Genomic DNA, 144,179 nt, shown 5'->3' on the forward strand with positions numbered 1-144,179 from the left:
TCATCCCAATTTTTCTCTACACATGATGGACAATAGCATGCCATTTTTCATGTGTGAATACTCCATGAACCTACATCAGAGCTTCTAAAAGAGTGCAACTCACTAGATCCTATTAGTGTGCTACAATCCTCATATGGTGCAATGTTGGTATTATCTATCAACCAAAAAAATCTATGAATCATAGACTCATCTTCCTTACCTAGATCCATTGTAGCATTATACCATTGGATGATGGATTTTGCATCTGTCAATATTGATCCATCTTTGTACTTTAGTTCTTCATAAGCTAAAGCTCTTTTGATGCATGTGCCTACACCATCATGCTCTCCCTTTCCATGACCAGCCTCTATGAAATTCCACATATATTGAATTCTACACAAGCTATGCATCCTGCTCAACCAAGAGAACATCCTTGAATTCTTGAATTGAGATGTGTAATTGTCTAACCAAATAATGTGTTGATGATATGTTATACCCCTGTTAGCCAAATCTCCATAAAATAGTTGAAACAACCATGTAAAAACTCCATAGAATGTGATTGATCATTGCTGATGTAAAAATGGTACTCCCTCAAAATCTTCCTGTCATCCTCTTTACTTGTAGGTGAATGCATGAATGTGATGTGAACAAATATGGAAATCTGTTGAGAAGTATAATACTTTTTTTGCACCTCATTTTGTGGTTGTAGTGTGTAGTTCTCTGTGACGTCTACAACCAAAACAATAGTATCCAGTGAAAATGTATCCTTGCACAATTTGAATTGAAAATCTAGCCATCGAGCTCTATGTGTATGCCTTGCATACTCGTAAATAATCTTTTCACGAAAAATCTTTATGAACTCATACATTGGAATATTTTCAATGACTAAATCACATCTTTTACCTAGTTTTCCATCTTTTAGAGCATATGTCACTATCTTAAATTTTCTTTAATCTACTAGTTCATTTCCACTTGCATTTGTACTATCCATATGTTCACAAGTTGATAAAAGTTGCAAATAACCACAAAATAAGCATGTAACATCCAACATGATGGCTTGTAAAATTGTTGGCCATCCCATATTTCACATAAAATGTTGGATATGAATTCCCTTGAAGATCGTGGTGGCTCATTCATGTCACAATCTTGTAAAACAAACTTAGAATCTAAAAACACACATATATGCCTAAAAACATCAAAATGATTAGAAAATTCAATATGTATCCTACAACAACAAGTTGTGCGTGTGAAATTTATCTTCATATAAAAAGGTTTACCAATCTCAAAAAAATTTTGACTTATTCAAATTTGAGGATACACACCAATAAATTTTGCCAAAAATTGTGTTTGAGTTGAGTCCAAAAAATGTTTCGCATGTGGGTCACAATTTTGGCTACCAATCCTCCTTACAACATCTCTTTGATTAGGGGAAAGATGTGTTATTTTTCCAAAAAATTTAGATCAATGAATTCAAAGCTTCACTAATTTTTTTATCCTTTTGTGGTAGTGTACTCCTAAATGTCCATAACTCATTTTTTGTTTGATCTTCCAATCTCTCACACCATAGCATGGCTCTCCTTAGAGTACCTCTACCAATTTTCAATGTTTTGCTTGTCTTTCTCATGATTCAAGCTTTCTTCATTTGGGTACTTACTATTGTCAATAAAAGTACTAGTCTTGTGATATTACTATCTTTGGTGCATGGTTTAGAACCCAATTTGTCATAAGCACTCATTAGATTCTTTATAATGCTTTTTTCATTTGAATAATCCATCATTCTTAGCTCAAGAATCTTCATGATAGGCCTAAATTTCAAATTTCTCATCATTTCAACAAATAATTGGCATTGACCTATAATATTTAATTCTTCAAAGAATAATCTCCACATACGATTAACTTTTCTTTGACAAGTACGCTTGCTAATCTTGTCAGGCATTGATTTCAAAATGTTAGTATCAATATCAATCAAATATTTTGGTCTTCTAAAATGAATTCTAGAAGGTGTTATAATCTCTTCCATTCCCTCAACATTTTGAACATCAACATAAGGTTGAGTGTTTTGCATACCTTAAACCGAAGATGATGTGCCTTGGCAATAAGATGCAAAAGATGGAATATCACCTACTTGATATGTTGATATTGTGCCTTCAACATGACATGATGGAGTGTGTATGTCATTGGATCTACAAATTAGTGTCTCTTCAACATGAGAGGATGATATGACTCCAACATTGAAAGATGGTGTAGCTTCACAATTCAATTTTCTTCTTGAGCATAACAATCTCATTCATTCTCTTTGTGTTTCCAATTCTTCCTCTGTGTTTCTTTGTATCGGTGGTTCTTGTTCATCTTCAAAAGTCAATTCTTCATTATTGCTTTGTAATTCTCTTTGTTCACATAGTAGTTTTCATTTTATCTCTTTAAATTGCCAAATCTCTCTCCCTCTCTTCATTTGTTTGAGTTTTTGGTTTCTTTCTTGGCATGATGATAATTTCTACATGTCAAATTATTCAAACATCTGAATTACTTAAAATTTGTAAATTACAAATCATTCAAATACATATAAAAATTATAATTATTTCAATGAATACACAATATATATCAAACAGCTTGCCAAATTTCTAACCATTTCAAAATAACAATTCATTCAAACATACAAATTTCAATGAATTCACTATATATTAAACAACATGTCAAATTGTAATTAAATTTGTCTCTATATATCAACAAACAATATTAAAAAATGACTATAGTAACTTTTTCTATAGAAAGAATATTAAAAAGGCCTTCAAATAGCATATCCAATTATTGAATTTGGTGTTTGCTAGCTTCAAAGAGTCTTCAAATAGTGTTTTCTAACTTCCAATAGCTTGAAACCCATGTTTAATGTTAGAACAACAGAATGCACAATAGACAAAAAGCAGAATATGGATCAAAAGGGACCCAAACTTGCTTTGTGACTATCCCTCCCTATCCCACCATCCCCCATCCCCTACTCTCTCTCTCCTCTCCCATCCCCTACTCTCTCTCTCTCTCTCACTCTCCCTCTCCTACTCCCTCTCCCATTGCCTACTCTCTCTCTCTCTCTCTCTCTCTCTCTCTCTCTCTCTCTCTCCCCTACTCTCCCACTCTCTATCCTCTCCCATCCCCTACTCTCTCTCGCTCTCTCTCCTCTTCCATCCCCTACTCTCTCTCACACTCTCTCTCACTCTCTCTCCTCTTCCATCACTACTCTCTCTCTCTCCTCTTCCATCCCCTACTATCTCTTGCTCTCCCTCTCCCACTGCTTACTCTCTCTCACCCTCTCTCCTCTCCCATCCCCTACTCTCTTTGTCTCACACACTCCCATCCCCCATCTCTCTCTTAGTCTACACTCTCTCACTCCCTCTACCATCCCCTACTCTCTCTCTCCCTACTCTCTCTCATCTCTCCCATCCCCTACTCTCTCTCTCTCTCCCTTCTCCCATCCTATACTCTCTCTCTCTCTTCCTACTCACTCTCCCATCTCCCATCCCCTACTCTCTCTTTCTCATTCTCCCTCTCCCACTGTCTACTCTCTCTCTCTTATCCCCTACTCTCTCTCACCCTCTCTCCTCTCCCATCCCCTACTCTCTCTCTCACTCCCATTCCCCCTCTCTCTCTCTCCCTCTCCCACCACCTACTCTCTCTCTCCCATCCCCTACTCTCTCTCACTCTCCCTCTCCTACTCCCTCTCCAACTGCCTACTCTCTCATATCCCCTACTCTATCTCACTCTCTCTCAAGTCTCCCATCCCCTACTCTCTCTCACTCACACTCTCCTCTCCCATACCCTACTCTCTAGATCTCTCACACACACTCCAATACCCCCTCTCTCTCCCTCTCCTACTCACTCTCCCACCGCCTACTATCTCTCTCTCACTCTCTCCCTCTCTAGTCTCTCTCTCTAATCCCCTACTCCCTCTCTACCACCCCTACTCTCTCTCACACTCTCACACTCTCTCCCATATCCTACTCTCTCTCTTACACACACTCACATACCCCTTTCCCTCTCCCTCTCCCACTCTCTCTCCCATCACCTCCTACTCTCTCTTTCACACACACACATAGCCATCCCTCCTCTCTCTCTCTCTCTCTCTCTCTCTGTCTCTCTCTCTCTCTCTCTCTCTCTCTCTCTCTCTCTCTCTCTCTCTCCTCTCCTATCCCCTAGTTTGTCTCTCACTTGCTCTCCCTCTCCCACCACCTACTCCTTCTCTCACTGTCACTGTCACTCTCTCTCTCTCTCTCACTCCCACTCTCTCCCTCTCTACTCTCTCTACCATCCCCTAGTCTCTCTCACATTTTCACACTCTCTCCCATCCCCTACTCTCTCTCTCTCTTACACATATTTCCATCCCCCCTCTCTCTCCCTCTCCCACTCCCTCTCTTTCCCATCCCCTACTCTCTCAGGCTACTCTCTCACCCTTTCTCTCTTTCACATAATCACACTCCCACCCTCCTCTCTCTCTTTCTCTCTCTCTCTCTCCCACTCTATCTCCCACCACCTACTCTCTCTCTCTCCCCCATCCCCTACTCTCAATCTCTCTCTCTCACTTCCTCTCTCTCCCATCCCATACTCTAAATCTCTCTCCTATCTCGTACTCTCTCTTTGCCACCCCTACCCTCTCTCACACTTCCTCTCTTTCCCATCCTATATTCTCTTTTCCACCCCTACTCTCTCTCACTTCCTCTCTCTCCCATCCCCTCTCTCTCTCTCTCTCTCTCTCTCTCTCTCTCTCTCTCTCTCTCTCTCTCTCTCACTTACTCTCTCACACATACACACACACACACACCCATCCCACTCCACCTCTCTTCTTCCCTCTCTATGCACTATTTAGGTCTTAATAGTGCATGTACACTAAAGAATGCATGTGCTATTTAGATCCAAATTTTAAAAGATTTAAATATCACGTGTGTGCTATAGCATGCACGCACTATAGTGCATACACATTATTCAAACCTTTGCATTCTACTATGTCTAAGGCTTGGTTTTGCCTTGGGTATCCAACCCAAAGGTTTGGAGTCTATAAACTAGTCTAAGACATGTTTTTTTGCAAACATATAAAAAATATTGATTTTTCTTGTGTGCTCTCCTTAGAGATTCCTCATGGTTGAGCATCAATAAGATCAGGTTATATGAAATTGTAGGTCTCTGTGTTAGCTATATAACCATATAATTTATTTTTTATTTGAACTATTTCAAGCCTTTCATCTATAATTTCTTTTGAATGTATGTCCATTTTTTGTTAAACACCAACATGTGCTAATTGGGTTGTAGATTTTAGCTCGTTCATCAAATTTTGCAACAACTTGGTTTTTTAAAAACTAGACTCCATTCTACACACTTTGAAAAAAGAAAGTTTTGATTTTAGATTAGTTTTCAATAATTTCTAAGGGGAGCACATAGATATTTCATGTTTTTGAGATGTGTCTAGTTAAAAAATTCATTTAAAAAAATACACATTATAAAATTACCCAAAAAATTTGGGATGAACTACATAGTGTTAAGTAACTTTTGACTAGAGTGATTAAAGAATTTCAAAAAAAGAGAGAAAAAAAGTAGGGGGACCACACTTTGTACTATGTTATATTTTTTTCAAAAAAATAGTATCACTTTCTATGGCCCCCTTTTTTGAGGACCTAAAACTAAACCATTTTGAAAAAAAATTAGTAGTTTAGAAACTAGATTCAAAGGACTACTACTTTTGTTTTTGTCATATCTTAAATTTTTGAGAATAACTATCTTCAAATTCTTGTTGAAGTTTAGAAATTGGTGATTTTAGAAAAAAGGTGTCCACTTATACCCACCTTTTGGCACTACAACTTGGTGCACTTACCCTTATATACTTTATATGTATATGATTTACATTGTATTTTAGTTTATTTGTTGAATGTATGAGATGGATGTGTGATGAATATTTTATGGGTCAAAGTTTAAAACACTAATTCATCCCCCCCAGAAGTTTACATTTCCTATTGTAATTCCAACTACATTTTCTCTTTCAAAGATGAGGGATTAGTCAGATGGTTAAATTTAAAAAAAATGCTATCAATTTTAATATTTGAATAGACATATACCTTTTAGGAGCCCTCTTGAAAAAGTTGAAAGGTTATTTATTGGTTTATGTTATTTTTTTTCAAAGTCATGTTTTCTTCATAAGAAGGGTAATGATTTTATAAACTTGTTCATCAAGAAGGGAAAATATTTTATAAAAGGGAGGCTTGAGTTAGAGATTGTTTATTGAATTTGAATTCTTCCTTTTCTAGAGATAACAAGTAGTAAGGAATCTAGAAGAATATCTTATAGCTCCATCTTACAAAGTTATAAAGTAGGTGATATTTTGCATTTGAAAAATGTGCATTTTATTTTATTCATATAAAAGAACATGTATGAATTTTCATTGAGAAATTAAATGAAAGTTCTAATTTTCTAATTTATTCTATTAATTATGCTATATATGAATGTTAGATTGAATAATTTTGACGTAAAATAATTTAAAGTAATCTTCATATTATGTATAAGAATATGTCCTTTGAAAATGTTATGCTATATAAGAATGTTAGGTTAAATAGCCCTCGTATAATATTAGCATACTTAATATGTTAGAAGAGTGCCTTTCATCATCATAAAGTAAAATAAAGTAGTAGTTCTGTAATTTGATATTTCTTCAATCAAATATTAATAAAGTTGGAAATATGTAAAGGATATGAGTAATTTTTAAGTCTTACTTCTATATTTTTCTGTTCTAATTTTTTTCTCTCTCCTCTTCCTTCTTTTATTCTTTTGACATAAAGACTCTATTATATCAGTCAATTTGAATTCCTTGCATAGTAGTTTACAATATTTAGATTTTGCTTGAAATACTTTAAAAACCTGAAGCAATAATGATTCAAGAAGCTGAGTCAAAAAGAAGTTTAGATGAGATTATCTTCTAAATAAGTTTAAATATTGAAGATAGCTGATAGAGATGAATACGAGGAATTTTGTACCTTAATTTTTGCTCCATACACATGAGATAAGATATAAGAAATGAAAGGTCATCGCAGAGAGTTATGTGGCTTTACTCATTTCCATCTATTCTACATGGTTACAAAAAAATTGAAAATATTTGAAAACTTCTCACTTGGAGAATAACAGGGTGTAATTCATTGGTTGATTAAGAACTAGCAAATGTTTTAAGAAATATGTGCCAAGTTTTTAGTATAAATTGGTTTCCATAAACACATTTTTTTTTGTGATCATTTAGTGGTTATTAGTTCCTTCCATCTTATGGAATCATTAAGTTTCATTAAAAACTATTAAAAACTTCTTATTATCCAATAAAACTAAATAATTTTTTTTGATCGGTAAGAGGCTGAAGTCAAGGTTAATTAGTAGGTTTGAATGCAAGCCCTCCCAATTAAGAGGCTCATAATTTACCATTGTGTTGTAGGCTCTTGCCTGAATTAAATAATTTTTTAACCTTCAAACTATTTTCTAAAGTTTGAAATTTTAAAGTTTGAATTTTGAATATATGAGTAAAAATCAATTTTAGACAAGAAAAATAGTAATAAAATTATGGATTACTTTATGAGCTGACATAATGATGCAAAGTTATTATTAAATGTTTTTTCCTTTTGACGAAGAGAACATTTAATATAGTAGGCCATGTAGAAAATTCTAGATTTTTCACCTGTAGGTGTAGAAAATTCTAGATTGTCCACCCATAGGTGTAGAAATGAATATTTTTTTAGGGATGTAAGAGATACAGTAATCCAGAAGTTGAAGCACTTGTCACACCAACTAGTCCATTTTTTTAGTTTGCAGTAATATCTTCCATTTTTACATTGAAGGATACTTTCCCAGTATCAATTGACTTTTTAATAGCACCATGAGCTAGTATCTATAAATTAAGGCACTGTGGTTCCTCCCCTAGATGCCAATAGATTTTACCATGCCTTTACTACAACATGGTGGGCATCTAAATGACGAGGTGGCCATACTCTACCTCTATCCCCAAACATGCAATAGATTGTCATTTCTTCCACTGGCCAATATCAATTTGCTCTCCTTTAATTTTTGCAAAGAGAGATATAAATGTCACAGGTGAGTCAAGTTTCCAATGAGTTTCTAGTGCTTCTATTTTTTTTGTGTTTAACATATTCAACTCTAGCTTGATATTTGACTTTCGGTGGAAGCAAACATGGAAGTCTCGTAGATGAGAATCTATTAGAAGTGTGTGTTTGAGCCTTAGATGAGCCACTAGTTGACCAAGTAGCTTAGGGATATAATTCTTCTAGTGAGAAGAAATTTGCCTATTGCCAAACATTTCATATATCTCCTGGTGGTCGATTATGTCCCATCAAAATGTGGATTCTACTTCTCCCTCTTTCTCATCTTAGACCTTCATTTTTTAATCTTTCTTTTCCAGAAGATGATGAAATAGTCTACTAATATGTCATAAACCTATAAGTAATGGAAAGATATTTTTCTCAAGGTTAGGGCCAGCTAGATGTTGGGGGGCTTATATATGTCATCTACAAAGTCTATGTTTTCTTGAGAGAATGAGTGAGCTTTATGATTATCCACAAACTCAAAACTTAAACTTATATAATTTAATGCTTGATTTCACCATCCGTATGACAAAAGAAAATCAGCGTGAATTTATTATAATTCTTGTGAATTTATTATAATTCTATCTGACCTTCTAGACTATCACATGCCTACATAGCATTGATAGTGGACATGCATAATCATGCTTCACGTCATTGATTCTCATCTCTCAAAGCCATTTTGGGCATATGCTACAATCATTGTATTCCATGATAGCACATCTCTCTTAGGCGTATTATCAAACAAATGGTGACCAATATCCACATACCCAAACTTAGAATACATGAATGTGAATGTATTTCCCACAAATAAGTCAGACTCGAAACTTTTTCTGATTATATGATCATGAATTTCCTTGCCCTCTTCTAAACTAGAAATAAAAGCACATGCCTTGAGCACACAAAGGTAAAGGTGAAATTATCAGCATGTACACATTCATTTTGCATTTAATAGTATAGTCTAAGACCTTCCTCATAGATCACAATTTTCAATACAAGTATAACGTTTAATCATGGTCTTCCATAAAAAGACATTTAGTTAGGGCATTTTTTCAAATAGTTGGTGTGATTCAATCCTATTGCCACAAATTGCATACATCACATCAAACTTAGATTCATAAAAGATGTGTTGATGTAGTCCAATGATTAATAAATGAGATCACTATCTTTCCTTGAAATAGTAGCCTATTTTTTTTAAAGATTATATAGTTATTCACATTATATATATATATATATATATACATTTGGGTTGTGAAGAATCCCAATTTTGTGAAGTTTTCAAAAAAGAGAACCAATGACATAAAGAAACAAGCATTCACTCTTTAATTCAAAATAGATCTTATATGGCTAGCATGATTCCAAAATCAATTTTATAACCTTGGGAATTGAGTGGGAAGGTGAACCATATAACACATCTCGAGACTTGGTCCTACTAAAAGATTTCAAAGCATTGTTGTTGCTTTCCTTCATGACCGACCACCTTGTACTCTTCGAAATGGAAAGCAATGCTCATCCTATGGAAAATAACCTACATCAACCTAAACTAGAATGTGCAAGGAACAATAGGAGAAAAAAATATAAAAATTTCTAAAAAAAATTTACTCGATAGTCAAGTGACATAGTGAGTGCCAAGTTGCTTGACACCTTAAGGAGTCAAGTGATAGGAAATGTTGAGTTGCTCGAAACCAATAGGACATGAGTTACTTAGTCTTCAAAGGAGAGACTTTGGCAACAATAGGCTTAGTCAACACTACACCAAGTGAACTTGGTTGACAAAGCAACTGAGTGAGCTTGGTCAACTTGGTTAGCTAAGGACTAAGTGGGGTTGGTAGACCAAGACAACTCAGTAAACAATGGAAGAACTTGGTTAACACAACCAAATATTGATCGAGTTAGGATAGAAAGCTTGGTAGACAAGGGAACAAAGTGAGTTGGTAATTGACTTATAGTTTGGTTTCTTCCATCATTAAAATATAGAGATAAGAACATAGACTTGAAACTCTATTTTGCACAAATACTAAACATAATGTGGGATAGATAGAAAGGAGAAAACAATAAGCCAAATAATAGAGATTGACTAATATGCCTGCTTGCTTGCTTTCTATTCAAGAAACACACTACTACATTTGGACCTGAATTGCGATGGTAGACCATCAAATTGTGATGACCTCCCATCACCCAAATGACAATAACAAGAATTGGCTCTTGTCGGATGGGTGTTAGATTTTTGGCATCTCAAATTGCAATGGCATGCTCATATATCATTATTGGGATGCCAAAAGCCATCACAATTTGGAGGAATCCAAGGCCAAGAGTTTTCTATCACATTGTGATAATTTTGAGCAACCACCATCACAATTACAAGATATAACAATTTTTCTATGTCGTTGCAATAGCGATGCCCATGCTCAAAGGCTAAAAGTTATCCATCAAAATTGGCATCACAATTGCAATAGTTTGTGAAAAAAATGCCAGGGGTGCGACAAATATCTGTCACAATGGTGACAACCATGCACTAGAAATGTTGTTCATCCAATGTCATTCTGTCAAATCGGGCCATCGTAATTGTAATGGCCCATTGAAATAAATTAAAAAAATAAATTTTTTGTTGGAAGAGGAAGTGGAGGAGGACCTTTCAAACAATGATGCTATGGACAATGAACCTATAATGCAAATGCCTAAATTCAAGATGAGCCCCACATGTTTTAGACCCTTTTTCACTACGGATATAGTAAACATTGAGTATATCCTCAAGACTAAAATTGATAACTATTTGAAGGTTAGTGCTATGAATTTTTTGAAAATATGACTTACAGTGAAATTGGACTTATGATTTAAACGTTTCCTTTTAAAATTTGTTTTAATTTTTCTGGTGTAGTGCTGCTCATGAGAATTAGTGTCAATTTCTGGTAGATGGTATTTTTAGAACATATGGCCAAGTGTAGAGACTTCTACACAAATCTAAAAATTTCACTTGGCTTGTTTCATCAACATTAAAAAAATCCTTAAATAGATGCGTTTCATTTTATCTTCAATGCGCATGAAGGTTGAAAGAAAGAATATTGGCCATTTCCTTTAGATCACCTATTGTTGGTCTATTCTTCAAAAGACCAACTCTTACTCCATACAGGAGCTAAACTCATCATTCCCAAAGACCCTTTTCATCACGATTCATCAAGAGAATTAATTGATTTTTGTCAAAAAAACAAAAAACAAATTGGTTTGGTTCAGAATTTTTGGTCCACAATCATGATTGTGCACAAAATGTTTGAACATGAAAGATAAGAATATCACCTGAGCCGTGAGAATGGCCAAGCACATCAGGGACTTTGACAATCATGTTTTCCATTGGAAGACTGCATGCTCATGAAAAAAATCTGAAGATGTCATAGATGAATGATTAAAGTGGAATTTTGGGTTAGAGCGGCGTTACATGAAAGGAAACCCTTCTTTTCTAGGTTCTTGTATTCATGCTTGCATGAAAGGAAAAGCTTTACACCCAAAAAAGGAAATCTAATTCTAAACTCAAAAAAACAACAAATCTTTCCCTTCTTGTAACTACATGCATATAAATCAGAACTAGAAGAAAAATAAGTACATCAAAGTAATGATTGAATAAACTAACTTTTCCTATTGCTTTTAGGCCAAAAATGAATGCTTTTATATTACAATTTTTTTGCTACTTGCTGATCTTGATTTTAGTGCTTGGATGAAGGAATTGTCTTTTAAAACTCCTTCGCTCTCTTGCATTCTAATAACAAAATAATTCTTTGCACAATTAAATTTAAATACTATTAAACATTGTAACACATTTTTAAACCAATCGAAATAGCAACAAATGCAAATGAAAAAAATATACTATTTAAGAAGAAATGCAAATCAGACCTATTAGGAGCTTAAAAAGCTAATAAAATGGGAAGCCTAGCAAGACAGAGAGAAAAATACCTATGCCAAAAAAACCCTAAGATGGCATGATATGCTTGTTTCAGTGGAAGGACGCCTTGTAATCAAATTTAGGGGATTAAATTAAAGAGAAGGTGATGAATGTATATTCATGTAGATGATCAGTTGAAGTGTGGGAAATTAATTGATAGGAGATGAGTCATGAGGAGATCTTGGTTTAAATTAACAAGTAAACAGTAATTATTCTTGATGTTAGATCTGATAAGACATTCAAAACTATTAAATTTTTTATTAAAGAGTGGCTTTAATATGCATGTACTAAAATTCTCTCTCTCTCTCTCTCTCTCTCTCTCTCTCTCTCTCTCTCTCTCTCTCTCTCTCTCTCTCTCTCTCTCTCTCTAATTTTTTATTATTATTATCTATATAATGTTTGAATATGGTAATGATCACATTCATTAAATTTTTACATCTATATGAATCTTGTAATAACTATTAGGTAAAAAAAAAAGTGAATAATTCTTTTGTTTGGAATTAAAAAATTAAATTTTCTATACTTCTATCAATTTCCTTATTTTAATTGTTGTCCCTTACCATCCTCCCCATCTTGAAAACTTGGGGTAAAAGGAAATATTGGATCAAGGTTTGTGTGAGATCAAAGATGCAATTTTATTTTTTTACTATGGCAACAACACAAGGAATTATTTCTTGTACTTGCAAACATAATACTCCACAAAATACAAATCCTTTGTCTAACAAATGATTTCACCCTATACCAAAAGGATGGATTCGAGCTGAGAACAAATAGACAATTGAGTAGAAACAAAGAAAGAATGATGTGAAAAAAATGTAAGCAAATTGGAAAATATAACAGTGAACAATCAATAGAAAATTAAAAATTAGTCCCAGTGAGAATGTAAATGCAAGATGAAGAATGTAGTGATCTATTTATATATAAAGTTAATGGAAGTCGGACCATATTCTAAGTATATTAGTAACACTTCTCCTTATGTCATACAATAAAATATAAAGGTTTTGACCAAAAATGAAAAAATATAAAAATCATACCATCAAGGGTATAGGATTTTGTCCTTAGTGATAGAGATGTCGAGTGAATATTTTCAATAGTAACTTATAGAGCGAGCTGGTCTTAAATCTATAAAATAGACCCAATCTTGATCAATCTAGGTGAAGGGAGTTAGGAGAAAAATCAAATTCCTATTCTTTGATACTATTTCATAGACTAAAAATAGTTTCTAAATATGCAATTTAATTTGGGGGTCATTTAGGATTTGTAGGAGAAAAAACTCAAATACCTCATTAGGAGGGCTTATTTTATCATGTTTCTTTTAGCCCTTATGGTTACATGTTGGGTCTAATTAATATATAAACACATTAATTCTCTATGAAAAATTCTAATTTGATTATATCCTAGTTAGTAAAGTGCTTGTGGAAAGGTAGTCTTTGGGAAGGAATATGATTCAAGATTAGTTTAGTTGGAGAGTTTGTAAGTCTACCAAGAATTTTTGAATTCTCTTGTTAGATATCTTAGGAAGGCCACTAATGAGTAGACTATTGGATGGTCATTGAGACCTTGTTAATAAAAAATGTGTTTGGTTAATAAACCACAATCCCCTCTACACCATTTTGGTATCAAATCCATTATTGTTGTGATTAGTTTGGTATATCTTAGTCACCAAAGAATCATTATTTCTACAAATATCAAAGGCTAGCAAAATGACTAAATATTAGAATAAAGTACTCTTATTTCAGTACTTAGCCAATGAAGAAAGTGGTATCCCAAGGACAAAAAAGGTCTAAATTATCATATGTAAAGGGCACAAGTACAATGTTGGAAATCTCTTCTTCAAGCTTATACATGTATGTTGTACGACAAAGCAGTAGGAAAAAAACTACTGTTTGTTTATTCTTCTCCAATGTGTGCTTAGAAAATTCTATTGGTTGAGCAGGGAATAAAAGAGATTCTTTCATGTTGTAATAGAGCTATGTTGTGTTATATAATTATTTGTGTAATTTGTGTTTAAGATTCTTTTCTATTCTAATAGAGATTCAACCACATTTTTTTTTGAAGACAAGTCATATAAATGCAGTTTGGGAAGGAATCAAAATATTACTGATTACTATACTTTATCTATAACAGATCGAGTAATGATATGATATTCATGCATAGAATGGGTCAAAAAAGGATCAAATGCAATAATGTTGATACATGAAAGGGATCGAGTATATTATCCATTCTTATTCTATGCATATCAATGACCTGAGCTTATAATAATATTGGTTAAAGTCAACTAATCTTATCTGGACCATTTTTATGATTTGATTAGTTAATAGTGAAGCCATTCCATGAACGGACATGGCTCCACATCATGGAGACATGTCCTTTCATGACATGTCTCCTTCATAACATACTTATACCAATTTCTCAAAGCTAAGAGAGATATTAAAATCTATTTATATTCTCTCATTTTGGTGTTTGGTGCTTTCAAACTTGATGAATAATCAGAACTCTAATCTTAAATGAGATCTTTAACATGGTATCAAAGCCTAGTTAAGATAAAGATCAAATATATTCAAAGAGATACCTCTTCAATAATGGCAAGTTTTGCAAAATTCAAAATAATGTCTATTGATGTTTTTCAATACAAACTTGGCTATCCCAAGAGTTTTTTGCTCTTTCTTGAGACAATGACTATACTCCAAAATCAAACAATAGTAGGCAAGATCACATAGTAACCTAGGCATATGATGGATAACCACGAGGCTAGGAAATATATGAATAGACCCTCCTATGAAGTGTGTGTGATTTAATTAATATAAGGAACATTAAATTTTTTTGTTCTTTCTTGACAAAGAAGGTAATCAATGAGTCTATTCTATGATGAAGGAAAAATCAAGCTCAACCTTATTTGTAAAGTCACAGTCATACGGTTGAGTAACTGTTACCAGATAAGATGTCATTCTTATGTGGAAGCATGTTGGTTGTCGAGTGCCAAAGGAATATGACAATGTTTGTCTTCTAACGCACTGAATAATAATAGGTCATTGACATTAGTATTGCCAAGTAAATATTTACAATATTTTGTGAAGTGTGATAGTCCTGTAGCATTCTACTATTATTCTTGGATAAGAACCAATTCAATGAGGAATTCACCGCAATCCCTAAAATTATTTGAGAATTCAAAGTTTCAACATTGGCTAGAGTTTCTAAAAAAATTCTTTAGTGTTACAACATTCCTGTGATCAAGATGTTTAATGAGCATGGATAATAGAAAATGACTAGAAAGGCTTGCAAATTGAAATATTCACGTATAAATTATAATTTAACTAAATTATTTTGCAAGTAAAATTCAAAATTCAAATCAATGGATATCATATATAAACCTAGCTAGAGATGTAGCCAATGAAGTTTGACTTTTGCATATTGTAATTTGTAGCAAGAATTATACATTGTGAAATTATAAATGTTACTTGCTTTTTCCATTAAGCGTTGCATGTCATATAGAACACATAGTGTGAGTCAATTATGAAGGGAATGGTGCTTCCCACTATCAAAAAAATGAAACATAGGTTCAAGTAGACAATGTATTATGGTGGCCTCCTTTGTGATTTGGCCATGTTTTGAAGACAAATCTTTGACCAGACTTTAGGATCCACTGCTTCCTCCCTGTAATATTATTCAACATATCGCCACACTCAAAAGAAATAATGAGAATAGTTCATCAATTAATGTATACTTTAGAATGTTCTCCCAAATTCTTCACTATTCAAATTCTTTAGAATGTCCACTATACTAGACTTTAGAATGTCCACTATTAAAATTATTTTGCATGTCTCCCAATTAGAACAAAAGTTATCAAATGCAATTAAACATGATTGTAGATAAATAGAAGCAATATATTACCTTAGAGAGGAATAATTTGAGGCAATCCCATAGTAAGTCATTCATTCGAATACTTCATACACTACAATTAAATTTTATAAATAAATGAGTTTGATTATGACATCCTATTGCATTGCCTGAAACCAAGAGACTCACACAGTTGGTTGTCATGCAATCATAGTTTAATGTTGAGCTTCACTTGGTTTTAAGAATAGTTTAATATTGTCTACTAATTAGGGCCAACCACATGAAGGTGGAAGCTCATTTGGCCCCACACCTCCAACATCTAAATTCCCTATTAACATCTAAAATTTATTCATTCTATCAATAAAATGTAAAATTCATAAATTATCACATAATAACATTAAATAACACATTAGTTTCATTATAACATTCACATTAATATTGAAACATAAGATTCATTAGAACATTCACATGAACATTCAATAGAACATAAATAAAACATCTATACATAAACATCAATCATTATCAAACAAGTTACATAAGTTACATGAATCATTTCTTTTTTTCTTTTTTCTTTTTTCCTTTTTTTGTCCTTCCCTATATTGTTGCAAAGGCATATCCATGTTGTCATCGATATTTTTTCACCTGTGAATGTGCATTCACTGTCCTTTGTAAAGGAAAGTCCTCTGCAATAACAAATAAAAGGGTTAAATTTAAAAAAATTGAGACTTTAAAGACTTTAAAGAACATTGTAGTGCTCTTTACCTTGTCTAGGACCTCAACACGCTCATTAGAAAGAACCTTTGCATCTCCTACAACTGCACAATACAAGATATTTTTTTTAATCCCAACACATATTATAGTTAAATTTATATTACTACACCAAATTCAATTTAAAATGTTTACTTGTATTAATAATTTATAAATATAAATTTGAATAGAAAATATATACCTTGAGTATTAGGATCCATATTCGAACTGCCACCTCCATGGTACTTAGTTGATGTATCAGGATTGGCAGGTTGCGATCTAATGTAAATAATTAGTACATTTATAAGCAATATATACATATAAATACAAGACAAATACTAAGAAATCTTAATCATTCATTTTAATATGTATAAATATATTCACTTTAAATTTTTAAAAAAATATACAATCATTGTTTCCTTACTTTAAACAAATATAACGACTTATATTTTTGGAACTTAATATCAAATATAGTAATTGCTAAAGTATTCAATTTGAAATAAAAATCAATTGACTTATTTACCTCATTGACCGATCTAGTAGAAGAACCTTGCACACTCATTTCTCAGAGTCATTCAACAATGACTGTATAGCGTTTTGTGTAGCCTAATTTCTTGTCCTCTTTAGAGATTGTTTTTTAAAACTCCATGGCCTACATTTTTTCTTGGTATCATGATTTTTTTTTGTAATCAATTTCATCAAAGACGGAATTGTTTACAATTTATAAATATTTGCATATAATTTTTCATTTACTTATACTTACAAATCGTGCAACAAATTTTGAATATCCACTTGAGCTGAGCTTGAGCTACCCGTGCTTTTGTTTTCTTGCTTTGGTTGCCTTTGATATGTTAGGCAATCTATGTGAAGTTTGAAATATATTAGATCACATAAGTATTAAGAGTAATTATTACATAATTTCAATCTTAATATTATGACATACCTTCTTTCCTCAGGTGGTACTATTTCTCTGTCATCTCTTTCTTTTATCTCAATGACATCCTTTATAAGATTGTCCCAATCAATAATGGGAATACAAGGGGGCTGCTGATAACAATGGTCTTTCTTCATTTGGGTCCTATAGTTTAACCTAATATACTTCAAATCTTGGCCCGCTTTCTCAAGGATCCTAAGTCTTTGAAAGACATTGGGTCCAAAAAGTGATGTCATGGCATCAATGAGTTGGTCCTTTAACTCTTTTTCTTACAAATTCCACCTTTTAAGAAAAGAAAAAAATGGTTAGATTCATAAATGAACTAAAGCTATGTTTTAATTTACTTGAAGAAATTTATCAAATTAAGGAAACATGATCTAGCAATGAAATCAAAATATGATACTTTGTGTGTATGGTCAGCCCAAATATAAGAAAACATTCATCATTAAGTTTTTTCATAAGATATATTATTTCCTACAAAATAATAATGTGATTAGTAGTTATTGCAAGGGACTGCATGAGAGGTTAGTGCATTTGATTATGAGTATAAGATTTTATAGTAAAAGAAAGGATCAATCTTTAAAGTACCTAGAGGTTGGGGTACTTTCAGGGGAAGACCATCTTCATTGCTAACAAGCAATTGATCACAATTCTTTAATGTTCTCATACATCTAACACAAGAGCACCCAAGAGGGTCCTCATCACCTCCTAGATAAAATGAATCTAGTATTACAAAATGACCCCTATGAAATAATAGTTCAAGTAAAATAAACACATGAAAAATGAGAGAGAAAAAGAGGAATCGACTTACCAATAGGTGGTGCCACCACATTTGTTACTAAGCTACATGTTGCTGAATTTACAGTTAGTAGTGCCTCTTTAGTTTTGTTCCTTGTAGCAAGCAACATAGTGAACAATAGATCAATGGTAGGAGCTGAAAAATGAGATTATTAGAGCAAAATAAAACAAGATTGTTATAGCTATTAAAAAAAATACTATTCGAGAAAAACACAACTATAGGATAGAACATGCAATGTACTTGAACCACCTGAAGTATGATCCTCTAGGGGATTGCCCCTTAACATCCTTACCATCCTCTTAAAAGATAACATATGATTTTTATTTAATGATATAAATAAAAGAGTATATTATAAAAACCATTATAAAACTTTTTTTATAATTAAAAACTACATTAAAATACTTATTATATATGTGCTAACTAGGGTCACCAACCTGTCAATCATATCTTATGTTATGGGAGTGTGAGGTTGAGTTAATGCCACTTCTGGTAATTATTTTCCTATATCATTAATCAAAATTTTCAATGCAACCACAGGATCTAGTGTTGAATCAAAATCAATAATAAATTCAGCCAACTCATCGTGGTGCATCTCCTCGTCCTCATGAAATACCTTTTCATTTCCCTTGTCCTAATCAACGCTCATTTGCAAGAGCAATACTATTAGCTCTATATTTAATGTCATTCCAAAATAGTAGTGAAGAATAAAACATAATAAAAATTTTCATTAACATATTTCTTATATCTAATTTGTACAACAACAATGAGTTTTACCTGTCGGGAAGAAGAACCATCACCACTGTGTGTATCTTGTGGTTGTTCATCCATACTATAGCCCTACATTTAAAAAAATAAAACATTGAGACATGTTAAAAAACATGTGTTATTATTCTAAGTTAGCAAAGAAATATACAAATTTAATGGTGTGTTTATCTTCATTGTTTGGAGTTGATTTTAAATGTGTATAGTATGTACCACCTTACACATGATAGTGGCTTTGTTTGTATCTATGTGATTCAAATTGTAATCAATAAGAATCTCTTCACCTCCACATATCAATTTTATTGCACATATAAATATGTGATTTCCCTCGCATGCCTCAAATATGCAATTGGGCCACTTCTTAGTTAATGCAGGTCATGTACTATTTATTAAACTTGGAATATTCTTTGATGCTTTTTTCCTTCTGTCAGTGTCTATATCTACTATTTTAATTTTTTCACTAACTTTTTGTTGTATATAATTTGTCATGAGTCAATATCTACACATACTTTTTATATATCTAACAATCTACATCCAACTACTATAATCATAGCAAGGTTTGACATACTCTATCAATTCAACAACCTTGTTGAAAGAGACCTTTATGCCAGCCACAAAAAATAGGCCCAAACCATGTAATGAGGATCATGTTATGTGATATATCCTCTCTCCAACACAAAAATTAGTGTTTATTAGAGGAAATTCATTGAGGACCCATTGTTTCTATAAATGTTTGTACCTAAAGGGCACATCAGAGTTGCCTTTACTCTCATCATCATAAGAACATGACCCCCCTTGAGAAAGGAAAAATTTCATGCTCTTATTGAATTTCTTTATGATATTTTGACCTTGAGTTGATCTCCTTGATTTAGGCATACTAAATGTCTCACTTTCTTCTTCCATTCCTACATTTTCCTTGCTGAAGGAAGACAAATCTAACAAATACTTATTCACTTTTACCTAGACTCCATGAAATAAAAGAGTTAGGTGGAAATGAAAGAGATATTTTACAAATGGTAAAATACATTAATCTCTATGGGGTGTATTGACTTATATCCATGAGACTATGTGGGATGCTCATGAAAGGGGTTCACGTTTCTACAATAGTAAATCAATTGTCTTATGTTAGCTAGAAAATTCATGATACATATACTCAAAATTACCATCTCCCATCCCCTTCTCTCTCTCTCTCTCTCTCTCTCTCTCTCTCTCTCTCTCTCTCTCTCTCCCTCCCCGCTCTCTCTCTCTCCATCTCCCTCTGCCTCTCTCTATTATACCCTCTCCCATCCCTACTCTCTCTCCCCCCTGTCCCACCCTCTCCTATCCCCTAGTCTCTCTCTCTCCATTTCTCCCCCCATCTATCTCTATCCCACCCTCTCCCATCCCCTAATCTCTCTCTCTCTCTATATATATATATATATTTTTTTTTTCTTTTCATGTATCTATCTTTATCTTCACCTCCATATTTCTCTTTCTAAATCTCTCTCCCACTCCTCTCTTTTACTATATATTTCTCACACACATCTCTCTCTCTCTCTCTATTTCTTTTTCCCTCTGTCTCTTTCCCACCTTCTTCCACCCCCTACTCTCTCTCTCTCTCTCTCTCTCTCTCCATTTCTCCCTCCCACTCTCCCTACCCTACCCTCTCCCATCTCCTACTCTCTCCCCATCCTCTAATATCTCTCACTCTCTACCATCTCAACCTCTCTCCTACCCTCTCCCGTTCCCTCTCACCTTCCCTCTATTGAAATTCAAGCTTACAAAGTGTGTGCGCACTATAGTGTGTATGTGTAATGATCCCATCTTTTGGCCTTCACGTTCTTTTAGTAGTTGACCAAGTGTGTGTGTGTTAGCCTTGTTCTACATGGTCTCGAGGGCTATCGAAGGGTTTAATGGGATCCTGGAGTGTTTTGGCCTAGTCATTTCCAGTTTGGGCCAAAACGAAGTTGATTTACTCAGTTTCAGGCATACTTACTATTTTTAGTAAGTCGACAAGACACAGTGCAGGTCAATTTTGGTGATTGGATTCGATACTCCTCGGTGAGAGCTTTTTGATGAGCTATCACTTGCATTATTCGGAGTCTGATTGCTAATACATTTTAATGCCTGAAGTTTTATAAAAGTAACGTCTAATTTAATTGTAAAATATTAAAGTGTTACTTTAATATTTATTTTATGGTGATGTATACCCAAGGGAGACATAAGGGGTATTTTAATATATGTTTTATATATTACACATCTTTTATCCCACATTGCCCATATGAGTTGAGCGAACCTTTGGGAATAGAATAAAAGGAAGCATTTGTGGCTTCATTAGATAGGTTGAATATGAGAAGAAATTGGTATGTGAGTTGCAGCTCAGTTCTTGGCATTTGAGGACGTCTATCCTCTCTTGTAACATTCTAGACGTCATTCCCTTGGGGTTTGGCCTTTGGAATTCTTTGTTTTTGGCTTCATTATCAGGCAGTTTAGGTGCATTTTCGGCTACAGGCAGATTTGGTATTTTGCTCATATCTTCTTCACTACTTGTCCGACGCTTATGCCACTTTGAGGGAATGGTATTACGAAGGTAGTGGATTGATTGAAGGACAAAGTATTGTAGCAGCAAGTTCGTAAGCATGGGCTGGAGTATTATGACAATATTGCTGAAGTAATTAGTGAGTTGATAAATCTACCATGTATTTGGTTTTATGAATTATGAAAATAACATTTTATTAGCAGCAGTTCATTTCCACTTTGCATATTATTGTAGTTCCTTTCTTGTTTATGTTGTATGATACCAATTCCATGCATGAAACACAACAAACAAATAAACGTTTGATTTCTGAAGTTATAAGGGGTTTTAAGAAGTTGAATGCAAACTGTTTGACATAATTCCTTTCAGCAATTTGGTTTAGTTTTTGGGACATTCAGGGGTGCCCATTACAGTGGTATCAGAGCTATACGTCTTGCCATCCTATGGAGATCATATTGATAGCCGGATAAAGATGTATATTAGTCCAGATCAAAATGTGATGTTTAGACAGTTATTGGGTACATTAGAGAAGAGGCAACGTATGCAACAGGAGCAGAATAGGAAAATGGATATGATGTTGCAGCTTATGGCTAGACAGATGGGTATCAACATTGATGATTTGTATGTTGCTCCAGAGCAGAAGGTAGTCAATTTCTTAGGTGGGATCGAGACACGTATAGAGCCAGCCAGCTATGATGTTGGTGATGTGGGCATTTCGGCAGAGTCAGTAGAGACATACGTGCAAAGTCAGGAGACCACATATGAAGCCTTGTCAGGGGATGATGACGTAACAATAGTGGAATTAGGAGAATGCGAGGATACTATCATATCAGCAGCCACTTCTATGTCAGTTGAAGCATCCAATGAGGAGTTTAATGTTAATGTTGTTCCTATGTCCATATATTTCGATGCGGCAACACCTATTGTTGATACAGTTAGCATGAGTACATATGGTTCACCTACAACTACATCTTTTTCAATGCATGATGGTGATAATATGCTTTCCAGTCCAATATATATTATGTGGATGGATAAAGGGACGAAGACATTTCATAGATCTTCTATGGAGTTGCCTTATGATGACATTCTGACTTCATCAACACAAGTTTTGAATGCTAGGCTACAGGGGTTGGTCCTGATGATGCGGGTTTGCAGTTGGTTTAACTTCCATATGGATATCACATATTGGGATCCAGGTGGAGGTTGGAGTCCATTATGTTACTTAATTGCTTGAGGACAAGCAATTTCAAGGAGGGCGGATTTGTAATGATCCCATCTTTTGGCCTTCACGTTCTTTTAGTAGTTGACCAAGTGTGTGTGCATTAGCCTTGTTCTACATGGTCCCAAGGGCTATCGAAGGGTTTAATGGGATCCTGGAGTGTTTTGGCCTAGTCATTTCCAGTTTGGGCCAAAACGAAGTTGATTTACTCAGTTTCAGGCATACTTACTATTTTTAGTAAGTCGACAAGACATAGTGCAGGTCAATTTTGGTGATTGGATTCGATACTCCTCGGTGAGAGCTTTCCGATGAGCTATCACTTGCATTATTCGGAGACTGATTGCTAATACATTTTAATGCCTGAAGTTTTATAAAAGTAACGTCTAATTTAATTGTAAAATATTAAAGTGTTACTTTAATATTTATTTTATGGTGATGTATACCCAAGGGAGACATAAGGGGTATTTTAATATATGTTTTATATATTACACATCTTTTATCCCACATTGCCCATATGAGTTGAGCGAACCTTTGGGAATAGAATAAAAGGAAGCATTTGTGGCTTCATTAGATAGGTTGAATATGAGAAGAAATTGGTATGTGAGTTGCAGCTCAGTTATTGGCATTTGAGGACGTCTATCCTCTCTTGTAACATTCTAGACGTCATTCCCTTGGGGTTTGGCCTTTGGAATTCTTTGTTTTTGGCTTCATTATCAGGCAGTTTAGTTGCATTTCCGGCTACAGGCAGATTTGGTATTTTGCTCATATCTTCTTCACTACTTGTCCGACGCTTATGCCGCTTTGAGGGAATGGTATTACGAAGGTAGTGGACTGATTGAAGGACAAAGTATTGTAGCAGCAAGTTCGTAAGCATGGGCTGGAGTATTATGACAATATTGCTGAAGTAATTAGTGAGTTGATAAATCTGCCATGTATTTGGTTTTATGAATTCTGAAAATAACATTTTATTAGCAGCAGTTCATTTCCACTTTGCATATTATTGTAGTTCCTTTCTTGTTTATGTTGTATGATACCAATTCCATGCATGAAACACAACAAACAAATAAATGTTTGATTTCCGGAGTTATAAGGGGTTTTAAGAAGTTGAATGAAAACTGTTTGACATAATTCCTTTCAGCAATTTGGTTTAGTTTTTTTGGGACATCCAGGGGTGCCCATTACAGTATGCACTATATAAGCCTGAATTTAAAAATGATTTGAATAGCATGTGCATGCTAATCAAAACTTTGGATTCTACCAAGCCTAAGGCTTGGATTTTTCTTGGGGATATAACCCAAAGGTTTGGAGTCTCTAAACTAGTCTGAGATGTGTTTTGCAGCAAGCTTATAAAAAATGATTGATTTTTCTTGTGTGCTCTCCTTCAAGTTTCCTCGTGGTTGAGCATTGATGAAAAAAGGTTACATGATTATTGTAGATCTTTGTGTTAACTATATAACCATATAATCTATTTTGAATTTTAACTATTTCAAACCTTTCAATTATAATATCTTTTGAATATATGTCCATTTTCTCTCAAAAACTTACATGTACTAATTGGGGTGTAGATTTATAGCTCATTCATCAAATTTCAGAACTTAGTTTTTTAGAAACTAGACTCCATTCTACACACTTTGAAAAAAAAGAAGTTTTGTTTTTAGATTAGTTTCCAATCATTTCTAGGGGGAGCACACAAACATTTCACATTTTTGGGATGTGTCCAGTTACAAAATTTATTAAAAGAAATACACATTATAAAATTACCTAAAAAATCTAGGATAAACTACACAGTGTTAGGTAAGTTTTTACTAGAGTGACTAAATAATTTCCAAAAAAAGTTGAAATTTTATGGGGCCACACTTTGCACTATGTCATGTTTTTTATAAAAAAATAGTATCACTTTCTGTGGCCCCCTTTTTTGAGGACCTAAAACAAAACCATTTTGAAAAGAAATTAGTAGTTTAGAAAATAGATTCAAAGGACTACTACTTTTGTTTTTGTCATATCTTAAAATTTTGAGCATATCTATCTTCAAATTCTTGAAGAAATTCAGAAATTATTGATTTCAAAAAAAAAAGTGGCCACTTATACCCCCTTTTGGCACCACAACTTGGTGCACTTACCCATAGAAACTTCAACATGAATCCTACAACAACACGTAGTGCATGTATGATTTATCTTAATATAGAATGATTTTATCATCTCAAAAAACATTTGGCTGATTTTAATTTGAGAAAATCTTTGAAGAAACATTTCATAAAATTGTGTTTGAGTGATATCCAAAAAATGTTTTTCATGTGGCTCATGGTTTGTTTTTCCAATTCATCTTTTGACAACATCTTTTTGGTTTGGTGAAGCCCTTGTGTTGTCACACCAAAATTTTTCTATTAATGTTCTTAGTGCATCAACAATAACTTTATCCTTACATGGGAATCTACCTTGGAATGACCAAAAAGAAGTCTCGTTAAAATTCTTAATTTTCTCTCACCTCACTAAGGCTTTGAGTAATGTTATTATACTTATCCTCAATGATTTATTTGTTTTTCTTACCATAGGAGTTTTTTCCATTTCCTTTTCCATTATAGTTGATGTGAGGACCTGTTGATTTGTATTAGCATCTTTAGTACATGATTTTGAACCAATGGATTGGTATGCATCAAAGAGATTTATATCAATTCCTTCTTTCACTACTATTTTCAAATTTTCTTAACCCCGACATTCTCATTGTCCCTCTAAATTTTAGAATTTTAACCATTTCAAAAAGTTGTCATCCTCCACTTTGATTTAAAATTTTACAATAGTTATTCCAAATCTTTTGAACAATTCTCCTACAATTTATTTTGGACATTTGATCATGCATTGAATTCAAAATATTTTCATAAATGTAATTAGAAACTTTGGTTTTCTATGAATTATTCTAGGAGATGTTGATGTACGTGCATGCTCTATATTTTCATTACTTACATCATTTGCATTCATCATTTCAACTTGAGATGTCGCATTAGGGGGCATAAGATGATGTAATTGTATTTTCATAATCATTTCAATTGGGGTATGTTGAACATTTTTGTTTGTCAAATTAGGTATATTTGTGACATCAATATCAATAGGTAGATTTTCAACACTTACATCAAAAGCATTTGATGATGTACATTCATGTAACTTCCTCATACGCTCCCTTTGTTTTTGCCTTTGCTGCCTCTAATTTTTCAATCATTCCTCTCTTATTCTTTCCCATGATTGTAGATACAAATTACCCTACAAATAATAACATGAATAAAATAAACAATAAAATAGAAAAATAAAGAAATTTTCATGATTATTTTATGCTCAATCCTAATATGCTAACATAAAATAAGATGTTGACACATGAAAAATATAAAATTTAGCATTTCCAAGCACAAAAAACCTTACACTTGCATACCTATTATAAAAATACATGTGAAGCAAGAGTAGAATCTGGTGGACCACACTAAAACAACATAATAACTATTGACATGCTATTTTATTTATAGTTTTCAATAACTTGATCAGGTTTTGTCTGATCAGGTTATTGAGTTCTAACTATATTATCCATATGGAAAAATAACCTGATTAGGTTTTGTATTACTACTACACAAAGGTAGATTGAAGGAGGGAAGGAGTGATGGATAAAATGAGAGAGAGAGAGAGAGAGAGAGAGAGAGAGAGAGAGAGAGAGAGAGAGAGAGAGAATAGGGGATAGGATAAAGAGAACAAATTAGATAGAGAGAGAGGGAGAGGGAGAGATAGAGGGAGGGAGGGAGGGAGGGGGGGGGGGAGAGAGAGAGAGAGAGAGAGAGAGATTGAGATTAGGGGATATTATAGAAAGAGTGAGAGAAATATGGATAGAATGAGATAGAGTGAGAAGGAGATAGGAGAAAGAGAGGGAGGGTATAGGAGAAAGAGAGAATAAGAGAGAGGATGGGATGGAGAGAAGAATTAGAGATATGATAGAAAGAGTGAGAGAGAGAAGGGGATAGGAGAGAGAGAGAGAGGAGAGAGAGAGAGAGAGAGAGAGAGAGAGAGAGAGAGATTATGGGATATTATAGAAAGAGTGAGAGAGTTGTGGAGAGAATAAGTAAAAGAGAAAGGGATAGGAGAAAGAGAGAGAGAGATATTAGGGGATATGATAGAAATAGTGAGAGAGAGAGATCTAGATTGATGGAGAGAGAGATATTAGGGATATTATAGAGAGAGAGAGAGAAGGGGATAGGAGAAAGAAAGAGGGAGCTAGGAGAGAGAGATTAGGAGATATTATAGAAATAGTGAGTGAGAGATCAGGATAAAGATTAGGGGAGATTAGGGGATATCATAGAAAGAATGTGAGAGAGGTGGAGAGTATGAGTGAGAGAGAAGAGGATAGGAGAAAGAGAGAAATGGGATATGAGAGAGAGAGAGAGAGAGAGAGAGAGAGAGAGAGAGAGAGAGAGAGAGAGAGAGATTATGGGATAGGAGAGACAAAGAGATTATGGGAGATTAGGGGATATGATAGAAAGAGTCAGAGAGACGAGGATAGGAGAAAGAGAGAGAGGGGATATGTGTGTGTGTTTGAGAGAGAGAGAGAGATGAGGGGATATGATAGAATGAATGAGAGAGATATGGAGAGAATGAGAGAGAGATAAGGGGATAGGACAAAGAGAGGGACGGGATAGGAAAAAGAGAGAAGCAAAGAGAGAGGATGTGATGGAGAGATGAATTAGAGGATATGATAGAAAGAGTGAGATAGAGAATGGGATAGGGGGGGGGGGAGAGAGAGAGAGAGATTTTATGGGAGATTAGAGGATATGATAGAAAGAGTGAGAGAGAGATGGAGAGAATGACTCTGTGTGTGTGTGTGTGTGTGTGTGTGTGTGTGTGTGTGTGTGTGTGTGTGTGTGTGTGTGTGTGTGTGTGTGTGTGTGTGTGTGTGAGTGAGTGAGTGAGTGAGAGAGAGAGAGAGAGAGAGAGAGAGAGAGAGAGAGAGAGAGAGATTTAGGGAAAGGAGAGATAGATAGAGAGAGAGAGAGAGAGGGAGAGATTTAGGGAAAGGAGAGATAGAGAGAGAGAGAGAGAGAGAGAGAGAGAGAGAGAGAGAGAGAGAGGGGATATGAGAAAGAGGGAGGGGGGAGACGAGAGAGAGAGATTAGTAGATATGATATAAAAAGTGAGTGAGAGAAAGAAGCAGATAGGAGAAAGAGATACAGGGATAGGATAAAGAGTAAAAATGAGAGAGAGAGAGAGAGAGAGAGAGAGAGAGAGGATGGGATGGAGACAAGGATCGAGGGACATGATAGAAACTTGTTTAGTATAATACATAAACTGATATCTCTCTCTCTCTCTCTCTCTCTCTCTCTCTCTCTCTCTCTCTCTCTCTCTCTCTCTCTCTCTCTCTCTTCCTTCCTCAATCTAACCTGATCGGGTTTTGGCTTGGTGATAGCCTAGGAAAATGACCCAAAGGCTTGGGAGACTATTTTTCGTCCATTTTTTCCTTTAGACAAATTCTCATTTTCTAAGATGAATTATCATCTTTTTCTTCATTTGGTATAGTAATGGTGAAGTGGGTAACTCTAAAATCACCACCATAATCTTACACATCTTCCTAGCTTTCTAACCATATAATTTTTTCTTTTTTTTGACAACATTAACATTGTAAGCTTTAATTAATTTTACTAATGGATTGACATTCCTCACAGACATATGTCTACCATTCTTTTAATAACTTTTGATATACTTTACCAAATTCAAAATAAATTACATATTATTGTTGATAGCCCTTATTTTTACTCTACTAAAAATAAGGGATTTTATTGTGAAAATACCTTGAAATGAGTTGTATTGTTAGGGTTTGTTCTATGTTGTTGTCAATTTTTTGGTGAAAACCCTAACCTAGTAAATTTTTCCCTAGCTCCATTTGAAATTTTTCCCTAATAGGATATTTTGATGTCCTTAGGATTTTGTTAACTAGCATGAATGTTGATGAAACTACATTGGAGGAGTATCTTGAGCATTGGAGAGTATTGATATGTTGCATTCATGACTATGTTTGTCATTGATGTCAACATAGCATTTTTTCTATAAAGACTAATAAAGAAGCAAGAAGAGATCTTGTTGCTAGGGACAATGGATTGATTGTTTGGTGATGCATAGTTATGGACATCTGTTTGGCATTGTGTCTTGATAACATGGTTGAGTGTACAATGTCTCATTCTTAGATGTATGAGATGCATAGTAAGGTAGTGATAGAGGATAGTCAGCTGATGATGTTAGCGAGTGCATAAGCCTTAGTATCACACATGTGAATTTTTCTATAGACTGTGAGCTGACAATGCTATTGTAATTTTAATTAAATAATAATCTTATTAAAATTAATTGGGAAAGCCTCAAGGCTAGCTCAAGGAATTATTATGAAGATATGATATAAAGGAAAGATGTTTTCCTTGATTGTAAAGTGTATCCATTATTGTGAGAAGTGAAAAGTGCAAGAAAGAGTAGAGTACCTGAGGAATGCATGTAAGTGATCCAAGGGATTATTGGATGTGATATTTGTGATCTGGTTACAAGATTAGAAGGAGCAAAGGTCTGGTTGATAGGACATAGAAAGAGGAAGTAACAATATAGTACTGATTATATTATTTTTGTAAGGAATAGCCTTTTTGACGAGAAGAGAAAAAGATGGTAAGAAAATATTTAAATGTTGACTTGTAATGAATTTGGTCATTATGCATCTAAATATCCTAAAAGAGAGAAAAAGTATAACGAAAAATTTAACCCTAGAAGAGATAGAGATGAAAGTTGTTTGTATGCAAATGAAGATGAAGAATTTGATGAGAAAGGTCAAAGCGAAAGCAATGATGAATTAGGATTTGTTGCTATCAAGGAGGATGATCTTGATAGAGAAATTAGAGAAGAAAGAGCTCTAGTTAGCCAAGTGGAAAATAAATTTGATTGGATAATTGATAGTATTTGTTCACATCACATGACTGGTGATATGAATAAGTTTGTTAAATTCAAGAATCATGATGAAGGAATTGTTAGAGTTGGTAACAATGTAGCTTGTCATATAATAGGAATTGGATCCATTACTCTTGATGGAAAAACTAACATTGATAATGTTTTTTTTTTTTGATGTATTGAAGCACAACTTGTTTAGTGTTGGTCAGTTGGTGGACAAGGGTTATTAGTTGCAATTTATTGAGAAGATCTGCACTATCAAAGACAGAAATGGTAAGATGATTGGAACTGGCACTAGATCCAAAGGTAATGTATTTCAGTTGAATCCTATTGAGATGACATGTTTGGTAGGTAAATTTGATAACAGTTGGTTGTGGCTCAAAAAAATTTGTCACATAAACTTTGATAACCTTGTGAAGGTTAGTAGAACTTTTGTAGTTAGAGGCTTTCCTAAGATTTTTAAGCCTACTAATGCTGTGTGTAAGGAATTTATTTTGGCTAAGTAGAAGAAATCATCATTCCCTAGCAAAAAGTTCACTACTATAGAGAAGCTAGATAATGTTCACACATATCTGAGTGGTCTTTCTAGAACAAGAGGATTCTATGGTGAAAGATATTTTATGATTTTTGTTGGTGATTTCACTAGAATTATGTGGGTAGCATTTCTTAAAGAGAAATATGAAGCTTTTGAGAAGTTTAAGATATTTAAGAATAGATTTGAGAATGAATCTGGTCTTAAGATTAAATGTTTGATATATGATAGAGGAGGAGAATTCACCTATAGAGAATTTAACATTATTTTTGAAGAAAATGGAATCAAAAGACAACTATCTACACCTAAAACACTTGAGCAAAATGGGTTTTCTAAAAGAAGAAATAAGGTTGTAGAAGAAGCAACTAGAGTGATGTTATTTGAGAATGATGTTTCTAAGACATTCTAGAGAGAAGAAGTTAATACAATAGTATATAATTTGATTAGAGTATAGATCAGAAAAGGTATGGACAAGACACCTTATGAACTATGGTTTGGACATTCACCATTAGTCAAATATTTCAGGATATTTGGGAGAAAATGTTATATTAAGAGAGACAATGATGTTAGTAAGTTTGATCCAAGAAGTGATGAAGGTATGTTTCTTGGCTATTCACTACAAAACAAGGCTTATAGATGTTTCAACTATAAAACTAAGACAATAGTTGAATGTACAAATGTAAGGATTGATAAAAAGTTTGGAACTAAAGAAAAGATGGTAGATTATAATTCAGATGAAGAAGAGAATAACTCTGAAATTGTTAGACATAATGCTGAGTTTTATTTAAGACTAACAATGACTTGTAGAATGATGTGCTGAATTTTGAGCATAGAAGAGAACAAATTTCTTAACCTAGAGAAGAGATAAGAGCTGAGATGTCAAATCCTACCCCTAGCAAGAATTTGACAAAGAATCACCCTCCTGAGTAGATAATTGGATGTAAAGACAAAGGCGTAATGACAAGGAATAGAGTAAATGAAGAGATATGTTTGATATCTCAAGTTGAACCCAAGTATGCAAATGAAGTAGTCAAAAATAATTATTGGATCCAAGTAATGAAGGTAGAATCATATCAAATAGTAAAGAATGCTACATGTGAGTTAGTTCCTAAACCAAAAGACAAGAATGCACAAAATGGGTTTTTAAGAATAAGATGAATGAACAAGGAGAAGTTGTGAGAAACAAGGCTAGACTTATGTGTAAAGGTTATTTATAGAAAGAAGGAATTGATTATGAGGAAACATATGCACCACTAGCAAGAATGGAAGTAGTAAGGATGTTCTTGGCTTATGTAGTGAACAAGAAATTCAAGGTTTATCAGATGGATGTTAAATCTACCTTTCTGAATGAAGAACTAGAAGAAGAGGTTTATATTGAGAAGCCTGAAGGTTTTTCTTCATCAAAAGATAAAGACGTGGTATCCAAATTGAAGAAATATATTTATGGTTTGTAGTAAGCACCAAGAAACTAGTATGTGAGATTGGACAGTTACTTGGCAAAGCTTGGATTTGCTAAAGGTATGACAGATAGTAACTTGTACTTAAAAGAAGTTGAAGATGGTTTGTTGATCATTGTAATATTTGTTGATGAAATCATTTTTTGGATGGAATGATGAAGCTAGTGATAAATTTTCTGAATGGATGAAAAATAAATTTTAAATGAGAATGATAGAGAAATGAATGTTTTCCTAGGATTGTAGATTGTATAGAATAGTGATGGTATATTCATTTCACAAGCTAAGGATTTGAAAGACTTGTTGAAAAGGTTTGGTTTGGAAAGCTGTAAACCTATTGTTACACCCATGATATATAACTAGTCACAAGTTATCTAGCAAAGATGAGACACCTGTAGTAGATCAGAAGAAGTATAGATCAATTATTGGAGGTTTGCAGATGAAGGGTGCTTCCCTTAATACCATAAACCCATAATAGAATCAAAGAAACACCAAAAAATGTGAGAATGAAATATGGACTTCTTATTATCACTGTAAATGTGGAATTACAAAATTCACAAGTATAATGTGCTAACCCACATGGGCATCTTCATTATAGTAATCTACTAGACTAAGCTACAAACTGCCACCTAGAGTTATCCTAGACAATGTTTGGGCCTTTCTTAAATAGGAAATTTTATGCCACTTGGGAAGGTTCTAGACATTTAGACTTAATACCTAGGGTTGATAGACCCTAAAAAAACATATAGAGCTAGCCAAATACATCTTTGACAATTATTTTAGAAATTTCAGGTGGCCCAACTTTGGAAGATGATAACTCTTGAACTGTTGTTCCAATTGGCTATTATAACCACTTTTCAGAAATGCTAGTTCCTGATCTACAGAGTTGAAATTGCATAAGTGTCCTTTTGTCAAGTTTTTGGACATCATTTTTTCTCTCTAAGGCCTCCAATGGTGAGCCTAAATATTTTTCTCCAAACATTTCCACCAAAAATCTGCAATAACTTCTACAATACTTAGCCTAGAGCAATGAGATTTTTATGGTAGGTTTATAATTCTAAAAAGAACCTTCATGTAGAAAATTAGAACATTTTGAGCTCATATAAAAAACTTACTAAAAATAGTAAGCTCTTAGAAATAGTAACCCCCCTATCTACTAGTCCTTATTAAAATAGAAAATTCTGAAAACAAAATATTTTTGGGTGATGCAAGATTGCTCTTACACCAAGGATGCTCTCGTATTAGACACCTGGGGTAATTTGAGAAGTGACTCCATCACGTCTCAAGTGTTCAAAGGAAAACCAAGATGGTTAACCTCCTCCCTTACTAGCCATATTGAATCCTCTACTGGCCTCCCTTTCCATTTGGCAAGGTATTCCTCATAAGTTTTGTTCCTTGTACTTTTTCCAACATGACTAACCAGTATCTCCTCAATCTCCTTTGTCATCGAACTAGCTACTAGAATACTCCATTGTGCTTCTATAAGTTCATCTCTATCACCTCCTTCATAATACTTTGTCAAATCTAAAACATTAAATACTAGTGAAATATTCAATTCAACATGCAACTCCACTTCATAAGCATTTCCAAAACCATGCCTTTTCACTATCTTGCATGGTCCAAACTTCTTCATTTTCAGCTTATTATATGTACCCAATGGAAAACACTCCTTTCTCAAATGAACCATGACTTCATCTCCAATCTAAAATTCCTTATACCTCCTTTTCATATCTTCCTTAGGCTTGTACTGTATATTCATATGTATGATGTGCTTCCCCACCTCCTCATGGATGTTCTTCAAATATTCAACAAATTCTTCTGCTTCAAGACTACTTATCTCTCCTTTACCCAACTACTGCAATTCATAAGCATTTCGAGGGCTACTCCCATATACAATCTAGAATGGTAATTTACTAATGCTCCTATTGATAGAATTATTATACTAAAATTCTTCTTGTGGTAAAATCACATCCCATCCTTTTGGTTTGTCTCCAACCAAACATCTTAACAAATTTCCCAAACTATGATTTACAACTTCTATTTTTCCATCAGTCTGTGGATGATGTGATGAACTAAACTTCAACTTCATTTTCAATTTTTTCCATAATGTATGCCAAAAATACCCAACAAAGTTCATATCTCAATCTAAAACTATACTCTTTGGCAAACCATATAGTATCACTACTTCTCTGAAAGATAACTCTGCCACATGAACAACATCACTAGTCTTCGTGCAAGAAATAAAATATGTCAACCTTTGCAACAATATAATCATGTCCTCACTATGTCCTTACTAATCTAAGAACAAAATCCATGTTGACATCCTCCCATGGCTTCTCTAGTATAGGTAATGGCTAAAACAACCCCGTATTTTCCTTCACTCCCTTCACCATCTGACATACTCTACAACTCTGTGCAAATGTCTTCACATCTTGCTACAACTGTGGCCAGTAATAATTCTCAACAACCAAAGTTATGGTTTTATCTTTGCTAAAATGTCCATCCAATCCTCCACTATTCTTCTCCTTGATGAGATTCTCTTTCATTGAACTTCTGGGAATGCACAACTAGCTTCCTTTGAACAACATACCATCCTAGATCATGAAATCAAACCACTTTGTCTTATCAAGTGTAATAGGTTCTATACGAGCCTTCCATGTTTCACCAAAATTAGGATCATCTAGATACAAAGTACTAAATTCCTTGAATCAAACCACTTGTATCCACATTTCTGTCAGCTAAAGTTGTCTTCTACTAAGAGCATCTACAACTTTGTTAGACTTCCCACTCCTATGTTTTAAAAAAAATGTATAACTCTACAAAAACTCAACCCACTTCAAATGCCTTTGGTTTAATTTTCCTTGACTATTCAAATATTCAAAGCTTGATGATCTATCTACAAAACAAACTCCTTAGGAAGAAGATAGTGCCTCCAATTTTTCAATGCTTGAACTATAGCATAAAATTTTTAATCATAAACATAATATTTTCTTTTTGCATAATTCAAATTCTCACTAAAATAAGCAATAGGTCTACCTTCTTAGCTCAAGAAAACTCCTATTACAGCACCACTACCATCACAGTCTACTTGAAACACCATGTTAAAATTAGGAAGTGTTAAAGTAGGCTACTTAGTAACATTTTGTTTCAACAGATTAAAACTCTTATCTGCTCCTATAGTCCACTTCAATTATTTCATATCCCCTCTCATTCATTTAGTTAGGGGTCCACAAATACTGCTAGAACCTCTTATGAACTTTTTTGTAAAAACTAGCTAGTCTATGAAAAGATCTTACCTCTGTCACGCTCTTTGGAGTAGGCTATTCAAGGTTAGCTTTCAATTTCTCTGGTTCCATTTTTAGACCTTATGCTAAGACTACAAATCCTAGGTACACCAACTCCTTTATAAAACTACACTTCTTCAAGTTTATTAGCAACATTTCTTCCCTCAATTTATCAAACACTTTGTGAATATGGATAAATGCCCATCCAATGTCATACTAAAGATTAAAATATCATCTAGGTAGACAATGAAAAACTTAACCAAAAACTCCTTCAGTAGCTCATTCATGAGCTACATGAAAGTGCTCGGTCCATTGGTTAGCTGAAAAGGCATGACTAACCACTTGTACAATCCTTCCCTTATCTTGAAAGAATTCATCCACTCATCACCTTCTCTGATATGAATTTGACGGTACCTACTCTTCAGATCTATCTTTGTGAATTACTCAGCTCCACTCAAATAGTCCATAATATCATTGATCCTTGGCAATGGAAATTTGTACTTGATTGTGATCTTGTTGATAGCATAAGAATCTATGCACATTCTCCATTCTCCTTTCTTCTTTAGTGCTAATATGACTCATACAACACATGGACTCAGAATCTCTTGAATCAACCTCTTTTGCAACAACTCATGAACTTGTCTATTCAACTCTTTAATTTTTGTTGGTGTCATTCTATGCATTGCCTTTTTTGGTAGACTGGCTCCTAGGACCAAATCTATTTGGTGACTTCAATCTTCCTCATTAGGGGCATTCCATCAGGTACATTATTTGATACAATATCGTAAAACTCTCCCAACATATGTGCAACTTCTACACACACCTCCTCTACTTCTTCTTTACTATCTTTTGGGATTATAGAAAAAACACATATGCTCATGCTTCATACCTTTGAAAAAAAATTTTCCACTAACAAAACATATTTTGGCAGCACTAGATACCTTTTCCTCTTTCTCATTCAATAGCTTCAACTTATGCTTCACTTCATCCTTGGTTAGAGTGTAGGTATTTTCTAGCCCATCATGTACAACATGCCTATCAAATTGCCACAACCTACCCAACAACATATGACATATGTCCATAGGGATGATATCACATAGTACCTCATCCTAGTAGCTTCCAATCTTGAACTTCACTAAACACTGCTCATTGACCATGACCTAGGGCTCATCTTGCAACCAAGCAATATGGTATGGATGTGGGCGTTTATATCTCTTTAGCTTCAATTTTGTGACCATCATTTCTAACACTAGATCATTAGTTTTTTCACCAACAATTATCACATCACAACACTTATCTTCACATCTACACCTTGTGCAAAATGAGCTCCTTCTTTGATCGAGTTCATTCTCACCACTTAGCATGACTCTTCTATTAACTAGGACTTCTTCTCTTTTAGTATGTTTAGAATGTAACAATCCAGTATCTTCATTAACATGTGCAACTCTATCTTTGGCTTATATTATTCAATCTATCCTTCCTTAATGTTGGGAACATTAAAATGCTCTATGCCCTTCTTCTCCTAAGTGAAAACATTTCTGACAAAAGCCTCCTCTTCCAGATCCTTGTCCTTTATCTCTTCCTCTCTATTCTCTATTGTTCTCATCATGAAAATGATTGGAATTATTTCCCCTCTATTTTTGACTACTACTTGTAGCCTCATCCTTGTTCTTCTGATCATCATTACAACCTCGATAAGATCATCTGCTAAATCTTCCACAGTGACTTCTTCCACTATTCTTGTTATGAAACTTCTTGCTTAGTTTCTCCTCAACTCTTAGGGAAAACTAGTATGCCTCCTAAATAATACTCATTCAAACCAGACTCAACTCATCCTAAATATTTGGCCCTCACCCATTAAGATAACATGGCACTTTCTCCTTATTAGCTTCTACATGGCCGATTCTAATGAGAACTCAGTAGAACTCTTTGGTATACTCTTGAACAGATTTTCTCGCTTGCTTCAACCCTTGCATTTTCTTTAATAGATCAAGCTCATAATATATGAGAATTAATTGTCACTTCATTTAGCTATCATTTGATCTCATCTGGTGATTTTGTCTTTTCTCTTTCTATTTCACTCCCACTAAACCTCCTGCCACCAAATCTTTGCATGTCCCTCCAGTTTTGCATTCACAAACTTGACCCTATTAGGATCCTCAATATCTTCATACTCAAATTACTCCTCCAATTCATTGATCCAATTGATCATCTCATTTGGGTTATGATTTCCCTAAAATATGGGAACCTCAAACTTAGGTCTTTTTCCAATCTTAGAGATGGCTTTAAAAAGCTTATGTTCCTCTAGGTTTAGAACTTCCTTTGGTTTGACATTTTCTTCTTCTTCATCATCCTCTTCTCTTTCATCTCTTACAAAAAAATTTATTCCTCTATGCATTTATTCTTCCAATGCTTGCATTTGTCTTTGGAGGGCTCTAAAACCCTTAGGTGTAACACCTATAACTCTTCTTCCATGCTCTCTTCATAGAGGCATTTTTTTTCATCCTTTCACTGAAACCCTAGTGCAAACTGCCTCACAATTGGCTATCTATCTACATGCTCAGCCCAAACCACATTTCTAGTGTGAACTACCTCATAGTTGGTGATCTGTCCATACATTCAAGAAGTCTAGCTCTAATACCACTTGATGAAGGGTGATCCCCTTAATACTATAAAACTATAACAGAAATAAAGAAACAACAACAAATGTGAGAATAAAATATGAACTTCTTATTGTTGCCGCAAATGTAGAATTATAGAATTTACAAGTACAATATGCTAACCCACATGGACACCTTCATTAAAGTAATCTACAAGACTAAGCTGCAAACTACCACCTAGAGCTATTCTAGAAAATGTTTAGGCCTTTCTTAAATACGTAATTTTATGTTGCTTGGGAAGGTTCTAGACATTCAAACTTAATACCTAGGGCCAATAGACCCTAACAAAACATATAGAGCAGGACAAATATATCTTTGAAAATTATTTTAGAAATTCTAGGTAGCCCAAATTTGGAAGGCCATAACTCTCAAATTGTTTCTCCAATTGGCTATTATAACCACTTTTTAGAAACACTAGCTCCTGATCTACAAGCTTGGAATGGCACAAGCACTCTTCCATCAAGTTTTTAGACCTCATTTGGGTTCTCTAAGGCCTCCAACAATGAGCCTAAAGAATTTTTTCCAAAATTTTCCACCAAAAATCCATAATAAATTCTCTGATACTTAAGTTGGAGTAATGAGATTTTTATGTTAGGCTTATAATTTTGAAATGAACCTTCATATAGAAAACATGAACATTCTAAGCTCGTATGATAAACTTAATAAAAATAGTAAGCTCCTAGAAATAGTAACCCCCTGTCTACTAGTCCTTATTAAAATAGAAAAGACTAAAAAGAAAATATTTTTGGGTGATGCAAGATTGCTCTTACACCTAGTGTAGTATCTGACTCACATTAGACTAGATATAGAAAATGTAGTTGGGATAGTAGCTAGATTTCAAGTTGATCCCAAGAAATATCATTTTGTAGCAGTGAAGAGAATATTTAGATATTTGGAAGGGACATCTGATTATGGAATTTGGTATGACAGATTGAGTGATTTTACAGTTTGTGCATATACTGATACAGACTGGGCAGGCATTATGGATGATAGAAAGAGAATTATGGATTCTTTTTTGGAGGAAGATTGGTTTCTTGGTTAAGCAAGAAGCAAGATTGTATTTTGTAGAGTACTACTAAGGCAGAGTATGTTGCAGCAAAAAATAACTTTAATCAAATTATGTGGATGAAGTAGATGTTGAAGGGTATCAGAATTGAGATTGAAGAACCTATTATCATTTACTATAATAACACAAGTATAGTGAGTATGTCTAAGAATCCTATATTTCATTCTAAGACTAAGCATATATCTATTAAGTATTATGTGCTAAGAGAGAAAGCAATAGAAAAGAATATCAAATTGAAGATATCTTTATGAAGCCTTTGCCTAAAAATTCATTTGAGTACTTAAGAGGTATGGTTGGGGTTATGCTTTTTCCTACTTCTAGGTAGATGTGCCAAGAGTGCATTAGTCGAGTGACATAGAGCACTATTTATTGATTGGATTGAATGTTGATTCTTCCCATATTGTGGAGTATTTGGTATGTGCTAAGTCATTGAGGACTCTCGGTATTTGGTATTGAAAAGTGTCTTTGGACACTCGAGTTGGTTGATGACTTGGAACAACTGATTAACAATTGGTATCTAACATTGAGATTGAGACCTTCACATTGATATCAATGGGGGAGAGAATATGCACGAAAAACATCTCCTAAGGCATGGGGGAGAGTATGCATGAGAAATATCTTTTTAGAGAGATGAGCATAATATTACTTGGTATTCTTGGAACTTAGATGGTTTTTTCATATATGTTGTCATCAATGCCAAAGGGGGAGATTGTTAGCATGAATGTTGATGATACTAAATTGAGGGAGTATCCTAAGCATTGGAGAGTATTCATATGTTACATTCATGACTATGTTTGTCATTGATGTCAACATAGCATTGTTTCTGTAAAGACCTATAGAGCATTAGGAAAAGATCTTGTTGGTAGGGACAATGGATTGATCATCTAGTGATGCATAGTTATGGACATGTTTAGCACTCTATCATGATGACATGGTCAAGTGCATAGAGTCTTGAGTCTCGAAGACATATGAAAGTTGTACCTAATTTATAGAGAGAAGATGAGAGATAGAGTATTGGGAAAGTAGTTCCTGATGTTTTCTAGCTATCTTACATCTTAGATGTAATGAAGAGATGCGTAGTCAGGTAGTGACAAAGGAAAATCAGTTGATGATGTCAGAAAGTGCACATGCCTTAGTATCACATATGTGAAGTTTCATATAGGCTATGAGTCGAGAATGCTATTATAATTGTAATTAATTAATTATCTCATTTAAATTAATTAGGAAAGCTTCAAGGCTAACTAAAGGAATTATTATGAAGATATGGTATAAAGGAAAGATGTTTTCTTTGATTGTAAAGTGTATCCATTGTTGTCAAAAGTGTAAAGTGTGAAAAGGAGAAAAGTATGTGAGGAATGCATTTATTCAATCCTAGGGATTATTGGATGTGAGATTTTTTATCTAGTTACAAGATCAGAAGGAGTAGAGGTATGATTGATAGGACAGAGAAAGAGGAAGGAACAATATAGTACCAATTCTATTATTTTGCAAGGAATAATATAGAGATCATTTGGATAGTGGGTTCACTAGTCTTTCCCTTCAAGTTGTTTGGGTAGTGGGTCTAGCTGTCTTCCATAACTCCTAACAAGGTTGGCACAACTCCTAATAGGGTTGGAATCTCCTAACATGGATTCAAAGTCTCCTAACATGGACTCATATGTATTAAATATATTCATAAACTCCTAACAAGGTCCATCCTCTAACAAAGAATATTTATATTAGTACATCATCTTGTGGGTACCATCCCCACCAAGGTTTTCCCTCTGATCAACGGTTTCCCTAGTCAACATATATGGTGTTATTTTGTATGAGTGTCTCGTTATGGTTCCATTTTATATTACTCATATGGTTAGGATTTTTTAAAGTTGATAATGGTGATATTAGTTGGATAAATGATTCACCCCCCCCACTAGATATATTAGTGGACTATATATTTTAACATCGTCTTTACTTGGTCATGAAGAAATTTCTTAAATGTGTGGTTAATTTTAACCTTTACCCTAGGTTTCGTGTTTAAGAGGGAGATCATATGTCATTTTCATGTTTTCTATTTTTTATTATGATCTTATGATCATGGTTTTATTGTCTAGTCATAAGCCTAAATTCTCCCTCTTCCAATGTAATGAAGTAAAGGCTAGCAGAGGATTGTGAAGGTAAAGTGCTGGGTCTCCCAATCTTATGTTATTCCATGTAATGATAGCATCATAGGTATGATTTTTGAAGTGTTTGATCTTATGATACCCCATATCATGTCATCCTAAGTATCTCATGGTGAATGGTAAGGGTTCAAATCCTATGTCAAGATGAAAGACATATGAGTGTAAAGGCTCAAAAGGGATCTCTCGAGCATATGAAGGAAGGAGGACCATGAGATCGTAAGAACATAATATGCTCAAGTTTTTAAGGATTTTGATCTTATGACAGGTGGTAAATTGTATAAGCCTAAAGGTTTCTAAAGAGACTTTCAAAGCTATGAAGGAAAGGAGATCGTAAGATTGTAAGCAAGAAAATGTTAAGTGATAATAGAGTTTTAGTTTTATAGGAACCGTTAGATCTTGAAGATCTATGGTTGCTACTTTCTTGCTTCTCAAAGCTACATGAAAATTACTTGAAGTGAGAAAGTGATGAGATGAAACGTGGATCAAATGTTTCCAAGCACATGAGCATAATGAATTTGAGACAATCAGAAGATATGGAGAGTACTAGATTGTGAGATTGCAAGAGCAAATAGTCAAGGTCTCTGAAGCCACGATAATAATTAGCGTATGGTCAAAAGTTAGAGGAAACATCTAAAGGAAAGGTTACAAAGTTATGACAAAAGCTAGTTGACTATGATTGAGAGATTGTAAGGAAAATAGAAAGCTTGATGCTACGTGAAGTCATGGTTGTATGGTTGTAGGACTTAAAGCAAGATAAATGTTAGGGTTTTCATAGCTACAATGAAGAAAGGCTACAACTAGGCATATGATCTAGAGGTAAAAGAAGTGTTTAAGAGTTAACTACCAAAGTTACGAAGAGGCTAAGTTAATCGTGATCGAGAGATCATAAAGCAAGAGAAGGCGAGATTTGATGTTATGTACGACTATGACTGTAAGATCGTATAGGCTAAGATACATGTTGGAAATGCTATGAAAGGGTTTATAAGTTGCTAAGCATAAGATCATAACTCAAGAAAAAACATTCCAGCTAATATGTTGATCTTAAGATAAAGTGTAAATCATAAGATTGTAAGAGACTCAAAAGAAGCCCTTGATCATGTGAAAAGGAAGTAATCATTAGATTGTAAAGGAAAAATTCATTACTAGAGATGATACAAAGGGTTTGAATTCCAAGCGATTCATCATATCATAAGAACCTTAAAATAACACAAGAAAGCACTTTTTCCCTTTTCTAAGCTAGAAAATGACAAAGGACTCTCAACCAATGAAATTTCAAGAAAGTACAAGGAATGCAAAGCTAGATAGTTATGTTGATGCTCCATTGAAGTGAGAGAAAACACTGAGTTTAAAGCTTGTGCATGCACGAATTCAATGGATAGTGTTGGTTGATGAAGTAGAAACACCATACAAATATCCTCTAGGCCAGTAATAGGTTACCATTTATAGAAAGAAAAGATTTCCAGCAGTTGCAAATTTTTTAGTGTAAAGGATTTATAGTTTTTAGTGCTAATTGAAAAGTTTCCAGAGTTTTAATTCACACTCAAGATGTCTAATAAAGAAGTGGAGGAGATTCAAGACACATATATGAAAGGCACAAAGACTTCTACTTTTAAAAGAGGGAAAACTACCTTATAGAGAAAACTAAATAGTTTTGCAAATGAATGGATCAAGTTGTTTCGAGAATCCTCAAATGCCATCTCTGCAAACAACCATGACTTTTGAGACCCTTATGCATTCTGTAGGCATGTTATTTGACTTGTTTTTAATGGTTATGAGTTGTTTGAGTTTTTCTATTGCAACTGAATAGATAAAATTCATGTTTACAATCCTTGGAAGAAGAATTTGGTGAAGATCATCTTTCTAGAAGTATTCATAGATGTTGATTTGGTAAAGGCTCTAATTAAATCATATAATTTAGGTAACAAATCATTTCATATACATGATGGCACCATTCTATGTATAGTAGATCATGTTTCTTTCATATAAGCTTTTGGACTAGATGGTGCAATGAGTGAGCTAGTAGACTTGATTGATCTTCAAAGCAAGTTTGAAATGCATACCAAGGCTTATATAGGGAGATCTATGTTGCATCACATCCAAATGGACCTCAAGAAGGTGGGAGATTATCCTAAGAAAGTGGATAAGAAAATTCCCCTGGACAAGTTCAAAAAATATTTTGTGAAGACAATGTATGGTGTCCAAAAATTGGTTGGCAAAGATGGATCTAATATGGTGTATGGGGTAGATTACATTGAGGTAAAAGATGTACAGTACATATATCATGGTGGTGAATATGATTATGTAGATTATATTCTTGAGAAGATGAAAGAAAATATTGGGCTGGCATAGAGTGGAGAGATGGGGAATTTCAAATTCCACCATTATTTGTTGTTGATGCATTTTATTTTATTCAAGAATGTGGGATATATCAACCTAGATTTCATTGATCAAAACTCTAATGCAAATGGAGAGATACCAGTTCAGCTATGGACATAATTATGGGATAGTTCTTATGACTACTCTGACTCTATTTGATTTTTTAATAATTTTATCTCTATAATCATGAAAATGCTAAACCCTACTTTCTTGAGGACTCTAGAGGTACTCAAATTTTTGCTAAGACCAACCCTTCTACCTGAGAATATGAGCTTAGACCATAATTGGGGAGAAATTTTTTCATTTCCAATGTTTTCCCTCACGAGAGCATATGGTTTTCCTCAACAACCCCATACCTTTCTCAAATATATCCCTCCTAGATTGGCCATCATTGAATTCATGTGGCAATTGACGATGGTAAATAAAGACTACCTAGGGCATAAAGTACATAAAGGCACATTGTTGTGTGGATGCTTTAGAATAGGATACTTTTCAATTGGAAAAGAATCCTTGGATCAAGTCCATTCTTTCCTCCATCAATTTAGTTTGTCAACTACTCCGTATAGAATCTATGACCCAGACAATTGGATAAAGAATGCCTTGAAAGAAATCAGAAATTATGTGTTGCTAAGTACTAATGAATTGCCACATGAGGACCTGATTCTCAACGTTGCAGCTAAAGGGGAGGCAACTAATACGTTAGCAAAATTTGATAATGTTTTAAGGCTAGAAAGAGAGATGAAGAAAATGGTCTCAAATTTCAAGGGTTTTTATATAGATGTCCCTTATCCATAGAGAATAAGAAAATTAGTGAGTGATCATGCTGAGATCATGGAAAAAATGGTTGAAGGACCAATTGGAGAAGAGGAAATGATAAATCCTAATAGCTCGAAGCTAGATGTAACTCTAGAAATTGAAGAAGATGACCCTATTGAGGCATCATGGGTTACCAAGGGTAACAAAAGGTAGAAGATATTCCACATACCTGAAAAGGTGAAACAAAGAACATTGCAGATCCTACCTGGAAGAAATCAATATTTTGTTGACTTGAGGTAGAGCTATATACATGACAAGGTCAATACAATAGAGAATTCTCTAACTGACCAAGAATTGGCAGCATCAAGATTGGATGACAGGATCACCCAAGCTCAACAATTTATAGAGGATGATAAATTCATCAAATATAATGAGTTCAAAAGCTTCCTTTAAAAAATAAACAAAGTAAACTATTTTTAAAAATAAAGCTAGGAGAGTCAGATGTGGAGAAGCAAGAATTTGTTGACAAGCTTCATGCCTATGATCTAGAAAGTGAGGTGATGACTCTTGAAGAGGCTAGAGATCTAGTATAGAGAAGTGGTATGCTTCTAGTACCTAGCTAGGATCTAAAATAAGCTTTCATGCTTGACTAGATAAGAAGACAAGAAAATGCTATCTCTTATGAAGCATTTTGAGCTGATGGACTTTAGAGGGGATCGAGTTTTAATGTTGATTCCAAGTCTCTAGCAGTGCGGAGCATGGCTGCTACAACTAATAAGCCTAAGTTAATGGATGTGTAGAGTACTAATCAAGGAAATATGATAGTCTAGACTTTGTAGGGTACCTCATGAACAAAGATCTCCAAGGCCAAAGTGGAGGAAATAGAGACATGACTAGCTAGATCATTCCATGACTATATAGATGCTAGGAAACTATATGCAGAGGAACTTAGGAAGAGCCATGTATATAAATAAAGGATAGATGAATTGGAGGATAAGGCTCAAGGGCTAGAAGAAGAAGTTGCATCTTTGAAAGAGAAACTTGTGGAAGTTGATGAAAGCCAACTTCATAGTTCACCAAGATCACTTGCATGAAAATAACTTGTTGAAGAGAAATCAAAGAAGGAAAGATAGGGCTTGGAGAAACTCAACATACTGAGTGAAAATATATTGCAACAATGAAAAATTAAATTACTATACAATATGATATGATATTAGAATAGGAGAGCCTATTTATAAAGGCCTCTAGGAAGCTTCTAAAACAAGCTAGAAATGACTAGGAGGTAAGTGTGACAACTAACAATACCTCCACAAAAGGTGGATTATTCTCTATGTAGGTGAGAAGATAAGTATGACTAAGTAGGAACAAACTCCTATGTTGTCAACAACTCCTAGATGAAAACTAATAACTAAATGCATTTAACCTAAGTAAACTTAAGTAAAGCATAAATAATAATAATTTACTCTAACACCCCCACTTAAGTACAAGTTAGGGGAATGCAGTTAAGCTTAAAAAAGCTAAGATGAAATGCAAAATGGGTCCCAGTAACAAGGCTAGGAGAGTTACCCATGTACAAATGCAAAGAAATGCAACCTTTGCAAATGGGAAAAGAGGGAAAACCTCATGGAAAAACCCTCCCCCAAAAAGAGGTAAGTACAAACATGCAAATAAAATATGAAAGAAGGAAGGAAGGCCTCAACAAGACCCCCCAAGGACAACTTCCACCAAAAATGGCTCAAGAGACTCTATCAAAACCATAAGTACAACCAACCCCCCCATGAGAGATAGAAAAGACACCATAGACCACCCAGAATAATGGAGCCCCTGGAGAAAGAATCAAACCAATGAATCTCTAATGTGGACTAAACAAAGGAACAAAACAAGGGAACCCCTGAATGAGAGGGAAAATTGGAAGGCCTAGCTAATGTGAAAAGGAGAAAATATGAGGATCCTAAAATGGAATCCCCAAGGCATGTGTGATAACACTGTCATGTATGTCCATTGTAGAATCTACAACAGGTGCACTTAGAGGCTTGATGAATGGAGCTAGAGGATTAGGTAGAGCTAAAGAAGAATCCTGATAAAGAGAAAAGACCTCAACTGGATGTGGTGTAGGATGCAAAATAGTGATCTTAGGAACAATACAAAGGTTCAAGTATCCTGACTGCACCACATGATGCTCTCATGAAAGAGAAGAAGTGTGCTTTGACAATGGAGATGGTGGACCAAAGTGCAAGAAGGTGTAGAGATAGGTGAAAGGATCAACTATCCCTATAGCAATAAGACCTCCTATTGCATGATCTTGAATGAAGACTAAATATGTAGTGAACTCAACTATCTTCCCTGATCCACTACATGTAATCTAAGAAATTGAGAGAAGGTTTGCAGATAGAGATGGAACATACAACACATCATTCAAGGTGCCATCCTAAATGCTAACTGAACCTTTCCCATAGACTATTAGGGTAGTGTTATTCGCCATGAGAATATGAGGAATGGCAGAAGCCTCAATAGTGGAGAAGACACCTTGAGAAGATGCCATATGGTGAGAAGCACCTAAATCTAGCATCTAAGGGACCTGGGAAGGGAATGAAATGGATGCCTATAATGCATGACCTTATCCAAAATTTTATGTAGATGTGGAAGAAAATTGAAAGTCAGAGCCTTATGAGGTAGAAGAGGATGGAGAGGAAATAGTGCTCTTCTAAAGGAGAGCTTGCAAATCGGGAATCTGTTTCTCATTGCCATCAAATCTCTTCTAAAAATAATGTGACTCATCATGAGGTCCCTTCTAACAATAGGAACATGTAGGAGTCTCAGTCTTCTTTTTATCCTTCTTTGTAGAAGAAGAGGATGAATCAATAGTGTTTTGAGAGGAGAAAACATATATCTAATTCAACTTCTACTCTTGTGTATCCTTGGAAACTAATGCTTGTGACTATTGTCTTGTAAGTGAATCCATCTAAGTGATGTTGGATTGCTCTCATGTCAACCAATCAAAAAAATTCTCAAAAGAAGGCATCTGATGTTTGTCACCCAAGGCATCCATAATGGAGTAGAAGGTGGAAGAGAAGATTTCATACTATCCTCGCAACTTTGAGAGTATCAAAAAGATACACTCATCATCTATTTTAGTTTTCCCACTTCCCTACAAAATTGTACATAGAGATTTGAAATTCATCAATTAGTCCTTAATGGTGGGGAAGTTGGTAGGTGTCAAAGAAGTCAACTCTACATCAAGTTGTAGTGCCTAAAACTCATTCACTATGCCAAACAAGTTATGAAACTTGGTCCAAATAGCCTGAGGAGAGGTCAAACCATCCAAGTGAAATATGAGACTATCTGAGATGTTCAGTGCAATCAATCCCATGGCTTCATCCATTTTTTTTTTGTGTTGAAGAACCTTAAAGGGGTACTAGAGAATAAGTTGGTTCTCATAAGCCTTGTGACATGAGAAGCATAGTCATTTGTGCTTTCCAGGTGTGATAGTTGTGCATTGTGAGTTGAGTCATAGGAGGATCCAACATTGAGAGAACAAGAAGGGAGTAGAAGGGTCTTATTCTAAAGTAAATTATAGAAAAGAAAATTCCCACCCCCACAACTAATAAAGATATCCCTCAAATACCAAAGAAACAACTATAGAGAGCACAAAAATTGAGAAAATAACCAAGATTCTAGATGTAGAGATGGAGGAAATTGAAGCCTCTACTTCAACACCAAAAATGGGAGCTCAAATAAACTTGTAATGAAATCAAACTAGCACCATTGTCTTTGTCTCTAAACCAACTTTCTAGTGCTTCTTTCAGATTAGAGATAGACCTCTGTATGCATATGGACAAAAAACAACTATTGCTCCAAAAGACAAGCTCATTAGAAAATTATAGTCACGAGAAAAAAATTGATGATTGTACAACCATCAATTTCCTATCGGTAGGAAAAAAATCTAGCTGCCAAAAAATAAGGTCATTTGTTGTGGAGTGAATCGAAAGTCAAACTTAGGAGCCGAAGCTAGATATATGAGCTGGAGCCAAACACAGGAGTTTAAGCCAGACACAAAAGCCGTATGCAAGAGCCAAAGCTAGATGTAGAAGAGGGAGCTAGAGGCAGAAGCCAAAGTTAATCATAGGAGTAAAATGCAGGATCTAGATGTAGAAGCCAAAGCATATTGTAGGAGCCAAAGCTGATCCAAAGAGCCAAACACAGAAGCCAAAAGTTCCCTAAAAAAATGCACTTCCTCTTGATTGAAGAAAAAGAATCACAAACAAACTAGGGTTTGTGTCTCTAAATTGCAGCTTCAAAAATCCTTCAAACTAGGAAGTAGCAGGGAGGCTCTGATACCATATAGAAGTTGATGAAATCCAACTTCATAGTTCACCAAGATCACCTACATGGAAATAACCTACTGAAGAGAAACCAAAGAAGGAAAGGTAGGGCTTGGAGAAACTCAATGGACTAAGTGAAAATATATTGCAACAATGAAAAATGAAATTGTTGTACAATATGATATGATATTACAATAGGAGAGCCAATTTATAAAGGCCTCTAGGAAGCTTCTAGAACAAGATAGAAAGCACAAGGAGATAAGTGTGACAACTAAGCATATGTCCACAAAAGGTATATTATTCTCCATGTAGGTGAGAAGATAAGTATGATGAATTAGGGACAAACATCCATGTCAACAACTCCTAGATGAAAACTAATAACTAAATGCATTTAACCGAAGTAAACTTAAGTAAAGCATAAATAATAATTATTTACTCTAACAAAACTAACTAATGCAGAGAAACCAACCATGATCATAGTGGAAATTTATGCTCAAACTGTAGAAGTGGAGCAAGAAGAAGCAGGGCCTAGAAGGATGAGCATTGATGCTCAAATCCCATAGTAGGCTGGTGAGATAAGGACAATTTTCCTAAAAAGCATGATAGGCCACAAAGTTGAGACTTTGAAAAATATATCTCAACAGGCTCATGCTCTTTTTATCTCTTTACAAGATGTTGAGCATGTTTTTAATGAAGCACTTAAATGACTATGACCCACTTTCAATCTGTGGGAACCATATGTACAATTCTTAGAGAGGCTAATCATGTTGATGGAAAAGAAGCCAGATCTACCTAATAAGATTATCACAATAAAAGAAGGCTTGGAAACAATGAGAGAACTAATAGGCTTCTTTACTTGAAAGTTAAAAATTATACAAAGTATGATGAAAATCTTATCATAAGGGATTGAGCCTTGCATTCCACCAATTTTAGATGCTAATAGTAAATGGAAGGACTAGTAGGATTCATCAGATTATTTTGATACAATGCTAACTCAAGTAGGCATAGCATCATTTTTTGAAGATGATAGTGACATCCCTTTTAACAACTTAATTGATTCATTATTCAAGGTTGAGATAGACTTGAATAAATTTTCATTGGAATCAAGGGCCATAATAGATGCCGAGTGGAATAAGGCAACAAAAGAGCTAGATGAAGTTAAAGGCACTAAATGACCCTCAAAAAGGGAGATATACATTTGGTAAATAGTTGGGGAAATCAAGGCTATCCCAATACGAAGCATTTGAAGTGTTATGAATGAGGTGGAAAAAGGGATAGAAAGAGCCACTTGCCAATTTTGCAACTGCATCCTATTTTTTGTTCAAAGTACAAAGAATGTTTGTAATATAACAAGTATAGAAATATCTTTGTATTTTCTTTACAATTGAATTTTGTTATGTTTCCTCCCATCTAAAGCTTGTTGCAATCCTTCCTATAAAAGGATTTCCAAGATGTGGAGTAAGGGTCTGAAGTCTGTATAATTTTAGTGTTTATGCTATTTTGTAGTTGGTCAAGTTTTCTTTGTGTCAATCTTATGATGCATTCAATTTTGCAAGTCTGAGAACACAAATGAATCTTGAATGAAAATTTTGTCATGTCTTGAGTTATTCTTGAGTTTACATTAGTGACATATTATTTTCAAGGAATATTAATACAAAGAGAGAGTTCTGGATATCCGTGTCTCTAGATTCTATCTCCATTTTCATATGCTTGTTATTTTGGTATTGAATGAGAAAAGTTCATGCAATTTAATGTACCCTGGATAGGTTGTATGACAAATTATTGTTTCTTTTAATTCAAGGAATTAAGTAAATGCTTCCATAAATTGATAGTGTTTCTAGTCATATGAGAGGGATATCATAAGAATGGGGTTTAGGGTTGACAGTTGATGATTTAATTGCAAGTCAATTAATTAGATCAATTATTTACTGGTGTGACTCTATATCAAAATGGATAAGGCACTGATCATAAGTTGTGATACAAATTGATGCAATTATCTGGTTACACAAAGAACATACAAATCAAAATCAAAATTTACTTTTCTATAATGAAGAATCAAACTATTTGTCATTACTTCCTTTGAATTATAGTTAGACACTGTAATCAAGGAGTCATTGCAAATCCAAGATGAATTGTTGATCATTTTTTGCTATAGGGGATAGATTTTAAAGAAAGGGTGTGAGTGAAGTAACTTTTGAAGAAGAATATCAAAATAACAAATCATTTCCATCCCTAAGGTGCATCCACCTTGTCCCTAAAGAGCCTAAAGTGTAAGGAATATTTTTACTCTATTAATGTTGGTCTAGACCTGAGATGAATTTAGTTAAATATATGAAATAGATAACCCTTAGATTGAGTTTTGTCTTCTACATCCTAGTATTGGGTCTTTTGCAACCAGGTAGTTTTAAAACACCAAAAATTATTCTACGCTTGATTATATACACATTTTTAAAAAAGAGTTTTCATTTTCAATTATGTTGATGCAAGTTATGCTCAGTACATGAATAGGTACCAAAATTTTAGGATGTAGTCTATTTAATAATTTATAACAAAAAAAATACTAATCATAATTTTTTTATAAAAATATAGAACTTCTAGATATGACTCTTAGCTATCATTCTACCAAAGGGATATGAAAAATACTAAATAGAACTATGTCTTTGTATTGCACACAAAAATAGCTATGTTACATTTTCCAAAAAAACTAGGAACTATTTTTCATGTGCGTAGGGTTTGACCCACCTAATCTTATCCATTTTGTAAAAAAATATGGTAGTTTAGAATGTAGATTTAGTGTACTACAATTAAATTTTTTATGCATCTTGTCATTTTTAGTGGATGACCCTCAAATGTCTCGTCCAAGTCCCCTTTTTTTTACACCATCTTGGTGCACTCACCCATGACACCATTTTTGTAGTGGTTGATAGATTCAACAAAATGACTCATTTTATTCCATGTAAAACCACTAATGATGCTAGTTACATTGCAGGTCTATTCTTTAAATAAATAGTTTGGATTCATGGCTTATCTTTGAGCATTGTATCTAATAGGGATGATAAATTTGTAGGTAACTTTTGGAGGACCTTGTGGAAGAAGATTGGTACAAATTGATCTTTTAGTTCAACCTATCACCCTCAAATGGATGGGAAAATTGAGGTGGTTAATAGATCCTTGGGAAACCTTTTGAGATGTTTGCATGGGAACATGGAGGTAGTTGGGATGCCATCATACCTTAGGTAGAGTTTTCATATAATGAATCAGTGAATCATAGCACAAGCATGAGTCCTTTGGAAGTTGTCTATGGGAGAAATCCAATGGGGAGCTTTTGAACTCAAGAATATGGATGGCTTGGAGAAAAGGAGTGGAAATGTAGAAGAGTTTGTTGAAGCAATGATGGAAGTGTGGAAGAAGTTTGGTACAAATTTATCTTTCAATTAAACCTATCACCCTCAAACAGCTGGGAAAATTGAGGTGGCTAATAGATCCTTGGGAAACATTTTGAGATTTTTGGCATGGGAACATGGAGGTAGTTGGGATGTCAATATACCTCAGGTAGAGTTTTCATATAATGACTTGGTGAATTGTAGCACATGCATGAGTCCTTTTGAAGTTGTCTATGGGAGACATCCAAGGGGAGCTTTTGAACTCAAGAATATAGATGGTTTGGAGAAAAGGAGTGCAAATGTAGAAGAGTTTGTTGAAGTGATGATGGAAGTGCATGAGCATGTGAGGAAAATGTTACAACAAAATATCCTTAAGATGAAGGCTAAAGCATATTTGAAAAGAAGAAATATACAGTTCTAAATTGGGAGCTTGGTAATGGTATACTTGAACAAAGATTGACTACCTTGGGGAAATCATACAAAGTTAATCATGAAGAAGATTGGGCCATGATAAATTCTAGAAAAGTATAGACAAAATGCATGTAATGTAGTATTACCTAGATATCTAGCTATTTAACCTAGATATTTAATTATTTCTTAGATTTCACATTGTATGAGGGCTCAAATGAATAAGTTGGTGTAGAAGGAACAACACTTGAATTTGATGAGTGGATTCAACAATTGCCTTCTAAGGAGACACCACATATGGAAAGTATCATCGGTACTAGGGAAGCAATGAGGACAAGACACAAAGTGTGTGTGGATCATTTGGTCAAGTGGAAGGGCCTTCCTGATTCTAAGGTCACTTGGTTGCTAGAAGTTGAAATTTTGAGGCAATTTGGAGACCTGCAACAATTGGTCTTGAAGAGGACTTGAGACAAAATTTATCCCTAGGAGTATGTTGCAGGAGTAGCCACACTAAGAAACAAGAAGACTTCCAGTTTGGTACAAGAATTTTATTTACTGTTTTGTTGGTTTTGCAACTATAGATATATGATAGGAAGTTTTCAATCTTATGATAGAAATATTATTTAATTTATGTATTGCGGGTATTTTATAATTGTCGAGTTTGTATGGGTTTAGAAATAATGTAAGTAAATAATGTTTAACAAATATTAGTAAAGATTATGGGTGCAATATTTTGAAAATAGTTAATAATTGATTGGGTGTTGTTATAATATATTCCCTCTAGTTCTATGCTTAGAAAATATATGGAGAATTTTGAGAAAGTTTGTGGGAACAATCTCATGTTTGGGTGAAGGAATAAATAAAGCAATAAAGTGACTTTTTTGCAATTTATCTTGACTTCTATTCTTCCATGTTTTAATCCTATGACTCTTGGAAGATCATATTTTTTGTCTATGTTTTTTTACTTGGATGTTCATAAAATTTAATATTTATTTGTTGAGCATAATTTTAGAGAATCATGCCTAATACTCATGTATTCATCCTGTGAAGTGGCCAACATATGGTGGAGAGCGAATAGAAAGAATGTATACTATGTTCTCCATGGCTATTTGTAGGAATGAGAAATATCTGAAGGAGTATGCATGTGATAAGGAAACCTCTCTATGTGCTTGTCATGATTGAATGGATTCAAACTATAGGGTATCATTCACATTTGAAGTTTTTGTCATTCATGTCATGATTTTGCTGTAGATTTCTCCAATTTATTCTTCATTCTATCTCATCGTGAGGCTATTGTAGACCTTCTTCTATTTCCTCCTCATCAACTTCAAATTTGGCTTTATGTACAACTCTTTTTTTGAAGTGCTAGATGGAAGACTACAATGAAATGGGATGACCATTACTCTATCCATGACACTGTTGTTCATTGGGTTTCATATATTATTTGTATTGTGTCATTAATCTTTGGAAAATACCAAAGAAAGGTATAAGATCATAACTCTCACCCTCATTAGGCTGGTGTTTCCTTTAGGACTACTTCTAATGACAGCTTCCTATCCCATATTCTTGATTTTTACATGTCAAATGGTATGTAAAATATCTTCATTTAATTATATAATGGCCATTCCCTATAACATAATCATTCTTTTATTCAACAATGTCTATCATACTTACATTGCTATAGTTATCATTTAAGATTACACTCTACCTCTTCCTCAACATAGTAGTAGAAAAAATTCATCTTTTCCTTACATTCAATTAGACAACTCACTCGTATTAGCTAATCAGTACACATACATAACACAACTACTAGTGTTAAATTAATTATTAATTACAATAAATGGTAGGCTGTTAAAAATGATAATTACTCTCTTTCTTATTTATAGTTTGTGTGAAAAGGTCATTCTTAAATAGCACATCATAAAGATAAAGAAAATTTGAAGAAAGTAAGTTAACTTCAACTCTTTAATACTTGAAACAAGGAATCAAACATTAGTATGTGATGTTTAAACTTAATATGACAATATGAATTCCAATCTTGATTTATTTCAAATAACATAATATACTTTACTCTGCCTTTTTATTCTATTTCTTCATAGAAGAAAATAGTTTATTGCTCATATCTTTGGCCCATAGAATTACTTTTCCTATTTTTAAAAAATAAAGGCACTTCATGTCTCTCATCTATACAAAAATGGGGCACTTCTTGTATCTATGAAAAAATGAGATCCCTCTAATGAAAAATTGGAGCACTTTTTGACTCCATGAAAAAATTAAAAAGTAGATTCCTCTATTGAAAAAGTTGAAAAAGTTGGGTCTCCCTCTGATGAAAGAACTTGGGCAATTTTTCCAGCAGAAAGGTCAGTGGTAAAAAAGTTGGAGCTCTTGAAAAAGTTGGAGAGGGTGTAACAACTAGGGATTCCTCTTTTGATAAAATTGTTTTTCGCCATGCCTTTATTTATAAATTAGATTCATTTGCTAAAGAAAGTGGGGTTCTCCTCATCTGATCAATGGGTTTCATTTCATCTTAAGAATCCAACTTTTTTGGATTTAAAATTAAAGGCCCATATTACGTTATAATATTTATCATTCATAAAAGAATCTAGAAATAATATTACTTAAACTAAAAATTAGTGTACAGATTCAAATGTAAGCCCCATATTCATATTATTATAGATATGATATATAATGACATATATGCTATTTGAATAAAGCTGAAATAATACATGTTAGGAGAGAAATTAATATAAGGCAATTGATGTGTCTATTACCTTTTCTTGAGTTACCTGACAACTTTAGTTTGACTTTTGAACTAATTCAAAGAGAACTATTGCCCTGAGACAATTTGAGTTTTGTGAGCTTGTACTCTAATTTTTCTAGATTGAAGCAGAAAAAATATGTTAGATTGTGATGATTACATTAAATCTAAAGGAGATTTAAAGTTTAAGTTTTATATAAGATCACATTTGAAAAATGACCAAAACTTAAAAGTATTTTGATATGATTACGACGTTGAGGTATGCAATTTTCATCTATGCATTGCATGGAGTTGAAAAGACACACATGCTTTTATGCTAATAAATAATAATAATAATTTGAATCCATGTAATCACATGACAAGATGCAATGGATGGACTATTATTATTCAAAATCCAAATGAATATATACTATTTACTTACCACATTTAGCGGCTAAGATTGCCCTATATTCTTCCATGTCTTATATAATAGAAAGAGTAGACTCCATTTGACATCACGAGACTAGTATTCTAAATTTTTGCTGGTTATCTACCTGGGAAGGTAATCCCAATACCACTATTTATAATAAAAATGATTTTTCTTATGATAAAGTTAGTGACAACTAATTAATAGAAAAAGAAACTAATCTATTTTCTATCATTTGCAATTGTCAATGCAATTGCAATTATGAAGAATATCTATTTTGCACACATTTTAATCCACTAAACAAAATATAATCTTCATATTATTATAAAGGGAACTAAATAACTATGGTAGAACTATGTATTTACAAAAATCTATTTATACTAAAAAATTGGTTCATATTTCACAAAAATCCAAACTGCAGAGGTAGTTGAGTCACTCGACAGGGTAAGAGCCTAGTGTCAAGCTATGCTGAGTTGCTCAACAATATAGTGTGTCAAGTTGTAGGTGAGTTGTAGGCAATGGCAAGTTTCTTGGTACCAATATGGACCAAGTTACTCAGTCACAAAAGGGTTTCTCAACAATAATGAGCTTGACAAAGGAGACCAAGTTACTAGGTCAATACAAGTTGAGTTATTCAGTTCAAGTAGAAGCTCAGTAATATAGGGAGGAAGAACATCATTCTAACAAAATGTTAAATGGTTTCTCCTCTTCTATCCCAGATCCTACTAATCATGCACATCAGAATATATATTAAAGGAGACAAGATCTATAACCACAATGGATTGGAGATGGCAAATATGCTTGTTTTCATTCTATTAACTCAATCAACTTATACAAATTTGGAGAATAAATTATTAACCCTAGATGCATTAAAAACTATCTAAGAAATTGAATCAAACTTACAACAATGAATAACTGCATACAATAAACTTGAAGAAATCACTGCTCATACAGGAGAAAACATTACTTTCACAAAATATCTAGAAAAGCATCCACCCTTGTTGTTGCTGCTAGATTTGATTGACCTTCCTACCTCCATTATTCTGTTGAACTCAAAAACTGACAATCTAAATGTATGAGTCTGACTTATATAAATGAAGGAATATTCCCCCCTTTTTGTCTCTTGTTTTCAATTCAAAAATCTCCCTCTCATTCAAAATTCAAACTCACCTACTTGCAACCCGCATTTATGTTTTTGATAGTTACACCTATAGGCCATCAGAGTTGGTAGGTGGATGCAGGGCTCTAGGGACAACCAAAAGATATTAATATTCCAACACTCCTCCTTTGTCTTGAGTCAAGAAAATAGGATCATTGCTGATCCAAATCAACTACGTCAAGACTTCCTCTTAGGAAGACAAAATTTTCTATGCCCAATGGCTTAGTGAAAATGTTTGCCAGCTTTTGCTTGGACTTCCAATGTTTAATTTTGACTTCCCAATTTTCCACTAGCTCTCTTATAAAATGATAGTTGATCTCAATATACTTGTTTCTCCCATGGAAAACTAGATTCTTTGTCAATGCAAATTAGGAGATGTTGTCACAAAAGATTGTGGTTCCATCCTCTTGCTTTTCATTCAAATCTATCAAAATTATTCTTAGCCAAATAGCCTAACATGTTGATGCATTTGTTGTTATGTATTCATCCTTTGCTATAGATTGAGAAACAATTGATTGGTTCTTGGATGGCCATGAAATTGCACCTGAACCCATATGAAACATATAACCAGAAGTGCTCTTCCCATCATCTAGACTTCTAGTCCAATAACTATCAGTGTAACCAATTAGCCTAAATTCATTATCAATAATATACAAAATGCCAAATCCCTTGGTATCTTTCACATACATTAGGATCCTCTTTCTCACTTGCCAATGGGAATCCTTCGAAGCTTCCATGAATCTAGAAATCAAATTTACTACATGCATAATGTTAGGCTATGTTATTTTCAAATATGTGAAACTTCCAACCATGCTTTTATACAATGTTGGATTCACAATTTTGCTACAATCTTCCTTGTTCAACTTTAGACCTATGACTGTTGGTCTTGGGGTTTCTTTATTGTTTTTCATTTTGAATCTCTCCAAAATTTGATTTGCATATTCTTCTTGAGAGCTAAAGATGTCATCGTACATTTGTTTTACTTCTATTCCTAGAAAATATTTCAAGAGACCTAAACTTGTCATCTAAAAGTCACTCTTCATGGCCTCTTTGAACTCACCAATTAGGAAACTATCATTTGCAATGAAAATTAGGTCATCCACATACAAGACAATAATCAAAACTTTACAATTTCCTGCCTTGATGTAGAGAGTGGGCTCACCATCACTTTTTCTAAAGATTTTTCTCATCAAATATGAGTCAATCATATTGTACCATGCACGTGGAGCTTGCTTGAGCCCATAAAGAGCTCTCTTCAACTTATACACCTTGTGTTCCTCACATACAACTTCATAACTAGGTGGCATCTCTACATACACCTCTTCTTTCAATACTCCATTTAAGAAGGAGAACTTCACGTCCATTTGTATACCTTCCATTTGTGATGGGCTACAATTGCTATGACAACACACACAGTTTCCATTCTTGCAACTAGGGCATAAGTCTCATTATAATCTCTTCCATACTGCTATTTGTACCCCTTGACTACTAATTGTGCCTTATGCCTATCTTTTTTTCCTTCAGCATTGCCTTTGGTCTTGTAGACACATTTAACTCCAATTACTTGTTTCCTGAGAGGAAAAATAGAAAACTCTCATGTTTCATTTCTCTCTATAGCATCTATTTCCTCATCCATGGCATTACACCATTTCTTTTCTTTCATGGCTTTTTTATAATAGATTGGATCACTATGAGAAACTAATGCAAAATTAACACTCTCATCATAGTCTTCATCATACATTTCATCTTGGTAATTCTCCCTTAGATTCTTAGTCTTTCTTGGTAGTAGGGAGGCAAGAGTGGGATCAAAATTTTTAGTACTACTACTACTACTATTTTGCATAACAATTTGGAGTAGTCTAGAACTACTGGGAGCTAATTCTCTACATGTTTGAGGTTGCTTGCCTTTTTCTCTTTTTCTGAAGCTATCTATATTTTATGCTCCTTCATCTTGCTGATCACCAACTTCATCTTCTTCAACAATAGTTGACACTTTACTTGAAGTGCTTGAAGATTCATCCACCGAGCCATCCCATGATTGATTTTCAAGAAACTCCACATCTCTTGAAATGATGATCTTCTTGGTGACTGGATCATACAATCTATAGGCCTTTAATTTTTAACTATAACATGTGAAGATGCACTTCACACCTTTGTCATCCAAACTTTTCCTTTGCTTCTTTAGCACATGTGCATAAACACTCTCAAGTGCTCAACTATCCATCTATGTCTTGCCCATGCCTCAAGTGGAATCTTGTCATGGACAACATTTTTTGGACACCTATTTATTTAGTATACTGTTGTTGCTAAATTTTCTCCCCAATATTCGGTTTGGAGTTCCTTTTATTTCATCATGCTCCTTTCCATCTAAACAATGGTCCTATTCTTGCTCTCAACCACTCCATTTTTCTATGAGGTATAAATGGCTGTAAGCTCCTTCTTTATGTCATTTTTCTTGCAAAAATTTAAAAAAGAATTGGAGGTATACTCCCCACCTCTATCTAATCTTAGGACTTTTACATAATGTCCACATTCTTTTTTAGCCTGGGCTTTAAATTCAACAATTTTTTTGAATGCCTTGGATTTTCTTTTCAAAAAATTCACCCATGTCCTATGACTGAAATCATCTATGAATGTCATAAAATAAGTACTCCCCCCAATAGAAGTGGGTTGCATAGGGCCAACTAAATCAGAATGTACAAACTCTAATGGTTCCCTTGCCCTTCTAGAATCACTAGAATTAAAGGGAAGCCTATGTTTCTTACCCAAAATACAAGCCTCACACTTGTCACATGAATCTACAATGTTTGGAAAACCATATACCATTCTTTTCTTGAACAGTAAATTTAAACCAACAAAGCCAAGATGTCCATACCTTAGATGTCATAGCTTGGAGGGGTCTTCAATCATGCTCTTTAAAGATGATTGCTGATGCACTATTGTACATGCATGTTTGGAGGTGCAACAACAATTTCAAAAGAGAAACAAGTATCTATCCTCAAGGGGAACATTCAGTTCCTTGTCATTTCGACTATTGCTAGAACATTCTTACTCCCATCCTTCTTAGGAATGACACACTTGTCATTTTCCATCAGTGTCTTGTAACCATTTTGAATAAGTTGTCCAATACTCATCAAATTGTGCTTCATACCCAAGGAAAAATATACATTTTGTATTTCTCTCTTCTCACCTTGTTTGGTGTGGACCATTATAGATCCTTTTCCCACAATGTGAATGGTTCCATTATTTCCCATTCAAATTTTTGATTTAAAATTCTTATCAATAAATGAAAAAATAATTCATTACCACTCATATAATTGTTGTAGCCACAATCCAAATACCATACCTTAGGGATGCCTTCTCCACCAATGTTACACATGATGAAAGTTGTGGGATTGTTTACTTAACACACATTCACATCAGCCATGTTTGCATTTTGTCTTGACTCATCACCTTGCTTCTTCAAGCATTCACTTCAATAATGCCCAATTTTATGATAGTAATAGCATTCTGAATTACTCTTGTTAGAGTTGTAGTTATTCTTACCTCCTCTAGAGTTATTTTGAGAGTTTCTTGCTCCCTCTTAATTGCTTGTTTGTCCTGAGCTTTCTCCTCCAACAACCCTTTGTATGGAGTTGCCATGACCTTTGCCTCTAGAGCCTCTACCATAGCCATTTCTTCCTCTCCCCAGCCTCTTGAATTTGACTAAGCTTTGAAAGCTTGCTCTTGGGAAGATGTTGTTGATCTATTGATCTGGTGCTCATGGGTTTGAATAGTACCCATCATGAATTCATTCATTGTCAAAGTAGTGAGTTCCTTTGTCTCTTCAATGGTCATCACAAGATTATCATACTTTGGAGACAGAACCCTCAATACATCTCTTCAACTATTCTCTACTCCTCTTAATCTTCTCCATTTGATTTCAACTAACTTATCAAACTAGAGGTCCATTAGCTGAAATATGAAATAGACTCATTATCCTCCATTTGAAGGTTCTCAAACTCCCTTTGAATCATTTGTAGCTTCACTACATAGACTTTATCATTCCCTTTAAAATTTGTCTCAAGGATATCCCATGCTTCCTCTGAATAGTTAGTTGTTGTTATCTTAGGAATTTTTTTTTTTGTCATGGTTACCTCAATCAAGCTTAAAGCTTTTTCATCCCTTCTTCTTGAATCCTTTAGCTGAGTCTTTTTATGGTTGGTGAGGGTAGCATATTGTGTTGGGTCAGTTGCATCATTGAACCCATTTACCACAAACTCCCATCAGTGATTTGTAACCATAATGGTTCTCATCTTCTTTGCCCAAGTGTCATATTTTTTTTCATTAAAGGATAGTGGCTATTGCCATGTCTTTCCTACATGTCTAGCCATGTCTCCTACACAACAATGTCAAGCACCCAAAAAATGATACCCAAACTCATGAGGATGTGGGGCCTTATAGATCTAATACCATGTAAAAAAAAAGAAACTTCACAAAAAATCCAAATTGTTGAGGCAATCAAGTCACTTGGAAGGGTAGGAGCCAAGTGTTAGGCTATGTTGAGTTGCTCAGCAATGTAGAGTACTGAGCTATAGGAAGTGCCAAGTTGCTCGACACCAATATGGATCGAGTTACTTGGTCACAAAAGGGTAGCTCAACAACAATGGGCTCCGTAGTAGAGGCTGATTTATTGGGTCAATACAAGCCAAGTTACTCAATTCAAGTAGAGTTTGAGTAATGTGGGGAGGAAGAACATCGTTCTAACATGTTAAATGGTTTCTCCTCTTCTATCCCAAATCTTACTAATCATGCACATCATAATATATATTAAAGGAGACAAGATCTATAACCATAATGGATTGGAGATGGGAAATACGATTGCTTGCATTCTATTAATTTAATCAACTTGTTGGGACTCAAAATTGCCTTCCCGATTTTGAGTACTATTGAGAAAATCAAGCCCCATAAATTCTTTTTGATGAGATTGTACCTGGTTGAACCTTTGAGCCCCATGAGGTGTTTAATGTTTTTGACAACTTCCATTCAGTGTGTCTAAGTGTTCCATGAAGTTAAATTGAGATTTTGAGCCATTTCATGAAGTCTCGTTTTAAGCAATCTCCAAATCTGCATTTTCGCTTATGTGTCAAACAATGACAGGAGGCTATGTTTGCCATTGAATATCTTGTACCCAATAATGTTTCATGATTCACCATTTTGGGAGTGTTTAGTGTCTATACCTAAGAACTTATATTTCAGATTTTGAGTTGTTTTGAATCTGTTTGACTAGGTTTTGAATCCCTCAAATTTTGTAGTTTACTGTTGTCATGCTTTTGCAAAATATTCAAAATTCTGGGAAGCCTTGTTTGATGAGTTATAACTTTGACCCAGTTGACCAAAATGCTAAAATTTCTTTTGTGTTGCATTTTAGACATCAGAGACTTGTTATGGTTCAAGTTTTAGCTTATGATGAATCTGTTTGATCAATTTTCAAATGCGATTCCAAACACAATTTCTAACTTTTTACTGGTGTCAGCATTTGCAAATTTGTTGGAACCCCTGTTCATCATGTTATATCTCAAAATCTGTGACAGGTGAGATTGAATGGATTGTACCATTGTTTTGTACTCTAAAAATACTTTAAGTGTGCCTATTTTCAAATCATGACAAATCCATTTACACACTTTTCCAGGTCAATTCCATTTGCAATAATCACTTTTCTGCCATTGTTTCTAGCCTGCAAAATTTGAGTAGCCTACTTTTACCACACGCTATTTGTACCCAGTTATTCATCATGAGCCTAAAATGCAGTTTCATAATGTCCTCATGATAAAGAACCAATGCCTCGAGTTTCTTGCATGAAGTTCTGAAAGGTCAACTTTGACATTAGATATCTTTTGACCCCAAATTTTTCATGGGACAAGATTCGACAAGGTGAAGGTGTGAGGAATAGAGAATCAATATGTTTGATTTCAGAGCCTAGTTAGGTGTTTGGGTTAGTTTTTAAGACCAGTCAAAGGACCTTCTGGCACTAAAATGGTAGTGGGCAGTAAAAGGAAAAAATGTGTTTTAAAGAGTAATTCAATGCTTGATTTTGATTCTAGCCAATTTGAAGATCTTAGTAGATCAATTTGAGGATTCAAGTGCTTGAAAATGAATTTTTTTTAGTCAGACCCCCTTTGAGGCTTGACTAAATTTATCAAATTTATGACATTTGTGAGGATTAAGGATATTTCAAAACAAATGATCATAATGACATCGACTCTATAAGGTCTTGATGAATGCACATTATCATATAGAGTTCCTGGAATAAATTAAAGAGTGTTATGAGGGCCTGCTATTTAAATGTATCAATCAACCAGAATAGGATACCTGATGAAATTAAAGGTGTATGAAATAGGGAGCCAAATTTAAAGGAAAATATGGCTCTTATATAGTTTATAAATTATATGGCAATGTTGGAACATGATGCTTATTATGACAAACAATTATGTATGGATTCATGCATTAAAATATCCAAAGATGCAACTCTGATAAGATTTTATCTGTTGTAAAGGAAAATATCTTCAAGTCTGTAAATTGTGTGCAACTTAGAACCATTTGAATAAAACATGAGGAGGTCATTGCAAGACAAGGCAAAAGGGCCACGATAGAGCATGTAAAAGATGAAACTGTGGCTAAGAAGGCAACACCAAAGAAATAAGAAGAAGAGAAGCCTCCAGATAAAGTCGTAAAGACCTTGTAGCAAGAAATGAGCTCATGGGTTGAGGATAAAACAACCTGCAAGTAATTGAAAGAAGTAGCCATGTTCAAGAGGAACCCATAGCACAAGGGGTAGAGTCCACATTGAGTTTAAAGAGGAAGGAGTAGGCATAGGGAGGTGACAATGAAGAGGAGTTTCCCACGCCATTGTAAGGAGCTCCCATAGCAACCAAAGGAGCAGTTAGTCAGCATGCATGTATAAAGCCACAATAGATAGCAAAGGAAGCTGTGGGCCATAAGTAAGGAGCCCATGCTTTCAAAAAAGGGAAGACTACAGGCACATCAAATAGTAGCTCACACATTGATAGAGAAGAGCTCGCACTAATTCAAAGGATAGAAGTTGTGGCAACTAAAAAGAGACCACTGTCCACACAGGTACAATGAGCATGGAAGCAGTAGTCAAAGCTTGTGGAAAGTAAGAAAAACCATACACTAAGAAAGAAGAACTCGCACGAGAAAGGGGTAGCCAGAGATAAAAGGATCTCCATGCATGTTAAAGGAACAAGAAGCTATCCATATAACAAAGGAGTAGGTGCATGGAAAATAAGGAGAGTCTCCTCCTACATATTAAAAAGAAGATTCAAGCTACATTGCATTGGTAGAGGGAGAAAGAAAAGCATAGTATGTTAAGAACTAGATATCCCAAATAGGCTGGGGGGAAGAAATATAAATGTTTAAATACTCTCACACACAATAGTGATAGCATCCAAAAGATTGAGGCTTTTTGAAAGCCCACATCACATGTGGTGGACCCCAGCCCTTGGCTGGCCAGTTGGTGACAAATAGTAAATTTTGACATGGCACACAACTTGTGGTTGCCAGGAAAGTAAGTAGAAGTTGCCATTAAATTTGAAATGATGTCAAAAAAGGTGGAGATTTTTTGGTGGTGGCTATGTCGCCACCAGAAAATGGTGAGATTTTCTGGCATGTGGCATAGCAACCCACCAAAAAATCTCAAATCTAGCTAGCGACCCACTAGGAAATTTGAAGATCTAGTGAGGAATAATGTGTAGTAATTGAATGCTAAGGTGGATTTGAGAGCCAATCATGTGATGAAAAGTGGTAATGATGTGGCAAGAAGATCTAGGTGCGTCAGATCATGCCACGTGCTAGATCGGACGGATGTCGCTATGTTGCTAATCAAAGTTGCTCACCAGTTATGCATAGCAACATAGCGAGTATGACATGACATCCACGTGGTGTGATGATGTGGAAATGACAAGGACAAATGAGGTGATGCCATGTGGCACCAGCTATACAAGCCTGATCCAATCAAGTGATGACATGTGTCATAGATGGTCAAACCAAGTTTCACCCAAATGGAAGAGTGAAGGAGATTTCAAAGTTATAAAATTAAATTTTATTTATGTCCTTTGAGATGCACGTACTACTCATTTTAAATAAATTTTGATTCAAACATAGTTCAAACTTTATAATATTTCAAAATTTTTGAAATATTCAAGTGCTTTGAAAGCCATGGAGTAGAGGTTTGATTTTCAAACAGGCATAATAGGAGCAATTTTTAACCAAAATGGGTGCTCCAATATACCACCAGAACCAGGAAGATCTATTTTTTTTAAATATGAAGTCAGTTTGTGCATAGTTGTTCACCAGTTTGAGCTATAAGCTAATTTGTGAATTTTGGGGCATTCTCAGCAAAATAGGAAAAACTCATCATTGATAATCAGAATTGGTTAAAGGGCAGTTTTAAAGGCTTGTTGGGATCTGAATGTTGAGAAAATCATCCTTAAGCAATTTTCTTGCATTCTTGAAGTCACTTTTCAATTGATTTTCACATTTTACCGTGAATTCACATTTGCACCAAAATCAGTTACATTCTTTCATCATGAGACTTCTGAGACATTTGATGCCTTGTAGAGTCCAAATGATGAGATTTAGATATACAGTTATAGAGAGAGGGTATAAAGAGGTTTTTTATCTCCTAGGGATTGAATTCCAAGTGGAAAAATGTCAATTACATAATAGATCTAGGAATTCACTTCTTTCTATATCATTCTTTCTTTCTATCATTGTAGGGGTTGGCGGTTTGCTCTGGTAATACCGGCAGGGTTCCAGTGTTTTACTATTAAAACCAAGATTGTAGATGGTTTTACTTCCTATCTATTGAGCTATGCTCTAGTAGTGAAGGACACACATCCACCCTCTTGTGTAGATTTTCAGTTCATTCTCATGTGTTGTTTTCTGAGATAAATGGAGATTGATGCTGGATTATGTGAATTATTTAGAGTTTCATTTATTTTTATGAGTCTAATGTATTCAGTCTTTCCATAGATGAATATAAAAGGGGATTTACATGAATGATCTGAGTTCTCTTATTATGTCTCCTAACTCTTTATATGTCATTAACTTTGTGATTAAGTGGATAAGGTTCATTTGATTAAGGCAATGTGGATGAGTTGTATATTAGATTTGTTGTTTCTTTTGACTCAAGGAGTTAAGTACATGCTTTAGTGTTTTGATAGGGCTTCTGGGTGTATGAAGGGATATTGCATAAGAATGGGATTTGGGGATTTCAGTTGATAAACTTGATTGTAATGCAAACAAGTTAGGTCATCCTATTGGTAATGACTCTATGTCCCAATGGATAAGGCACTGATCACTAAATCAGATGCAAGCTGATATGAATGTCATTTGCACAAAATCTTTTATTCAAATAAATTCAGTTTTTCATGTTTTACAATTTACTACTATAGATCTGTGTTATTGCATGAGTTATTAGGATATATAAGGGGTTTTCATCTGTAGTAAATAGGTTTATATTTATGTTTAATTACACTAGTACCATATCTTAAAACCTCAAGGTTAACTTGCCTAGGTCTTGTAGAGCCTAAAGTGAAGAGGGAGTTATGCCTTAAAGTTGGCCCAGGACTGCAGTCAAGTGTATCCATCATAGGAATTTTCTAGCCTTAGATGCATTCATCTGGTTTCTTGGTCATTTTCAAAACTGTTAAATCAAGAGCTAACACAACTAATACAAATCTAGAGAATAAACTATTAACCTTGGGTAAGTGCACCAAGTTGTGGTGCCAAAAAGATGACACCCATTTTTTTTCTAACTTTGAATAGCGTGTATGTGCTATAGTGCATATGCACTTTTTAAAACCCCAAAATATTATAAATGGGCTACAAACCTCCAGCCCATTCATTTTTTCATGATTTTGTAACTTCCTCTCCTCACAACGCATATGCAAATTCAACAAATTGAAGATTTTTGCCACTTTCCTCATAAATATGCCTCCTCATCATCAAAGTTAGAGATCACAATCACACTGTATGTTGTCTAGCCTTCTTTTTGCATTGTTTTATATGTTTTTGTATTGTTTTGTAGCTTCTTTTCAATTTTTCTTTAAATTTGTTAATTTATTTAGATTTCAATTGGTTTCTTATCAGGAAATGTTAATGATGAATTGGCAAATCCCCAACAAGATAACCAAAACCCTCAACAAGATACAAACTAAAACCCTCCACAACAAGAACAAGAAATTCTACACCCTGCATCGATTGGAAGACCTCCTCTTGGCACACAAAACAACATAATAAATGAAATAGAAACATGCAAAAATGAATTAGAAACACTGATTGGTAGGTTGAAATTATGTGGACAAACCAATCCAATGAGAGCTCAATTGGCATCCTCCCTTGAGTCCATTATGACCCACGTAGCTTCTTTTAGTGGTCAGTTGGATATTTGGAAAGTTAAGAGGGATGAACAAAAAAGATATTATGAAAATAAATTATAATATCAAGATTCCAAAAAAAAAGATATACCAAAAGGTAGCATTTGTTCATTGTTTAGAAAGCCCGGTGAACAAAATACTGTTAGAGAGACAACTAAATAGTTCCACATCCATTGGTACATACATGATGGTATTAGAAATAATTTTTGGGATAGATGGTGGATGGTTTTTGATGCCTCTCCCTGCAATAATCATGAGGTCCCAATGTATTTCTTAAGGAAATTGTATTGTGAGTTTGTCATTGGGGGGATCCCCAATTATTTTGATATATTAGAATCTCAAGGTAGAGGTGGGGGTCATCATTTGAGAGGCAGGGGGCACGTCATGACCCTAATGTAGTTAGGTTACCTATGATCATGTCACAAGATGAGCATGTGACTATTCCTTCAGTTGCGAAGGAACATGTAGAGGCCAACACTCTAGGGACTATTAATTCTTTGATGCAGATCCTCATTCATTGCATGAGTCCATTAGTTTAGGAGGAGCCTTCTATGCACCATAGTCACATGTGCACATCATTTGGATCCTTATGCACATTTGGCAGTCATGTTAGAGATGGTGTGGATGATGGGCTAGTCACCGATTAGTTCCTAAATGAGACTTTTGGCATTGACACATAGGTAAATTAAAATTATAATAAACTAATTTGATCACATTTCATATGTATAGTGAATGACTAATTAATTAGCATGTACTGACATTGTTCAAAATTCAGGGTCAGAGTGTTGGCGATGCTAGTAGCAATCCCCCAACCCCATTTTTCATCTCGTCGATGAGTCTATAGGTATGTATCAATTTAATCATTTAAATTAATACATATATTTACTAAGTAATCATATGAAGGATTAAAAAAAAAATTATGCATGTGCACCAGTTCTCTATAGGATTGTCGACATTCACTACAGACTTTGAGCCTAGACGTGATATGAGCTTCGTAGAGGTACATTTGTTTCATGTTAATTTAATTCATTTGATTATATTTTTTTCATGTTACATGTAATGTGTATTGTATGACCTACAACTCTTGACATTCGAGACTCCTCCTCATCTTCAGTAGTTCATCAATCATGGAGTGGTTATAGCTATGGGTAGTTCAGAGCCATTAGCTAAGGTATGAAAGAATTTTCTTGGTTTTAGTTCTTGTTTATAATAGTTAGTATCAAAATTTAGAATTTTATTTATAAGTGATTATATTGATTGAATTGTTGTAGGGTCTTGTTATATTCAATCATCCACAAGCCTTTGAGGTGGACTTGCAGAGCAACTATTTGCTGGCAGTAAGAAAATAATTAATTTTGTGTGTACATATATTTGATTTCAATGTATATTAATTATTGATTCATATCTACTTTGTTTGTATCAACTTGAGTTAGAGAAGAGCCTCAACAAGAGGATGAGCGAGTATGTGAGGAAGACCCCATCATCTCCTTCCACATGAAAAACAAAGACCTTTAGAGATTTGTTTCCTTCCCCTCATGGGAAGGAGAAGATATAGTTGATAGACACACATGTATAGGCATCAATAGACATATATGTTGGATTTTATGTCAGTGGACATATTCCATATACATTTGATGTATATATGATATTTTATATTTAATGTATAACATTTATTTGATGCATGACATTATTATACTTATGACATTATTGGTTAATATATAATATGTTTTCTCATGTATGACATTATTGGTTATCATAATATATTATATGCTCCTTGATGTATGACATTACTAGTTAACATAATATATTACATGTTCCTTCATGTATGACATTATTGGTTATCATAATATATTATATGTCCATTTATGTATGACATTATTGATTATCATAATATATTATGAGGTTGCATGAGTACTTGTACCCACACCCTTGGTACTCATACCCACGTATGCACATACTGGGTACATGTATCCCAAGTATCGGGTACTCGATGGAGAGCATCATAGCTAAGGACCTTGATTGAGATTTTGGATTTCTTTTTTTGGTTTTTTGTTTGTGTATCAACTCATTGTTTATCAAGCTTAATTCAATACCTAATCATTTCAAAACTTTGATAGAATATTGATTAACAATAAACTTTATCACTATTCAAGCATAAGTTTATCATTTCCAATATGTCATCATCATATGATTTATGATCTTGTTCATGTTTAAACTTTATCTTCTCTATTATTTGTTTATCAAGCTTAATTGATTACCTAATCAGTTTGAAACTTTGATACAATATTGATCAACAATAAAGTTTATCAATGTTAAAGCTAGAAATTTATCAGTTGCAATATGTCATTATCATATGATTTATGATCTTCTTGTTCATTTTTAAAGCTTTCCTTCTATGTTATACATCTAAACATTTATCATAAATTATTATTACAAACATATAAAAAATCTAAAACTGAAAACAATACATTACATTTGCAAACTTTATCGTTGTTCTTGATTTGAAAAATCATTGTCATGACTCATAAATTCAAGTTTTCTATAAAAATAAAAGTATAATTAAAAATAAAGTTTCACATACCCAATTACCCTTGTCCCTATGCAACCTTGTATATTATATGTGGATCTTTGTGTTTTCTCTAAACCCATGTGGTCTATAGGATCACTTTCTACTTAGAACATCCCCTAACCTTGCCCAACCTCCTCACTAGGTTAACTGATCTAAACTTGTAGCATCTCTCCCATACTCTTCTAGGAATAGTATCCCTCCAAAGGTTTTATAGGTCTAATAGGGTACCATAACACTCTCTATTCTAACCAAGGTTTCCATGATGTCCTAAGGTGTTATTGGAACACTTTTACTATGCTTGAATGGATAACAACAACGGGTTTATACCCGATTTCAAGATTTCTTCACAAAAGGGCTACAAGGAGAGCCCCTTATTAGGCATCCACCCAGATTTCTAGGGCCAATAGATCCTTTGTCTTAGAGTCTCAACACCTCCAGCCTTAAGAATAATTGACACATAGGACCCATGCTCAAGGATTTTTAGGGTCTCAAGGTGCGTATAGGTTGTACAACAAAAATAGAAAAATTGAGAGTTTGGTAGGGTTTTCTTGGCTGCCTGTTGTTCCCACTTTTAAGACACCTTACACACTTCATCAAGACTCCTCCTCCATAAGTTAGAACCTTATCATACCCTTGTTTAATCCTATAGAAGGGAAAGTGTTCATTCTTCAAGCTTTGCTCTCGAGAGCTCTTTCTTTGTTGATAATCCCTAGCTAGGCATTACCTAGCTCTCCTAGGGCTTGGTCAAAGAATTATTTGCACTCACTTTTAGGGCCCTTGCTTGCATAACATAGTACATTAGGGTCTACAGCCTTGAAATCTAGAAGACCATGGAATTTCCACAGTGGAGACAAGACTTACAACCCTTTCATGATATACAACTCCAAAACTAGCAGTAGATAGGTATCTTTGAAGAAATTTACAAAACCTTTCAAAACTTGGTCACAAACTATAACTAATGCATAGAAAATGCAAAAAAAAAACATTAAGAGAACTACAACATGCAACAAAATGAGAATAGCCACGTGATTTTCCTCCAAACAAGATTAAAAACTAGTAAAATCTGTGCTAAAATAGTCAGAGTTTATTGCATACATTCCAACAATACAAATTCATACAAGAAATGAGTTGCCAACCCTCGATTAGGGTTCTTCAAAGAACGAATAGGTTGCTCCTTAGGTTAGAGATAAATTTTAGGTCTTTTTCAAAGCTTCTTTACAAAGTACATGAAAATATTATACCTATGTTGGAACCCGATATTGGTTTTCACAACAAGAAAGAAGATATTTAAGTCAGTTAAATATTCTTGCTTGGCAGTCTAGGAGAACTTGAGAAGATTAGCATAGAGCTATTAGAGTTCTTAGGGAGGAACAAGATATAGATGATGTTCTTAGACAACTACAACAACAAATATAAAGAAAAAACCAAATAACCTCTAGAAACCAAGAATCTCAAATATCTTAGTCTGTGAACCGTTGTTGGGAAAATTGGAGTTTGTATTCTCTAAAAAATATAGTAGATCTCCAAAAAAGGAAGGTATCCCTGATTCTATATTTTAATAATTACAAGACCTTAACTTCTCACCAAACCTTTTAGGGTCTAGGAGAAAAGAAAAAAGTAGAGCTTCATCTCCTTTAAAGGAAACCTAGTGAACTCCCACCCTACTATTTGGAAAACTTAAACTTTACATGGGACAAATCTTCCCCCTAAAGTCACTATCTCAACTCTAATTGATGCAATGGCTCAACCATGGGGAGCTTTCACCTCTTAAGTGCTAATCTAAACAACCTACCTGAAGGAGCTAAGGAAATCTTGCACAAGTTCAATGGTAATTCCTATCAAGAGATGGTTGAAAATGTATGAAATGCTTAAATGTCTATTGACTCTATAAATTGTCATCTTGAATATAAATTTGATGTAAAAAAATAGGGTAATATCATGGTAAAATTAGAATATCCTTCGTGCACTACTCCAACAAGAAGCCAATATGCCCTTAAGACTTAGGGAAATAAATTGTGCCCAAAGTAGTTGAACAAAGGTAAACATCATTTTTTCCAAACCTTTGGTTCAAAATTTCAAAGTTCAATGACTGCAAAAGTTAAAAAATCCCCCCTATGAGTACCTTAGATTAAACCCTAACAAATTGGATAAGTTGATTGAATATGTCATAGGTCATCAATTTGTGCCTATAATTGTTGATAAATAATTAACTAATGTTTTATCTTTAGAAATTGGTCAAAATTATACAGTTCATTCCTCCATTGTTAAATTTGAGGCTAAATTTGGTTCATATGACAAATATGTCTCATTAAATATGAAGCTCAAACCATTCTATATTTCTATGTTCATACACAACCATCAGATCAATAATTGTATAATTGACTCTAAGGCCTCTAACAAGACAATGCCTTGTATGATCTGAAAACCCTAGATCCACCCCCCTCCCCCCTAACTAAAATCTTTGGTAAATGGTCTTTTATGGATTATAAGAATCCTCCCCTAGTACAACAAATAAAAAATGCTCAATTTGCATTAGCCACTCATCTAGGCAAGACACTGAAGATAACTATTTTGGTTCCTAATATCCTAGTTAGTAATGACATGTAGAGAAAGAGTTTTTGTAGGGACCTAGGAGGAAAAGTTAAATTGGATTGGTCCCAAGATACTATACTAGTGGGTAAGGAAATTGTGACACTCCAACCAAATGGAAAGTCTATGTACATTCCTTTCATTAGAAGATTCCCAAGCCTAAATTCTATGCGCTAGGTGTTAAATTTCTAACCACACTATTTTAGGAGGGGAAGAGGTCATTGAATCTAAACTTAATAATAAGGATTCCCTATAGGATATTGAGTTCAATGGTATTTTTTTATCCAATATTATAGGAGTTGGTGTAGTGTTGATATCACCATAATGTGATAAATTCCCTTATTCTTTTATACTAGAATAAAACAACATAGATACAAAAATGGAGTACAAAGCCTTGTTGGTAGGAATTGTTGAGCCTTGTTGTTAGGGGAATATTAAATGTGAAAAACCCAAGGTTGAAGACATGTCAAAATAGGGCATGGGATGAAGTAGAAATATTTGAGGATTACTTTATTACCGTTAAAAAATAAAATGTTCAAAATGATGTGTATGATCACCCCTTTACCTTTTATCATGATTCTCCATCATTGGATGAGATGACATATCCAGTTGCCATAGTCAAAGATCGCTGCCCTATGGCATTTAGTGACCCTTAGGGACATTTTGGTTCAGCATGCCCAAGAATGTTCAAGTTCTCAACAAGATGGGACAATCTTGGGGCTAGTGTTTACCTAGCCACCTGGAGCTAATGGAATAGACAGTTTGATCGCATGACGAATGGTGAGGGAGATTTGGTAGTTGGAAACTTTGTACTGGCCAACACTACAAGTTTTAGCAACACCAGAGATGGCATTGATAAATCAAAATGAAGTAAGATCTACAAAGAGAGAGAGAGAGAGGTTATTTTAGTACTCTACAACATGGTCCTATAGGACCTAGAATTAGATCCATACCTCGCATGAGCTCCAAGATATGCCTTGTCAAAGATCACTGCCCTATGACATTTAGTGACCCTTAGGGACATTTCGGTTCAACATGCCCGAGAATGTTTGAGTGCTCAATGGGAAAATATGAGTTTGGACCTAGTGTTTACCCAACCACCCAAAGCTAACAGGATAGACAGTTCAATCCCATAATGAATAGTGAGGGAGATTTGGCAGTTGGCAACTTTGTATAGGCCAACATTATGATTTTCAGCATCACTTGAGATGGCATTGCAAAATTAAAATGGAGTAAGATCTCTAAAAAGTGAGAGAGGTTATTGTAGGTCTCCAAAACATGGTCCTATAGGACTTGGAATCACATCCATAACTCACACGAGCACAGAGATATGCCCCATCAAATATCATTGCCTTATGGCATTTATTAACCCTTAGGGACATTTCAGTTCAGTGTGCTCGAGAATGGTCAAGTGCTCAATAGGATGGAATGAACTTGGGGCTAGGGTTTAATTGACCACTCAGAGCTAACAGAATAGATAGTTTGATCCCATGAAAAATGGTGAGGAAGATTTGGCAGTTGGCAACTTTGTACTGGCCAACACTACGAGTTTTAGCATCACCCGAGATGGCATTAGAAAATCAAAATGGAGTAAGATCTCCAAAAAGTGAGAGAGTTTATTGTTGGTCTTTGTAATACAGTCTTATAGGTCCTATAATTGTATCCATACCTCACACGAGCTCTAAGATATACCCTGTCAAAGATTGCTACCCTATGGCATTTATTGACCGTTAGGGACATTTTGGTTCAGTGTACCAAAGAAAGTTTGAGTGCTCAATGGGATAGGATGAGCTTAGGGCTAGGTTTTACCCAACCACTTGAAGCTAGTAGAATAGATAGTTTGATCTCAAGATGAATGGTGAGGGAGATTTGGCAGTTGGAAACTTTGTAGTGGCCAACTCTATGAGCTTCAACATCACTCGAGATGGCATCACTAAATCCAAATGGAGTAAGATGTCCAAAAAGTGAGAGAGATTATTGTAGGTCTTCACAACATAGTCCTATAGGACCTAGAATCACATCAATACCTCAAACAAGCTCTGAGATATGCCCCATCAAAGATCACTGCCCTATGGCATTTAGTAACCCTTAGGGACGTTTTGGTTTGGCATGCTCAAGAATGTTCAAGCACTCAATAGGATGGAATAAGCTTGGGGCTATGGTTTACCTAGCTAGTTAGAGCTAATGGAATAGACAGTTCAATCCCACAATGAACAGTGAGGGAGATTTGGCAATTGGCAAATTTGTAGTGGCCAACACTATGAGTTTCACCATCACCAGAGATGGCATCACAAAATCAAAATGGAGAAAGATCTCCAAAAAGTGAGAGAGGTTATTTTAGGTATTTGCAACATGATCCTATAGGACCTAAAATTATATCCATACCTAACACGAGCTCCAAAATATGTCTCATCAAATATCACTGCCCTATGGCACTTAGTGACCCTTAGGGACATTTCAGTTCAGTGTGCCCAAGAATGTTTGAGCACTTAATGAGATGAGAAGAGCTTGGGGCTAAGGTTTACCTAGCCACATAGAGTTAATTTAATAGAATGTTTGATCCCACAATGAATGGTGAGGGAGATTTGACAATTGGCAACTTTGTACTGACCAACACTACTAGTTTCAGCATCACCAAAGATGGCATTGCAAAAAAAAAAATGGAGTACGACATCCAAAAAGTGAGGGAGGTTATTGTAGGTCTCTACAACATAGTCCTATAGGATTTAGAATCACATCCATACCTTGCATGAGCTCCAAGATATTCCCCATCTAAGATCGTTTCCCTATGGCATTTATTGACCCTTAGGGACGTTTCAGTTCAACGTGCCCGAGAAAGTTTGAGTTCTCAACAAGATGGGACAAGCTTGGGGCTAGGGTTTACCTAGCCACCCAGAGCTAACAAAATAGACTATTTGATCCCATGACAAACGGTGAGGGAGATTTGGCAATTGGCAACTTTTTACTGGCCAACACTATGAGTTTCAGCATCACCTGAGATGGTGTCACAAAATTAAAATGGAGTAAGATCTCTAAAAAGTGAGAGAGGTTATTGTAGGTCTCCACAAAATAGTCCTAGAAGACCTAGAATGGTAGTCCTAGCTCACACAAGCTCTGAGATATGCCCTAACAAAGATCGTTTCCCTATGGCATTTACTAACCCTTACAGATGTTTCAGTTTGTCATGCCCAAGAATGTTTGAGCACTTAACAAGATAGAATGAGCTTTGGGCTAGGGTTTACCTACAACTTAGAGCTAACAAAATAGGTAGTTTGATCCCATGACAAACGATGAGGGAGATTTGGCAATTGGCAACTTGTACTAGCCAACACTATGAGTTTCAGCATCACCCGAGATGGCATTGCAAAATCAAAATGGAGTAAAATCTCCAAAAAGTGAGAGAGTTTATTTTAGGTTTCCACAACATAGTCATATAGGACATGGAATCACATCCATGCCTCTCATGAGCTTTGAGATATGCCCCATCAAAGATTGCTGACCTATGGCATTTACTAACCCTTAGGGACATTTTGGTTTGGTGTACTTGAGAATGTTCAAGTGGTCAACCGGATAGGAAAAAGTTGGGGCTAGGGTTTACTTTTCCACCCAGAGCTAATGAAATAGATAGTTCAATCCCACGATGAGCAGTGAGGGAGATTTGGTAGGTGGCAACTTTGTACTAGCCAACACTACGACTTTAACGTCACTCGAGATGGCATCAAAAAATTAAAATGAAGTAAGATCTCCAAAAAGTGAGAGAGGTTATTTTAGGTCTCCACAACACAGTCCTATAGGACCTAGAATTTCATCTATACCTGACATGAGCTCTAAGATATGCACCATCAAAGATTGATGCCCTATGACATTTAGTGACCCTTAGGGACGTTTCTTTTCGGCATGCCCGAGAATGTTCGAGTGCTCAATGGGATGGAGTGAGCTTGGGGATAGGGTTTACTCAGCCACCTAGAGCTAATAGAATAGATAGTTCAATCCCACGACCCTTTTCCCACTAAGTTGCAGATTTGAGCAACTTTTACAACTTTCAACAATGAAACTTTGCACAAAAAGTGCAACTTTTACATTTTTCACTTAATTTCACTTCTATGACTTGGAAAATGTTTGAAAACACTAAAATAACTAATTTCCAAATGCTTAGCCCTTTACCAATTCCCAAACTCCTACCATTCACAAATCAACATGCTATAAGAGGTCAAATCCTTCGTGGTACTTGACCTAGGGTTTGTTTGGAAAAATCACAAAACACATACTCTAATTTTGAAACCCTAAATTATTAAAATTGACCCTATTAACTTCTATTTTCCAAGTGGGTATGAAATTTCAACCAAGGAAATTGTAGTTAGAGACCCATTTTTGTTGTGTGCACCAAAATGTTGTCCTAAAAACCTAGTTTCACTAAAAATGCTATAACTTGAGTTAGAAAACACGTAGAACAATTAGACTAGAAGAAAAAGAAAGCTGATTCAAAGATCTATCTTGAAAATCCATCACATTTGGTCTAAAAGTTCATAAAGTTTGTGCAGCATGCAAACAACAATAAAAATGACTCCAAAATTGAATTTCTTTCTTTGCAACTTCTTCCAATCCGTATATTAATGCTATCTAGACCTCACAAATGAGGTATATATATCTCTAATGTATATTTTAATGGTTAGAACCAATATTTTAATAGTTATAATCCTTTTCTGACTAAGTTACAAATTTGAGCAACTTTTACAACTTTAAGCAATGCAACTTTGCACAAAAAGTGCAATTTTTACATTTTTCACTTGATTCCACTTCTACGACCTGGAAAAGGTTCCAACATACCTAAAAAAAACTAAAAAAAACTAAGTTATATAATTTCTTGACCAAAAACATTAAAAATCCCAAATTTTCCTAATGAGCAACTTTTTCTTATAAATTGCATAAAGTGCCTTAAGCATAAAAAATGGTGTCTTTCTTTGACAACCATGGACTTCTCATCCAAGGGTTGTTTAGTCTAGCCTAAGTAGGTAAAAAAAAACATGAAAACCAAAATATAAACCAAGTTGCAAGCACCTATTGGCTTATCGGTTTCAAATTTTGTATAACACCTAAATTGGAGGTTGATGCTTTTTCCTATTAGTATGATGACAACTCTACCATGGTTGTCTATCATTCCATTAAATTATATAAAATCTCATCATGTATTTGAAGAAACCCTTTGATACCTTTGTATTTCTCTATGAACTTTGTAAAAACCACTAGATTGGAATAGTATCTAAGATCATGCAGTGAACATTGCATCTACTAATTCTATTTATCATTATGATGGTGTATATTAGCATGTATATCTTCAGACTATTGTGTATTTTAGACTTGATGATCCATTTGCCTTGGTGCCCTACACCAGTTTCCTTTAAGAAAAATGATGTAACCATCCCCTTTCTGTTCTAACTTTGACTTTGGGATGGATTACTAACATGTATCATATGTAATTATGCATACTAATGTAGGGAACAGTCAGAGGATGCAAATGATTGGTGAAGAATCTACAACCTTAATCCACCAAAACCTTCTTAAGTGCCTAGTAGCGCCCAACCCATTGCAAGATGCCAAACAAGGTTTCCAAACTTTACCCAATGCTAACCTTTATTTCTTCAAGTGGACTCCACTTCTCCAAGGTCTTACCCTCTCCCTAGGGTTCTTAACAAACTTGGGCCAAAATAAGGCTTTAGGGACACTAGCCCTCAACTAAGCCAAATAGGGAAAATTAGGAAAAATTCTTTCAAGGGTTAAAAAAAATACTTTTTTTTTCATACTTAGTCCTATCCCACTAGAATTCATCCACTTTTAGGGTTCCCACACCACCAATAGAGCTATTTCCCAAATCTATGCCTAGAAATCCAAGTAGGTCTATTTTTAGTTTTCCAAGGTTAACTCCCAAACTCCCCAAAAAATGTGGCAAAAAAAAACACCTTTTTGGATACCTTTTCCAGACTCTTGAAGATTCCAAAGACTCATGGGCTGATCCTACTCTAGCATACCCAAACACCAACTAGGTTCATAGTCCTAATAGGGATAATTAGGCTGGCTTTCCAAGGCAAGTGTCAAGAGATGGGATCATAGAATCAACACAACCACTTGGGACTCTTCCTCACCATGTCAAAAATCCATTCCACCCTTCACCTAGGTTATTACAACAAGTTTGAGAGTTTTACACCAATATCTGTTCAAAACTGGGCTTAACACATGATGATGTTCAGCCTAGGGCTTGCAAGAAAACATAGTAAACCAACTTTTTTGCTCCTAAAACTTAGTAATATGTAATAATACACCCCAAAATTTCTTCCCACCAAATTTCATCAAGATCCCACTATTGGATTGCAAGTTAGAGGGCCATAAGTGTAATCTAGTCAATTTATAGGCTTACCCAAGCAACCCTCAGTAAAATGGCAATATATTACACAAATGAATAGATCAAAACCTCAAACCAAATGAAAATAAAATATTCTTAAAATACCTATCCAACCATATCAAATTTTTACATGTGTCAATTTGTACACATCCATACAATAGCAAAACACAGGAAAGAGGGCAAAAAATTAGGTTTTTATTGCTTCAAAAGATATCAAATCCATACAATCATCACCCACTGAGGCCTTTACAGACATCCCATACATATATACTTTCATTCCAATGGTTATAACCACATTTTAAATGGTGGTTTTAATGTACACTTGGTTTTTTCAACAAAATTGCAAAGTTGTCAGCATTTTTTCAATTTTGCTTTAACAACTTTTGCAATTTTTTGCAATTTTTGACATCTTAACTCCTAGACACCTAAAAATTAACCCAATAACCCTAAGGGACTTTATAACCTTTTAAGAATCATAAAAATCTTTTTATCCTTTAAAAATCACCTATATTGCTCATTTTTGACCCCTTGGTTCAATTTGGCACTCTAGCTTATATTCCTAAAACATTGTATTTAGATCCAATTGATCACTCTTTCTCTCTCTCCCTCTCTCCCTATTCAATCTAATGAACATAATCGATGTGCTCTACATTTTAATGTCTCCAGTATTGCCTCGTGGTCTGACTCACAAAATTTTCAAAGAATATTATTATGTGGTTTTCTACCATATTTTATCAAGTGGACATTTGATGTGACAACAAGGTTTGAATAATGAAGAATCTTCCTCTCTATTTGCCAATCCTCAAATAACCACAAGTTAGAGTTCTTCATAGAATATCATCTAAACCATGTGCTGGTTACAACCACCACACTGATATGGTATTCTAAAACTTCACCATCTATAACTGAGTAATCCAAATTTTTTTTGGGTTGGACACAACGAGAAAAATAATAATATGTCCCTTCTTCATTGTCTTCAGGTGTAATAATAATAAAAACATGGCCTATAGTAACAAATTTACAAAATGCAGTCATTAATTCAGAAAATACTTAGGTGAAAGTTATCAAGTTACATATTGAAATTAAAAAGATATATAAATATATATATTACTAGGTTGCACTAGATTAGACAAGTGGTCAAAGTCAATAGATGAATCCATCTCTACCATTTCTAGTGCTTGTGGGGGACGATAGGTGTCAATTGGGTCCAAAACCCATATATCCTATTTGTCCACCTATTTAGTTGACTCATAGTCATCCCAATTTTTCTTTGCACATGATGGACAATAGCATGCCATTTTTCATGTGTGAATACTCCATGAACCTACATCAGAGCTTCTAAAAGAGTGCAACTCACTAGATCCTGTTAGTGTGTGACAATCCTCATATGGTGCAATGTTAGTATTATCTATCAACCAGAAAAAATATATGAACCATAGACTCACCTTCCATACCTAGAGCCATTGTAGCATTACACCACTAGATGATGGATTTTGCATCTATTAATATTGCTCCATTTTTTTACTTTAGTTCTTCACAAGCTAACGCTCTTTGGATGCATGTGCCTGCACCATCGTGCTCTCCCTTTCCATGACCAACCTCTATGAAATTCCACATATATTGCATTCTACACAATTTATGCATCCTGCTCAACCAATAGAACATTTTTGCATTCTTGAATTGAGAAGCACAATTGTCTGACCAAATAATGTGCTGACAATAAATTATGCCCATGTTAGCCAAATCTCCATAAAATAGTTGAAAAAAACCATGTACAAACTCTGTCGAATGTGATTGATCATCGCTGATGTAAAAATGGTACTCCCTCAAAATCTTCCTATCATCCTTTATACTTGTAGGTGAATGCATGAATGTTATGTGAAAAAATATGGAAACTTGTTGAGAAGTATAATACTTTTCTTGCACATCATTTTGTGGTTGTAGTGTGTAGTTGTCTGTGAAGTCTACAACCAAAACAATGGTATCTAGTGGAAACATATCCTTACATAATTTGAATTGCAAATCCAGCCATCGAGCTCTATGTGTATTTCTTGCATACTTGTAAATAATCTTTTAACAAAAAATCTTCATGAACTCATACACTAGAATCTTTTCAATGACTAAATCACATCTTTTACCCTATTTCCACTCTTTTAGAGCATATGTCACTATCTTAAATTTTCCGTAATCTACTATTTTATTTCCAATTGCATGTGTACTATCCATATGTTCACAAGTTGATAAAAGCTATAAAGAACCAAAAAATAAGCATGTACCATCCAAGCATGATGTCTTGTAAAATTGTTCACCATCCCCTATTCCACATAAAATTTTGGACATGAATTCCTTTGGAGATCTTGGTGGCTCATTCATGTCACAATTCTACAAAACAAACTTAGAATGCAAAAACACATATAGATGCCTAAAAAAATAAAAATGGTTAGAAAATTCAATATGTATCCTACAACAATAAGTTGTGCATGTATGATTTATTTTCACATAAAAAAGGTTTACCCATCTCAAAAAATCTTTGACTTATTCAAATTTGAGGATACATACAAATAAATTTTGCAAAAAATTGTGTTTGAGTTGAGTCCAAAAAATGTTTCGCATGTGGATCACGATTTTGGCTACCAATCCTCCTTACAATATCTCTTTGACTAGGGGAAAAACATGTTATTTTTCCAAAAATCTTAGATCAATGATTTCAAAACTTCACTAATTTCTTTATTATTTTGTGGTAGTCTACCGCTAAATGTCCATAGCTCATTTTTTGTTGGATCTTCCAATCTCTCACACCTTAGCATGGCTCTCCTTAGAGTACCTCTACCAATTTTCAATGTTTTTCTTGTATTTCTCATGAGTCAAGATTTCTTCATTTGGGTACTTACTATTTTTAATGTAAGTACTCATCTTGTGATATTACTATCTTTGGTGTGTGATTTAGAACACACTTTGTCATAAGAACTCATTAGATTCTTTACAATGCTTTTTTCATTTGAATCATCCATTGTTCTTAGCCTAAGAATCTTCATGGTAGGCCTAAATTTCAAATTTCTCATAATTTCAACAAATAATTGGTCTTGACCTATAATATTTAATTCTTCAAAGAATAATGTCCGCATACCATTAACTTTTCTTTGACAAGTATGCCTACTAATCTTGTCAGACATTGATTTCAAAATGTTAGTATCAATATCAATCAAATATTTTGGTCTTCTAAAATGAATTCTAGAAGGTGTTATAATCTCTCCCATTCCCTCAACATTTTGAACATCAACATAAGCTTGAGTGTTTTGCATACCTTGAATTGAAGATGATGTGCCTTGGCAATAAGATGCAAAAGATGGAATATCACCTACTTGATATGTTGATGTTGTGCCTTCAACATGACATGATGGAGTGTGTACATCGTCAGATCTACAAATTAGTGTCTCTTCAACATGAGAAGATGATATGACTCCAACATTGGATGATGGTGTAGCTTCACAATTCAATTGTCTTCTTGAGTGTAATAGTCTCATTCATTCTCTTTATGTTTCCAATTCTTCCTCTTTGTTTCTTTGTATCAGTGGTTCTTGTTCCTCTTCGAAAGTCAATTCTTCATTATTGTTCTCCAATTTTCTTTGTTCACATAGTAGTTTCATTTTATATATTTTAAGTGTCAAATCTCTCTCCCTCTCTTCATTTTTTGAGTTTTTGGTTTATTCCTTGGCATGGTGATAATTTCTACATGTCAAATTATTGAAACATCTGAATTACTTAGAATTTATAAATTACAAATCATTTAAATACATATAAAAATTACAATTATTTCAATGAATACACAATATATACTGAAACAACTTGCTAAATTTCTAACCATTTCCAAATAACAATTCATTCAAACTTACAAATTTCAATGCATTCACTATATATTAAATATGTCAAACTATAATCAAATTTGTCTCTATATATCAACAAACAATATTTAAAAAGGACTGTACTAACCTTTTCTATAGATAGAATATTCAAAAAGCCTTCAAATAGAGTATCTAATGATTGAATTTGGTGTTTGCTAGCTTCAAAAAGTCTTCAAATAGTGCTTTCTAACTTTCAACATCTTGAAACCCATGTTTTCTATCGAAACAATGTTAGATTGTGGTGACTGATTAGGAAAGTATTGTACATACTATGGTAGCCGACATGTTATGGCCGACATATTATGGCCAACATATGGCCGACATGTTATAACCCTAAAGTGGTTTAATACTTGTATAAAAGGGCTTAGGGTTGGGTATTTTTCATACTCTTGTGATACAAAATTGGTTCTTGTGGCAGTATTGAGTTGTAAGGGATTACGGATTGTAATCAGGTTGTAATCACTGGATTGTAACAAGATCAGACTTGTTGTTTGGTGGATGTAGCCCAGGGATTGGGTGAACCACGTTAAATCTTGGTGCCTTGTGTTCATTTTTTGTGTGTTCTATTATTTTTTGTTATTGGTTATATTTGCATGTAGTTTTTATTTCTGTCCGTGGTTTATCCTAACAAGTGGTATCAGAGCAAGGTTGTCTTTCAGTTATCCTCTATAGGAAAGTCTCACGGTTAAGTGGGAGTCTCACAGTTGAGTGGGAGCGATGGCAGATGAGGGTAAGTTGAGGATTGATAGGTTTAATGGGCAAAACTTTCAGTTATGGAAGATGCAAATGGAAGACTATTTATATCAGAAGAATTTATGGAAGCCGTTGGAAGGAAAAGCCAAGAATCAAGGAACTATGTCAGAGGTTGAATGGGATCTTTTGGACAAAAAGGCACTCGAAAGCATTCGGTTATGCTTGGCACCATCAGTGGCATTTAATATTACAAAAGCAAAGACGACAGAAGATTTGATGAAAACCCTAGCGACACTGTATGAAAAGCCCTCCGCTTCAAATAAGGTATTTCTCATGAAGCATTTATTTAATATGAAAATGGCAGAAGGTGGATCTATTGCAGATCATTTAAATGAGTTTAATACTATTACTAGTCAATTATCTTCTGTGGGTATCAATTTTGATGAAGAAATTAGGGCTCTCTTGATTTTGTGTTCTTTGCCTGAAAGCTGGAATGGCTTGGTAATGGCGGTGAGTAATTATGTTCCTGGATCTAGTACCCTAAAATATGATGATGTGATTGGTGTTATTTTAAGTGAGGAAACTCGTAGAAAATCCTCATGTGGATCTACATTAGGAAGTGCTTTAAATGCACAAAGCAGGGGCAGAACGACTGAAAGAGGAAGTAACTCTGAAAATCATGGGAAATCAAGAGGAAAGTCAAAGGGGAGGAGGTCTCAATCGAGAGGACCAAATGATTGCTGGTACTGTGGGAAACCAGGGCACAAAAAGAAAGATTGCTAGAATTGAAAGAAAAATGAAGGAGATAAATCAGATGGAGACAAGGAGGAAAATGTGGTAAGTAACAAATCCGAAGAGGATGCTTTGCTTCTATCTTTAGAGAGTGTTGATGATTCATGGGTTTTAGATTCTGGTGCTTCATTTCATGCTACACCTCATAGAGGTTATTTCATTGATTATGTCCAAGGGGATTTTGGGCTTGTTTATTTGGGGGATAATGAACCCTGTCAGATTGTTGGAAAGAGAAAAATTAAGATTAAGTTGTAGAATGAGAATCATTGGCTACTACATGAGGTAACACATGTTCCAGAACTAAATAGAAATTTAATTTTAGCAGGACAACTCGGTGATGAGGGTTGTGTAGTTACTTTTAATGATAAAAATTGGAAGGTTTCAAAAGGTTCCCTTGTAGCAGCAAAAGGTGTGAAAGTAGGCACCTTATATCTTTGTACAGGTCATATTGTTCCTTCTACTTTGATTGTTTCAGAAAAAAATGAATATTCAGGAACAATTACTGCAGTTGAGCAAGGAGAACAAATAGCTGCTGTAGATTCTGATACAGCATTGTGGCACAATAGACTTGGGCACATGAGTGAGAAAGGTATGAAAGTACTTCATTCAAGGAAAGTTTTACCAGGTCTAAAATGTGTGAATATGGATTTTTGTGAAAGTTGTGTGTATGGAAAACAAAAGAGAGTGAGTTTTGTAAAGACGGGGAAGGAAAACAAAAAGGAGAAATTAGAGCTTGTGCATACAGATGTATGGGGACCAGCCCAGGTATCTTCCCTTGGTGGCTCTCATTATTATGTTACATTTATTGATGATGCAACTAGAAAAGTATGGGTTTATTTCCTTAGACAGAAATTTGATGTATTTCAAACTTTTAAGAAATGGAAATGCTTGGTTAAAAATGAGACTGGTAAGAAATTAAAATGTCTCAGATCTAATAATGGTGGTGAGTATTGGAGTCATGAATTTGAATATTATTGCTCCACTAATGGTATTCGTAGACAAAAAATTGTTCCAAGGACTCCACAGGAAAATGGAGTGACTGAACGCATGAACAGGACTATAATGGAGCACGCAAGGAGCATGAGGTTGCATGTTGGGTTGCCCTTACACATGTGGGCAGAGGCTCTCAATACTGTAGTATATTTGATTAATAGGGGTCCCTCTACTCCTTTGGGCTGTGGTATTCCAGAGGAAGCATGGACTGTTAAGAAGGTGAGTTATTCTTTTCTCAAGACCTTCGATTGTGAAGCTTTTGCTCATATAGACTCTAAAAATAGAACCAAGCTAGAAGCTAAATCAAAGAAATGTGTCTTTGTTGGATATGGCATTAATGAATTTGGTTATAGGCTTTGGGATTTTGAAAATCTTAAAATTGTTAGAAGTCAGGATGTCATATTCAATGAGAAAGTATTGTACAAAGATCTGTTGCAGCAACATGAGAAGAAAGAAGATGATTATGTAGTGTTGGATGATACTCCAAAAGTTGATTTTCCAGCCATTCCTCATGATGTGCAACAACTGCAACAACAAATACCACACACACTAGTAAATGTTAGACGGTCAACAAGGAAAATTAGACCTCCACAAAGGTTTTCTCCCTCTTTATATTCTATTTTACTTACTGATGCTGGTGAACCTGAAAGTTATGATGAAGCTATGCAGGTGGATACTAAGATTCAGTGGGAGTCTGCAATGAAAGATGAAATGGACTCTTTGCTGAAAAATAAGACATGGGATTTGTGCAAGTTGCCTATAGGTAAAAAGGCTTTACAGAATAAATGGGTTTACAGGTTGAAAGAAGAGGAAGGAGGTAAGAAAATATTTAAGGCCAGGTTAGTTGTAAAAGGATTTGCACAGAAAAAGGGAATTGATTTTGATGAGATATTTTCTCCTGTTGTTAAAATGACTTATATTCGTATTGTTTTAAGTCTTGTGGCTACTAAAGATTTGCATTTAGAGTAGATGGATGTTAAAACAACCTTTCTTCATGGTGATTTGGATGAAGAAATATACATGGCTCAGCCACAGGGTTTTGAGGTCAAAGGTAAGGAGAACTTAGTGTGCAAATTAAAGAAAAGTTTATATGGCTTGAAGCAAGCACCTCGGCAATGGTATCTGAAATTTGACAGTTTTATGCATGAGCATGGATATAATAGGTGTCATTTAGATTACTATGTTTATTTTAAGAGGTTGGATGATGATAGCTACATTATTTTATGTTTATATGTTGATGATATGCTTGTAGCTGGGTCTAACATGGATCATATTAAGGGGCTGAAATGCCAATTAGCACATGCATTTGCTATGAAGGATTTGGGGGCAGCAAAACAAATCCTTGGTATGAAGATTTGTAGAGATAGGAAGAATAGAACATTGACGCTATCTCAAGCTGATTATGTTGAGAAGGTGTTGCAACGTTTCTCTATAGAGAATGCTAAAGCTGTCAGCACACCTTTACCTGGTCATTTGAAATTGACTAAGGAGATGTGTCCCAAGACACAGGAAGAGGAGGACAAGATGTCCAAGGTACCCTATGCTTCAGTTGTAGGAAGTTTGATGTATTCTATGGTATGCACTAGGCCAGATATTGCACATGTAGTGGGAGTCGTTAGCAGGTATATGAGTCATCCAAGATTTGAGCATTGGAATGCTGTCAAGTGGATTCTCAGATATTTGAGAGGAACATCCAATAAGTGTTTACACTTTGGGGGCTCTACTACTGATTTACAGGGCTATGTTGACTCAGATTTGGCTGGGGATATTGATACCAGGAAGAGTACTACAGATTATGTCTTTACTGTTGGTGGGGTAGCCGTGAGCTGGGTTTCTAGGTTATAGAAGATTAATGCTCTCTCCACTACAGAGGCAAAGTATGTTGCTGCTACAGAGGCAGCCAAAGAGATGATATGGCTTCAGTTCTTCTTGGAAGAATTGGGACATCCTCAGACAGATAATTATTTGTTCACAGATAGTCAGAGTACCATTCATCTTGCTAAGAATTCAGCTCTGCATTCTAAGACCAAAAACATACAGTTGCGATACCATTTCATTCGGTCAGTTTTGGAGGATGGACAGTTAAAGCTGGAGAAGATACATACCAATGACAATCCAGCAGATATGTTGACAAAAGTTGTAACAAGGGAGAAGCTGAACACCTCTTCAGCTTTGGTTGGTCTTTTAGACTGAACATGAATAAAAGAACAGTAGAGTCTAGGATGGTTTGATCTAGTGGGAGCTCCATGCGGTAGTGGTATTGCTATAGGATCAGTCTCCAAGTGGGAGATTATTGTTTAGTGTGGAGCCTGATCAGTCCCCAAGTGGGAGATTGTTAGATTGTGGTGACTGATCAGGAAAGTACTGTACATACTTCATATGGCCAACATGTTATAACCCTAAAGTGGTTTAATACTTGTATAAAAGGGCTTAGGGTTGGGTTTTTTCATAATGTTGTGATACAAAATTGGTTCTTGTGGCGGTATTGAGCTGTAAGGGATTACAGATTGTAATCAGGTTGTAATCACTTGATTGTAATAAGATCAGACTTGTTGTTTGGTGGATGTAGCCCAGGGATTGGGTGAACCACGTTAAATCTTGGTGCCTTGTGTTCATTTTTTGTGTGTTCTATTATTTTCTGTTATTGGTTATATTTGCATGTAGTTTTTATTTATGTCTGTGGTTTATCCTATATTGTGGGCCCATTTTCTGTTGCACCAAAAGCCATGACTGTTAGTGAACATGGAACACCACATAATTAACCACCTGTGGGTAGGGGAGCGCATCACATCACCCAAAAATCTCCCCCTCGATGCGCATACCAGGTTCTTATGCGGGTCGGGATGGCAGCGAGGAGATTTGAACCCATGACCAGGCCAAAACCAGGCTCTGATACCAATTGTGGGCCCATTTTCTGTTGCACCAAAAGCCATGACTGTTAGTGAAAATGGAACACCACATAATTAACCACCTTTGGGCAGGGGAGCATGTCGCATCACCCAACAAACAATAGAATGCACAATAGACAAAAAGTAGAATATAGATCAAAAGGGACCTAAACTTACTTTGTTACCATCTTTTGGTGATTTCACATAGTGCATATGCACTACAAAGCATGCATTATTAAGTTACTGGTGCTCGACACCTCTGTGTTACTCGACACCTATACTTGCTTGGCACTTGGTTTTGCTCGGCATCTAAAGTTTACTCAGCATTAACTAGGAATTTGCTTGACTCTTACTAGCTTGCTCAGCTCCTTCTCTCTAATCATCTTAGTTTGAGCTTTACAAAAGACTTAGCTAAAACTTTAAGTCTTTGATATGTTTCAGTGTGCCCATTCTTTATATCTTATAGTATGTCATCATATACACTTTTTCATCAATGGCTTAGCTGATCCTTGTACTTCATTACAACATCATAACTTCAACCTTTCTCATCTTATTGATTGCCAGTATTTGGATCACTAAAGCAATTGTCATTCTTGCAAGTAGCAAGTTTGACATCAATGAAAAAATAATGATTGAGGAAATTCTTTACCAGTTCCATATATTATTCCAACAACTTTTCTTAAGATCATTTCAATCATTTCCAACAATCTCCCTCTTTGGCATTGATGGCAAACCAAACTGGTCAATTAATCAACTTAGTTACCACCAAGATTGTATATGTTGTCTTGTTGTGTGTTTACTACTGATCTAATATATCTTCCTCTTTCATATATATCTCCCTCTTTCTTTTTATTGATCATATTTCTGCATATTTCTCCCTCTTTGACATAAATGCCAACGATGTAGCATATTTATCATGCAAAATATAAGCTTTGGCTTCTTGTTGTTTTTCTCCCTCTGTCACCATGCTTGTGACTGATTTGGAGTTTTTGCTCCTAATGTCATCCTTTGCATCAACCTGTTAATATTTCAATGATTTATTCCTATTGATGCAAGGCAGCTTCCATGTTGCCTTAAACTACTTGAGTTAGGGGTATGACTGCCAACTTGCCTCTAAGATATTCATAGGCATCCTTGGGCAACAGTTTGGTAAAGATATCTACAGTTTGTTTCTTTGTGTGAATGTATTCCAACTTCACTTGTTTGTCTTCTACCAATTCTCTGACATAATGATACTTGATTGCAATATGCTTGGTTTTGGCATGCATCACTGGATTTTTGGATATATTTATAGCACTTGTATTATCACAATACAATATCATAGGTTTTTTTACTTCTTCTTTCATTTCATTCAATAGATGTGTGAGCCATACAATGTTTGTGCAATTGACAGCAGTTGCCACATATTCTGACTCTGTAGTGGACTAGGATGTACATGTTTGTTTCTTGCTAGTCCAGGTAACCAGCCTTTTGCCAAGGAATAATGCACCTCCACTTGTGCTTTTTCTATCATCAATGTTTCCTCCCCAGTCTGCATCTGTATAAGCATTGAGCTCAAATTTCCCATTCTTTTTGTAGTATAGACCAAAGTCATCAGTTCCTTTGAGATATCTCATTATTCTTTTTACTACTATGAGATGATTTTCTTTAGGATTAGTAGATAACCTAGCCACTATTCCAACTGTTGATGTTATGTTTGGTCTACTATGTACAACATATTGCAGTTTTCCAATCATGGATCTGTACATTGTTTGATTGACTTCAGCTAACTCATCATTTTTGGATAGCTTATTTCTTGTGGCCATTGGTGTACTGACTGGTTTGGATTCCTCCAATCCAAACATTTTAAGAATTTCATTGATGTATTTTGATTGTGTAACAAATATTCCATGTTTGAGTTGATGTACTTGCAATCCAACAAAAAATTTGATTTCTCCAAACATAGACATCTCAAATTCATGTTTCATTTTGTCAGCAAAGCCTTTACAAAGTACTTCCTTACCACCAAACACTATGTCATCCACAAAGATTTTAGATACAATGATGTCTTTACCTTCTTCTTCTTTGATGTACATGTTTCTTTTATCATCAGCTCTTTCAAATCCAATTTGCACTAGATACTTGTGAAGTCTCTCATACCATGCTCTAGGTGCTTGTTTCAAACCATAGAGTGCTTTATGTAACTTACACACCATATCCCTGTTGTTTTCATCAACAAATCCTTCTAGTTGTTCAATGTAGACTTCTTCTTCTAGTATACCATTTAAGAAAGCAAATTTTACATCCATCTGATAGACTTTAAAATCTTTGTAAGTAGCATATGCAAGTAAAGTTCTTACTCCTTCAATTCTAGCAATAGGAGCAACTGTTTCTCCATAGTCTATTCTTTCTTCTTGAGCATAACCCTTACATACTAGTCTGGCTTTGTTTCTGGTAATCTCACCATTCTCATCTAGTTTGTTTCTGAATACCCATTTGGTGCCAATCACATTCTTGTCAGTTGGTCTAGGAACCAAACTCCAGGTTTTGTTTTTTCTTATTTGATCAATTTCTTCTTCCATAGCTTTATACCAGTCATCATCTTGTAATGCACCATATACTATCTTGGGTTCAAATTTTCTGATCAGACATTATTCATGTCTTAGTCTGTTCCTTGTTATTGGTCTAGCATTTTTATCACCAATTATCTGTTCAGTAGGGTGATGTCTTTTTACATATTTGGATAACCTTGGCTCTGTCCTTGTTTCCATGTTTGATCTTTCAGATTCAGGATCACTATGCACTTCATTGTCAAGTTGTTCTTCATCATGTGTACTATTTTCAGAATCAGATTGTTCATTTCCTTCATTTTGCAACTCGACTTCTAAATGCAACTCGGCATTCACTGGTTGTGATTCGGTTGAAACTAATACTTGTTTTTTATTTTCAATTTGATTGACATCATCCTTATCAATAGTCATTCCTTCATAAGAATACACAAAGGTTCTGTACTCTTCCATTTTCTTTGATTTTTCAGCTTGAACTTCTATGTGCTCATCAAAATTTGCATTTGCAATTTCCACAATTTTGTTAGTGTTAATATTCAAACACTTATATGCCTTACTTCTAGTGGAGTAACCAAGAAATATGCCTTCATCACTTTTTGCATCAAATTTTCCATTTCTAACATCTTTAAGGATAAAAAATTTGCAACCAAACACTTTGAAATGTTTTACATTGGGTGAGTGACCATACCATAATTCAAAAGGTGTTGTATTTGTACCTTTCTTGACTTGTACTCAATTCAGTGTATGAACAGCTACACTTACCGCTTCTCTCCAGTATTTTAGAACAACAGTATTTTTCATCATTAGTGTTCTAGCATAGTCAATCATAGATCTATTTCTTCTTTCAGCAATTCCATTTTGTGGGGGAGTTCTAGGAGCTAACATTTGTCTTTTGATTCCTTTTTCATTACAGAATGTCTTGAATTCATTTGATGTAAATTCACCACCTCTATCTGATCTTAGGCATTTCAAGCTTTTTCTAGTTTCCTTTTCAACTCTAGCCACATACCATTTAAACATTTGAAAAGCATCAGATTTTTGTTTTAAGAACATAACAGTCATCATCCTGGAATAGTCATCAACAAATAGCATTATGTATTTATCCCCTCTATAGCTTTGTATTTCTATTAGACCACATAAGTTAGTGTGAACTAACTCAAGTATCTCTTTAGATGTATAATTTTTTCTTTTGAAACTTGACTTTGTCATCTTTCCTAGCTGACATTGTTTGCACATGGTATTATGAGGCTTCTTCAATTTTGGTAAACCTCTGACTTTCTTCATTTTACTGATGTTGACTAGATTGTCAAAGTTCATATGACATAATCTTCTATGCCATAACCATTCATCATCAAATTTTGAAAATAGACAAGAAACATCATCCATATCAAGGTAAAACAAATTACTCTTTGTTTGATCTTCTTTACCTATCAGTTTACCATCAGTATCATAGATTTTTGCAGTTTTGTTTCCAAATTCCACTTTGCAACCTATATTGCCTAACTGTGAGACACTCAGTAAATTGTAGTTTAACCCTTCAACATAGTATGCATTGTCACATGAAATTTGTTTTGTGAGCTTAATAGAACCTTTTCCTTTGATTTGACATGGAGCATCATTACCAAATCTAACACTATTTCCATCAAACTGAGTAAAGTTAACAAACTTACTTTTGTCTCCTGTCATGTGATGTGAGCATCCACTGTCTATGATCCATCTGTCATTCTTTTTTATACACATTACTAGTGCTATGGTCTCTTCTTCATCAGATTGGTCCTTCATGGCTACATAAACAACTTCATCATCATTGTCATCAGAATTTTCTTCAACAATATAACACTTCTTAACTTTTTCTTTGTAATCTCTCCTGTCATCATCTCTTATGTTCTTGTATTTGTTGCCTTCCTTGGAATCCTTTTTCTATGGGCACCTTGCAGCAATATGACCTACTTCATTGCAATTGAAACAAATGATAGGCATCTTACCTTTGAATTTTCCTTTGCCTCTATGAAATCTTCTAGCGAGCAATGCTTCCAATTGTTCCACATCTTCCTCATCAGTGCTACTATCACTGGATACATTTTTAATTTTTCTTCCTTTCTTTGATTTCTCCTGTTTAGCATCTTTTAGTGATAACTTGGCCTTAAAAGCAGATTCAACATTTTTAGGTTTGTAGTTGTCAAAGTTGGATAACTCAAATGTAGTGAGTCTACCTATTATACCTTCAAAGCTTAGATTATTTCCTTGTATACATCTTAGCTCTTATATTGCTGATACTCTAATAGCATAGATAGGGAGCAAGGTTCTTAAGAACTTACTATTGATAGTATCTTCATCCAGTTGAACACTCAAGCATCTTATTTCACTTACCACTTCCTTTATTCTTGCACCATTTTGAGCAGCATTCTCATTTTCTTCCATTTTCATGTCATCAAACTTTCCTCTGAGACTTTCTCTTTTTGCTCTTTGTACATTTTGATCTCCTCCATAGATGTTTGATAGGGCTTTCCACATTTTGAATGCAGTTTCACATCCTTTGATATCATTAAATTCAGCATAGCTGAGTGCATAGGCAATTTCCAGCATTTTCTAATTGTGTTCTTGCTTGTTTTTCATGTCTTCTATAGTAGGAGCACCTGTTGGATCTACATGTTTAGTGCCAATTGAATTTTGGGCATAACCTCCTATGGATCCAAGATGTAGCTTCATCAAAATTTTCCATGCAACAAATTTGTCTTTGTTGAGCTTGGGAACTTCTTTCTTCGCCATTTTGATCTTTTCTGCTTGTAGTCCTTTTAAACTGAATCAGTAGTTAGCTCTAATACCAATTGTTAGAATTTTTTAGAATAACTGAGAGAAGGGGGGGGGGGTTGAATTTGTTATTCAAGGTCCAAAATTCCCTATTAATACCTTTTTGCTACTTTTAATGAATCCATACACCTTTCATCCATCCAATACTTAAATCAATCATATAAGCAAGTTACAGTAAATCAATATGCAATGATAAAACATCCAAAATCAACACATGACACAATGATTTACATGAAAACCCAATTTGAGAAAAACCACCAGTAACATGCTACTTGATTTTCACTCTTCTAAAGTGATGCCCTGTTAAAGGCTTACAACACATTGTTAAATGTGACCTTGTTAGAGGATTTCACCAAACTATTAGGAATAGGCCTAGTTAAAGGTCTTTAGAACATTCACTTGGAATATCACCCTATTAAAGAATTTATCTTATGGCTATCAAACCAACCTAAGTCCATAGGATTTAAACTTACTATTACAATTGCTAGAAAGTAACGATAATGGTCTTTTGATCTGATATAACTTACAACAAAACTTTGCAGATTTCAGATCACACTTTTAGTTCAATCCTTATGCTTGGCTTTAATCACTTCAGCTCTAATTTCTTGTCTTCCCCTCAAGATTTGTCTCCTTGGGTCTTCTTACTCATTCTACCAATGCAATAATCCTTGTGGTCATCTATCTAAATAGAGTTCCTGTGCTTTCTTCTCCTTAGCACATTCTACAGCACTTCATGCTTTTTATGCTTGACCACCTCTCTCTCTTTCTGTCCCCTCTTTTTCATTAACTTATGTCTTCTTAAATAGAAGTCTGATTTGCCTTTGCTGCTCAATTCTCCCTCTCCAATTTTAGGATTTCAAAATGGATTAGGTAGGATAAAATGTATCTACCCCATATATTGTTCTCTTCTATAAATTTTGCTAGTTGTATCCTTAAAAGAAAAATGTTCTACATGGTGTTCTGTGCTACCAGCTCATCATTCTTATCTTCCTTTTAATTCACAAATTTCTAGATAACAACCTTTTTAGCTTAGATCTGGCAATTCTTCGATTTCCAAAATAATGCAGCAACTCAGCATTATTGAGTTACTGGTGCTCGGCACCTCTATGTTACTTGACACCTATACTTGCTTGGCACTTGGTACTGCTTGGTACTTGGTTCTGCTCAGCATCTAAAGTTTACTTGGCATTAACTAGGATTTTTCTCGGCTCTTACTAGCTTGCTTGGCTCCTTCTCTCTAATCATCTTAGTTTGAGCTTTACAAAAGACTTAGCTAAAAATTTAAGTCTTTGATATGTTTCAGTGTGCCAATTCTTTATATCTTATAGTATGTCATCAAATACACTTTTTCATCAATGGCTTAGCTGATCTTTGTACTTCATTACAACATCATAACTTCAACCTTTCTCTAGGTGTTCTAGTTACATCTTATTGATTGCCTCCACCTTGACAATCAACAAATTGATAGTATTTGGATTACTAAAGCAATTTTCATTCCTGCAAGTAGCAAGTTTGACATCAATGACAAAACAATGATTGAGGACATTCTTTACCAGTTCCATATATTATTCCAACAACTTTTCTTAAGATCATTTCAATCATTTCCAACACAAATCATAGAACTATTGTTACTATTTTATTTTTATAAAGAGTAAATCAAAGTGAAAAAAAGAACTTTCTTAAAATACTTAAAGTTTCTGTTGTTTTATATCATAAGAGGGTTATTGAAACTAATATAATATATTCAAAGTATGAAAGTTGTAGGAAATAATTTCCCTTCTATTTTTAAATGAGAATGATAATTCACACATGCTATTCTATTTCAATTGTAAAATATTATCTATTTCAATAGCAAAATATTATCTATTTTAGTTTTACAAATTTTAAGTTACAAGCTATTCTTCTAGATTGTTTACTATCCCTTTTACTTAGAAGAGAAGAACTCAACTTCCAATATATAACTTCTAGTCTAAGTCTTCTTTTTATAAAATCTCCACCTCTTAGAAATCTCTCTCTTCATTTTAATGAGCAACACATTTCTATCAATATAAGAAACACATAAATAATAGAGCTTCTAAAAAGTGTCTATCCGTTCAATTTTCCAAAATAGGTACCTAAAATATCCAGATTGTTCCCTATCTTAACCCATATCCACTATACCTTATTGGGAACTTTCTAGAGGACTACATAAATTGTTATTGTAATAATTTTGTAGAACTAGAACAAAAGAACAACTGTACACCAAAAAGGAGTATGATCAATATATCAGAGTATGTCCTCATACATTGACCTATATTGTATGTCCAAATATACTAGGAGTGCTTGTATATAAAGGCCTCTCAGGAAGCACCTAGAATGTTTCTAGAAAGAGCCAAGAGATAAGATAAGCATGACAACTAAGCACACATCTTATCCATCATTCTAGATGATAGGATAAGAATGATGAGGTGTATCTCAAGTGGAGATGTTGTAGAGACCATATGCATAAAAGAGCTGCGAACTCCTATGTTGTCAACATGACAACTCACAAGCATATGCATACTCCTAGGTGACTAAATAAATAAATATTAAAATAATGCATTAACCTAAGTAAACTTAAGCAAGTGTAAATAGTGAATAATTATTTACACCAACACCCCCCCTTAAGTGCAACTTAGGGGAATGCCCTTAAGTTCACAAGAACTAGGAAGAAATGCATAATGGGTCCTGGCTACTAGGCCATCTTAGGTACCCATGTACACAATGAAAATGCAATCTCTCATAAAGCAGAGAAAGAGGGAAAACCTCATGGGAAGAACCCTCTCCCTAAAAGAGAGATGAAAAAACAAGATGCATGGATGGATGGAGTAATCAAGACCCCCCATTATGACATACATCGAGTATATAAACAAGTGAAATGGGAGAAAGACAAAACCCCCTAAGAGGAAAAATCCCCCCCATAAAGGAGAAGAAGGAGACAAGGTAGTCCACCCCCCCTAAAAGTAAGGTGCCAACCAGTGAGAAATGCTCCAATGTAGAAGTTGATCCATGACCATTGAATGATGTTCCTACCCTTTGGAAGAAACATTGGTAGAGGTACTAGTGAGATGCTTCCCTTGGGTGTGGAAAGAATCTCGATGATGAAAGGTATCTCTGAAACTTGTTCAAGTGTCCTTGTGTTGATACTGATGATGGCTCCTTCCAAAATTGATAAGAAAAATTGTAGATCTCACAAGGATTGCTATAGAACCTATTTCAAAGAACCAATAGTCTACTCAAATGATACAGATACCTCCCACAACTATTGTTCACAAGGATCCACAATCGCATCAACCTGTAAAGATAGATATATAGAGAATGGACATGAGGGTCAGGGTGAGCCCTTGCAATAACTTTACAAGGATGATCTTCATCAAGGAGAAGATGTAAATCATCAAGAATGTCTCCCAAGTTTTCTATGTGTGTCTCCACAAAAAAACCTAAAATGTCAGTCAAGAAGTCATCCACTGATGCAGGAACTCAAAGACAAAGTGTACCCTACTATGGTAAAGGACATGAATCAATCACTATGGCAATAGAGGAAGTATTTGCCTCAAAAAGAAGATGAATATCATTGAGGATGTATCCAACATCTTCAATGTGAGACCCTAGGAACAACACTGTAATGTCTAGAAGGAAGTTGTCACATGAAGGTAAATAGGAAGACATGAAGTGTCTTGCTACATTGAATCCAAAGCATTTGTGACTGAAACAAGATTAGGAGGAGCAACAGGAGCATCTAGAGGTGTAATCTCATCTAGAGAGGATGCAACTACAATTGAAGGTAGAAGATCATTCAGTAATGGAAGAATGTGTGGATCTCCATACATCTCCCAAAGATGGATCCAAATATCATATAAATCTTTTGACTTCAATTCATCAAGTGAATCCATAACCTCCATATCCATATAGAGAAAGAGTGCATGAAAAAGGATGGAACATGTGTCCTCATCATATAAAATCCCTCTCACATATGGTAGTGCATTATACTGACTAAGATATGCGATAACCAATTGACTACATTCCTAATAGTTATCTGGTGTTAAGATAATTAAATCTTCCTCTTGCATGATGGAATAATCAATGTAACCCCTAAAGATGCAAAAAAATAAATCAAAGAAACCCCCCCTAATGTATGATGTAGGCACTTTATAGGTAGTGCGATTACAATGGGCAATTTAGGGCTTATTTCTAAAAGTAGTATTTATGTCCATAGAATCTATAATCTGATTGTAGATCTATAAAGTAGACAAAAAAATATTCACTTAAAAAATAAATGGAACTTGATTTGGAGTCTAGATGAGCCTGTACTGAGCATTTATAGTGGCAAAAATTGAGATTTGTGAGTTGCAAAAAAAATCAGGAATAAAGATCTCAAACTACCTGCACCAATGTGTAGATCATGAAATTCTACCCCAAAACAAAAGGATTTCATATGAGGGAGATATTGTTGTTTGAAAATTTTCGCTGCTGTTATTTTTTATGAATCATCATTATCATGCCTCCAAAAATAAAATAGCTCTAGATTTTTCCTTAGATGTCTAATTCAGATGAAACAAAATCCAATCTGGGGGTTTTTTGACCTTCTAAATGTGATGCAAATATCTTCTTTGCACTAGAAAGCTTTAATCTTCACCTGCAAAAAATCTCTCCTATAGGCTTGATGGCCAATTTTTTTTTTAAAAATAATGCAGATCTAAAAAAAAATTAGAGATGCAGATGAAAAAATGTAGGTCTAAAAATTAAATGTACTAATCTAAAATGATCATACCAATTCTGCAAATTGGTCCTTTGGGTTGCCATTTTACAATAAAAAGTTTGCCTCAATTTTGACTATGGAACAACATAGGTGATTTTATAGTCAAGTCACCGAATCAACATTCTGGATGCAATTGCAAGGTCTGCTTTGGCTCTAGATGCTCCCAATAACTATAGATTCTCTAGATTTGGGTCAAGATGTTGAAGCAAGAATGGTCTTGAATGTCTATGTGAAGAGAAATTCTCTAAGAGCTCTAATACCATGTAATACTTTGGTATAGCTCTGATACCATGTAAGAATTTTTTTTAGGGAAATATTCACCCAAGATTGTAGAACTTGAACACACGCACAATTGTAGACCAAAAAGGAGTATGATCAATACATCAGAGTATGTCCTCATACATTGCTCTATATTGTATGTCAAAACACACTAGGAGTGCCTATATATAAAGGCTTCTCAAGAAGCACCTAGAATGTCTCTCGAAAGAGCCAAGAGATAAGATAAGCATGACAACTAAGCACATGTCTTATCCATCATTCTAGATGATTGGATAAGAATGATGAGGCATATCTCAAGTGGAGATATTGTAGACACCATGTGCTTAATTAGTGTGCTAACTCCTGTGTTGTAGACACCATGTGCATAAAATAGGTATGAACTCCTGTGTTGTCAACATGACAACTCACAAGAGTATGCATACTCCTAGGTGACTAAATAAATACATATTAAAATAATACATTAACCTAAGTAAACTTAATTTAGTGTAAATAGTGAATAATTATTTACACCAATAGTTATAAATTTCTAGCTTCTTTGGCTCATGCATGTAAAAAAAAGTTGTAGTGTGATTTGCCAATAAAGTTCTAAATTTTCAGTGTCCATATGTGTTGTATTTAATTCCTTTTTTCTGCTAATTGTTTTTTAGATTTGTAAAACTCGAGATTATATAAAAATTTATATATATCTGCATTCATTTTCAACTACTTAACTATTATTAAAAAATTAAAAAAATAATACTTAAACAAGATGTAAAATTGTCGAATGCCCCTAAATTCTCCTACACCTAAGAGAGACCCTTGTTGTTGGCTACTAACAACACATAAAAGACTTCTCTTGTTCAAACAATATGGGCAACAAAGAGAGGCAAAAACAAAAAGTCCTAATTAAAATTAAATTTGCATTTAGAAATACACCGCATGAAGATTAAAATAAGGAGCTTTCAATGAAAATTTCATTTGTTTCCTTCCTATATATAATGAAAGGTTGCCTATAAGAGAAAAATATTTGAAAGATATGAAGTAGCAAGGAGAAAATAAGACCCAAAGAAGGAGTAATAAAGAATGGTAGTTATAATTGTTTTTTTTTTTTTAAAACTAAAAGAGGGTTAAAATTTTTATTGAATACCAAAGAGAACAGAACAACAGAAGAAACAAAGAGAACTACAAAGGTTTATCCCGGTCCACAAGTTGATCTAGCATCTGAGATAAATCAAGGGAAAGCATCCTATAATCAGTAATGTTAAAATTTGATACATGCTCAGAGGTCCATTTAGCCAAACAATTATGATTGTTTCTTACAAATAGAGCATTGAAAGTATTACGTTTGAATCCACTAAAATGGAGAAGATTTCTAATGAAGTTTCAATTTTCCTATTTCCTAATGCTCTGCTTCTAGTTACTCTATATTGATCTGGATGGTTGTAATGCTTTTCAAATGATTCCTTATAAGGGCTATATTCTCCTTAAGGATATCTAACATGGTTGATTAATTTCATAGAAGAGAGGAATAATTAAGCTAGAAGATTCCAATATTGAGGCAAACTCTCTAAGACACCACACTGAGATCACATAGCCTTTGGAAAATATAGGAATGCATATTGCACTACACTTAATTTCATTCTCCAGGCTTAAATCAATGATTTGACCCTTCTTTAACTTGTGGGTGTCAAGAAACACATTCAATCAAGCTGCAAAGAGAGCTTGGAAGAGATGATCAACCAATTTTTTCTCACATCTTTTCCCCTAAAAGTAAAAAAACACATGATATTTCATGCTACCATCAAAAAAAACTATTATGGTAGTAGGAATGTAGGGTTTAACTCTATCCATGTTAGAGTTTGAATTCAAAGGAGGAAGAAGAATGTAATGATACTCCCAGACAAAACTGTGATGGACAAAATCTAACTCTATTCATTGGATCTTAACCTCTACTCCATATATCATTCACCTTTCTTCCAACTTCTTGATAGCCATTCTATATGCTCTTTCCCCATTCTTTTCCATACAATTGTTATACTGTAGTGGGTAGCTCTCTGCATGTCTATTGTTTAATCTATTTGGTAATGTTTTGTTAAATCTATTTTGAAAGTGAATGTCAAACACATTTTGTAATGTTATGCTAATATATTTTTGAAAGTTGGTGGAAAACACATCTTTGTTAGGACTAAATTTTCTAAGAGAGGATTTTGACCTTATGTGGTAAGAAATGTCCAAGTAGTTTTGGGAGGGAAGTTTCTACTAGTCAACAAAATGACCCTATTAATTTATTGTTTAATATTTAATTAAAATTGTAATTTCACCAATTTTTAAATTTTAAATAATTAATAAATCATAGTATTCAGCCATTCATAGCCATTTTGATTTCGGGAGGCATGTGGCTCAGAAAATCCATTTGCCACTCTGCTTGCCAGAGTTATGTAGAAACTCTATGCATTGCGAAGAAGAACACATGATAGAAAATTTAGGATTAGGTGTATTTGATTTTTCCTAATTTTTATAATATTTAATCAATTTGGAAGTCATTAAATAAGAATAATAGTAATTAACATTAATTTATTAATATGAAATATTTGTTAAGAATGATTCAAATGTATACATTATGTAAGTCATAAATTAATATTTTAGTTTATACTTTGAATTATTGTAGAATATTATGGTACATAATATGTGTTGGAGTAATTTTTATTATTGATTTGAAGAAATGTAATTATATAATTAAATTTTGGAAAGATCTAGGTTAATTTTATTTTCTATTCTTTGAGAACATGTTTGTCATCTCCTAAATCTATTAGTAGATGTCACCCAAATCAACTAGTATCTAGAAATTTGAGATTTTCAAGGTTTTTGCATTTTTTTGGTGTTGATCATAGATCCATAGTCAAATTCTCAATCACAGTTCCAAATCCATGGTTTTCAAAGTAGAAAAACACTTACCTTTTCATATTTCAAAGTTAGATTTCCCCCTTTTTTGATCTCTTAGCATAGACCTATTTATATGCTTTAGTTAGGATGCTTGCACGTATAATGCTTCTAGATATATTTCGTTTAATTAATTGGTTCAATTTACACTCGTATTGTGCATCTTAAAGTTAATCAACACTGCATGAAAGAGGATTTTTTTTCATACTTCCTAATTATTATAGGAGTTTAATATTGAAATCTCTTCATCCTATTCGAGTTTTGCTAGTCCAACCTTGATTACATTAAGATTTATGTTTGGAATACCCCTCTTTCACCTATATTTTATGTGTTGGAAATGGAAGCCCAATTTGGAAAAAACCACCAGTAACATGCTACTCATTCTCACTCTTCTAAAGAGATGCCTTATGAAAGGTCAACCCTATTAAAGGTTACAATACAAATTGTTAAATGTGACCTGGTTAAAGGATTTTAATCACCCTATTTTGAGTGAGCCTTGTTAGAGGATTTTAGATCATTCACTTGGAATGTCACCCGATCAAAGGATTTACAAATGACTATTAGGTCAACCTTAATCCAAAAGATTTACCCTAGACTAATAAAATGATTAGAAAGTAACAGTAAGGCTTGATCTAATAACAACTTACAACTCCATTTGTAGATTACAAATCTCTATTTTAGTCCTCCATTTTTCTTAGGTTTTACACACTTCAGCTCTTATAGCTTGTTTATCATTCAAGCATCTATAACCTTAAGCCTTCTTGCTTTTCTTGCCAATGCAAACTCTTCTCTTAGGTCACCAAATCAAGAAATACCGTAGACTCCTTGTATTCCTTAGGTTCTCGTACATGACAACCCCTACTTCTGACTAGCCATCTCTATAACTAGAGAATTAAGATATTTTGTTATTCATCCTCCATTTTCCATGTTACGGTTAGGTCAAATTAGGTAGGATTCAATGAATCTACCCCTTATTTCATTTCATTCCCTTCTAGAAACTTCTCCTTCAATCCATTTTGAATTCACCTCAAAATGGTTTACCATGAATTCTATGCCACTAGCTCATCAATCTTATCTTCCACATAGTTCACACAATTCAAGATATAAAACTTGTTAGCTCAAATTCATTGAATTCTTGATCTTTCTCATAATGCTAACACTTGACATTAACTGGCTACTGATGCTTGACACATCCTACATTGGTTGGCATCCACTGTCAAATCACTTGGCACAAACTAAAGTTTATTGGTGCTTGGCGTCAACTAAACTTTAGTTAGCTTACACTGTTTTATGAGGATTACACTAAAATTGACTTCACCTTGCTCTAACTTATTTTCTGCTTAGCTTGCACTAACTTTTCTTGGCACCTACTATGAAAATCGTCAAGCTTGATAGACAAACTTCATTTGACTTGTTCTTCTAAACTTAATTAGTGTAACCAACCTTTGTAACGTTAAATAGATTACCAACGCACTATAATATCACAGACTTAACTAATTCTTGTACTCTTTTTCCATATCATAACTAAACCTTTCCTCTAGGTGCTATTGTTACCTCACTTGATCAAATATTCTTCATCAATCAAAAAAATGATAGTACTTAAATCATATAAGAAATTGTCTTACCAAAAAGTAGTAGGTTTGACATCAATGACAAAACAATGATTGAAACACATATTCATACTTTTGTCAATCTATTTTCAACAATCTTCCTCTTTGGCATTGATGGAAAACCAAACTAAGAAAACTTAATTAGTACAACCAACAAAATACCAAAAAGAAAACAATTTCTTGTATTAAAATATCTCCCTCTATCAACAACTTTCATCTTCTGAATAGATTACAAAATTCTATTCTGATAAAGAAAACAATCAACTCATCCTTATGACTCCCTCTTAATCACTTCTTATATCTCCCTCTACATTATCTCCCTCTTACTAGGTAGATGTAATCAATGAGTACACTTTCAAAATTTCTCCTTCATCTCCCTTAGCTTTCATGAAACTTAGTACACTTTTCTTCCTCTTAATCTCTTATTTTAATTCCTTTATCTTCCCCTTTGACAACAATGACAAAGACTTGTCACCATAATATGTAGATATGAACATCTTTAGTTTTTTCCTCAATTAGCTTTCTTGTGACTGATTTTTAGTTCCATCTCCTTGATTACTTTAAGTAGTTCTTAAAGTAAAATCTACTGCATCAATGTGTAACACATGTCAATCAACTATTTTTATGTAGGGTACTCTTCATGTTTCTTAGATAGCCTTTGATAGGGGTATCACCGCTAGTTTACCTCTTAGATACACATGAGCATCCTTGGGTAATGCTTTTATGAAGATCTCAACAATTTTCTCTTTTGTGTTAACATATTCCATCTTCACCTCTTTATCTTGAACTAATACTCTAAAGTAATGATACTTAGTTGCAATGTGATTAGTCTTTGTATGCATCATAGGATTCTTTGATATATGTATAACACTTGTATTATCACAATAAAGTATCACAGGTTCAGTGATTTCTTCCTCCATATCTTTGAGTAGTTGTTTAATCCATACAATGTTTGTATAATTTACCACAACAACAACATATTTAGCTTCAGCAGTAGATTAAGAAGTGTAATTTTTTTTCTTGCTAGTCCATGTAACTAGCCTTTTTCCTAAGAAGAATTCTCCTCCACTGGTGCTCTTTCTATCATCAATATTTCGAGCCCAATCAGCATCAATATAGGCTCTCAATTCAAATTTCTCATTTTTCTTGTAGTATAGACTATAGTCCATTGTTCCTTTCATATATCTCATTATTCTCTTGACAAACATCAAATGATTTTCCTTGGAATTAGTAGATAAACTTGCAACTATCCCTATAGATAATGAAATATTAGGTTTGTTGTGTACTACATATTGTAATTTGCCAATCATAGACATGTATAATGTTTGATTCACCTTAGCTAAATCATCATTCTTTGACAATTTATGTCCTATCATGATAGGTGTACTTATTGGCTTGGAATCCTCCAATCCAAAAAAATTCAATAGCTCCCTAACATAATTTGATTAAGTGATGTATATACCATATTTCATTTGATCTACTTGCAAACCCACAAAGAACTTCATCTCTCCAAACATAGACATCTAGAATTATTGCTTCATTTGATTTGCAAAAGCCTTACATAAAGTAGCTTGATGTCTAAATATGATATCATCAACAAAAAATTTAGATAACAAAATACCTTTACCTTTCTCTATCTTCAAGTACAAATTGTTGTTATCATAAGTCCTCTCAAATCCAAGCTGTTAATGTTTGAAAATGCTGGAGGGTTTTCAATTATCCCATTGAGAAAGTGACATGTCTAGGGGTAGCTAACTCCCATTTTCAACATGTCATTTCTGACAATAGGCCAACTATAAGGCATGACCCTTCTTCTACTTCAGGCTCTGCTAAACCTAGGTGGGTAGACTTGAGATTCAATGATATCGTACTAGTGCAAAACATATTCCTGAATCTATTTAAATGCAAATAAAAAAACTCATATCTCCTAGTAACTCATGAAATGAGATAGATCTATAGTAGCTAAATAGAAATCTAGAATATTCACAAGCTGAGTGAGGGTTAAACTTTGATGCCCACCTCAACATGAACAACTAAATTGATTTGATTTAAAGATTTTGAATTCAACAAAACCCCTAATATGCAACAGCATGAACAAGTGATCCTGTAAATGACCAGTGTCTTATCTATTGGGCAAATTCATGAATCAAATGCGTACATATGAATATCTGAAACATATGTGTATCTTCAGATATCTGATCTATCCATTTAACTTGTAAATGGACATCTATGCTCAATCTGAACCTCATTCTTACATGATATCCCCATTAGCAAACCTACAACTCTATTGATTCTCTGAAGTATTTACACAACCTCTTGGGTTATATGCAACAATAAACTAACATACAACCTTAAGGAGCTGCAATTACAACCTAAGCTCTTTGTTCAAAGATTGTAAAACATTGAAGATTACTAAGAATGGAGATGACAATAAAAATGAAACTAATAAAATTCTTGTTCCTTTGTATTAATTTCCTTGAAATTATATAGTCATATGCATGAAATGAAAGACATGAAACAACCTAACAAATCTGAACTATTTGTATTATCTACACTACTGTTGTTCATACAAGAAGAATTTGCTAAAAAGAAAATGGTGTCTCAGTATTGGAAATGCATCAAGAACTGGATCCAAAATCTGGTATAACAATCATGAGCTGATTTCTTCGAAGGAACTAGATCCTTTACAAAAGAGAAAGACAAGAAAGATATAGGAAAGAAAGAAATTTTCAGATTGAATTTGCAATTGACACTTATACCCTCAAAATTCCTTTCCAAGAAACTTCAAAATAATCTCTCTACCTTCTTTCCTTAGTTGAAAATCAAATCTTCATTATTCTGGCTCTACCAACACCAAATATATGAAAATTATGATTAGAAACAATAATTGATTTCATGCTTGATCTTTACCCATGGTAAAAGTGAAAATTAGTTTAAAATTTGACTTCTAAAAGCCAAGAAAATCTTCTAGAACTGATTTTCTTCACACTCAAACTTTACCTAGCCTTCCAAACTGCTCTAGAACCCACTTTGATGCTCTATGATCAAATTCTGCCTACTGCACTAAGAATACCCCAAAAATTGCAAAACTGCTTACAGACTAAACCGACTGATTGTTGTGTATATTCTAACTCTATATCTAGAAAATTCATTTCCTCCCAATTCCAATGATATACTACACTACCTATTTCGAAAAAAAATTGCCCCTATTATGGCCTTTTGAAATTTTGGGCTCTGAGACATGATCAAACATTAAAATTCAAAAATTTTAAAAATTTACATAGTTGAACTATATAAACTTTTAATTAAAATTTATTCAATTCTAGAATTTGAACAAATCATGCATTGAAGTCACCTCTGAATTTTACTTTATATTTTCACTTTATAAAAATCCCCTTTATACTTCATGCCCCTCTTGCCACTTATCTGTTTTCTACTGGGCCATCTATTTGAAAAATTAACTAATTAATATATTAATTAATTCTATTTCCCATAGCACCAGAAGCCTCCAAATTTGGTTTTAAGCTCATACGGGGGCGAGTTTCCTTCATTTTTGCCTTTACACTTTTATGACTTGAGCGGAGTAGCATAGGGCTTTGAAAATTGACTTATGAGCATACGCTTGAATGAAGCCTTTACGTAGCATCAGAGGTCCTCAAAAATTTTTTTACGCTCTTACGTGAGTGCTTTTTTCTCGTAGCATCAAGAAGACTTTACATCTCATCCTCTGCTTATACATTTGGCATTAGCACATAATCACTTTGGAACCACCTTGACGTTCTTACAGGAAGCATCTCTTTGGGTGTAACAATGTAGAGCTTTGAAAATTTCTTTTTGTTCACTTGAGTCAAAACAAGTTTGACTGTGGCCCCTGCAGGCCCCTCCCACACTTACACACGCATGTTCTGCCTTTGAAGGCAACGTGTCTTTAAAGACACTTACATGCCTTGTGCTTCTATATTTTAAGTGGGAAAAACCTCCTCCCACAAAGAATATGGGACAAAAAGATTAGAAGTAATCTCCCTACCTCTCCACACATTCTTACCAGAATTCAATCAACCATTACAACTCTCAAACCCAATGCCACCAATTCTGCACCCTACACTGTCAAAAATTCTCATCTCGTCTCTCACATTTGAATGTCTTGCTTGCTAAATCGGCCCCTAAAAACATGGGGATCTATCCTTCTCTAAACTGGCTTGTATTCCTTTCCAAGAGCAGCATTGTTTGTCCCACATAAACCCTTAAATCAGATCTTTTCCATTTGGTCGGCAATAGTAAAGAAAAATTTATTTTCCTCTACGGAAGCTGCGATGGTTGACTACCTCTGCAGGAGTATTTTTGTAATCCACTATTTTTTTACTATTCATTATTAATTTTAATACAACATGAAAAATTAGTTAAACTTAAAACAGCCCCAATCTGACCCCCTCACCAGCTATTGCAAATTGATTGATAAAGAAAATGGCTACGTAAGTTTCAAGCCATACTGTTGCATGTCTAAAATTTAAGCTAAAATGGCACCTCTATTCTTTGACTACAAATTTGTTGTGAGTTTGGGCCTTTTGCTACGTGGACTTTAGCCTTTAATCCGTGTGTTTTTGTTTTCATGCATGGGCATGAATTTCTTTTAATGCTGCTGCCTTCTTCTTTGGCCAAGGTCGTTGTTTACATCCTTGATGTGCTGCCCTTCATAGTCTCTAATGTGTGTGTTTTGTTGATGTTGTTGTGAGTTACTCTATTTGATACATTGGCCTACTCTCTGTGGGCAGCTCCTTCAACATCCCACCCTACCCTGCTCATAGGCTTCCTTGTTCTAATCAATGTGCCCCAACCTTGTATAGGTGATCATAAGTGTATATCTCTCCAAAAGAACTCCCATTGTCCTTCTTACCTAGAATCACCCTGACTTCAACACCATGATGCATACTTCACTCAAGAACAAGATTTCCACTCTCTAATCTCTAGTCATCATTCTATTTTCCAATCATCTTGCTATTTCCATCTTCTAGAAGAAAATGTCGATATAAAGCATTATACATCATAAGAGTTTTTCTAACTTGATTCCCACTGAAGCTTGTGTCCATATTGTCATCTCCATCATCAAAAGGAAAACCTTGGATCTCTTGCTTCTGGAGTTACACTTTCTTGGAGGAACATAATCTGGCTCATTTTCTCTAGAAGCATCCTTGAATGCATGGAAAAGATGTAATACTCCTCCTCCATCAATACACTATTGCATGGCTATATGTCCATTACACTAATTTTTTTTGATATAAATAGTGCCATGCTCAGAATTCTAGAGTAACTCATTATGATCCCACAGGTGCAAATTGTCAAACTTACCAATGCTACATTATTCATGCTATCACACCAATTAAGCATATAAATAGCTTCTCCAAAGATGGACATATAAAAGGATGTATCAATTATAAAAAATTCTAAGTGCCAAAATGAACAAGAAGACCATCATCAGTATAGAACATCATAAAAACTTCATAATGTTGCTATCAATCTAATGGGATTAGTCGAGCCCCAAGTGGGCCCGACTTAAAAAAATTTCATTTTTGAACAACTAAACATGCAAAATTGATCCATTCGCACTCTCATACTGACTAAAATTGATTTTGAGCATTAATTTGACCATTAAAACTCATTTTATCACTTTCTTGCAAACTCTAAATTTGGTGCCAGGAGGTCCGTTGACTGCCCTTAAAAAATGACCAAATCACCTGATCGAGCTTTGGAAATTGGCATATTGATTCTCTGTTCCACACACTTTTACACCATCGAATCTCGTCTCATGATGAATTCGGAGTCAAGAGATGTTCGCCATCAAAGTTGTCTTCTTAGAATTACCTGCAAGTAAGCAAATCAGAAAACAACAAGTTGGGTTCGGAATTGGCTTTAAAAACTGGACATATGGGCACTTGGGGATCTGGAAACTGGAGCATTGGTACTTTGTCATGAGGTGAGTATATATCTAGGATTTGGGCTCATGATGAGTAACAGGATGCAAATGGTGATCAGTCAAAGTGAGCTACTTGGATTTGTAGATTGAAAGAAATGGCAGAAAGTGATTTTTTGCAAATGGAATTGACCTGGAAAAGTGTGCAATCGGATTCTTCATGACTTACGAACTAGCACACTTGAAGTCTTTTCAGAGTACAACATAGTGGTACAATCCATTCAATCTAGACAATCACAAATCTCAAGTTATAATGTCTCAAATAAGGGTCATGAAAAATTAGCAAATGCTGACACCAGTAAAAAGTTAGAAATTCCATTTGGAATTGCATTTGAAAGTTGATAAAACAGATTCATCAAGAGCTGAAACTTGAAACATAACAAGTCTCTGACATCTACAATGAAACACAAAAAGAATTTCAACGTTCCGATCAACTGGCCAAAAGTTATAATGGGTCAAACAAGGCTTCCCAGAAATGTGTGCAATGTGTATCAGCATGAAAACATTAAATGACCAACTTCGAGGGATTCAAAACCTAGTCAAACAGATTCAAAACAACTTGAAATCTAAAACATTGGCTCTCAGGTATGGACACTAGACACTCCCAAAGTGGTGAATCATGACACAATTTTGGGTGCGAGATATTCAATAGCAAACACAACTTCCTGTCGCTATTTGACACAAGTGAAAATGCAAATTAGACATTGGCTCAAAATAGGACTTCGCCAAATAGCTCAGAATATCAATTTATCATTACAAAAAAGGTAGATAGGCTAAATGAAGGGTGTTAGACACATTAAACACCTTAGGGGCCTCACAGGTACAACCAGGTACATATGCAATTAAGGGCATTTATAGGGCTTGGTTTGACTCAAAATTTGAAATGGGACTAAAAATGAAGCATGCAATTTTTCATCCCAACACAATCTTCACAAGATAATTATGAAGCCTCCCATACCATGCTCTTGGTGCTTGCTTCAAACCATATAAAGCTTTGTGTAGTCTACATACTATGTTTTTGTTGTTAGCATCAACAAATCCTTCTAGCTATTCTATATAAACCTCTTCTTACTCCTAATCTTGCAATAGGGGCAAATGTTTCTCCATAGTATATCCCTTCTTGTGCATATCCTTTACAAACTAATCTTGCCTTGTTCCTTCTGACTTCACCATTTTCATATAACTTGTTTCTGTATACCCACTTGATACTAGTCACATTTTTGTCTTCTAGTCTAGTAACTAAAGTCCATGTTTTATTTTTCTCAATTTTTTCAATCTCTTCTTCCATGGCTTTAATCCAACCCACATCTTCTAAGGAATCTTTTATTATTTTGGGTTCATGCATGCTTAGCTAACATGTATCATTTCTCAACTTGTTTCTTTTCATTGGTATAACATCTTTATCTCCAATGATTTGTGTAGTAGGGTGATGTCTCTTGACATACTTAGACAATCTTGGTTCAACTATAGCTTCTACATTTGGTCTCTGAACTTTTCAATCACTATGTACATCTTTGTCAGGTAGTTCAACATCTCTTTCATGTACACTAATTTTAGAATTAGAATGCACCTCAGCTTAATTTTTTAACTTGGCACCTGAATTTAGCTTGGTTCTTGAATACAACATGGCAATCATAGTATGTGACTCGACAGTCACTGAAACTTGTTGTTGTTTTGCAACTTGATTTGCAACATCTTCTTCAGTAGGCATACCTTCATAAAAGTATATAAATGATTTGTATTCTTCTAGTTCCTTCATAGGCTCAACCTCATATACTTATTTATATCCATCAAAATTCACATTTGCACTTTCCACAACTTTTTTAGTGTTAGGATTTAAACACTTATAAGCTTCACTTCTTGTGGAATAACCAAGAAATATACCTTCTTCACTTTTTGCATCTAGTTTACCATTCCTAAAATCTTTGAGAATATAACATTTTCTTTCAAATACCTTAAAATATTTTATTCATACCATAGTTCAAAAGGTGTTGAATGAGTACCGTTCTTGACTTGTACATGGTTCGAGGTATAGAGAACTATACTTACAACTTCTCTCTATTATTTCAAAGCAACATTTTTGTCCATCATGCATGTCCTAGCACATTTCATTACAAACCCATTTCTCCTTTCAGCAATTTTATTTTGTGGAGGGGTTCTGGGAGAAGATATTTTTCTTTTGATTCCTCTATCATTACAAATCATCTCAAACTCATTTGATATAAATTCTCCTCGTCTATATGATCTCAAACATTTTAGACTTTTACCTATTTCCTTATCAACTCATGCTAAGTACCACTTAAACATTTGGAAAGCATCATATTTCTATTTTAGAAACATAACTATCATCATTCTAGAATAATCATCAACAAGCAACATAATTTACTTATCTCCTTTGTAGCTTTGCAATTCAATTGGTCCTCACAAGTCATTATGAACAATCTCAAGTATTCCTTTACAGGTATGGGTCTTACTCTTAAAACTTAACTTAGTCATTTTTCTTAACTGCCATTATTTGCAAATTATATTATTAGGCTTCTTCAACTTAGGAAAATTTCTAGTTCCTCTCATGTTACTTATACTAACCAAGTTATCAAAGTTAACATGACATTACCTCTTGTGCCATAGCCATACATCATCAAATTCTAAAACTAGACAAGTAGCATCCTCTATATCAAAGTAGAATAGATCACCTCTAGTTTGATCACCTTTTCCAATCAGTTTTCCATTAGTATGATATATCTTAGCAATTTTTTTTCAAACTTGACCTTATATCCTAAATTATTTAGTTGTGACATACTCAATAGATTATAGTTAAGTCCTTCAACACAGTAAGCATTGTCACAAAAAATCTTTTCTGTGAGCTTGATAGAACCTTTTTTCTGTATCACACATGGTGCATCATTACCAAACCTTACACTATTTCCATCATAAAAATTCAAGGTAATGAACTTACTTTTATCTCCACTCATCTGATGTGAACACCCACGTTCGATGATCCATTTTCCATTCTTAATCACATAAGACACTAGTGCAATTACCTCATCCTCATCAGATTCATCCTTCATTGGAACACACCACTTCATCATCATGATCATTAGATTCATATTTTATTTCCTCATCAACAATGTAGCAAGACTTCTTGCCTTTGTCTTTGTAATCTTTGTTGTCTTCATCTCTTTTTCTTTTTTACTTGTCACCACCTCTATAGTTCTTCTTTTCTAGACATCGAGTAGTAATATGAGCAACCTCAATGCAATTGAAACATATGATAGGTAACTTGCCTTTATCTCTATGAAATCTCCTTGCTAGCAGTGCTTCAAGTTTATCTACATCTTCCTCATCTATATCACTGTTACTGGACACATATTTTGTCTTTTTCTTCTTTTTCTCATTGGATTCCTTTAATGACAATTTATCTTTAAAAGTAGATTCAATATTTTTAGGTTTATAACTATCAAAATTACATAGCTCAAAAGTAGTGAGCCTACCTACTAGACCTTCAAGAGTTAGATCATTTTCTAGCATACATCTTAGTTCTTTTATTGTAGAAACTTGAATATCATAGATGGGCAATAGTATTCTCAAAACTTTTCTTAGTATAGTATCTAAAACAGTGCAAGTTCAGAGAATCCTGAAAGGAGATGTCCTAGCCCCTACCAAATAACCACAAAACATAAACACAATAATAATGCATGATCTGATATTAAATCTCAACTCTTTATTCATAAAATAACTTTTACATGCAATATGCCTGGCTATAAGGCCTTCTAGGTTACGACCAAATACAACAGCAAATACAATAACAGTTCTCCAAGATCCCATGAGATCCAACTTAAAACACTAGCTAGTCCATATCTACAATTGGATAAGAACACGAAGAAGAATCCACAGTTTTACCCTCAAGTCCACCAAGCTATTCTCTGGTTCTCAAGTTGTAACCCTATCTCTATTCACAAACTTGTTCTGCAAGATCTGTCAAGATCTAACTCAATCCATATCCTAGCTAGCCTAGATTTGTAACAAAATTACAACCTGGTAGAAACCTCCAAGATATTAACTTATTCTCACAAGCCACCAAAAAACCTCCTTGTTTCTAAACTGTAGCCGCTATCTCTTCTCCAAACTTGCAACTCTACCACAATCCTACTATAAACTACCTCACATTTGGTGCTCTATCTAAAGACTCGGGAAAAATTTCCCTTTAGATACTCCAAAATTCATTGCTCCAAATCCTCCAAAAACTTTCTTAACTCTAGGCCAAAACACCCTATTTATACTTTCCAAAATAGATTAAAGAATCTTCCAAAATATTACAAAACAATAAGGCCAACCCACCAATGGTTAGGACACATCCAAAGGCAAGATCTTATAAAAAATGACATGATCAAAATAAATCCCACAAGTTGGTTCGCATGAAAAATGCAAAAACCCTGTCCAAAATGCTAATACTCGACATAAATAAGAAAACTCAGCACATGAAGAGTCACTTGGCACATACTACAAAACTTGACACACACTATAGTGGTGAGATGGGATAACATGTGAACTTGAGTGTTAACATCACTTGGCACATACTATAGAAATTGACACACACTATAGTGGTGAGATGGGATAACACTTGAACTTGAGTGTTAACATCATGTGGGATAACATCAACTCGGCTTACACTACAAAATTACTAGCACTACGCAATTGTTGTAACTTGGTAGCAACTAGTAAAAATAGGGGGATAACATGATGGCCAGGATGCTCCTACATTAGTATCATTATCTATTTTACCAATAGCTACTCTTATTGCATTAACAACATCTTTCATCCTAGAGCAATATTGAGCTATATTGTCACCTACTTGCATTCTCATATCATCGAACTTACCTCTGAGACTTTTAACTTTGGCTTTTAGAACATTCTTGTCACCTCCATAGATAGTGTGTAGAGCATGCCACATTTTTTTTTTCCTTATCACACCCTTTGATATCATCAAAATCAACATAGCTTAGAGTAGAGGAAATCTCCAACATTGCCTAGTTGTGTTCTTTCTTCTTTTTTAGATCTTTAGTAGTTAAGACTCTAGCAGGATCAACATGCCCAACAATAATGGTAAATTGTGCATGATCTTCAAGTCCTCCAAGGTGTAGCTTCATCAGAATTTTTCATGTAGATAATTTATCTATATGAAGCTTGGGTACCTCTCATTTTGACATCTTGATCTTTGTGCTTCTAGTACCTTCAAACTAGTCCTCTTAAGCAGTTGGCTCTAATACCAATTGTTGGAATTCTTTAGAATAATTGAGAGGGGGGGTCAATTAGTTATCCAAGGTTGAGATGTACAATCAAAACTATTCACAGCTTAGTATACCCATAAAATATTTTCATCATGCATGCATCCATTAGATTATGCAATCACTTAAACTTGTAGGCTACTGTTAAATCAATTTGCATAAATGTAAACATGAAACATAATAGATTCAATAACACATTTGACATAATGATTTAATGTGGAAAGACAATTTGGAAAAAATCACCAGTAACATGCTACTCATTCTCACTCTTCTAAAGTGATGCCCTACGAAAGGCCAACCTCATTAAAGGTTACAATACACATTGTTAAATGTGACCCCATTAAAGGATTTCAATCACCTTGCTAGGAGTGAGCCTTGTTAGAGGACTTTAGATCATTCACTTGGAATGTCACCTAGTTAAAAGATTTACAAATGACTATTAGGTCAACCTTAATTCAAAGGATTTACCCTAGACTGATACAATAATTAGAAAGTAATAGTAAGGATTGATCTAATAACAACTTATAACTCCATTTATAGATAACAGATATCTATTTTAATCCTCCATTTTTCTTGGCTTTCACACACTTTAGCTCTAATAGCTTGTTCACCCTTCAATCAGCTATACCCTTAAGCCTTCTTACTTTGCTTGCCAATGTAGACTCTTCTCTTAGGTCACTGAATGAAGCAATACCCTAGATTCCTTGCCTTCCTTAGTTTCTTGCACATGACAACCATTGCTTTTGACCAACCATCTATATAAATAAAGAATTAAGATATGTTTTTGTTCATCCTCCATCATCCATGTTAGGGTTAGGTCAAATTAGGTAGGATTCAATGAATCTACCACTTATTTCATTCCATTCCCTTCCAAAAACTTCTCCCTCAATCCTTTTTTAATTCACCTCAAAATAGTTTACCATGAATTTTGTGCCACTAGCTCATCAATCTTATCTTCCATATGGTTCACATAATTCAAGAAATCAAACTTTTTGACTCAAACTTATCGAGCACTTAATCTTTCTCATAATGCTAGCGCTCGACATTAACTAGCTTCTAATGCTTGACACATATTCCATTGCTTGGCATCTATTGTGAAATTACTTAGGATGAACTAAAGTTTCCTGGTTCTTAGCATCAACTAAAATTTATTCGGCTTACACTATTTTACTTAGCTTATATTGAGATTGAATTTTCTTGGCTCCAATTGATTTTCTGCTCAATTTTCACTAACTTTGCTTGGAACCTATTGTGCGAATTGTAAAGCTTTCTAGAAAAGCTTCATTTAACTTGTTCTTCTAAACTTAAGTGTAACCAACCTTTGCAACCTTAAGTAGGTTATCAATGCACTATGATATCACTATCTTAACTGATTCTTGCACTCCTTTTCCATTGTTGGAATATTCAAATATGGAAAGAGTACTTATGAGAGGGGGGGTGAATCATAAGTATCACAATTTATCCAATAAAACTTTTAACTGAAAGTAAATTGCATGCATGTAAATACATCAAATAAACATGTAACTAAACACATGCATCAATAACTTATAACACTGGAATTTGGTAACCCAGAAACCCTCCAAGAATAAGAAGGTAAAACTGGGGTGGGGATGATACCCACAAAAATTACTACAGCAATATTGTTCAACCACTTCTGATGGTCTACCTTGTTAAAGGCTTTACACTGTGTTAATAGTGACCTGTTTAGAGGATTTCAAACACTTAACATGAAGTGTTACCCTGTTAAAGGATTTAATCACCTAGTTAAAGGATTTATCAAAATAGCTATTAAGCTAACCTATCACCATAGGATTTTCATTCTAATACAATTTCTAGAGAGTATTAGGTAACATGAACCTAACTGATTACAATCCTTGATTGCTAATTTCAAGCACTTGTTTTGCTTTCTCTGATCTGGATCCTTGTATGATCTAATAATCCTCACTTGTGATAATAGAATTACTTGTGAACCCTTGTATGTCTTCTTACACCTCTCATCTCTTTTTTTTTTACAATGAAGTTTCATCTTCCTTATAAAGACATTTGAGAATTTAGGATTAGGTATGGATCTATGATCCATATTCAATCTTCATTTTCTGCTCAATACTTATCTTTTGCTGATTGGTTGCATGCCTTCATCATTTTTCTTATTGGCTGCATGTAGATTGCATAGGAAAAATAAAAGATTTGATCTCATCATTAAATCTTTCGAGATTTACCTTATGTCGGCTGTGAAAACTATTTTCATCATAGTTTGTGCAATTTGAAACTCTTATGCTGATATACAGATTTACTCGACTCCTAAAGTATTGCTAATACTCGGTACATGTTGTTTCCTGGATAGCTCGACACCTTATGTTGCTCGGCACTTGTTAACACTTGGCACCTTGTGTTGCTTGTCACTTATACTTCACTCAGTATCTGATCTTTACTTTGTATCTGATCTTTGCTCGGTATCTGATCTTCACTCGATATTTGATCTTCACTCGGTATCTGATAACTACTCGGCACATAAAGATCACTTAGCATGCATGATTTACTCGACATCCAATGTGGAATATGTTTAAGTGTGTTGGCACTCAAGTGTCAAAAAACATTATGAGGTTAACAGTCTCCCCCTTTGACATGAGTGACAAAAACACTTAATTGACCTTATAAGTACATTTACTAATTTGATTGATATGTACAGATTATAAAGAAAATGTGATCAAAATTCGTAACTTACAATCTTACAATATATACCTCAAAAATTTTGTAACTCCCCTTGAGTTGATTGTGCCTTATCTGTATATCAAGCTCCTCCTTTGTATCTGTTCTCCCCTATTAATTCATCTCATAATATCTATTTCTCCCCCTATTAATTTGTATCTCCTCCTTCTATATCTCCTCCTTTTTGACACTTATGTCAAAGAGTGTTTAAGGGTTAAGACCATATTTAGCCAAAAATGTGCTATTTACCTCCATAATCATTCTGAGAGCTGCATCCCAATTGTTCAAAGTGATTTCCAGTGACTTATGCTGGATAGTAGTCTCGGCAGCAAGATTAATAAGTCCATCTAATGTAGAAAGATTTGAGTCTTTCTCGAGAACATTTTCAGCATATACTTGCTCTTTATGGATTATCTCTAAATGTGGGGTAATGGAGGACTGGAGCTGTATTAATTTGGCCTTGATATTAGCCTCATCTGCTATTAAGATAGCTATTTCTTTGTGAGTGTGAAGCGATTGAGAAAAATGCTTCTCACTTTGAGCTGGATCACTTGGTAGTTGCATGCTTGAAATGTTTAAATTTCTTTCCAAGCTCAGTATCTTTTGGCTTGTTTCTTGTGTGAAGTATGAAAAATCACACAACTTTTTGTACAGTGAGAATATATTCTCAAGTACCTTCTTCACTTTATCAATAAGCTTTGCCAATTCAACTTGTGAAAGTGTAATTTGTCTTGATATTTTCTCATTCACTTTCCCTTGAAATTTTTTTTCTGACCATTCCATAAGTTTTGGATTGGTTTCTAGGTCTTCATTCGTCACCTGGTCAATAATATCTATTAATTGCTCTGTGATATGCTTTGACTCATCTGGTGATTGCAAACTGAAGGCATCCATAAAGATGTCCTATATCTCATAAAGTGTTTTCTTATGTTTATACTCCTTCCTGAGTATTTCTTGTCTTTTCCTTCTATTCAGTGCATCTTGTACCTCATTGATTTGATCAATGGTTATTGATTTTGAGTCATAGCTTGGTATGACTATCTCCTCATCTAATTCATGGTCTCCATAGTGAAATACCCTTGCAACTTTGGTAGTACTGGATGATGGTACAGAAATTTGCAATGGCTGGTGTGAAGGAGTTCTCAAGGTAGAAAAATTTATTGATGTTTGTATTGCCTCCTATTCTTTAGGGGTTTTCACTATTTCCTCCTCCTTCTGTCTATCATGATCAATTATTGTAATTTGTGGAAGTGCACCTTGTGTTTGTGTTGTAGGATTATATGTAATAGTCTATCCTATTTTTTCTGTACCTCTTTCTACATCTGCACTTTGCTTCTGTCTTGCAGCATCAATTATGCTTGTTGGTATTTGGAATTGATTACTAGTAGTTGTGATAGAAGGTGGTTCTTGTGGATTCACCTAATCTTTGACTATATTTTCTACTAGTTTCTGCAATTCATCTATACTGACCAATACTGGATCTGTACACAATATTGCTTGTTGTGTTGATTGGTCAAGAATTCTTTTAAGATCTTCTGCAGTTAATGGATTGATATTCTGACCAGAAGTATCAGGAACATCAATAATCATCACAATTTCTACAGGTGAGATGGATGCTTGTGGAGGGCTAGGAAGTGGTAATTGTGTGTCTTGCACACTTTGTTCTAGTTGCTGCTCTTGCTCGGCTATTTCCATTTTGTCCTTTTTTTGTCTCTTCCTCCTCTCCATCTTTCTTTTCTTCTTCTCTTTTCTTTTCTTCTTCTTCTTTCCTTTCTTCTTCTCTTCTCTTTTCTTCTTCTTCTTTCCTTTCTTCTTCTCTTCTCTTTTCTTCTTCTTCTTTCCTTTTTCTCCTCTCCTCTATTGGTATAGTAGCTTCTTCCTTGTATTCTTCCTCAAGAAAATCTTCAATCCTTTTGTACAAATTCTTCCATGATTTCATTTTTCTTTGAACAATCTCTTCCATTTTGTTTTGGAGTATGAAGAATGCCTTGTACTTAGGTGTAAACCTATTATTATGCCTTTTGACTACTTTGCTATCTTGTTCTCTAGTCAAATCTGGCAATACACTGGCTAGGGTTGATTCCCTCCTCTCCTTCTCCATTTTCAGACAAAAATGCCATCTATCTTCTACAATTTTTGATAGTTCTTTTGGCAATTGACCATCTAGTTCAAGTGGAGTGTACTTGAACTGTGCCATCATTCCATACACTGTTTCTTCTATTTTATTTTGTTCTTCTTTATTAAATTTACTAAAATCAACTTTATTTAAATTATTCAAGTCACCATTTCCAATCTTTTTACATAAGATATCGACTGATGAATTGCTTACCTTTTTAGTTTGCTCTTCTTCATTAGTGTCAGGTTGAGCCACATACCTTCTTCTTTTCCTCAGCTCTTCGTATGATTCCTTGACTTGTTTCTTCTTGGTAACTTCCTTTTTAGATTTTTGAGTAGAGGCTCTTGTTGATGCTCGTGTTGTTGGCTTTCGAGGTGATGGAGTGGCAGCTTTCTTTGATCTGGGCTTGGCTAAAGGCTATTTTGTTGCCTTTCTCTTCTTTGTCTCAGCTTCAGTTGGTGCTTCCTTGTCTTTTTCTTCCTCTGCACCTTCCTTCTTGTCTTCTCCAAGACCTTGAGTTAGTTCCATTGGCCCTTGTTCCTACTCATCTTTATCATCACTGTCATCTTCTTCTTCTTCTACCTCAGCCTCAATTTCCTTGCCAAACTTCTTCTTAATCTTCTTGATTAATTTATCTTTCTTCTTCACTGTAGAAGAATTTTTTTATTCCATATTTATCTTAGATCTTACCACATCATAAGTGCCAAAATGTGGTGCACTTTTATCTGCTTCTTTTGCCAATAATGCAGTTATTGCTGCTGATGCCTCATCAATATTAATTTCATATCCAAATGGCCTTAGCCATCTTACTCTTGGTATTACTACTTGAATTTAGGTAAAATCAATGTCAACTAAGAAACATATATCATTAGTATGCTTTTTCACTAATGAAGATGATATCCTTGACCTTTGCTTCATGGATTTCTTGAAATCCTCAAAATAGCTTGTCATCAAAGTATCAAAATTTTCTCCCATTTGCTCTATATATTCATTAATTTGTGCAATGATGGTTCTATCATTCCTCCATGCTACTTTACCAAAAGAAGGAAATTCATTCTGTACATAAAAGAATATGCAAACTAGGATTGCTCCAAATATGCATTGTGTGCCCTTTGTTCTTCTTATGGCAGCTAGGTTTTCATTGATCTGTTCCAATTGCAGTTCTGCAAGATCATAAGTATGATCTTTTTTCACCAATTTGTAGCCCACATCTACTACAATGCATGGTACACTATTGAGTCTACTAGATTGATAGAATTTATGGGCAATGACTCTAATAGCAAACTCAACTAGAGGATCTTGTATGGTATGAATTTTCATTCCTCTTTTGTTCCATTGTGCACCAGTATTCCTTTCAATGACCTCCTTTGATTCACTTCTTAGGGTTTTGTACCGATCTAGGGTTGGGTACCCTGTTACTCTATGTATAATTTCCTTTGTCAATTTGATGGGCATATCTTCTAACCACAAGTTTCCACCATGGATTTTTCTTAGTACAAGTCTAATCCATTCAATTTTGAATACGGTAGGAAAACTTAAAACTCAGGTCAAACCCTTTCTTTCTACGATTTTGAAGTCTTCTTTCAAGACTCCATCTACACATAGTTTATCATATTCTTGTCTAATTTTCATATCTCCTAGGGCTCCTATCTTGCAATTGTAACATTTCCTCACATCTTGAACCATTACAAATTTTGGGGGAATGTGGGAGAGAGCTCCGGCTAGGTCATTTTTGTAGGCAACTTCGGGAATAGGGTGGAAATCAAGTTGCTTGACTTCATTTGAAACTAATTTGACTTCAAATGACTCTTTTTCCTCAACTTTCTTTGAACTTGACACCATTTTTGTAAACTAGGGTTTATACAACAAATGGGTATGAAACTACGTAGCTTGGCACAAATGAAAATACCTTTAGATCGATGAAAAACATGTTGAATGTGGTTGCAATCTGCTTGAAACACTAGATTCTTGCTATGAAGTCACTCATCTCTCTTTCTTCTCCTTTGCTTCTTGATCGTGATGCAAAAAAATTGATTAAAATCGCGATAATATACCCTAATTTCATTGCATTGAATGCTCAACTGCCAACTCAGCTTTTGAAGAAATTTTGACCTAACTCGGCTTCCACTATACTTCCACTTTACTTAGCTTCCTTTAGAGTTTTCAACTTAGCATTAGTTATCAGCTCGGTCACTATTGGGAGCTTGACATCTGTTCTAACTCGGCATCCAAAGATAGCTTAGCAACAACATTTAGTTTTTGTCTTGACGTCTTGTTTCATGTAGATTTATACCTTGCTTAGCTTCTTTGTCTTGGGACTGTTGTGTGATATAGCTTTGTATATCAGTCATGTATACTTCTCATGCTTAGTTTGATGAAGTGTGATCACTTGACCCATTGGGTGAAGTGATCTCTCCACTTGATTTTTTGTACTCATCTTTCTTTTTCCAAGTCTTATTCATTTGCCCCCTTATCTTTTCAACATTAATCTTTTGTTTTCCTTTGTTATCTTCAGTCTTGGGTGCCTTTGATCTTGTACGATAGTTTCTGCAGATATGACCAATTTTCAAACAACTGAAACATGTAGTTTGATTCAACCATCTTTTGTAGTTCCCTTTGAAATGTGTTCTTATGCAGTTCTGTGGTATATGTCCATATTTTTGGCAATAGTGACAACTGTACCTGGTGTTGTAATCCCAATGATAATGACTTTCATTCCCTTCTATTTTTGCTGGATGATTTGATGTCCACATAGGTTTTGATCTACATTCAAATGCCCTATGTCCATACTTTTTTCAATTATAACAATTTCCATCAAATCTCTGAGTCCTTGTGACATTGGATCTGCAATTTTGTGTCATATGTCCTTGCATGTTGCACTTGTGACAAAAATTTTTGGGTATGTTTGATTGATTGAATCTTCTACTCCTACACACATTAGCTATATGTCCCTTCTTATTACAGAAATGACAAGTGGGTTTTGAATTCTTACCTTTATCACTTCTTTGTTCGGCACTCTTTGATGATTCTCCAACTTTAGTGATATTGTATCCTAGTCCTGATGTATCATGAAAAGATTTTGGTGATTTCAGCAACTGTTCAAAATACTTGATGGCTTCACTTGATTTGTTGAGATTCTCTGCTACCTCTTTTTCTCTATTTAATTCATTCTGCATCTTCAAAGTAGAGATCTTAATATCTTTTACATTGAGTTCATGATGAAGGTTCATCATTTGGGCAAGTGTATCCATCTACATGTTTGAGATCCTTGTCAGTTCAGTACATTTTTCTTCAAGTCTATTTGCAAGATTTCTTTTATCATTTTCCAACATCACTTTGTGTTCAACTACTCTTTTCTTGTGTTCAGTAATTTCACATATCATTATGGCCTATGATTCATGTTCCATCTTGAGAGATCTTATCTCATCTGCTTGAATTTTATTTTTCTCCATCAGTTCTGCTATTGCTACATCAAACTCTTTAGTGTCTCCACTAGAAAATATGTTGGTGGTATCAATCTCCTTGTAGTGTATATAATTTTCAGCTATGGCTAGATCCTTCCTCTTTTTTAATGAGTTTCTCAACTTGTTTTTGAATTCCTCCAAGCTATGCAAAACAAGTTGCACATCTATCACCTAATTTTCAATGATCTTTCCTAGTTTGAAAGCTTCCATCTTTAGATCTTTTCCTCCAAGATATTAGGCTTTTCCTTGTGAGAACCTGGATTACCTCTAATACCAATTATTAGAATATTCAAATATGGAAAGAGTACTTATGAGATGGGGGGGGGGGGGTGAATCATAAGTATCACAATTTATCCAATAAAACTTTTAACTGAAAGTAAATTGCATGCATGTAAATACATCAAATAAACATGTAACTAAACACATGCATCAATAACTTATAACACTAGAATTTGGTAACCTAGAAACCCTCCAAGAATAAGAAGGTAAAAATGGGGTGGGGATGATACCCACAAAAATTACTGCAGCAATATTGTTCAACCACTTCTAATGGTCTGCCTTGTTAAAGGCTTTACACTGTGTTAATAGTGACCTAGTTAGAGGATTTCAAACACTTAACATGAAGTGTTACCCTGTTAAAATATTTAATTACCTAGTTAAAGGATTTATCAAAATAGCTGTTAAGCTAACCTATCACCATAGGATTTTCATTCTAATACAATTGCTAGAGAGTATTAGGTATCATGAACCTGACTGATTACAATCCTTGATTGCTGATTGTAGGCACTTATTCTGCTTTCTCTGATCTAGATCCTTGTATGATCTGATAATCCTCACTTCTAAAAATATAATTCCTTGCGAACCCTTGTATGTCTTCTCACACCTCTCATCTTTTTTTTTTTTTTACAATGAAGTTTCATCTTCCTTATAAAGACATTTGAGAATTTAGGGTTAGGTATGGATCTACGATCCATATTCAATCTTCATTTTCTGCTCAATACTTATCTTTTGCTGATTGGTTGCATGCCTTCATCATTTTTCTCATTGGCTGCATGTAGATTGCATAGGAAAAATAAAATATTAGATCTCATCATTAAATCCTTTGAAATTTACCTTATGTCGGCTGTGAAAACTATTTTCATCATAGTTTATGCAATTTCAAACTCTTATGCTGATATACTAAGTTACTCGGCTCCTGAAATATTGCTAATACTCGGCACATGCTATTTCCTAGATAGCTCAGCACCTTAAGTAGCTTGACACCTTATATTTCTTGACACTTGTTAACACTCGACACCTTGTGTTGCTCGACACTTATACTTCACTCGGTATCTGATCTTCGCTCGGTATTTGATCTTTGCTCGATATCTGATCTTCACTCGGTATCTGATCTTCACTCGGTATCTAATCTTCACTCGGTATCTGATCTTCACTTGATATATGATCTTCACTCAGTATCTGATAACTACTTGGCACATGAAGATCACTCAGCATGCATGATGTACTCAGCATCCAATGTGGAATATGTTTAAGTGTGTTGGCACTCAAGTGTCAAAAACCATTATGAGGTTAACATCCATATCATAACTCAACCGTTCCTCTAGGTTCTATTGTTACCTCATTTTATCAAATCCTCTTCATCAATAAAACAAGTGATAGTACTTAAATCATATAAGCAATTGTCTTACCAACAAGTAGCAGGTTTGACATCAGTGAGAAAAAAATGATTGAAACACATATTCATACTTGTGTCAATCTATTTTCAACAATTGGTAGGAGGAGTAACTGAGAGGGGAGGGGTAAATTAGTTATGACTAAAATAAATCTTAGATCTCTTACATGTTAGTAAATAACATAAACTTCACTAAAAATATTGATGCTCAATAAATACATAGGTACTAGATTTACACTAGTAAATGTTGTAACTCGGCAAATACAAGTATTAAGATATAATTTGTGATTAACCTTATTTAACTTAGTTACATACACATAAAAGAGATAGCATGAACACAAGTGACAGCAAGATTTAACTTGGAAACTCATTTTAGGAAAAACCACCAATTACAACTAGTTACTGATTTTCACTCTTCAGAAGTGAGCCTTGCTAGGAGCCAACCATGTTAAAGGTTACAAAACACAATGTTAGGTGACCCTGTTAGAGGATTTAATCACCCTATTACGAGTGATCTTGTTAGAGGTCTTTAGACACTTCAATCTAGAAATTCCACCTTGTTAGAGGATTTACAAAATAATTGTTAAGCCAAATCTGCTAAGAGATTTAGATCATTGCTACAATGGTTAGAGAGTAAAAATGAGATGACCTAATTTTTGATGCAACCGAATTACTAATTACAGATCTCAATTATGTCTTTTATACTTGATCCTTTCTAATCAAATGTATCCTTTTAGCTCAACAAGGATATTCTTCTTATCTTTCTAATTCCCTTCCTCTAAGAATCTTCAAATCTTCTTTTACTTGCACACACTCAATCCACAACTTGACCTTATATTTATATCTTACACATTGTCAAGTTAGCTTGCATACAACATAGAATTTTTAATATTCATCTCCTCATTCGGCTAGAACCAATGAACAAAAATATTGAATTCAATATGCCAAACCAAGAAAATCCTTTGTTAGCTAACCCTGCTTAGTAGACACTAACTTAGAAACAATTTTTCTATGTTAACCAAGTGAACTTAGTTAACACTACATTTCCACAAAGTTCCTTTCGTAATTGAGTGAGCTCAGTTAACTCTAGTTCCATCCAAGATTTGCTTCATTAATCAAGTGATGTTGATTAACACTCAACTTCCATGATCTTTTCTTTGTTGCATGAGTGAACTTAGTAGACGTTGTCTTCTAAACTAGGCAAACTCTAGAATTCTTAGTAGACTTAGGAAGCTATCTTCATCACCTAAGTGAGCTTAGCATACACTGACTGGAAATGACATGATATTTTGTGCAACATCAAAGACAATACACAATTAAACAATTATTTTCAACAATCTCCCTCTTTGATATTGATGGCAACACAACATGTCATAATACAATAAAATTTTAGAGAAAGATTAAAGAAAGGAACATATTCTCAATTTTATTTTGATTCTTATCTATGAGAACTCCTTGTATCAGTGTGAACTCCCTCTACCCTTAGTTTTCCATCTATCTGCAAACTTTGCCTCTTCAACATCTTCAAACAAAATTGTTGTGATATGACAAAAAACTCTCCCTTTTTGACATCTCATGCCAAAGAAAATATTTAGAGAATTTTAGTGTACCTCATGTACTGATTCATGTGCAATGTTCCCTTTTCGATAATGCATCAATTGGCTAATCTTTAACATGCTCTGGTTGATGTATCACTAAACTTCATTTTAGTGAGATAGAGATAGAGGAATTACCCCTAACTTACCTCTTAGATATAATAATATATCCTTAGCTAATGGCTTAGTGAATATGTTAGAAATTTTTTCTTTAGTATGCACATATTGCAATCTTACCTCTTTATCTTGTACCGATTCTCTCAAAAATGATATTTTATAGCAATGTGCTTGGTTTCAATATGCATCATAGGATTCTTTGATATATTAATTGCACTAGTTTTATCACAAAATATAACCACTAGATCCTTGATTTCTATCTTCATACTTTCCAACAATTGCTTGAACCAAACAATATTGGAACAATTAAGTGTTGTTGCCACATATTATGCCTCTGTTGTAGACTAAGAAATATAACTCTACTTCTTACTTGTCCAAGACACTATTCTTTTACCAAGAAAGAATGCTCCACCACTATTGCTCTTCCTATCATCAACACTTCCTATCGAATCAACATCTATGAATGCTTTCAAATCTAAATTGTCTCCTTTTTTGTACCATAATCTATAGTCTTCAGTACCCTTCAAATACCTCATGATTATTTCTTTTGGATTTGATGAGAATCTTGCCACCATACCAACTGCTAATGCAATATCAGGCCTTGTGTGCACTACATATTATAGTTTTCCAATCATTGATCTATATGTGGTCTTATCTACCTCTTTAGAATTACCATTTTTGGAAAGCTTATGTCCAGTAGACATAAGTGTTCCAACTAGTCTTGAATCTTCTATTCCAAACTTCTTTAGTATCTCCTTGATATATTTGGATTGAGTAATATTGATACCATCTTTCTTCTGCTAGATCTACAATCCAACAAATAATTTTATCTCTCCAAACATGGACATCTCAAATTATTTACTCATCTCTTCTAAAAATGTCTTTCATAAATCATCATTTCTTATAAATAAAGTTTCATCCACAAATATATCTACCAACACAATCTTCTTGTTTGTTCCTTCTTTGATATATAGGTTGTTGTTATCATTTTTTTTTGAAAACCAATCTTTATCAAGTAGTTATGAAGTCTTTCATACCAAGCTCTAGGAGCTTGCTTGAGACCATATAACACCTTGTGTAATTTACAAACCATATCCCTTTTGCTAGGATCCACAAAACCTTCAGGTTGTTCTATGTAAACTTCCTCTTCAAGAATTCCATTGAAGAATATATATTTTACATCCATTTGATAAACTTTAAATCCTTTATGTGTAACATAAGCAAGTGAAGTTCTAACACCTTTAATCTAGCAACAAGAGAAAAAGTTTCACCATAATCAATACCTTCTTGTTGAGGCTAACCATTGCATACTAACCTTTCTTTGTTTATGGAAACTTCTCCATCTTCATTCAACTTATTTCTAAAAATCCATTTAGTTCCTATCACATTTTTATCCTTGGGTCTAGGAAAAAGAGTCCAAGTCTTATTCCTCTCTATTTGTTCTATTTCTTCATTCATAGTTTCAATCCAAATTTCATTATCCAAAGCATCTTTTACTAATCTAGGTTCAAATTCAACAAGAAAACATGTAACTTCCAATTTTTTTCTTGTCATTGTTCCATCCGACTTGTCTTCAATGATCTAATCAGGTGCATGGTGCATTCTGACATATCTTGCAAACATAAGTACTTTGGATTTAGAATTTGTTACACTAACCTCTCCATGATGATCTTTTGTATCAAGCTCAGGTCCCACTATCTATGATTTGGGTCCATCAGACTCAATTTTCTTTGGCAACAACTTGGTAGTTTATGACTATGACTCAGGTCCTTCAGGCTCTAACTCAAGTTGCACTAGTTGCAACTTGGTAGCTTTTGAAGATTTTGGGGACTCAAGAGGTGAAGTCTACTAGCTTCAAATTTGATTTGGCAATGTATCAGGTTTATATTATACAAACGTCCTATAATCCTCAGGTTCTTTGTTGTTCTCTTTTTCACTCTTTTCTACAAACTCATCAATTCTTACATGTGCACTTTCTATGATTTTATGAGTTGACAAATTCAAACATTTATATATTTTTTCTTTTGTAAGAGTATCCTAGGAATAATGCCTTCATTGCTTTTGACATCAAATTTACCTTTCCTAGATTCCTTCAAGATATAACATTTTCTACCAAATACTTTCAAATAACTTACATTAAGTTTGTAGCTATACCATAGTTCATAAGGAGTAAATTATTTGAGTGTTTTTTCAACTATACTCTATTTAAGGTATACACTGTAGCACTAATTGCTTCCTTCTAGTATTTGATTGCAACACTCTTTTCTATTATTAAAGTTCTTGCACAATCCATGATGGATTTGCTCCTTCTTTCAGCTATACCATTCTGTTATGGTGTAATAGAAGCTAATACTTGTCTCTTAATTCCTCTTTCAATGAAAAATTCATTGAACTCATTGGAAATGAATTCACCACCACTTTCTAATGTCAAACACTACAAATTCTTTCCAGTTTCTTTCTCTACTCTTGCTAGATACCACTTAAATTTTTGAAATGCTTTAGACTTTTCGTTCAGATAAATTATAGTCATCATTCTAGAATAATCATCAACAAAAAGAATAAAATAATTATCTCTATTATATCTTTGTATTCCAATAGGTCAACATAAGTTTGTATGAACTAGCTCCAAGACATCTTTAGAATGATAGTCCTTGGTTTTGAAACTTGTCTTTCCCATCTTACCAATTTGACAATTTTTGCATAGGACCATATCAGGTTTCCTTAGATTAGAAATACCTCTTACTATTTTCTACTTTCTTATCTTGATTCTATTATCAAATTTTAGATGACATAATCTTTTATTCCATAAGAAGCTTTTTTCTACTTGACCAATAAAACATGAACTTTCACTGAGATCTAGGTAGAATAGGTTACCTTTTTTTTAATTGTCAGACCCAACTAGATTTTCTTTTCCATCCAATAGCTTGGCCTTCCAATTCATGAATTCTACCTTGAATCCAATCTTATTCACCTATGCCACACTTATTAGATTATTCTTTATTCCTTCAACCCAAAAATCATTTTCGCATCTAAGTTCATTGGTTAGTGAGATACAACCTTTTCCCTTTATGTAGCATGGTTCATTGTTTCCAAATCTCACACTTCCACCATCATAATGTTCCATATACTTAAAAAAAAATTTGTCACCATTCATATGATGTCAGAAGCCACTATCAATAATCTATATATCATTTTTGCTAACATGAGAGATAAGTTCCATTTTATCTCCTTCATCATCATATTCATCTTTTATCACAATATAAACCATTTCATCGTCTTCATTACTATCTAAATCATTAGCCTTAAAATAAGATTTCTTACTTTTGTCCATAGTCCTTGAAGTTCTTGAAATCCTTCTTACCTTTTTACTTATTATTCTTTTTTTCATCTTTGTAATCTCTATTTGGGTGTCTTTCAACAATGTGTCCAACTCCTTTACAAGAGAAACAAATTAAAGGGATTTTACCTTTATCCTTTCCTTTGCCTTTGGGATACCTTCTTGCAAGAAATTCTTCAATGGCTTGAAGATCACTATCAGAACTATCTTCCTCTTCACTTTTAGATTGTTTTGGTTTAAACTTTTTAGCTTTCTTCTTGAGTGATACCTTGGCTTCAAATGCAGGCTCAAGATTGTTAGAATTAAGAGTATAATTATCATAGTTATCTAGTTCAAATATAGTCAATCTTCCAACTAGAGCATCCAAAATTATTTTGTTATTTGGATCACATCTCATCTCTTGAATAGAAAACACTCTAATTTTGTAGATAGGAAGAAGGGTTATGAGTACCTTTCTTACCACTATTACATCTTCAATTGTTCCTCTAGAGGCTTTGACAACACTTCATTGTCTTCATTACTATCTAAATCCTTAGCCATAAAATAAGATTTCTTACTTTTGTCTGTAGTCTTTGAAGTTCTTGAAATCCTTCTTGCCTTTGTACTTGTTATGCTTCTTTTCATCTTTGTTGTCTCTATTTGGGCGTCTTGCAACAATGTGTCCAACTTCTTTACAAGAGAAACAAATTAAAGGGATTTTACCTTTATACTTTCCTTTGCCTTTGGGATACCTTCTTGCAAGAAATTCTTCGATGGATTCAAGATCACTGTTAGAACTATCTTCCTCTTCACTTTTAGATTGTTTTGTTTTAGACCTTTTATCTTTCTTCTTGAGTGATACCTTGGCTTCAAATATAGGCTCAATATTGTTAGAACTAGGAGTATAATTATCATAGTTCTCTAGTTCAAATGTAGTCAATCTTCCAACTAGAGCATCCAAAGTTATTTTGTTATTTGGATCACATCTCATCTCTTGAATAGCAGACACTCTGATTGCATAGATAGGAAGAAGGGTTATGAGTACCTTGTTTACCACTATTACATCTTCAATTGTTCCTCTAGAGTCTTTGACATCACTGATACTAGCTTTGATTCTCTCAAAATATCTTGTAATATTTTCAATCTCTCTTATTTTCATCTAATCAAATTGATCTGTCAATCTTTTTTCCTTGGCTCTTTTTACTTTATCATCACCTCCATATATATCCTTTAGTTTGATCCACATGTCATGAGTAGTAGCACATCCTTTGACCTTGTCAAACTCAACATAGTTGAGAGCTGATGCAATGCCAATTGTCATGATGTCATGATTTTTATTTTTAGCAATCTCTTCTATAGTTGATGTTTTAGTAGGAGCCTTGTAAGAATTTTTCAAGTATTTCAAACCTAAATCATTGATGGTTTCCAAGTGCAACTTCATAAGTTCTTGTCATACCTAGAAGTTATCTTTGTTCAGCTTGAGAATCTCACTCCTATAAGATATGTCGATCTTTAGCTTAGATCCTTGAAAACTTTCTTTGCAACCACCAAGAAGCTCTAATACCAATTTTTGGAAATATAAGAGTAACTGAGAGGGGAGGGGTGAATCAGTTACCACTAAAATAAATCCTAGATCCCTTAGATGTTAGTACATAACATAAACTTCACTAAAAATACTTATTCTCAGTAAATACATAGGCACTCAATTTACACTAGTAAATGTTGTGACTCAAAAAATGAAAATCTTAAGATATTATCAGTGATTAACCTTATTTAACTTAGCTGCATACACATAAAAGAAATAGTATGAACACAAGTGACACCAAGATTTAACATGGAAACCCAATTTGGGAAAAACCACCAATTGCAACTAGTTACTAATTTTCACTCTTCTGAAGTGAGTCCTATTAGGATCCAACCCTATTAAAGGTTACAAAAAGAACTGTTAGATATGACCTTGTTAAAGGATTTAATCACCCTATTAGGAGTGGCCTTGTTAGAGGTCTTTAGAAACTTCAATCTAGAACTGTTACCTTGTTAGAGGATTTACAAATAGTTGTTAAACCAACTCTGTTAAGATATTTAGATCACTGCTAAAATGGTTAGAGAGTAATAGTGAGATGACTTGATTTTTGATGGAATTAAATTACTACTAATTATAGATCTTAATTCTAACTTGTATACTTGATCTTTTCTTATCGAATGTATCTTTGCAACTCAACAAGGATGTTTTTCTTATACTCCTAATTTTCTTCCTTTAAGCATCTTCAAATCTTCTTTTTCTTGCACACATTCAATCCACAACTTGACCTTATATTTATTTCTACAACATTGTGAAGTTGGCTTGAATACAACTTAGAATACTTAATTATCATCTCCTCAGTTAGCTAGAACCAATAAACATTTTTAAAACTATTGGACTCAATATGCCAAAACAAGAAAATCCTTTGTTAGTCAACCATTCTTGGTAGACACTAACTAAGAAATGATTTTCCTATGTTAACCAAGTGAACTCAGTTAACACTGCATTTCCACAAAGTTCCTTGGGTAACATAGTAAGTTCAGCTAACACTAGTTCCATCCAAGATTTCCTTCATTAACTGAGTGAGCTTAGTTAACACTCAACTTATGTGATCTTCTTTTTGTTGATCGAGTGAACTTGGTAGACACCATCTTCTGAACTAGGAAAACTCTGGAATGCTCGGCAAACACATGAAACTGACTTCATCACCTAAGTGAGCTTGGCATACATTGATTGACAATGATATGACATTTTGCGTAACATCAAAGACAATACACAATTAACTAATTGTTTTCAACATTATGTTTAGGAAGTGGAAGGCTTATTTGATACATAATTTATTGAGTGATTCCTTTCCCCCCATAAGAATCCTTAGATAAATTTTTTTATCTCCATACTTCTGATTCCTTTTTTTAGATTCATTATTTTGTGTCTTTTTATAATATTATTTTCTTAAATGCTTGAGACTCAAGATTAAGCAATAAATGATTCTCTTTTCTTTATTTGATGTTTCTCTTCATAGATTAACTTAGCACATGACTCATTAGATTTAATATTTTTAATTTATCTAGAGTATCAAGTCCTCTTATAAATGATTGATAAGATTCTTTAAGATTTTGTAATATTATTTGTACAATTTTTTATCATTTATATTCCTTTCTATTGAAACCAAATCATTCATTTTTTCCTTTAATTTACTTAAATGATATACTATTCTTGTGAAATTGATAACTCCATATTTTACAACTCTACGGTGAGGGATATGATTCATATATCACCTCAATTTTGATTTTCTTAAAACAAATTTCTCATATTTTCACACCACTTTTGAAAATACTTTTTTTGAAAGTGAAAGCTTGATCAAAGTTGTTGTATTCTTGTCCATTTTATCCAAATCTACTTCCTCTATCTTTGTTCATCCCAATAACAATATTATAATAATGTTGATGTGTTAGAGACATCTCTATTTTTGAAACCCAATCCTAGTAATTATCTCCATTTAACTTTTTGTGTGAAAAATAACACCAAGCTAATCCATTGAATCAACTTCTCCCATTTTTAGATGAGAAAAAAATTAGAATCTTCAAATATCAAATTAAAAAATGAAAAATATTTCACTAAACATATATAGAATTACTTGACACAAGAAAAATTCTTGGCACTATTCAACAATATTGAAACTTGTAGAACAGATCACAATTTCACAAAAAAACCATATCACTTTCCAAGGATTAAATTTTTCTTTGATACCATGTTGAGGAAAATAGTATGAGAAAAGTGTTATAATAGCATGGAAGAAAATAGAGAGAAAAAAGGATTATAAGTATTGAAGACTTAATATTTTAATGATTGTACAAAGCTGATTACATTGATTCACATTTAAGTAGAGAAATCGATAGCTTCTATTTATTAGAGATCTAAGTTAGTCCTTATACATTAAGTAATAGGAAGTTTAGATTATAATTGGTAACCATAAGATCCTGCCAATTGGATCATATTTTTCAACATGAACAACCATTGATTCTAGGTTCTAGAGAGTAATAAGACTGCCTAGGGCTCCTAAAATATGTGTATGAATTGCATTCTATTTATAACATTTTTGAACCATGTCTTGAAAGGTTTTCTAAGAAAATTTTCTTTCTTGTTACATTATAATATATACCCCAGGTGCATATAATTGATACTTGATCTTAGACCTCTAATTAAATGCATTTAAACCTCTAACATTCCATGTCAAAATTTTCATTAGGCTCAAGGAGAACGATATGCTCTCCTTGACCTTTTAGAAACTAATTATTTTCCATCCAACGTGGATTAAATACCAATGTCAATTTCTTCCTTTAATTTAGCTATCTTATACTTCTTGCATCTCTTCTTTAAGGAGAACATAGATGGAGTCACTAGTATATTATAGGTTAAATTTTGACATAATTTTTTGACTAACTTAGTTAGAGAGTTATTCAAAACCATCTTTTTGGTTTTTATGCTTAAGTTGGTCAAAATTTCAACCAACTTAGGGTTTCCCAAGTTGTTAAAAATTTTGACCAACCCGTTCATAATCAAAAAAATAAAATCATGATTCATTATATCTTATCTCATGGCATTTTTTTTTGGCAATGCTCTGCATGCACGTAGGAGGTATTTAATGTATGTCATGGCAATTTGATTTGGTTGCTGGCCACACAAAGCCCCAACTTGAAATTTGGAAAAAAGGTGTTTATTTGTTATTTTTTCATGCATCATAGGAGCTATTGGAGGTGAGGTTTTCAAGGGATCTCATACTGAATGACAGGCCCAGTTGGGGACTTCTTTCAGTTGGCACTTATAGAAGCAATTGTGTGTTTATTTCAGCAATTGATCTTGAAGCATTGACCCAGGTGCTTCCTCTTTTCTAATCTGTTTACTTCCATTCAGTCTTGTTATAGTATAACTGGTTGTAAAGATCAATTGTATGTCAAAGATTTTAGAGAAAACTCAATCTTTATCCTATAACTAAGCCTTATAGTCTACAACTGAGAAACCCTTATTTTAGTAAAAATTTGAGCTAAACCTGAAAATGCAAGAAAATTTTAGGTGTTGGTACTGTGTGTTCATTTTTGGTATAATTTCTTGCCTTGATCAGAATTATGTTGAAATTATTGAGCCTTGTAGTATCTTGTGGTAGGTTAGTTAAATAATTTATTGTCATAGATCATGTAAAAAAAACTCTCAAGACTAGGTGTTGGCATTAGTGTGTATGCTTCCAAAAAATATGTACCCGCAATAACAGAAAATATTCCTTTTCTTTATATGTCCTATTTGGAGGATGGACATAAAGTTGTTGTTCTTTATCTAGATAGAATGTGATTAGATGAAACAGACCCTTACTATTTATAGAGACAAGCATTTTGGTCATTTGCTTCTTCTTTATTTTACCTAGAATCATTAGGACTCTTATTATAAAGGATTTAGTTGAAAAAATTACTATGGTGACATCTAGAGTATGCATTTAGAGAGTTTTAATAAGGAATACTACAACATTATTTACAGTTGTGAACATGAAAGATGCTGAAGCTAGAAATAGGATTCTTCCTAAGTACAATTGACAGTGTAACCTATAGTTCTATTTATTCTTAAATGGGAAGATTAGATTTTTTTGGAGTGACCAATGGCCATTTTTATCTGTAGGTGTTTTATGATGCCTATAACTTCAGTTTAATCAAAACAAGTCTATATGTGATTTGATGTCAAAGTCTTGATTTCATTGAGGGTGTTAGATTGATTACTGTATTTATAAGAATTGATCTTATAGACAAACTATCATGAAAGATATGAGTGAAATACTAATTTATAAGTTCTTTATAGAATTTTGAGAGATTAGGAATTAACTACGAACTTAAGATTTGAGTGAAGATGCTAAATTGGAAGTTTATTGGCCCTTATAAATTTTATTGCTAATGACAAATCTAAAAAGAGAAATGGCTACATTCATTTATCATTTTTTTTCTTCCATCATGTAAGTAAATCTTTGTTTTATGGTTTGAAGTGGGATTAGTGACTTCTAAATATATATTTTTTTATCAATCAAAATGAGGTTGAGTTTCTCAAATTTATTTATAAATGGAAGTCATGTGCATTTTTAGTTTAGCTTCATTCGTGATTTCTCTTTCACTCATCTTTAAAGCCAATATCTAGAATAACAATTTGTTAACAACTACTGAAAATAAACTAATGTTGAGAGGTTCTAATCTAACTACTATATCTATTGGAATCAATCTTGTAGATCATGTGTCATCCTAGGTTTGAGTACAAAATGTTAACATCTATAAATAAAATGGAGTATTTTAGAAAAATAATTACTCAAAGATGTTATAAAATAGAGTGAATATAAAGCATAGTCAATTTCACCCCAAACATAATAGGGTGTGATACTATAATTCAAATTCTAAACGGTTGTGAAAAGGGGAGGGAGTGAATTTTTCTCATATTTTCATGGATGGTTAGAAATGCTATCATTGGTATAGGAGCACCTAGTTGATTGCCCAACAAAAGAGTTGTTTAGAGGAATAAAAACTTTGTAAGAATCGGTATCATTGATTTAACATATAAATGTGCATCTATTTTTATCAATTTGATATTTTTCATAGAAATGTTAAATGTAGTCTCTATCTATCTGCAAATAACTCATAGTCCATCAATTATGTTTCTATGTTTGATTATTTTTTGACATAATCATTCTCGACTTTCAAATTATTCTAAAAATTGTAATCATTATGGCTAGTCATACATGTTTGTGTTGGACTTCATCTGAATGTTATAAAATTTTGGGTCATATATATGATACTACCCATACTATTGAAATCTGATTGAAAAGAGATCATTGAAGAAGGGAGATTGTTGGTATAGTATGTTTTCAATCATTTTTTTGTCACTAATGTCAAACCTATTATTTGTTGGAATGAAAATTTCTTATAAGATCCAAGTACTATAACTTAGTTGATTGGTGAAGAGGATTTAATCAACAAGATGTAACAAAAGCACCTAAGGGAAAGGTTGTGTTATGGTTTTGTAATGAAGTGTAAGGATCAGTTCAGATAATGGTAAAATGATGTATTGATAATATACTTGTAGATACAAAGGTTGGCCACACTAGGAAAAAGTTGTAACAGAGTTTTTTGCAAAGCTTGATTAAATTCATCAGTGGGTGTCAAGCAAGTTAGTTCATGCCGAGTAGATTTCCAGTTAGTGTCGAGCAAGAAATAGGTACTGAGCAAGTAACAAGTGCCAAGCACCAGTAAAGACTTAGTTGATGCCAAGTGAATCCATAGTAGATACCAAGTAACATAGTATGTGTCGAGCATTAGAAAATCAATAGTATCGAGTTGCTAAATTTTTTGAAAAGTCAAAAGATTGCCAGATCCGAGCTGACAAGTTTGCTACCTTGAATTTTGTGAACCAGGTCGAAGATAAGCATGATGAGTTGGTGACATAGAATTCTAGGTGAACCATTTTTGTGCTAATTTAGGTGGATTCTTCATGATGTTTCTAGATGAAACAAGATAAGGGGTAGATGCATTGTATCTTACCTAATCCATTTCAAACCCTAAATCAAGAGTGGGAAAGTATTTTAGACTTCTATTTAAGGAGTCACAAGTCAAGAAGTAGAAGGTTGGTTAGAGAGAGAGTATATGGTGTCACAGAGAATGCATTGAGAAGGAGGAACAGAGTATAGAGACTCTACTTTGATAGGTGACCACAGAGGTGAATGCATTGGCATAACAAGCATGGAGACTTAAGGAGACAAAGCTTGAAAGGAGGAAAATCTATTAGAGCTATAGAGACTGAAAGCTAGGTAAATTGGAGAATTGAATTGAGATCTCAAATCTACAAGTTATTTTGTGAGTTGTATTAGATCAAAAACTCTTATTGTTACTCTTTAGCAATTGTATTAGTTAGGATAAATCCTATGGACTTAGGTTGGTTAAACAACCATGTTGTAAATCTTTTAACAAGGTGACATTCCAAGTGAATATTCTAAAGTCCTTTAACCAGGCTCACTTCTAATAGGGTGGTTGAAATCCCTTAACCGAGTCACATTTAACAGTGTGTTTTGTAGCCTTTAACAGGGTAGGCCTTTCAGAGGGCATCACTTCAGAAGAGTGAAAAAAGAATAGCATGTTACTAGTGGTTTTTCCTATATTAGGTTTCCATGTAAATCACTATGTTATGTGTTGATCTTTCATGTCTTATTCCTACATGTTGATTTTTCAGTAATTTGCTGAGATGAATTTTTAGCTTGGATGTATTGTTAGATTAATGGACTCACTATACTTAGTGAAAAAGTTTTATTAGGACATTTGGACCTTGAATAATTGAATCACCCCCACCTCCCCCCCCCACCCACTCTTAGTTATTCTAAAGTATTTCCAACAATTGATTTCAAAGCACAATTTTTGATTTGGTTTAAATGTACCAGAAGTAGAAAGATCAAGATGTCCAAGAGAGAAGTTCCCAAGCTCAATAAAGAAAACTTTGTTGCATGGAAAAGCTTAATGAAATTGCATCTTGGATCAATAGGAGATCATGCACAAAGCTTAATTGAAACATAACATGTTGATCCAATTGGTGCCCCTACTAGAAAAGATTTGAAGAAAAAGAAGGAACACAATCAGGCAATTCTGGAGATTTCCTCTACTCTCAACTATGCTGAATTTAATGATATCAAGGGATGTAATTCTATATTAAATATGTAGAAATCCTTGTCATATATTTATGGAGGAGATCAAAATGTCCAAAGAGAAAAAAGAGAAAGCCTCAGAGGAAAGTTTGATGACATGAGAATGGAGGAAGGTGACAATATTGCTCAGTATGCCTCAAGAATAAAGGAAGTAGTAAGTGAAATAAGAAGTTTGGGAGGTAATCTAGATGATGATACTATTAATAAAAAATTCTTAAGAACCTTGCTCCTGATCTATTCTATTAGAGTATCAGCCATCCAAGAGCTAAGATGTGTACCAGGAAACAATCTAACTTTTGAAGGTATAGTGGGAAGACTTATTGCATTTGAGTTATCCAACTTTGATAACTAAAAACCTAAGAATCTTGAATTTGATTTAAAGGCCAAGCTACTACTAAAAGATATTGAAAAAGTGAAACCAAAGAAGAAGGGAAGAATGGAAAAATATGCATCCAGTGACAGTTGCACAGATGAAGAAGATGTGGAACAATTGGAAGCATTGTTGGCTAGAAGATTTCACAAAGGGAAAGGAAAATTCAAAGGTAAGCTCCCTATAATTTTTTTTAATTGCAATGAAGTAGGACATATTGCTGTAAGATGTCCATAGAAAAAAGACTACAGAGAAGGCAACAAGTACAAGAGCAGAAGAGAAGATGATAACAGAGATTACAGAGACAAAGGCAAAAAGTGCTACATTGCTGAAGAAGAGAATTTTGATGAAAATGATGATGAGGTGGTCTATCTAGCCATGAAGGATGAGTCAAAAGAAGATGAGGCAATAGCGTTGGTAACCTATGTGAACAAGAATGATAGATGGATCATAGATAGTGGGTGCTCACATTATATGACAGGAGACAAAAGTAAGTTTGTCAGTTTTACTTAGTATGATGGAAATAGTGTTAGATTTGGAAATGATGCTCCATGTCTAATCAAAGGAAAAGGTTCAATTAAGTTTACAGAGAAAATTTCATGTGATAATGCATATTATGTTGATTGATTGAACTACAATCTATTGAGTGTGTCATAGTTAGGAAATGTAGGATGCAAAGTAGAGTTTGGAAACAAAACTTTCAAAATCTATGATACTAATGAAAATCTAATAGGAAAAGGAGATCAAACTAGGAGTAATCTATTTTACCTAGATATGGAGGATGCTACCTATCTTGTTGTAAGATTTGATGATGTGTGGCTATGGCATAAAAGGTTATGTCATGTTAACTTTGATAATCTAATCAACATCAGCAAAAAGAAGAAAGTTAGATGTTTACCTAAACTGAAGAAGCGTGACAATAAAATTTGTAAACAGTGTCAACTAGGAAAGATGAGTAAGTCAAGTTTCAAGAGCAAAAATTATACCTCCAAGGAAGTACTTGAGTTAATCCATACTAATTTATGTGGCCCAATAGAAGTTCAAAGCTACAAAGGAGATAGATACATAATGCTATTTGTTGATGACTACTCTAGAATGATGAGTGTGATGTTCTTAAAGAAAAAATCTAATGCTTTTCAAATGTTTAAGTGGTATTTGGCTAGGGTTGAGAAGGAAATAGGAAAGAGTTTGAAGTGCTTGAGATAAAACAGAGGAGGAGAGTTCATATCAAAATAATTTTAGACATTTTGCAATGATAAGGGAATTAAGAGACAAACATCAACACCTAGGACTCCCCCACAAAATGGAATTGTAGAGAGAAGAAATAGATCATTAATTGATTGTGTAAGAACATTGATGATGGAAAATAATGTTGCTCTGAAATACTGGAGAGAAGTTGTAAGTACAACTGTCTACACCTTGAATCAAGTACAATTCAAGAAAGGTACTAATGCAACACCCATTGAATTATGATATGGTCACTCACCCAATGTCAAATATTTCAAAGTGTTTGGTTGTAAGTACTATATTCTTAAAGATTCTAGAAATGGAAAGTTTGATGCAAAGAGTGATGAAGGCATATTCCTTAGATATTCCACTAGAAGTAAAGCATATAAATGTTTGAACACTAACAGTAACAAAATTGTGGAGAGTGAAAATGTAAACTTTGATGAGCATATAGAAGTTTAGATTGATGAATCTAAGAAACTAGAAGAGTATAGAACCTTTGTATACTTCTATGAAGGTATGCCTACTAAAGAAGCTATCAATCAAAATGGAGATCAACAAAAAGTTTCAATGTCAGTCAAGTCACAACTAGTAAATGTCGAGCTACATTTAGAAGCTGAGTTGCAGAATGAAGACAATGCACATTTTAACTCTAAAATTAGTACACATGAAAGGGATGTTTAACTACCTAAAAGAGATGTGCATAGTGACTCTGAAGCTAAAAGACCAAACATGGAAACAAGGATAGAACCAAGGCTATTAAAGTATGTGAGAAGACATCACCCTATTGAACAAATAATTGGTAGAAAGGAAGCTAGTGTAATGACAAGAAACAAACTAAGAAATGAATCATGTCTACTGAGCAAGATTGAAGCCAAAATAGTGAAAGATGCACTACTAGATGATGACTGGTATAAAGCTATGGAAGAAGAGATTGATTAGATAAAGAAGAACAAAACTTGGACTTTAGTTCAAAGACTAGCTGATAAGAATGTGATTGGTACCAAGTGGGTATTTAGGAAAAAGCTAGATGAGAATGGTGAGATCACAAGAAATAAAGCCAGACTAGTTTGTAAAGGTTATGCACAAGAAGAAGGACTTGACAATGGGAAACATTTTCCCTTGTTGCAAGAATGGAAGGAGTAAGAACTCTACTTGCATATGCTGCCTATAAAGGATTTAAAGCCTACCAAATCGATGTAAAGTCTACTTTTTTGAATGGTATTCTAGAAGAGGAAGTTTATATTGAACAACAAGAGGAATTTTTTGATGACAACAACAAGGATATGGTGTGCAAACTACATAAAGAACTCTATGGTTTGAAACAAGCACCTAGAGCATGGTATGAGAGACTTCACAAATATCTTGTGAAGATATGATTTGAGAGAATAGATGACAATAGTAACCTGTACATCAAGGAATAAAAAGGGAAAGACATTTTGATATATGAAATTTTTGTTGATGATATAATATTTGGAGGAAAAGATGCCCTATGAAAAGATTTTACTGATAAGATGAAACATGAGTTTGAGATGTCAATGTTTCGGGAAATCAAATTCTTTGTTGGATTGCAAGTACATAAATTGAAACATGGCATATTTTTGACTCAATCAAAATATATCAAGGAGATACTCAAAAAAATTGTTTTAGAGGATTCAAAACTAGTTAATACACCAATGGTCATAGGACATAAGCTATCCAAGAATGATGAATCAGCTGAAGTAAATCAAACAATGTATAGATCAATGAATGGAAAGTTGCAATATGCAGTGCATAGTAGACTAGACATTGCATTATCTGTTGGGATAGTGGCAAGATTTTTTGTGAATCCAAGAGAAAATCATCTTATGGAAGTAAAAAGAATAATGAGGTATCTAAAAGGAACAAAGGATTTAGGCTTATACTACAAGAGGTTTGAAAAGTTTGAGTTGAAAGCCTACACTAATGCAGACTAGGGAGGTAATATAGATGACGGAAAAAGTACTAGTGGAGGAGCACTCTTTTTAGGCAAAAGATTAGTCACTTGGACTAGCAAAAAGAAAAGTTGTACCTCATAGTCTACAACTAAAGTCGAGTATGTTATTGTTTCTATCAACTATACCAATATTATATGGATCAAGCATCTGTTGAAAGGTATGAAGGAAGAGATAACTGACCCTTTGATACTCTATTGTGATAATACAAGTGCCATCAACATATCAAAAAATCCTGTGATGCATGCCAAAACAAAGCATATTGCAATTAAGTATCACTGTGTAAGAGAACTGGTAGAAGACAAACAAGTGAACATGGAATATGTCAACTCGAAAGAACAAATTGCTGACATTTTCACAAAACCATTACCTAAAGATGCATTTGAATATCTTAGAAGTAAGTTAGGGGCAATACCCCTATCTAAGGCTACTTAAAGAATAGCAAGACTACCCTGCATCAAAAAAATTGATTGTTGATATGATATAAATTAATGCAAAGATTACTTACTTTGGGTTTTTGCCTAAAGTAATTACATTACTAAAATTTCAAATAAGTCACAATCAAGGTGACAGAGGGAGAAATTGGAGTTCCTATAAATGATACACTTGCATGATAAGATGCTGAAACAATGTGTCTTTGGCATTGTTGTCAAAGAGGGAAAAATATGGAAAAACTAATCAAAATGAATGAGCTGCAACAAAGAGGGAGAAATATGCATCAAAGTAGAAAGAAGTGGAAAGCTACAAAAAAAGGAGGAATAGTAGAGAGAAAGGAAAAGATAGTTTATCAACAAAAGTAATATCCCTAATACCTTGAAAGAGGGAGTTACTTATAGAATTCAGAGGGAGTCATAAGAAATTTTAAGTTGCTAATAGAATGAATAATTTGGGATACAAAGTTTTCTTTTTGGCATTTGACTTACTATTTTAACCTAGTTAACATTTTGGTAACTTGGTTGATCAGTTTGGTTTGCCATCAATGCCAAAGAGGGAGATTATTGAAATCTAATTGAAAAGAGATCATTGAAGAAGGGAGATTGTTGACATAGTATGTTTTCAATCATTTTTTTGTCATTGATGTCAAACCTGCTATTTGCTAGAATGACAATTTCTTATAAGATCCAAGTACTATCACTTAGTTGATTGATGAGGAGGATTTAATCAACAAGATGTAACAAAAGAACCTAAGGGAAAGGTTGAGTTATGGTTTTATAATGAAGTGCAAGGATCAATTAAGATAATGGTGAAATGATGTATTGATAATATACTTGTAGATATAGAGGTTGGCCACACTAGAAAACTCCAAAAGAATAAGTTGTAACAAAGTTTTCTGCAAAGCTTGACTAAATTCATCAGTAGGTGTCAAGAAAGTTAGTTCATGCCAAAAAAATTTCCAGTTAGTGCCAATAAAATGAAAAATCTAGTGTGTGTCAAGTGAAATAGAAGGAGCCGAGTATGTTTAGGTGTTGAGCAAGCAATAGCTACCGAGCAAGTAACAAGTGCCAAGCACTAGTAAAAACTTAGTTGATGCCGAGTGAATCCATAGTAGATGTTGAGTAATATAGTATGTGTTGAGCATTAAAAAATCAATAGTGCTGAATTGCTGAATTATTTGAAAACTCAAAAGATTGCTAGATCCGAGTCAACAAGTATGTTACCTTGAATATTGTGAACTAGGTGGAAGATAAGGATGATGAGCTAGTGACATAGAATTCTAGGTGAACCATTTTTGGGTGAATTTAGGTGGATTCTTCATGATGTTTCTAGATGAAACAAGATAAGGGGTAGATACATTGTATCTTACCTAATCGATTTCAAACCCTAAATCAAGAGTGGGAAGAATAGAGCGAGAAAGTATTCTACACTTCTGTTTAAGGAGTCATGGGTTAAGAAGCAGAAGGTTGGTTAGAGAGAGAGTATATGGTTTCGAGGAGAAGGCATTAAGGAGGAATAGAGTACAATGACTCTACTTCGATAGGTGACCACAAAGGTGAATGCATTGGCATAATGAGCATGGAGACTCAAGGAGACAAAGCTTGAAGGGAGGACAAGCTATCAAAGCTATAGAGACTAATATCTAGGAAAATTGGAGAATAGAATTTAGATCTAAAATTTGCAAGTTATGTTGTGAGTTGTATCAAAACAAAAACCCTTATTGTTACTCTCTATCAATTGTATCAGTTAGGGATAAATCCTATGGACTTAGGTTGGTCTAATAGCCATGTTGTAAATCCTTTAATAGGGTGACATTCCAAGTGAATGTTCTAATGTCCTTTAACCAAGCTCACTTCTATTAGGGTGGTTGAAATCCCTTAATCAGGTCACATTTAACAGTATGTTTTGTAGCCTCTAATAGGGCAAGCCTTTCATAGGGCATCACTTTAGAAGAGTGAAAAAGGAGTAGCATGTTACTGGTGGTCTTTCCCATATTAGGTTTCAATGTAAATCATTGTGTTATGTTTTGATCTTTCATGTCTTATTCCTGCATGCTTATTTTTCAGTAATTTGCTAAGATGAATGTTTAGCTTGGATGGATGGTTAGATTAATGGGCTCAATATACTTAGTGAAAAAGTTTTATTAGGACATTTGGAGCTTAAATAACTAATTTAGCCCCCCACCCTCCCCACTCCCTCCTTAGTTATTCTATAAAAATTTCAACACGTACTACAAAAAGCTAGAAATTGAGATCCTTCATTAACACCTTCTTAATTAAGTCTCTATATAAGCTTATTTTGAAATAGAAATCTAATATCATGCCAAGGAGATTTATTTTGAGAAGTGATTGTTGATTTCCCAAAGCAACAACATAATCACCCAACGTTGAGGAACATGCAAAAGTAATTTGCCCACCAATTACGTAATTATGAGTGTGCAAGATTATCTTTTAGTTTGGTCCATTTATCATCATTAGTAACCTCT

The sequence above is a fragment of the Cupressus sempervirens genome, chromosome 4 (genome assembly GCF_028749045.1).
Source record: "Cupressus sempervirens isolate cs-2001-9-10 chromosome 4, ASM2874904v1, whole genome shotgun sequence".
Lineage (NCBI taxonomy): Eukaryota > Viridiplantae > Streptophyta > Pinopsida > Cupressales > Cupressaceae > Cupressus > Cupressus sempervirens.